The sequence below is a fragment of the Haliotis cracherodii genome, unplaced genomic scaffold, assembly GCF_022045235.1.
Source record: "Haliotis cracherodii isolate W230 unplaced genomic scaffold, xgHalCrac1.p SCAF_9, whole genome shotgun sequence".
Taxonomy (NCBI): domain Eukaryota; kingdom Metazoa; phylum Mollusca; class Gastropoda; order Lepetellida; family Haliotidae; genus Haliotis; species Haliotis cracherodii.
Window position 1 is genome coordinate 28480248 of NW_027266343.1, and position 128347 is coordinate 28608594.

The 128347-nt window shown below is 41.5% G+C and overlaps 5 protein-coding genes across 5 annotated transcripts; 2 read left to right on the top strand and 3 right to left on the bottom strand.

The window, feature by feature from the left end:
• Nucleotides 1-27594: 27594 nt before the first annotated feature.
• LOC139453162 (uncharacterized) lies at nt 27595-38586 on the bottom strand. Its single transcript, XM_071234793.1, has 8 exons — nt 38496-38586; nt 37462-37510; nt 33344-33426; nt 30974-31045; nt 30357-30465; nt 29943-30034; nt 28559-28633; nt 27595-27963 (listed from the first exon to the last, which is right to left on the bottom strand). The coding sequence occupies exons 1-8, from the start codon at nt 38508-38510 to the stop codon at nt 27802-27804; spliced, it is 657 nt and encodes a 218-aa protein (XP_071090894.1). The 5' UTR covers nt 38511-38586; the 3' UTR covers nt 27595-27801.
• Nucleotides 38587-42186: 3600 nt separating this feature from the next.
• On the bottom strand, nt 42187-58865 carry LOC139453084 (uncharacterized). The gene is made up of 12 exons (XM_071234707.1): nt 58780-58865; nt 57017-57509; nt 55117-55716; nt 54199-54256; nt 51112-51141; nt 49877-49965; nt 48496-48619; nt 47186-47308; nt 45378-45508; nt 44311-44387; nt 43727-43851; nt 42187-43153 (listed from the first exon to the last, which is right to left on the bottom strand). The coding sequence occupies exons 2-12, from the start codon at nt 57482-57484 to the stop codon at nt 43008-43010; spliced, it is 1971 nt and encodes a 656-aa protein (XP_071090808.1). The 5' UTR covers nt 57485-57509; nt 58780-58865; the 3' UTR covers nt 42187-43007.
• A 158-nt stretch (nt 58866-59023) lies between these two features.
• On the top strand, nt 59024-65190 carry LOC139453146 (small ribosomal subunit protein bS18m-like). Its single transcript, XM_071234772.1, has 5 exons — nt 59024-59132; nt 60904-61061; nt 61807-61890; nt 63607-63733; nt 64778-65190. The coding sequence occupies exons 1-5, from the start codon at nt 59024-59026 to the stop codon at nt 64858-64860; spliced, it is 561 nt and encodes a 186-aa protein (XP_071090873.1). The 3' UTR covers nt 64861-65190.
• Nucleotides 65191-66121: 931 nt separating this feature from the next.
• On the bottom strand, nt 66122-84042 carry LOC139453087 (uncharacterized). Its single transcript, XM_071234712.1, has 14 exons — nt 83986-84042; nt 83403-83540; nt 82699-82776; nt 81987-82170; nt 76958-77022; nt 75226-75376; nt 74417-74481; nt 71010-71135; nt 70498-70569; nt 70018-70047; nt 68913-69115; nt 67551-67823; nt 67236-67305; nt 66122-66601 (listed from the first exon to the last, which is right to left on the bottom strand). Exons 1-14 carry the CDS (start codon nt 84040-84042, stop codon nt 66158-66160), a joined length of 1956 nt encoding a protein of 651 aa, XP_071090813.1. The 3' UTR covers nt 66122-66157.
• A 563-nt stretch (nt 84043-84605) lies between these two features.
• On the top strand, nt 84606-121501 carry LOC139452500 (helicase POLQ-like). Its single transcript, XM_071234001.1, has 20 exons — nt 84606-84616; nt 86341-86577; nt 90394-90859; nt 91039-91217; nt 91775-91975; nt 93070-93145; nt 96152-96246; nt 98799-98912; nt 107165-107319; nt 107758-107997; nt 108791-108932; nt 110802-110906; nt 111926-112093; nt 113779-114052; nt 114356-114513; nt 116237-116335; nt 117177-117350; nt 119270-119383; nt 119918-120052; nt 120466-121501. The coding sequence occupies exons 2-20, from the start codon at nt 86341-86343 to the stop codon at nt 120565-120567; spliced, it is 3234 nt and encodes a 1077-aa protein (XP_071090102.1). The 5' UTR covers nt 84606-84616; the 3' UTR covers nt 120568-121501.
• The last annotated feature ends 6846 nt before the right edge of the window (nt 121502-128347 follow it).

Sequence of the window (128347 nt, forward strand, 5' to 3'; positions counted from 1 at the left end):
CCTAATCCCATTCCTGTCACAACAAAACCTGCTTTTGTGATATATCCCGAAAGAAACTCGTCCTCCGGCAGCGTACACTGCCGATAATCTGATTGTCTATGACGTCAGCTGATTGTTGACGTAGTTATTCTGTGATGTCATTACTTATGGGGACACAATAAACAATGACGTTGCTTCATTGTTGACGTCACAGATTCCCGCTTGACGGCATCTCCACTGTGTCCCAAACCGTTTGTGGACCCCTGTAATTATTTGGCAAGCGTCGCTCCTGATTATACGGACCACTCAGACAGACATGGTCCCTTTATAAACCCAATAAGATGCTCTCTGTCATGAATTAGCAAGGGTTGCAAACAAAATACACAGAATTTACAGCAAAGAACGCACATCAAATCCTAGCAACGAAACCAAGTTCAGGTAGACCACTGGCGTTTTTACAGTAATACATGCGGCAGTATTTGGAAAGGGCCCTCATACTTACAACTGAATTCTATTAAAACAATCGGAAGCATCGTTGCACCTGCCTAGTAAATGAAGTGAAAATTCTACAATATATACCAAATAACTTCCTTCAAGCAAATAGTTACTGATGGCACAAACGCCGCAGTCTCATGTTATAACTACGTCTGCGTCTTGCTTATTTAATTTCCCCCAAAACACTTACTCTTTATACCTGTGTTAATCACACAACATGATAGTGACGGTGGATGACAACAGAATGCTTTTCCTTACTGACAGCGACTTCAATACATAGGAATGGATCTGAACGCCAACCTCAACACAAGTGATACTTTCCTTTTTACAACTACGCGATCTCATCTAGGCACACACACATTTAAGTCATATTATGTGACGACAATCAGCAGTCACTACACAAATCCGCCCGATTGCAGAGCCTGACCTTTAACTCTGTAGATTTCCTGGAAAGGGCAACATACTTGTTATCCAATCACATTCAATTAAAAGCACATTTAACTTTCGTAACAAGCCCATTCCTTCACTGCCACAATGCCGTCGCTGCCAAAAACACTTTCCTCGTCACCATAAGCTTTGTCCATTTATACTAAATTACTAGACAGAGGAATTTAGGATACAATCACCAAATCGAATTAGTCGTCTGCAGTGAACACACGTCACTGGATAACGCCAAGGTCTGTTGGAATATTGACAGAAAATGGTTTCGCATCAAGATTAAAGCCGCTGACTTACCTCTGCCTAATCCCGTTCCTGTCACAACAAAACCTGCTTTTGTGATATATCCCGAAAGAAACACGTCCTCCGGCAGCGTACACTGCCGATAATCTGATTGTCTATGACGTCAGCTGATTGTTGACTTAGTTATTCTGTGATGTCATTACTTATGGGGACACAATGAACAATGACGTTGCTTCATTGTTGACGTCACAGATTCCTGTTTAGTGACATCTCCACTGTGTCCCAAACCGTTTGTGGACCCCTGTAATTATTTGGCAAGCGGCGCTCCTGATTATACGGGCCACTCAGACAGACATGGTCCCTTTATAAACCCAATAAGATGCTCTCTGTCATGAATTAGCAAGGGTTGCGAACAAAATACACAGAATTTACAGCAAAGAACGCTCATCAAATCCAAGAAACGAAACCAAGTTCAGGTAGACCACTGGCGTTTCTACAGTAATACATGCGGCAGTATTTGGAAAGGGCCCTCATACTTACAACTGAATTCTATTAAAACAATCGGAAGCATCGTTGCACCTGCCTAGTAAATGAAGTGAAAATTCTACAATATATACCAAATAACTTCCTTCAAGCAAATAGTTACTGATGGCACAAACGCAGTCCCATGTTATAACTACATCTGCGACTTGCTGATTTAAATTCCAAAAAAGACTTACTAATCATACCTGTGTTAATCACACAACATGATAGTGACGGTGGATGACAACAGAATGCTTTTCCTTACTGACTGCGACTTCAATACACAGGAATGGATCCATCTGAACGCCAACCTCAACACAAGTGATACTTTCCTTTTTACAACTACGCGATCTCATCTTGGCACACACATTCAAGTCATATTATGTGACGACAATCAACAGTCACTACACAAATCCGCCCGATTGCAGAGCCTGACCTTTAACTCTGTAGATTTCCTGGAAAGGGCAACATACTTGTTATCCAATCACATTCAATTAAAAGCACATTTAACTTTCGTAACAAGCCCATTCCTTCACTGCCACAATGCCGACCATGCCAAGAACACTTTCCTCGTCACCATAAGCCTTGTCCATTCATACTAAATTACTAGACAGAGGAATTTAGGATACAATCACCAAATCGAAACAGTCGTCTGCAGTGAACACTCGTCACTGGATAACGCCAAGGTCTGTTGGAATATTGACAGAAAACGGCTTTGCATCCAAGAATAAAGCCTCTGACTTACCTCTGCCTAATCCCGTTCATGTCACAACAAAACCTGCTTTTGTAATATATCCTGAAAGAAACACGTCCTCCGGCAGCGTACACTGCCGATAATCTGATTGTCCATGACGTCAGCTGATTGTTGACGTAGTTATTCTGTGATGTCATTACTTATGGGGACACAATAAACAATGACGTTGCTTCATTGTTGACGTCACAGATTCTTGCTTGGCGACATCTCCACTGTGTTCCAAACCGTTTGTGGACCCCTGTAAATATTTGGCGAGCGTCGCTCCTGATTATACGGACCACTCAGACAGACATGGTCCCTTTATAAACCCAATAAGATGCTCTCTGTCATGAATTAGCAAGGGTTGCAAACAAAATACACAGAATTTACAGCAAAGAACGCTCATCAAATCCAAGAAACGAAACCAAGTTCAGGTAGACCAATGGCGTTTCTACAGTAATACATGCGGCAGTATTTGGAAAGGGCTCTCATACTTACAACTGAATTCTATTAAAACAATCGGAAGCATCGTTGCACCTGCCTAGTAAATGAAGTGAAAATTCTATAATATATACCAAATAACTTCCTTCAAGCAAATAGTTACTGATGGCACAAACGCAGTCTCATGTTATAACTACGTTTGCGACTGGCTGATTTAAATTCCCAAAAAAGACTTACTAATTATACTTATGTTAATCACACAACATGATAGTGACGGTGGATGACAACAGAATGCTTTTCCTTACTGACTGCGACTTCAATACACAGGAATGGATCCATCTGAACGCCAACCTCAACACAAGTGATACTTTCCTTTTTACAACTACGCGATCTCATCTTGGCACACACATTTAAGTCATATTATGTGACGACAATCAACAGTCACTACACAAATCCGCCCGATTGCAGAGCCTGACCTTTAACTCTGTAGATTTCCAGGAAAGGGCAACATACTTGTTATCCAATCACATTCAATTAAAAGCACATTTAACTTTCGTAACAAGCCCATTCCTTCACTGCCACAATGCCGACCATGCCAAAAACACTTTCTTCGTCACCATAAGCTTTGTCCATTCATACTAAATTACTAGACAGATGAATTTAGGATACAATCACCAAATCTAAACAGTCATCTGCAGTGAACACACCTCACTGGATAACACCAAGGTCTGTTGGAATATTGACAGAAAATGGTTTCGCATCCAAGAATATAGCCTCTGACTTACCTCTGCCTAATCCCATTCCTGTCACAACAAAACCTGCTTTTGTGATATATCCCGAAAGAAACTCGTCCTCCGGCAGCGTACACTGCCGATAATCTGATTGTCTATGACGTCAGCTGATTGTTGACGTAGTTATTCTGTGATGTCATTACTTATGGGGACACAATAAACAATGACGTTGCTTCATTGTTGACGTCACAGATTCCCGCTTGACGGCATCTCCACTGTGTCCCAAACCGTTTGTGGACCCCTGTAATTATTTGGCAAGCGGCGCTCCTGATTATACGGACCACTCAGACAGACATGGTCCCTTTATAAACCCAATAAGATGCTCTCTGTCATGAATTAGCAAGGGTTGCAAACAAAATACACAGAATTTACAGCAAAGAACGCACATCAAATCCTAGCAACGAAACCAAGTTCAGGTAGACCACTGGCGTTTCTACAGTAATACATGCGGCAGTATTTGGAAAGGGCCCTCATACTTACAACTGAATTCTATTAAAACAATCGGAAGCATCGTTGCACCTGCCTAGTAAATGAAGTGAAAATTCTACAATATATACCAAATAACTTCCTTCAAGCAAATAGTTACTGATGGCACAAACGCCGCAGTCTCATGTTATAACTACGTCTGCGTCTTGCTTATTTAATTTCCCCCAAAACACTTACTCTTTATACCTGTGTTAATCACACAACATGATAGTGACGGTGGATGACAACAGAATGCTTTTCCTTACTGACAGCGACTTCAATACATAGGAATGGATCTGAACGCCAACCTCAACACAAGTAATACTTTCCTTTTTACAACTACGCGATCTCATCTAGGCACACACACATTTAAGTCATATTATGTGACGACAATCAACAGTCACTACACAAATCCGCCCGATTGCAGAGCCTGACCTTTAACTCTGTAGATTTCCTGGAAAGGGCAACATACTTGTTATCCAATCACATTCAATTAAAAGCACATTTAACTTTCGTAACAAGCCCATTCCTTCACTGCCACAATGCCGTCGCTGCCAAGAACACTTTCCTCGTCACCATAAGCTTTGTCCATTTATACTAAATTACTAGACAGAGGAATTTAGGATACAATCACCAAATCGAATTAGTCGTCTGCAGTGAACACACGTCACTGGATAACGCCAAGGTCTGTTGGAATATTGACAGAAAATGGTTTCGCATCAAGATTAAAGCCGCTGACTTACCTCTGCCTAATCCCGTTCATGTCACAACAAAACCTGCTTTTGTGATATATCCCGAAAGAAACACGTCCTCCGGCAGCGTACACTGCCGATAATCTGATTGTCTATGACGTCAGCTGATTGTTGACGTAGTTATTCTGTGATGTCATTACTTATGGGGACACAATGAACAATGACGTTGCTTCATTGTTGACGTCACAGATTCCTGTTTAGTGACATCTCAACTGTGTCCCAAACCGTTTGTGGACCCCTGTAAATATTTGGCAAGGGTCGCTCCTGATTATACGGACCACTCAGGCAGACATGGTCCCTTTATAAACCCAATAAGATGCTCTCTGTCATGAATTAGCAAGGGTTGCAAACAAAATACACAGAATTTACAGCAAAGAACGCTCATCAAATCCAAGAAACGAAACCAAGTTCAGGTAGACCAATGGCGTTTTTACAGTAATACATGCGGCAGTATTTGGAAAGGGCCCTCATACTTACAACTGAATTCTATTAAAACAATCGGAAGCATCGTTGCACCTGCCTAGTAAATGAAGTGAAAATTCTATAATATATACCAAATAACTTCCTTCAAGAAAATAGTTACTGATGGCACAAACGCAGTCCCATGTTATAACTACATCTGCAACTTGCTGATTTAAATTCCAAAAAAGACTTACTAATTATACTTATGTTAATCACACAACATGATAGTGACGGTGGATGACAACAGAATGCTTTTCCTTACTGACTGCGACTTCAGTACACAGGAATGGATCCATCTGAACGCCAACCTCAACACAAGTGATACTTTCCTTTTTACAACTACGCGATATCATCCAGGCACACACATTCAAGTCATATTATGTGACGACAATCAACAGTCACTACACAAATCCGCCCGATTGCAGAGCCTGACCTTTAACTCTGTAGATTTCCTGGAAAGGGCAACATACTTGTTATCCAATCACATTCAATTAAAAGCACATTTAACTTTCGTAACAAGCCCATTCCTTCACTGCCACAATGCCGACGCTGCCAAAAACACTTTCCTCGTCACCATAAGCTTTGTCAATTCATACTAAATTACTAGACAGAGGAATTTTGGATACAATTACCAAATCTAAACAGTCGTCTGCAGTGAACACACGTCACTGGATAACGCCAAGGTCTGTTGGAATATTGACAGAAAATGGTTTCGCATCAAAGAATAAAGCCGCTGACTTACCTCTGCCTAATCCCGTTCCTGTCACAACAAAACCTGCTTTTGTGATACATCCCGAAAGAAACACGTCCTCCGGCAGCGTACACTGCCGATAATCTGATTGTCTATGACGTCAGCTGATTGTTGACGTAGTTATTCTGTGATGTCATTACTTATGGGGACACAATAAACAATGACGTTGCTTCATTGATGACGTCACAGATTCTTGCTTGGTGACATCTCACCTGTGTCCCAAACCGTCTGTGGACCCCTGTAATTAATTGGCAAGCGTCGCTCCTGATTATACGGGCCACTCAGATAGACATGGTCCCTTTATCAACCCAATAAGATGCTCTCTGTCATGAATTAGCAAGGGTGGCAAACAAAATACACAGAATTTACAGCAAAGAACGCTCATCAAATCCTAGCAACGAAACCAAGCTCAGGTAGACCAATGGCGTTTCTACAGTAATACATGCGGCAGTATTTGAAAAGGGCCCTCATACTTACAACTGAATTCTATTAAAACAATCGGAAGCATCGTTGCACCTGCCTAGTAAATGAAGTGAAAAATCTATAATATATACCAAATAACTTCCTTCAAGCAAATAGTTACTGATGGCACAAACACCGCAGTCTCATGTTTTTACTACGTCTGCGACTTGCTGATTTCATTTCCCCCAAAACACTTACTCTTTATACCTGTGTTAATCCCGCAACATGATAGTGACGGTGGATGACAACAGAATGCTTTTCCTTATTGAGTGCGACTTCAATACACAGGAATGGATCCATCTGAACGCCAACCTCAACACAAGTGATACTTTCCTTTTTACAACTACGCGATATCATCCAGGCACACACATTCAAGTCATATTATGTGACGACAATCAACAGTCACTACACAAATCCGCCCGATTGCAGAGCCTGACCTTTAACTCTGTAGATTTCCTGGAAAGGGCAACATACTTGTTATCCAATCACATTCAATTAAAAGCACATTTAACTTTCGTAACAAGCCCATTCCTTCACTGCCACAATGCCGACGCTGCCAAAAACACTTTCCTCGTCACCATAAGCTTTGTCAATTCATACTAAATTACTAGACAGAGGAATTTTGGATACAATTACCAAATCTAAACAGTCGTCTGCAGTGAACACACGTCACTGGATAACGCCAAGGTCTGTTGGAATATTGACAGAAAATGGTTTCGCATCAAAGAATAAAGCCGCTGACTTACCTCTGCCTAATCCCGTTCCTGTCACAACAAAACCTGCTTTTGTGATACATCCCGAAAGAAACACGTCCTCCGGCAGCGTACACTGCCGATAATCTGATTGTCTATGACGTCAGCTGATTGTTGACGTAGTTATTCTGTGATGTCATTACTTATGGGGACACAATAAACAATGACGTTGCTTCATTGATGACGTCACAGATTCTTGCTTGGTGACATCTCACCTGTGTCCCAAACCGTCTGTGGACCCCTGTAATTAATTGGCAAGCGTCGCTCCTGATTATACGGGCCACTCAGATAGACATGGTCCCTTTATCAACCCAATAAGATGCTCTCTGTCATGAATTAGCAAGGGTGGCAAACAAAATACACAGAATTTACAGCAAAGAACGCTCATCAAATCCTAGCAACGAAACCAAGCTCAGGTAGACCAATGGCGTTTCTACAGTAATACATGCGGCAGTATTTGAAAAGGGCCCTCATACTTACAACTGAATTCTATTAAAACAATCGGAAGCATCGTTGCACCTGCCTAGTAAATGAAGTGAAAAATCTATAATATATACCAAATAACTTCCTTCAAGCAAATAGTTACTGATGGCACAAACACCGCAGTCTCATGTTTTTACTACGTCTGCGACTTGCTGATTTCATTTCCCCCAAAACACTTACTCTTTATACCTGTGTTAATCCCGCAACATGATAGTGACGGTGGATGACAACAGAATGCTTTTCCTTATTGAGTGCGACTTCAATACACAGGAATGGATCCATCTGAACGCCAACCTCAACACAAGTGATACTTTCCTTTTTACAACTACGCGATCTCATCCAGACACACACATTCAAGTCATATTATGTGACGACAATCAACAGTCACTACACAAATCCGCCCGATTGCAGAGCCTGACCTTTAACTCTGTAGATTTCCTGGAAAGGGCAACATACTTGTTATCCAATCACATTCAATTAAAAGCACATTTAACTTTCGTAACAAGCCCATTCCTTCACTGCCACAATGCCGACCATGCCAAGAACACTTTCCTCGTCACCATAAGCCTTGTCCATTCATACTAAATTACTAGACAGAGGAATTTAGGATACAATCACCAAATCGAAACAGTCGTCTGCAGTGAACACTCGTCACTGGATAACGCCAAGGTCTGTTGGAATATTGACAGAAAACGGCTTTGCATCCAAGAATAAAGCCTCTGACTTACCTCTGCCTAATCCCGTTCATGTCACAACAAAACCTGCTTTTGTGATATATCCTGAAAGAAACACGTCCTCCGGCAGCGTACACTGCCGATAATCTGATTGTCCATGACGTCAGCTGATTGTTGACGTAGTTATTCTGTGATGTCATTACTTATGGGGACACAATAAACAATGACGTTGCTTCATTGTTGACGTCACAGATTCCTGCTTGGTGACATCTCCACTGTGTTCCAAACCGTTTGTGGACCCCTGTAAATATTTGGCAAGCGTCGCTCCTGATTATACGGACCACTCAGACAGACATGGTCCCTTTATAAACCCAATAAGATGCTCTCTGTCATGAATTAGCACGGGTTGCAAACAAAATACACAGAATTTACAGCAAAGAACGCTCATCAAATCCAAGAAACGAAACCAAGTTCAGGTAGACCACTGGCGTTTCTACAGTAATACATGCAGCAGTATTTGGAAAGGGCCCTCATACTTACAACTGAATTCTTTTAAAACAATCGGAAGCATCGTTGCACCTGCCTAGTAAATGAAGTGAAAATTCTACAATATATACCAAATAACTTCCTTCAAGCAAATAGTTACTGATGGCACAAACGCAGTCCCATGTTATAACTACATCTGCGACTTGCTGATTTAAATTCCAAAAAAGACTTACTAATCATACCTGTGTTAATCACACAACATGATAGTGACGGTGGATGACAACAGAATGCTTTTCCTTACTGACTGCGACTTCAATACACAGGAATGGATCCATCTGAACGCCAACCTCAACACAAGTGATACTTTCCTTTTTACAACTACGCGATCTCATCTTGGCACACACATTCAAGTCATATTATGTGACGACAATCAACAGTCACTACACAAATCCGCCCGATTGCAGAGCCTGACCTTTAACTCTGTAGATTTCCAGGAAAGGGCAACATACTTGTTATCCAATCACATTCAATTAAAAGCACATTTAACTTTCGTAACAAGCCCATTCCTTCACTGCCACAATGCCGACCATGCCAAGAACACTTTCCTCGTCACCATAAGCCTTGTCCATTCATACTAAATTACTAGACAGAGGAATTTAGGATACAATCACCAAATCGAAACAGTCGTCTGCAGTGAACACTCGTCACTGGATAACGCCAAGGTCTGTTGGAATATTGACAGAAAACGGCTTTGCATCCAAGAATAAAGCCTCTGACTTACCTCTGCCTAATCCCGTTCATGTCACAACAAAACCTGCTTTTGTGATATATCCTGAAAGAAACACGTCCTCCGGCAGCGTACACTGCCGATAATCTGATTGTCCATGACGTCAGCTGATTGTTGACGTAGTTATTCTGTGATGTCATTACTTATGGGGACACAATAAACAATGACGTTGCTTCATTGTTGACGTCACAGATTCCTGCTTGGCGACATCTCCACTGTGTTCCAAACCGTTTGTGGACCCCTGTAAATATTTGGCAAGCGTCGCTCCTGATTATACGGACCACTCAGACAGACATGGTCCCTTTATAAACCCAATAAGATGCTCTCTGTCATGAATTAGCACGGGTTGCAAACAAAATACACAGAATTTACAGCAAAGAACGCTCATCAAATCCAAGAAACGAAACCAAGTTCAGGTAGACCACTGGCGTTTCTACAGTAATACATGCGGCAGTATTTGGAAAGGGCCCTCATACTTACAACTGAATTCTATTAAAACAATCGGAAGCATCGTTGCACCTGCCTAGTAAATGAAGTGAAAATTCTATAATATATACCAAATAACTTCCTTCAAGCAAATAGTTACTGATGGCACAAACGCAGTCCCATGTTATAACTACATCTGCGACTTGCTGATTTAAATTCCAAAAAAGACTTACTAATCATACCTGTGTTAATCACACAACATGATAGTGACGGTGGATGACAACAGAATGCTTTTCCTTACTGACTGCGACTTCAATACACAGGAATGGATCCATCTGAACGCCAACCTCAACACAAGTGATACTTTCCTTTTTACAACTACGCGATCTCATCTTGGCACACACATTCAAGTCATATTATGTGACGACAATCAACAGTCACTACACAAATCCGCCCGATTGCAGAGCCTGACCTTTAACTCTGTAGATTTCCAGGAAAGGGCAACATACTTGTTATCCAATCACATTCAATTAAAAGCACATTTAACTTTCGTAACAAGCCCATTCCTTCACTGCCACAATGCCGACCATGCCAAGAACACTTTCCTCGTCACCATAAGCCTTGTCCATTCATACTAAATTACTAGACAGAGGAATTTAGGATACAATCACCAAATCGAAACAGTCGTCTGCAGTGAACACTCGTCACTGGATAACGCCAAGGTCTGTTGGAATATTGACAGAAAACGGCTTTGCATCCAAGAATAAAGCCTCTGACTGACCTCTGCCTAATCCCGTTCCTGTCACAACAAAACCTGCTTTTGTGATATATCCCGAAAGAAACACGTCCTCCGGCAGCGTACACTGCCGATAATCTGATTGTCTATGACGTCAGCTGATTGTTGACGTAGTTATTCTGTGATGTCATTACTTATGGGGACACAATGAACAATGACGTTGCTTCATTGTTGACGTCACAGATTCCTGTTTAGTGACATCTCAACTGTGTCCCAAACCGTTTGTGGACCCCTGTAAATATTTGGCAAGCGTCGCTCCTGATTATACGGACCACTCAGGCAGACATGGTCCCTTTATAAACCCAATAAGATGCTCTCTGTCATGAATTAGCACGGGTTGCAAACAAAATACACAGAATTTACGGCAAAGAACGCTCATCAAATCCAAGAAACGAAACCAAGTTCAGGTAGACCACTGGCGTTTTTACAGTAATACATGCGGCAGTATTTGGAAAGGGCCCTCATACTTACAACTGAATTCTATTAAAACAATCGGAAGCATCGTTGCACCTGCCTAGTAAATGAAGTGAAAATTCTATAATATATACCAAATAACTTCCTTCAAGCAAATAGTTAGTGATGGCACAAACGCAGTCCCATGTTATAACTACATCTGCAACTTGCTGATTTAAATTCCCAAAAAAGACTTACTAATTATACTTGTGTTAATCACACAACATGATAGTGACGGTGGATGACAACAGAATGCTTTTCCTTACTGACTGCGACTTCAATACACAGGAATGGATCCATCTGAACGCCAACCTCAACACAAGTGATGCTTTCCTTTTTACAACTACGCGATATCATCCAGGCACACACATTCAAGTCATATTATGTGACGACAATCAACAGTCACTACACAAATCCGCCCGATTGCAGAGCCTGACCTTTAACTCTGTAGATTTCCTGGAAAGGGCAACATACTTGTTATCCAATCACATTCAATTAAAAGCACATTTAACTTTCCTAACAAGCCCATTCCTTCACTGCCACAATGCCGACGCTGCCAAAAACACTTTCCTCGTCACCATAAGCTTTGTCAATTCATACTAAATTACTAGACAGAGGAATTTTGGATACAATTACCAAATCTAAACAGTCGTCTGCAGTGAACACACGTCACTGGATAACGCCAAGGTCTGTTGGAATATTGACAGAAAATGGTTTCGCATCAAAGAATAAAGCCGCTGACTTACCTCTGCCTAATCCCGTTCCTGTCACAACAAAACCTGCTTTTGTGATACATCCCGAAAGAAACACGTCCTCCGGCAGCGTACACTGCCGATAATCTGATTGTCTATGACGACAGCTGATTGTTGACGTAGTTATTCTGTGATGTCATTACTTATGGGGACACAATAAACAATGACGTTGCTTCATTGTTGACGTCACAGATTCCTGCTTGGCGACATCTCCACTGTGTTCCAAACCGTTTGTGGACCCCTGTAAATATTTGGCAAGCGTCGCTCCTGATTATACGGACCACTCAGACAGACATGGTCCCTTTATAAACCCAATAAGATGCTCTCTGTCATGAATTAGCACGGGTTGCAAACAAAATACACAGAATTTACAGCAAAGAACGCTCATCAAATCCAAGAAACGAAACCAAGTTCAGGTAGACCACTGGCGTTTCTACAGTAATACATGCGGCAGTATTTGGAAAGGGCCCTCATACTTACAACTGAATTCTATTAAAACAATCGGAAGCATCGTTGCACCTGCCTAGTAAATGAAGTGAAAATTCTATAATATATACCAAATAACTTCCTTCAAGCAAATAGTTACTGATGGCACAAACGCAGTCCCATGTTATAACTACATCTGCGACTTGCTGATTTAAATTCCAAAAAAGACTTACTAATCATACCTGTGTTAATCACACAACATGATAGTGACGGTGGATGACAACAGAATGCTTTTCCTTACTGACTGCGACTTCAATACACAGGAATGGATCCATCTGAACGCCAACCTCAACACAAGTGATACTTTCCTTTTTACAACTACGCGATCTCATCTTGGCACACACATTCAAGTCATATTATGTGACGACAATCAACAGTCACTACACAAATCCGCCCGATTGCAGAGCCTGACCTTTAACTCTGTAGATTTCCAGGAAAGGGCAACATACTTGTTATCCAATCACATTCAATTAAAAGCACATTTAACTTTCGTAACAAGCCCATTCCTTCACTGCCACAATGCCGACCATGCCAAGAACACTTTCCTCGTCACCATAAGCCTTGTCCATTCATACTAAATTACTAGACAGAGGAATTTAGGATACAATCACCAAATCGAAACAGTCGTCTGCAGTGAACACTCGTCACTGGATAACGCCAAGGTCTGTTGGAATATTGACAGAAAACGGCTTTGCATCCAAGAATAAAGCCTCTGACTTACCTCTGCCTAATCCCGTTCATGTCACAACAAAACCTGCTTTTGTGATATATCCTGAAAGAAACACGTCCTCCGGCAGCGTACACTGCCGATAATCTGATTGTCTATGACGTCAGCTGATTGTTGACGTAGTTATTCTGTGATGTCATTACTTATGGGGACACAATAAACAATGACGTTGCTTCATTGTTGACGTCACAGATTCTTGCTTGGCGACATCTCCACTGTGTTCCAAACCGTTTGTGGACCCCTGTAAATATTTGGCAAGCGTCGCTCCTGATTATACGGACCACTCAGACAGACATGGTCCCTTTATAAACCCAATAAGATGCTCTCTGTCATGAATTAGCAAGGGTGGCAAACAAAATACACAGAATTTACAGCAAAGAACGCTCATCAAATCCAAGAAACGAAACCAAGTTCAGGTAGACCAATGGCGTTTCTACAGTAATACATGCGGCAGTATTTGGAAAGGGCTCTCATACTTACAACTGAATTCTATTAAAACAATCGGAAGCATCGTTGCACCTGCCTAGTAAATGAAGTGAAAATTCTATAATATATACCAAATAACTTCCTTCAAGCAAATAGTTAGTGATGGCACAAACACCGCAGTCTCATGTTATAACTACGTTTGCGACTGGCTGATTTAAATTCCCAAAAAAGACTTACTAATTATACTTATGTTAATCACACAACATGATAGTGACGGTGGATGACAACAGAATGCTTTTCCTTACTGACTGCGACTTCAATACACAGGAATGGATCCATCTGAACGCCAACCTCAACACAAGTGATACTTTCCTTTTTACAACTACGCGATCTCATCTTGGCACACACATTTAAGTCATATTATGTGACGACAATCAACAGTCACTACACAAATCCGCTCGATTGCAGAGCCTGACCTTTAACTCTGTAGATTTCCTGGAAAGGGCAACATACTTGTTATCCAATCACATTCAATTAAAAGCACATTTAACTTTCGTAACAAGCCCATTCCTTCACTGCCACAATGCCGACGCTGCCAAAAACACTTTCTTCATCACCATAAGCTTTGTCCATTTATACTAAATTACTAGACAGAGGAATTTAGGATACAATTACCAAATCTAAACAGTCGTCTGCAGTGAACACACGTCACTGGATAACGCCAAGGTCTGTTGGAATATTGACAGAAAATGGTTTCGCATCAAAGAATAAAGCCGCTGACTTACCTCTGCCTAATCCCGTTCCTGTCACAACAAAACCTGCTTTTGTGATACATCCCGAAAGAAACACGTCCTCCGGCAGCGTACACTGCCGATAATCTGATTGTCTATGACGACAGCTGATTGTTGACGTAGTTATTCTGTGATGTCATTACTTATGGGGACACAATAAACAATGACGTTGCTTCATTGTTGACGTCACAGATTCCCGCTTGGTGACATCTCACCTGTGTCCCAAACCGTCTGTGGACCCCTGTAATTAATTGGCAAGCGTCGCTCCTGATTATACGGGCCATTCAGATAGACATGGTCCCTTTATCAACCCAATAAGATGCTCTCTGTCATGAATTAGCAAGGGTGGCAAACAAAATACACAGAATTTACAGCAAAGAACGCTCATCAAATCCTAGCAACGAAACCAAGCTCAGGTAGACCAATGGCGTTTCTACAGTAATACATGCGGCAGTATTTGAAAAGGGCCCTCATACTTACAACTGAATTCTATTAAAACAATCGGAAGCATCGTTGCACCTGCCTAGTAAATGAAGTGAAAAATCTATAATATATACCAAATAACTTCCTTCAAGCAAATAGTTAGTGATGGCACAAACACCGCAGTCTCATGTTTTTACTACGTCTGCGACTTGCTGATTTCATTTCCCCCAAAACACTTACTCTTTATACCTGTGTTAATCCCGCAACATGATAGTGACGGTGGATGACAACAGAATGCTTTTCCTTATTGAGTGCGACTTCAATACACAGGAATGGATCCATCTGAACGCCAACCTCAACACAAGTGATACTTTCCTTTTTACAACTACGCGATCTCATCCAGACACACACATTCAAGTCATATTATGTGACGACAATCAACAGTCACTACACAAATCCGCCCGATTGCAGAGCCTGACCTTTAACTCTGTAGATTTCCTGGAAAGGGCAACATACTTGTTATCCAATCACATTCAATTAAAAGCACATTTAATTTTCGTAACAAGCCCATTCCTTCACTACAACAATGCCGACGCTGCCAAGAACTCTTTCCTCGTCACCATAAGCTTTGTCCATTTATAATATATTACTAGACAGAGGAATTAAGGATACAATCACCAAATCTAAACAGTCATCTACAGTGATCACACGTCACTGGATAACGCCAAGGTCTGTTGGAATATTTACAGAAAATAGTTTCGCATCAAAGAATAAAGCCGCTGACTTACCTCTGCCTAATCCCGTTCCTGTCACAACAAAACCTGCTTTTGTGATACATCCTGAAAGAAACACGTCCTCCGGCAGCGTACACTGCCGATATTCTGATTGTCTATGACGTCAGCTGATTGTTGACGTAGTTATTCTGTGATGTCATTACTTATGGGGACACAATAAACAATGACGTTGCTTCATTGTTGACGTCACAGATTCCCGCTTGGTGACATCTCACCTGTCTCCCAAACCGTCTGTGGACCCCTGTAAATATTTGGCAAGCGTCGCTCCTGATTATACGGGCCACTCAGACAGACATGGTCCATTTATCAACCCAAAAGGATGCTCTCTGTCATGAATTAGCACGGGTGGCAAACAAAATACACAGAATTTACGGCAAAGAACGCTCATCAAATCCTAGCAACGAAACCAAGCTCAGGTAGACCAATGGCGTTTCTACAGTAATACATGCGGCAGTATTTGGAAAGGGCCCTCATACTTACAACTGAATTCTATTAAAACAATCGGAAGCATCGTTGCACCTGCCTAGTAAATGAAGTGAAAATCCTATAATATATACCAAATAACTTCCTTCAAGCAAATAGTTAGTGATGGCACAAACACCGCAGTCTCATGTTTTTACTACGTCTGCGACTTGCTGATTTAATGTCCCCCAAAACACTTACTCTTTATACCTGTGTTAATCCCGTAACATGATAGTGACGGTGGATGACAACAGAATGCTTTTCCTTACTGACTGCGACTTCAATACACAGGAATGGATCCATCTGAACGCCAACCTCAACACAAGTGATACTTTCCTTTTTACAACTACGCGATATCATCCAGGCACACACATTCAAGTCATATTATGTGACGACAATCAACAGTCACTACACAAATCCGCTCGATTGCAGAGCCTGACCTTTAACTCTGTAGATTTCCTGGAAAGGGCAACATACTTGTTATCCAATCACATTCAATTAAAAGCACATTTAATTTTCGTAACAAGCCCATTCCTTCACTACAACAATGCCGACGCTGCCAAGAACTCTTTCCTCGTCACCATAAGCTTTGTCCATTTATAATAAATTACTAGACAGAGGAATTAAGGATACAATCACCAAATCTAAACAGTCATCTGCAGTGAACACACGTCACTGGATAACGCCAAGGTCTGTTGGAATATTGACAGAAAATGGTTTCGCATCAAAGAATAAAGCCGCTGACTTACCTCTGCCTAATCCCGTTCCTGTCACAACAAAACCTGCTTTTGTGATACATCCTGAAAGAAACACGTCCTCCGGCAGCGTACACTGCCGATATTCTGATTGTCTATGACGACAGCTGATTGTTGACGTAGTTATTCTGTGATGTCATTACTTATGGGGACACAATAAACAATGACGTTGCTTCATTGTTGACGTCACAGATTCCCGCTTGGTGACATCTCACCTGTCTCCCAAACCGTCTGTGGACCCCTGTAAATATTTGGCAAGCGTCGCTCCTGATTATACGGGCCACTCAGACAGACATGGTCCCTTTATCAACCCAATAAGATGCTCTCTGTCATGAATTAGCAAGGGTGGCAAACAAAATACACAGAATTTACAGCAAAGAACGCTCATCAAATCCTAGCAACGAAACCAAGCTCAGGTAGACCAATGGCGTTTCTACAGTAATACATGCGGCAGTATTTGGAAAGGGCCCTCATACTTACAACTGAATTCTATTAAAACAATCGGAAGCATCGTTGCACCTGCCTAGTAAATGAAGTGAAAATCCTATAATATGTACCAAATAACTTCCTTCAAGCAAATAGTTAGTGATGGCACAAACACCGCAGTCTCATGTTTTTACTACGTCTGCGACTTGCTGATTTAATGTCCCCCAAAACACTTACTCGTTATACCTGTGTTAATCCCGCAACATGATAGTGACGGTGGATGACAACAGAATGCTTTTCCTTACTGACTGCGACTTCAATACACAGGAATGGATCCATCTGAACGCCAACCTCAACACAAGTGATACTTTCCTTTTTACAACTACGCGATCTCATCCAGGCACACACATTCAAGTCATATTATGTGACGACAATCAACAGTCACTACACAAATCCGCTCGATTGCAGAGCCTGACCTTTAACTCTGTAGATTTCCTGGAAAGGGCAACATACTTGTTATCCAATCACATTCAATTAAAAGCACATTTAATTTTCGTAACAAGCCCATTCCTTCACTACAACAATGCCGACGCTGCCAAGAACTCTTTCCTCGTCACCATAAGCTTTGTCCATTTATAATAAATTACTAGACAGAGGAATTAAGGATACAATCACCAAATCTAAACAGTCATCTGCAGTGAACACACGTCACTGGATAACGCCAAGGTCTGTTGGAATATTGACAGAAAATGGTTTCGCATCAAAGAATAAAGCCGCTGACTTACCTCTGCCTAATCCCGTTCCTGTCACAACAAAACCTGCTTTTGTGATACATCCTGAAAGAAACACGTCCTCCGGCAGCGTACACTGCCGATATTCTGATTGTCTATGACGACAGCTGATTGTTGACGTAGTTATTCTGTGATGTCATTACTTATGGGGACACAATAAACAATGACGTTGCTTCATTGTTGACGTCACAGATTCCCGCTTGGTGACATCTCACCTGTCTCCCAAACCGTCTGTGGACCCCTGTAAATATTTGGCAAGCGTCGCTCCTGATTATACGGGCCACTCAGGCAGACATGGTCCCTTTATCAACCCAAAAGGATGCTCTCTGTCATGAATTAGCACGGGTGGCAAACAAAATACACAGAATTTACGGCAAAGAACGCTCATCAAATCCTAGCAACGAAACCAAGCTCAGGTAGACCAATGGCGTTTCTACAGTAATACATGCGGCAGTATTTGGAAAGGGCCCTCATACTTACAACTGTATTCTATTAAAACAGTCGGAAGCATCGTTGCACCTGCCTAGTAAATGAAGTGAAAATCCTATAATATATACCAAATAACTTCCTTCAAGCAAATAGTTAGTGATGGCACAAACACCGCAGTCTCATGTTTTTACTACGTCTGCGACTTGCTGATTTAATGTCCCCCAAAACACTTACTCTTTATACCTGTGTTAATCCCGCAACATGATAGTGACGGTGGATGACAACAGAATGCTTTTCCTTACTGACTGCGACTTCAATACACAGGAATGGATCCATCTGAACGCCAACCTCAACACAAGTGATACTTTCCTTTTTACAACTACGCGATCTCATCCAGGCACACACATTCAAGTCATATTATGTGACGACAATCAACAGTCACTACACAAATCCGCTCGATTGCAGAGCCTGACCTTTAACTCTGTAGATTTCCTGGAAAGGGCAACATACTTGTTATCCAATCACATTCAATTAAAAGCACATTTAATTTTCGTAACAAGCCCATTCCTTCACTACAACAATGCCGACGCTGCCAAGAACTCTTTCCTCGTCACCATAAGCTTTGTCCATTTATAATAAATTACTAGACAGAGGAATTAAGGATACAATCACCAAATCTAAACAGTCATCTGCAGTGAACACACGTCACTGGATAACGCCAAGGTCTGTTGGAATATTGACAGAAAATGGTTTCGCATCAAAGAATAAAGCCGCTGACTTACCTCTGCCTAATCCCGTTCCTGTCACAACAAAACCTGCTTTTGTGATACATCCTGAAAGAAACACGTCCTCCGGCAGCGTACACTGCCGATATTCTGATTGTCTATGACGACAGCTGATTGTTGACGTAGTTATTCTGTGATGTCATTACTTATGGGGACACAATAAACAATGACGTTGCTTCATTGTTGACGTCACAGATTCCCGCTTGGTGACATCTCACCTGTCTCCCAAACCGTCTGTGGACCCCTGTAAATATTTGGCAAGCGTCGCTCCTGATTATACGGGCCACTCAGGCAGACATGGTCCCTTTATCAACCCAAAAGGATGCTCTCTGTCATGAATTAGCACGGGTGGCAAACAAAATACACAGAATTTACGGCAAAGAACGCTCATCAAATCCTAGCAACGAAACCAAGCTCAGGTAGACCAATGGCGTTTCTACAGTAATACATGCGGCAGTATTTGGAAAGGGCCCTCATACTTACAACTGTATTCTATTAAAACAGTCGGAAGCATCGTTGCACCTGCCTAGTAAATGAAGTGAAAATCCTATAATATATACCAAATAACTTCCTTCAAGCAAATAGTTACTGATGGCACAAACACCGCAGTCTCATGTTTTTTCTACGTCTGCGACTTGCTGATTTAATGTCCCCCAAAACACTTACTCTTTATACCTGTGTTAATCCCGCAACATGATAGTGACGGTGGATGACAACAGAATGCTTTTCCTTACTGACTGCGACTTCAATACACAGGAATGGATCCATCTAAACGCCAACCTCAACACAAGTGATACTTTCCTTTTTACAACTACGCGATCTCATCCAGGCACACACATTCAAGTCATATTATGTGACGACAATCAACAGTCACTACACAAATCCGCTCGATTGCAGAGCCTGACCTTTAACTCTGTAGATTTCCTGGAAAGGGCAACATACTTGTTATCCAATCACATTCAATTAAAAGCACATTTAACTTTCGTAACAAGCCCATTCCTTCACTACAACAATGCCGACGCTGCCAAGAACTCTTTCCTCGTCGCCATAAGCTTTGTCCATTTATAATAAATTACTAGACAGAGGAATTAAGGATACAATCACCAAATCTAAACAGTCATCTGCAGTGAACACACGTCACTGGATAACGCCAAGGTCTGTTGGAATATTGACAGAAAATGGTTTCGCATCAAAGAATAAAGCCGCTGACTTACCTCTGCCTAATCCCGTTCCTGTCACAACAAAACCTGCTTTTGTGATACATCCTGAAAGAAACACGTCCTCCGGCAGCGTACACTGCCGATATTCTGATTGTCTATGACGACAGCTGATTGTTGACGTAGTTATTCTGTGATGTCATTACTTATGGGGACACAATAAACAATAACGTTGCTTCATTGTTGACGTCACAGATTCCCGCTTGGTGACATCTCACCTGTCTCCCAAACCGTCTGTGGACCCCTGTAAATATTTGGCAAGCGTCGCTCCTGATTATACGGGCCACTCAGGCAGACATGGTCCCTTTATCAACCCAAAAGGATGCTCTCTGTCATGAATTAGCACGGGTGGCAAACAAAATACACAGAATTTACGGCAAAGAACGCTCATCAAATCCTAGCAACGAAACCAAGCTCAGGTAGACCAATGGCGTTTCTACAGTAATACATGCGGCAGTATTTGGAAAGGGCCCTCATACTTACAACTGTATTCTATTAAAACAGTCGGAAGCATCGTTGCACCTGCCTAGTAAATGAAGTGAAAATCCTATAATATATACCAAATAACTTCCTTCAAGCAAATAGTTAGTGATGGCACAAACACCGCAGTCTCATGTTTTTACTACGTCTGCGACTTGCTGATTTAATGTCCCCCAAAACACTTACTCTTTATACCTGTGTTAATCCCGCAACATGATAGTGACGGTGGATGACAACAGAATGCTTTTCCTTACTGACTGCGACTTCAATACACAGGAATGGATCCATCTGAACGCCAACCTCAACACAAGTGATACTTTCCTTTTTACAACTACGCGATCTCATCCAGGCACACACATTCAAGTCATATTATGTGACGACAATCAACAGTCACTACACAAATCCGCTCGATTGCAGAGCCTGACCTTTAACTCTGTAGATTTCCTGGAAAGGGCAACATACTTGTTATCCAATCACATTCAATTAAAAGCACATTTAATTTTCGTAACAAGCCCATTCCTTCACTACAACAATGCCGACGCTGCCAAGAACTCTTTCCTCGTCACCATAAGCTTTGTCCATTTATAATAAATTACTAGACAGAGGAATTAAGGATACAATCACCAAATCTAAACAGTCATCTGCAGTGAACACACGTCACTGGATAACGCCAAGGTCTGTTGGAATATTGACAGAAAATGGTTTCGCATCAAAGAATAAAGCCGCTGACTTACCTCTGCCTAATCCCGTTCCTGTCACAACAAAACCTGCTTTTGTGATACATCCTGAAAGAAACACGTCCTCCGGCAGCGTACACTGCCGATATTCTGATTGTCTATGACGACAGCTGATTGTTGACGTAGTTATTCTGTGATGTCATTACTTATGGGGACACAATAAACAATGACGTTGCTTCATTGTTGACGTCACAGATTCCCGCTTGGTGACATCTCACCTGTCTCCCAAACCGTCTGTGGACCCCTGTAAATATTTGGCAAGCGTCGCTCCTGATTATACGGGCCACTCAGGCAGACATGGTCCCTTTATCAACCCAAAAGGATGCTCTCTGTCATGAATTAGCACGGGTGGCAAACAAAATACACAGAATTTACGGCAAAGAACGCTCATCAAATCCTAGCAACGAAACCAAGCTCAGGTAGACCAATGGCGTTTCTACAGTAATACATGCGGCAGTATTTGGAAAGGGCCCTCATACTTACAACTGTATTCTATTAAAACAGTCGGAAGCATCGTTGCACCTGCCTAGTAAATGAAGTGAAAATCCTATAATATATACCAAATAACTTCCTTCAAGCAAATAGTTACTGATGGCACAAACACCGCAGTCTCATGTTTTTTCTACGTCTGCGACTTGCTGATTTAATGTCCCCCAAAACACTTACTCTTTATACCTGTGTTAATCCCGCAACATGATAGTGACGGTGGATGACAACAGAATGCTTTTCCTTACTGACTGCGACTTCAATACACAGGAATGGATCCATCTAAACGCCAACCTCAACACAAGTGATACTTTCCTTTTTACAACTACGCGATATCATCCAGGCACACACATTCAAGTCATATTATGTGACGACAATCAACAGTCACTACACAAATCCGCTCGATTGCAGAGCCTGACCTTTAACTCTGTAGATTTCCTGGAAAGGGCAACATACTTGTTATCCAATCACATTCAATTAAAAGCACATTTAATTTTCGTAACAAGCCCATTCCTTCACTACAACAATGCCGACGCTGCCAAGAACTCTTTCCTCGTCACCATAAGCTTTGTCCATTTATAATAAATTACTAGACAGAGGAATTAAGGATACAATCACCAAATCTAAACAGTCATCTGCAGTGAACACACGTCACTGGATAACGCCAAGGTCTGTTGGAATATTGACAGAAAATGGTTTCGCATCAAAGAATAAAGCCGCTGACTTACCTCTGCCTAATCCCGTTCCTGTCACAACAAAACCTGCTTTTGTGATACATCCTGAAAGAAACACGTCCTCCGGCAGCGTACACTGCCGATATTCTGATTGTCTATGACGACAGCTGATTGTTGACGTAGTTATTCTGTGATGTCATTACTTATGGGGACACAATAAACAATGACGTTGCTTCATTGTTGACGTCACAGATTCCCGCTTGGTGACATCTCACCTGTCTCCCAAACCGTCTGTGGACCCCTGTAAATATTTGGCAAGCGTCGCTCCTGATTATACGGGCCACTCAGGCAGACATGGTCCCTTTATCAACGCAAAAGGATGCTCTCTGTCATGAATTAGCACGGGTGGCAAACAAAATACACAGAATTTACGGCAAAGAACGCTCATCAAATCCTAGCAACGAAACCAAGCTCAGGTAGACCAATGGCGTTTCTACAGTAATACATGCGGCAGTATTTGGAAAGGGCCCTCATACTTACAACTGAATTCTATTAAAACAATCGGAAGCATCGTTGCACCTGCCTAGTAAATGAAGTGAAAATTCTATAATATATACCAAATAACTTCCTTCAAGCAAATAGTTAGTGATGGCACAAACACCGCAGTCTCATGTTTTTACTACGTCTGCGACTTGCTGATTTAATGTCCCCCAAAACACTTACTCTTTATACCTGTGTTAATCCCGCAACATGATAGTGACGGTGGATGACAACAGAATGCTTTTCCTTACTGACTGCGACTTCAATACACAGGAATGGATCCATCTAAACGCCAACCTCAACACAAGTGATACTTTCCTTTTTACAACTACGCGATATCATCCAGGCACACACATTCAAGTCATATTATGTGACGACAATCAACAGTCACTACACAAATCCGCTCGATTGCAGAGCCTGACCTTTAACTCTGTAGATTTCCTGGAAAGGGCAACATACTTGTTATCCAATCACATTCAATTAAAAGCACATTTAATTTTCGTAACAAGCCCATTCCTTCACTACAACAATGCCGACGCTGCCAAGAACACTTTCCTCGTCACCATAAGCTTTGTCCATTTATAATAAATTACTAGACAGAGGAATTAAGGATACAATCACCAAATCTAAACAGTCATCTGCAGTGAACACACGTCACTGGATAACGCCAAGGTCTGTTGGAATATTGACAGAAAATGGTTTCGCATCAAAGAATAAAGCCGCTGACTTACCTCTGCCTAATCCCGTTCCTGTCACAACAAAACCTGCTTTTGTGATACATCCTGAAAGAAACACGTCCTCCGGCAGCGTACACTGCCGATAATCTGATTGTCTATGACGACAGCTGATTGTTGACGTAGTTATTCTGTGATGTCATTACTTATGGGGACACAATAAACAATGACGTTGCTTCATTGTTGACGTCACAGATTCCCGCTTGGTGACATCTCACCTGTCTCCCAAACCGTCTGTGGACCCCTGTAAATATTTGGCAAGCGTCGCTCCTGATTATACGGGCCACTCAGGCAGACATGGTCCCTTTATCAACGCAAAAGGATGCTCTCTGTCATGAATTAGCACGGGTGGCAAACAAAATACACAGAATTTACGGCAAAGAACGCTCATCAAATCCTAGCAACGAAACCAAGCTCAGGTAGACCAATGGCGTTTCTACAGTAATACATGCGGCAGTATTTGGAAAGGGCCCTCATACTTACAACTGAATTCTATTAAAACAATCGGAAGCATCGTTGCACCTGCCTAGTAAATGAAGTGAAAATTCTATAATATATACCAAATAACTTCCTTCAAGCAAATAGTTAGTGATGGCACAAACACCGCAGTCTCATGTTTTTACTACGTCTGCGACTTGCTGATTTAATGTCCCCCAAAACACTTACTCTTTATACCTGTGTTAATCCCGCAACATGATAGTGACGGTGGATGACAACAGAATGCTTTTCCTTACTGACTGCGACTTCAATACACAGGAATGGATCCATCTAAACGCCAACCTCAACACAAGTGATACTTTCCTTTTTACAACTACGCGATATCATCCAGGCACACACATTCAAGTCATATTATGTGACGACAATCAACAGTCACTACACAAATCCGCTCGATTGCAGAGCCTGACCTTTAACTCTGTAGATTTCCTGGAAAGGGCAACATACTTGTTATCCCATCACATTCAATTAAAAGCACATTTAACTTTCGTAACAAGCCCATTCCTTCACTACCACAATGCCGACGCTGCCAAGAACACTTTCCTCGTCGCCATAAGCTTTGTCCATTTATAATAAATTACTAGACAGAGGAATTAAGGATACAATCACCAAATCTAAACAGTCATCTGCAGTGAACACACGTCACTGGATAACGCCAAGGTCTGTTGGAATATTGACAGAAAATGGTTTCGCATCAAAGAATAAAGCCGCTGACTTACCTCTGCCTAATCCCGTTCCTGTCACAACAAAACCTGCTTTTGTGATACATCCCGAAAGAAACACGTCCTCCGGCAGCGTACACTGCCGATAATCTGATTGTCTATGACGTCACCAGATTGTTGACGTAGTTATTCTGTGATGTCATTACTTATGGGGACACAATAAACAATAACGTTGCTTCATTGTTGACGTCACAGATTCCCGCTTGGTGACATCTCACCTGTCTCCCAAACCGTCTGTGGACCCCTGTAAATATTTGGCAAGCGTCGCTCCTGATTATACGGGCCACTCAGACAGACATGGTCCCTTTATCAACCCAATAAGATGCTCTCTGTCATGAATTAGCACGGGTTGCAAACAAAATACACAGAATTTACAGCAAAGAACGCACATCAAATCCTAGCAACGAAACCAAGCTCAGGTAGACCAATGGCGTTTCTACAGTAATACATGCGGCAGTATTTGGAAAGGGCCCTCATACTTACAACTGAATTCTATTAAAACAATCGGAAGCATCGTTGCACCTGCCTAGTAAACGAAGTGAAAATTCTATAATATATATCAAATAACTTCCTTTAAGCAAATAGTTAGTGATGGCACAAACACCGCAGTCTCATGTTTTTACTACGTCAGCGACTTGCTGATTTAATTTCCAAAAAAGACTTACTAATTATACCTGTGTTAATCCCGCAACATGATAGTGACGGTGGATGACAACAGAATGCTTTTCCTTACTGACTGCGACTTCAATACAAAGGAATGGATCCATCTAAACGCCAACCTCAACACAAGTGATACTTTCCTTTTTACAACTACGCGATCTCATCTAGGCACACACATTCAAGTCATATTATGTGACGACAATCAACAGTCACTACACAAACCCGCCCGATTGCAGAGCCTGACCTTTAACTCTGTAGATTTCCGAGAAAGGGCAACATACTTGTTATCCCATCACATTCAATTAAAAGCACATTTAACTTTCGTAACAAGCCCATTCCTTCACTGCCACAATGCCGACGCTGCCAAGATCACTTTCCTCGTCACCATAAGCTTTGTCAATTCATACTAAAAAACTAGACAGATAAATTTAGGATACAATCACCAAATCTAAACAGTCGTCTGCAGTGAACACACCTCACTGGATAACGCCAAGGTATGTTGGAATATTGACAAAAAATCGTTTCGCATGAAAAAATATAGCCTCTGACGTACCTCAGCCTAATCTCGTTCCTGTCACAACAAAACCTGCTTTTGTGATACATCCCGAAAGAAACACGTCCTCCGGCAGCGTAGACTGCCGATTATCTGATTGTCTATGACGTCAGCAGATTGTTGCAAAGAACGCACATCAAATCCTAGCAACGAAACCAAGCTCAGGTAGACGACCACTGGCGTTTCTACAGTAATACATCTGGCTGTATTTGGAAAGGGCCCTCATATTTATACGCACACACTGTTTCGTTCGGTTCAACCTTGTGTTTCTGCTGCAATTGCTAATATTTTGAATCATACCTGTCCAGTAAACACGTCTACCTCTCAGGTAAATATAGAGGTATATAGAGCTGATCTATTCACAAAACAGTTGAGTCTCTTTTCTACACAAGGAACCTCTGGTTGCTGGTTGAAATATCAGGTTTTTCGTCGTGAACATTATCTTGGTTTGTCAGCACTATACCCGTGCTCGTGGGTTTAACCGAAGTGGTATCCGTCCTGCATTACTTCGGGCTTTCCTCCCACACAAAACTGTTCCGTCGTGATATGTCCGAAATACTGCCCAGAGCGGCGTTACACAAACTCATTCTGTTATGCTCTTTCAAGACCAACATCAATTCATACACAGATTGAATTATTAACTTAAGAAAATACAGAAATGTCGAAGTTCATCGTATGTGCACCCTGTCACACAGTAAAATAATACTCACCTTCTCTTTTTCATTAATACAAAGACGTACATAGACGTATATATCTAGATACATCTTTGATACAATAAGCGTTACTGGCATAATTATCACTACCTTGATATACATGAACGCAGTCAAGTTAGATCAATATTTATTTCAGTGACCCATCTGTTTAACAAAATACACTGCAACCTCGTTAATCCAGACAAACATAACTCGAACTCCTCACCCCTTCATTTATTTGAATTATTTGTTTATTGTGAAATATACCCTTAATCGAGAAATAAATGTTTTTTTCCCGACGAATTTGGCATTATCTTGGCATAATCTTGATTAACAAGGCTCAGTGACAAGAAGATAATAGTAACATCATGTTCTACGTTGAAGGTGTCGTTGTTGCTGCCGCCATCAGTGCCCTGCCGTCGTTACACATGTAGCGGTCACAGCAAGTGGTGTTGTACCAAGCCACGTGTTGAAACAGGAAGCCGCTTTGGTGGGCATGGGAGGTGGCGGCCACTTGAGCCAGCGCTTCGCAACGCTGTAACCAAAAGATTGATTGGTTTCTAGACGGGGTGCCTGTTCGAGAAGCTACCTTAACTGAGAGACAAATTAATTACTTTCAACAAAAAAATTCGATTGCCATCAGAGATCATAAGGGGTCATAAACCTGCTGTATCGTCAACTGCCGAAGTCTTTGTCGGTCTTTTAAGAAATTACGGTATGTGTTGTTGATAGTCGTATTTCCAAAATCTTAAAATCTCTTATAATCAAATAATACGGTTTTCAAAGAAGTTATTATCGAAATAAAAATTGTCTAGATGACTGACTGTTGCATTATGTTCTGTAAATATTTGCCTGCATGTCGTTTTATCATTAGGAAACGATATTATAAAACACGATGTACATAGCAAACTTTCCTAATGACCATCTGATCCTCAGTTTGTCCCCACCCCATAAAGATACCATGGACACTGCGGTCAATCAACACCTGCATGCATGGAAGTTACATCTCTACATGATAAGACATAAACGGCAAATTTTCTCGGGCATCGACTTCGCCTTAAATCCTAAGCATCAGTCTTGTGTATTAAGTGAGTCGTTAGACAACAAACAAACAAACAAACAAAACATACCTGCTTAGATGAACAACCCTGGTAGTACATGAGTTGGTTAGTCTGAGGGACATGGTAGCTGTATTCAAGACATTTCTGAAAGACAACACAGTTAATAGTCTACAATCCTGCTACATTGTACGGTATGTGTTGTACAAGGTTTGTTTAACGGACATCTTGATAAAACATTCAAAGCTCTCGAATTTAGTCAAAACAAAAATACCCACAAAAACCGTGATCATACAGGGGATTAATATGTGATTATATACATGGTTCATTCCTGAAATATTTCCATCGGATGGTGTAACGCACGATTTGATTGTTTGTTTAGTACCGCACTCAGCAATATTCCAGCTATATGACAGCGGGCAGTAAATAATCGAGTCTGGAATAGACAATCCAGTGATTGATATCATGAGCATCGATATGCGCAATTGGGATACGACGACATGATTCAACCAAGTTAGCGAGACCTACCACCCGATCCCGTTAGTCGCCTCTTACGACAAGCATAGTCGCCTGTTACGACAAGCATGGGTTGCTGAAGACCCATTCCACCCCGGATCTTCTGTAACGCATGCATTGTCTTTGTCTGGGTGTTTCTAACATGGTTTGTTAACTTTCGTAAGTCCTTGGCTCACCAGCATATAATTATGTCGAGTTATCTGTAGTTCGATACATTGAATTAAAGATATTCGAGCACTGTGCCGATACGAATTCCGCCGGAACCTCCCAGTTCGGTCGGGATACCTAACACGAGAATCCATACAGAACAGTGGTTTTACAGGGAGGCAAAGTGGCAGTCACCGCCAGTTCAGCTCAAGTCACTGGAATACCATTTGTGTTCAAATTGTATGATGTCTAACAGTAAGTGAGTATGGTTTTACGCCGCTTTTAGCAATATTCCAGCAATGTCACGGCGGGGATACCAGAAATTGGCTTCAGACATTGTACCCATTTGGGAAATAGAACTCGGGCCTTCGACTATGAAATAATAAATAAGCCTAGGTAGGATGATAAATGCAAACAATTTACGATTCTGTGTTTTCACTTTTTTGTGAAATTTTGCAGAGCGTTTACTTTGGAACACTGAGCTTGGGCGTTTAACACTTACCAAAGTGTGGCAGAGAAAGAATGTGTGGTGTAGTTTATTCATTAGAGTGATTTTTAGGCTTTAAACTGGACTTTCTTTCCACTTTCCTTCTTTTTTAGGGTCAACGGATCCGCGAACCAGGAAATAAAAATATAATCCCAATGGAAGCCTAAATCTTGTCAGCTTCCACTAACACAGGGATTTTTATCTGTTTTGTCGAAAAGCTTATCCCCTTAAATGTCAGTAACGCCCCACGCTACGAAGCAGATTTGGTCGACTGTGAGGTGTCATTGATGTGAACATTGTACATACTCCGTCGCGTTGGCAATGCATAGCTGCCTTACACTGCGTGGGATCAGAGGTCGCCGGGCATGCGTAACACACGGTAGTTGGGAAAGTGGTTGCTGCGAATAAATAATTGGTTGAATAAGTCACATGGTATAAGATTACAACAATTTGCTGTTGTTTTATATAAAATGTCAGTTTGCGAGCAAGCATATGTAATGGTGGATTTGTGCGACAGCAATATGAGAGCTCTTTCATGCTCGACGGTAAATACTCGGGGTAGAAGGCAACCTGGTGGGTGATAGTGACAGCATCGCTCCATTTCGTGCAATAGCAAACTACAATTTAATCACTCCAGATAATGTTTTTTTCTCATTGTGACCACAATTCCAAATTATATCGCCCATTAACGGATAACGGATCAGAAGGTTCCCCCCTCACATTTGCCGCCACAAAGACGGGCGTTGCATCTGTCCGTGTCACAGCAGGCCTCGCAGACAACAGGGTCTAAACCGATGGTGGCCTTCCGTTTGGAATAGGAATTGCATATCTGGAACCGTAGCAAAAAATTAAATATCTCATTACAGACAAGATTTTTTTGGATTTTGTAAGAGATCATCTGTGTAAATGTTTATTAAATTAGAGTATATTTTTAATTCATTTTTAAAAAAGAAAGAAAAGATGACACTGAAATTGCAATTTAAGTTTTGTTTTACTCGGTTTTGAAATTAGTTAGTTCTAGTACCGTGACGACGTAGATATGTCGATCTCATTGCTGTAACCGCCAGGGATGATGCTGGCATTGCCTGACATTGAAGCAATTTGAGACTTCATCTACTCGCCTCTCAGGACAAGCACAGTCGCCCGGCCCTATGTTTCGCGGATGACGAGAGAACGTAGTGTACATGGTCCCATGAAGTATTGACGATAACCTCGTAATCAGAGCGAAGATAAGATTTTAACCAGCGATCAGTGGATTTCTGCACTTTCTACACATAATGGCCTTTTAGATCACTAGACCCGCTTTGAGAAGTAACGAATCAACATAAAATGCTTACAGTTTTGTTCTGGCAACCGGATCGGTAGCTGGTCTGGCCCTTCGACGTTATGTACTTTTGTAGATAGCACATCTGCAAACACACAAATCTATCATGAGGACTAGCGATGGCGTATGGACAGATCTGGCGATGAAGGTCTGGAGTAAACGTATAGTGATGGAGGTCTGGAGTAAACGTATGGTGATGGAGGTCTGGAGTAAACACATAGTGATGGAGGTCTGGAGTAAACGTATAGTGATGAAGGTCTGGAGTAAACGTATAGTGATGGAGGTCTGGAGTAAACGTATAGTGATGGAGGTCTGGAGTAAACGTATGGTGATGGAGGTCTGGAGTAAACGTATGGTGATAGAGGTCTGGAGTAAACGTATAGTGATGGAGGTCTGGAGTAAACACATAGTGATGGAGGTCTGGAGTAAACGTATAGTGATGGAGGTCTGGAGTAAACGTATAGTGATGATGGTCTGGAGTAAACGTACGGTGATGAAGGTCTGGAGTAAACGTATAGTGATGGAGGTCTGAAGTAAACGTATAGTGATGGAGGTCTGGAGTAAACGTATAGTGATGGAGGTCTGGAGTAAACGTATAGTGATGAAGGTCTGGAGTAAACGTATAGTGATGGAGGTCTGGAGTAAACGTATAGTGATGGAGGTCTGGAGTAAACGTATGGTGATAGAGGTCTGGAGTAAACGTATAGTGATGGAGGTCTGGAGTAAACGTATGGTGATAGAGGTCTGGAGTAAACGTATGGTGATGAAGGTCTGGAGTAAACGTATAGTGATGAAGGTCTGGAGTAAACGTATGGTGATAGAGGTCTGAAGTAAACGTATGGTGATGGAGGTCTGGAGTAAACGTATAGTGATGAAGGTCTGGAGTAAACGTATAGTGATGGAGGTCTGGAGTAAACGTATAGTGATGAAGGTCTGGAGTAAACGTATAGTGATGGAGGTCTGGAGTAAACGTATAGTGATGGAGGTCTGGAGTAAACGTATGGTGATAGAGGTCTGGAGTAAACGTATGGTGATGAAGGTCTGGAGTAAACGTATAGTGATGGAGGTCTGAAGTAAACGTATAGTGATGGAGGTCTGGAGTAAACGTATAGTGATGAAGGTCTGGAGTAAACGTATGGTGATAGAGGTCTGAAGTAAACGTATGGTGATGGAGGTCTGGAGTAAACGTATAGTGATGAAGGTCTGGAGTAAACGTATAGTGATGAAGGTCTGGAGTAAACGTATAGTGATGGAGGTCTGGAGTAAACGTATGGTGATGGAGGTCTGGAGTAAACGTATGGTGATGAAGGTCTGGAGTAAACGTATAGTGATGGAGGTCTGAAGTAAACGTATAGTGATGGAGGTCTGGAGTAAACGTATGGTGATGGAGGTCTGGAGTAAACGTATAGTGATGGAGGTCTGGAGTAAACGTATAGTGATGGAGGTCTGGAGTAAACACATAGTGATGGAGGTCTGGAGTAAACGTATAGTGATGGAGGTCTGGAGTAAACGTATAGTGATGGAGGTCTGGAGTAAACGTATAGTGATGGAGGTCTGGAGTAAACGTATAGTGATGGAGGTCTGGAGTAAACGTATAGTGATGATGGTCTGGAGTAAACGTACGGTGATGAAGGTCTGGAGTAAACGTATAGTGATGGAGGTCTGGAGTAAACGTATAGTGATGGAGGTCTGGAGTAAACGTATGGTGATGGAGGTCCGGAGTAAACGTATAGTGATGGAGGTATGGAGTAAACGTACGGTGATGGAGGTCTGGAGTAAACGTATAGTGATGATGGTCTGGAGTAAACGTATAGTGATGGAGGTCTGGTGTAAACGTATAGTGATGGAGGTCTGGAGTAAACGTATAGTGATGGAGGTCTGGTGTAAACGTACGGTGATGGAGGTCTGGAGATAAGCTGCAGTTGGCCATGAGTCATGAAATTACAGCAAAGATGTGGAGTGCCGGGTTTTGAACGCAGGATCACAGGTTTCTGGAACGCCTAAGGGACGCAACTCTGCACATTGCGGTGCCTCTGACGACTGGGCAACGTTCCCCCTCGAGTGAGTGTGTGACTTTAACGCCACTTCTGACAGCTCCCGTACATCTTCCCGAGGCAAGGGAGTTAACTGATAAAAGTCCAGTTTCCTGGGTTCTTTCGTGGCGCCACCAGTGGCCACCAGTGGCTATTTCGATAATAAAGATCTATATTGTAATACAATGGGTCTTACTTCGCTCTAGTATTGCATAGCCCCGAAACGGGAGTTCGCTGGTTTAATGGCATGAGATAGCAAGATACCAACAATATGATAGTCAAAAGTGGCAGTAGTTTTATAAGGACGTAGAGCGACATATCATGATCTTGTAGTTGAAATAAAATCTTACCTGATGATCGGGGCACTTGATTATGGACAAACACGTGGTGCCATCACCTGTGTTGTCACAAACATAGCACCACGTGGCGTCAGCTGAAACCAAAATACATTAACGAATGAACGCTTCTCGCGGTTAGGTACACCCCATCTTCGATTACCCAGTGTATCACATCTCCAGAGTATTATGATCAATAACATCGTCCTATTCGCTTGTACAGATTATTCCACTACCATATCACCATGCCTGTCTCTAGGATCTTCGCACAGAAATCCTCTCGCTCATGAGTAATTTGATTGGACGTCTTATTGTAAGCGTCGCGTAATTCGAATAGGACTCAAAAACGAAGATGTGGCGGAGAATGGATCCAGGGTATTAATCATCATAGAATGGATACACAATACACTGGATTATCGAAGATGGGTACACTTTGTCAAGTCATGTTTGAAATAGCTAAAGCGCCGTTAGGGGCATTAGGTCATCAGAATTCGATGAATGTACATCAGTTATTGATGAGTTATTATTTACTTTAGTATTTCGATATAATTAAATCATAATGTATAGAGAGGGAGTAAGCGTGTGAGGTAGGTTTAACGCTGCCTTTCACTAATATGGGACTAAATAGAAGACTATTTTTGCTCTTTTCATCCGACAAATAAATACCAATTATTAAAACCAACGCGCATTGAAATACTTACAGACCATAGACCATAACCACATACCATCCTGCCATGACAAAGGGATGTAATTCTGGGTTATTCTGTTTCCGGTATTTCAATGAGCCAACCCGTGACAAGCTTAAGACGAACACTGCATGACTCACGGAGAAGTATCTAGCATTGCTTACTTCACTCGTCTTGTGCTATAGGAGGTTGTCTGCATTCCAGCATGTAATGTGTTCGTTCGTCACCGTTGAATCGGTGAGGTGAAATTGGGTTTTAAGTCGCGTCCAAGATTATTCAACTTATATAGCGACGTGCATACTGTGTGTGGCTGCTTGTACTAGACCGGACTAATTTCAGTTTTATAGTGCTAGTCCACGGAGACACCATGCCGCAGTTTAACATGAATACCCCAGTCAGACACACTATAACGACTCCTAGTCAACCAGTCCTTGTTTTATGTAAGAATAATCTCGAATGTCAATAGTCGTTGAGTAGTTGTCTGCAGAAAATAACCGGCAGCGGCGACCAAAATTTCAACAACACTGTAAGCAGTCCCGGGTCAAGGGGCTGCTAATAAATATCAAGTAATACACCGAAGAAAAGTAACCTATGTGGCATTACGTTGCAAGGCTTCGTTAGAGAACTCCATTTTGTATTTCTTTAGAAGTATAAGCAGCCGTAAAAGTATTCAAGGTATATCAGGACGACTAGTAAATATGCCAGCCTGGACCAGGAAAACAGGATAACTAACATGAGCAACTATCCACAAAATCGACCAGGTCACACATTGTAACACACCCGATTCGGAGTCGGGTTTTATAATCATAGTTCCTTGAAACATACCCTGGTTCGGATTCGACACGGGGTTGATCAATAGACGAAATGTTCTTAATGTTTTCTAAGTGTTTGTTTGTTGTTTAACGCCGCACTCAGCAATATTACGGATTTATGACGGTGGCCTGTAATAATCCGGAAAAGACAATCCAGTGATTGATATTGTGAACAACGATCCACGCCGTGATAGGATGACACGCTATCAACATTAAGCCACAGAGCCTGACCACCCGATCCATTTGGTCGCCTCTTACAATCAGCATTGGTTGCTGGGGACCAATTCCAACCCGGAACCCCGGGATTATGCTTCCTGTATTTCTGGCGACGCCGTGGGGAACGTTTTTCGGATGCTCGTGTTGTTGAGAGATACTCGTGGGGTGGTCCGAGCATCATGGTGTGGTGTGGAATTGGTCTTGCACAAAGGGTCGGCCCTGTAGTCTTCCAGAACATCGGTCCAGGGAGACGCATTGGTGTCACAGTAACTCGGTACATTGATCAAGTCTTGAGACCGGACGCCATACCTCATTTGGCGCGTCGCCGCAACCACGAGTTTCAGCATGATAACGCCCGTGCCCACACTGCGAGAGCAACAAGAGACTTTCTCCAGCAGAATAGCATCAGAATCATGAAGTGGCCTGCCTTCGGTCCCGATTTAAATCCCATTGAGCACCTGTGGGACGAGATTCAAAGACGTCTGAATGACGTCCGAGCAAGTCCGACAACTCCAGCTGAACTGCGTAAGGCGTTCCTCAGAGTGTGGGCTCAAGTGCCTATGGCCTTCATCAACCGCCTCATCCATTCCATGTATCGACGTTGCACGGCAGTCATCAATGCACATGGCGGACACACAAGATACTGACTTTCACAGAGACAAGTGTTGTGTTTCACTTTAAGAACATTTGACACTTAAATTTCAACCTTGATGATCAGTTTTGCCAAGTTACATCCTCTTAATATGTATAAGTATATTTTCAGTGTTTGGACAAATAAGGTTTCTCATATATCTAGCCATGGTGACGTTTCTTTTGCGGTTCAGTATATTTCATTATTGTTTGGTCCCAATATTTTTGTCATGAAAGATATAATTACGGGAAGAATTATGTTTTCTCGAGATGATATAATCAGTCATGCGTGACGAAAGCTCACGTGCCATGCATGGTATGCCCGTGCAGCATGCTACCGTCGAGTATTTCTAAAAGCAGTATATCCAAACGTTAAAAATGCTTTCTTAAGCTCGGTTTTAAACAGTTATTCCATGACATTGTGTGACCATGACACGAAGGCGATTATCAAACGCCACAAGATGGCAAATAATCGGCACGCACAACGAAGGAATGTCTTGTAATACCATTGGTCGGAATTTGGGGTATCATCACACTTTCGTAAGCTGTTTAGTCGAGAAACATGCTCAGACCGGTGATGTACGGGACCGTCTCAGATCCGGATGACCTCCTGTGACAACACATCGCGAAGACAAGGGCCTTCTTCGTCCCATACGCCGAGAACCCTTATTAACAAGTACTCGTATGAAACAGCTGTGGTTGCAAGAACCAGAACCAGAACCGCCAGGACCACTGAGGGCTGGTCGAGCCATAAAGAGTCCCTTGTTGAGAGATCACCACAAAGATGCTCGTTTAGCATGGTGTATTGCGCGACAGATCTGGAATCTAAACTTGGAGACGGATCCATTGGTCAGAATAAAGTCGCTTTCTGTTCCACGTCACTGATGGAAGAACGAAAGTTTGGAAGCACCGGAACACCGCCTACATCCCCAGGAGCATTAAACCGACAGTTGCATACGGCGGGGGCTCGGTAATGGTTTGGGGGTGTTATCTCTCATGATTGCAGATTGGATTTAGTAACCATAAGGGGCAACTTAACAGGGGTTTAGTACATCCGGGACGTTTTGAGGCCATTCGTCGTTCCTCATTTTGACAACCACCTCTTACTACTCGACCTCAGTATATGGATAACAATGCACGGCCTCATCGTTCACATGCAGTCGTGGATAACATGAGGGGCAATGCAATATAGACTACCCTGGCCAGCAATGAGACCAGATTTGATGCCCTTGAAAATGATTAGGAAATTCTGGGGCGGCGCATACAGGCACCAGATCCTCCTGTACAAGATTTACGCCAAATGGAAGCAGTATTGCATCAGGAGTGGTTGTTGTTGACCAATCAACAGATCCAACGTCTGACTGGAGGCATGAGACGTAGAGTGGAATGCGTCATCCGGGCACGTGGCGGTTATACCCCCTACGGATCTGTTTCACGTGTCATGTCAAGTAGAGACTTTAAGGAACATTTTCTCATGCAACATCAAACGTAACTCGTTTACTTAATCCTGCAGCTCCATACTTTTTTAGGTATTGTCTAAGGTAAAAAACAGTACCTGTGCTACCATGATTTTTTTGGTCAGTAAATTTCAATCACAACTCACCAATACCTTCTTTATTTGTTGTCAAATGTTTTCTATCCGATGACATCGGTATCGCCTCGCTCCTGTGGTCAGTCATCTCATGCCATGATTTTTGCCATTTGTCATGATTCAAAAATAAAGGTGTGCTTAACCTTTTTTTCTTTGTGTATATAATCTGATGATTCAAAATGATAAATGTTTACTCACTGATTTGGTGGAGAGCAGTTACTCCGATGAAAAACAGCAGCCATGGATTCTGCGTCAAGGAGATGCTACGTGATTACAGAGTTAAAAGCCAGCTGAGACCATATAGAGAACCCCACCCGAGTGTCTTTTGATATCAAATATATCAATACGAGTTGATAAAAGTAGAAAAGATTGTTGCCACTTTTATCAACGAGTGTTGATATATTTGATATCAAAAGACACGAGGGTGAAAATTTATTTATCATCCAACATCATTCTTTCGACTTTTTCAATTTGTAGACAGTAATTAGCAGTGTCCATTCTGATGTAATTTCATTTCAGCAATATCTACGGTGTAGATCTATATCGCTTGATCTCATCCAAGCGATATCTCCTGTGGGAGCCTGTTTTGCATGATAAAATAAAATACACCTCTTTTATGGTCTCTGACGCTACTCAGTGAAATCTACTTTTGTAGACGTTTGCCACTTGTGAATCTAACGCGCTCGGTTGTTATGCCAACAGACGAAAGGTCGTTATCAGGACGAGTCTGAGACTCGGATCACCGCGGGCCCTGCATGCAGCAACTCCGGGAATTCTTGCGACGTCCATGACAATGTGTTTATGTTTAGGCTCTGTGCATTGCGTACTTCTAAAGACAATGTTAATATACATTACGCGATGCCGTATCGCTGTCAGGAACGTGAAATGCAGAGATTACTCAGATTACAAAGACGTACGCTTTGTTACAACAATTCAGGCGACTATATATAATATTTCCTCAGAACTTATTGCTTTGCGAGATCGAAGATGTTCTGCAGCTGACGTGTACAAAAAGAGCACTCACTTTGGACCTATTTAGGTCAGGTTTTGTTTTAGGTCTTCCAGACTTTCAGTATGACCCGACGGTCGTCTTTAAATAGCAATCTTGAACTGGTTACGATAACAGTAAGACAATACGAGCAATGACTTTTTACAAGGTTCTACTTGTAAATACTGATAGTTGACGGTGCATGTTCTCCTCATATTGACAAGTTCTGACATAAGTGACTGACCTGTAGATGGGACATTATGAACGGTTGGCTTTCTCCTGATGTTTCACGAATATTTGCCGATAAAGTCACACGTGTCACGGCCACATGTTTACGTCAGTGGGTTGTAGGACTAAAGATAAGCTATAAGACGGTCACATGGAATGTATTTCTATAACTCCAACTAATTACTGGTTTTAATTATAAAGAAACCCACAAATCTAAATTAATGATTTAAACTGCACTGGAAATTATTGAAGCTGATATATTATTTACATCGCTGGCTATTTCCATTACAGCATCGGACAGCTGAATGAAACATCCACGTACTAATATGATGTGCCAGGGTTAGAGTAGGAGCTCAGTGAGGGAGTTGGGTGTATCCCTGGTTTTAACAATATTTCAGTTATATATCAGTGAGTAAGTTTATTTGGTTTTCAGTCGCTTTCAGCAATATTCCTGCAATGTCATGGTGATGGACACTAGAAATGGGCTTCACACATTGTGGGGAATTGAACCCAGGCCTTTGGCGAGCGCGCTTGAACTACTAGTCTACGCCAATGCTGGTGGCCTCTACCACTTACGGCTTTCCTCCCAAATTACTAAATTACGCAGACACCAAGTGATGCAGGAGTCAGACATGGCCACACCACACCACAGCAGGCACACACACTGATGTTGATCATCAGGGCCATCAGGACACTCAATCATAGGATCATGATATGCCGGAGGGACGCAACTTCTCATGGTGAATTAGGTGCCTTAAACAAGGCTCATACAGATCTGGAACACTAAAGGCAAGGCTTTTCCAAGGCTGTTCAGGCTTTAAACTGTCATTTTCAAGGCTTTTTTAGAACTCCCAGAACTGCTAATCTCAAGTTACCAATTATAACTGTATGATAATATACAAAATAAGCATTTGTGAAATATACAGTTTATTTAAACATAACATAAACCATAAAGTGTGATGAACTTGCAAACACTGATGTGCAGCCTGTGTACGTGGTACATATTCATGCTACATCATATGTATTATGAAGCTAACAAACAACAGTAACAAATAACAGAATATACATGCATGTGTACAAGAGTACTTGCATATGAAGACACTGATGATGATGACTTAATATAGAAATAGTACACAATGTTTGCTTATATCAGCAATCAGTCCATTGCAATGGCATGTACCAACTTCCTCCATTGAAAAGCATCACTAATGTTCTGATGTCCACTGAGATATTATTGATTTAGCAACATTCAGGTTGTATCCTGGCAACCTGTATACAAATATGCCTCGGCCAGGTCAACAAGTGCGTCAAGATGTATCCCGGCAACTTGTATACAAACATGCCTCGGCCAGGTCAACCAGTACTTCGAGCTGTATCCTGGCAACCTGTATACAAACATGCCTTGGCCAGGTCAACCAGTGCTTCGAGCTGTATCCTGGCAACCTGTATACATACATGCCTCGGCCAGGTCAACCAGTGCGTCAAGCTGTATCCTGGCAACCTGTATACAAACATGCCTCGGCCAGGTCAACCAGTGCTTCGAGCTGTATCCTGGCAACCTGTATACAAACATGCCTCGGCCAGGTCAACCAGTGCGTCAAGCTGTATCCTGGCAACCTGTATACAAACATGCCTCGGCCAGGTCAACCAGTGCTTCGAGCTGTATCCTGGCAACCTGTATACAAACATGCCTCGACCAAGTCAACAAGGGTTAACAGCATGATCCACACCTTTAAATGACAGTCATGTCACACACTGTAACAAACCAATTCTCACTTAGTCCTGGCGACAAACAAGAATGGGGTATTGGGGACCACAGTTAAAGCAATGTTGAACTTTATCTAACAAGCACATACTGCATTATATCTTCCTATGTTCCCGTAGTCAGGGGCACGGATGGCCCAGGCATTGATGGTCCCACAATTCACTGTGCAAAGATTGTCTTCTTGGCCTACCAGAAACCATTAATCAGAGGTTCAATTTCCAGTTCACCTGGATTATGTTTCTAGGTTTGTCAGCACCATACCCATGCTCATGGGTGAATAAAGTCTTAGACTTGCATCACTTTAGTCTTTCCTCCCTCATCAAGCTGACATGCCTTGATATACAGGTAACTGAAATACTGTTCAAAGTGGCTTGAAACTCACGCACTCACTCACTCCTCCACTTCTGCAGGGTTACTTCAGTGTCTCTGGTAGACCAGTCATCACATAATGTTGATTTGTCTGATATTACAAGCAAACATTGAGTGGTTTGGACATCAAATACTCCTGCCATTTTGAGAATGTATGGGGACGGATTTTTTCAATGAAAACATAATATTTTGATATTTTTACAGGATGATCATTTAAGTACCAGTTGATTGTAGTAGAGAAATATAATTCCATTTATTTCCTAGTTATGATTTGTTGTCTTTTAAGAAGTCTGTTAGTTTTTTTTGGAACATTTCTTTGGAAGGAATTTCACAAAGTATTCATAACCTTACACTTTAAATTAAAAATGGAATTAATTTATATCAAATATATATGTCAACAGGTTTTTTCGATTATTTCAGTGATCAAATTAATTGAAGTCTGAATATTTCAAACCTATAACAGCATATGAAGAATAACCTTGCACAGTCCTAAATTGGCAAAAATTAGATTATTTGAATGTATTTTCAAGATCTGTATCCTTCCTTTGCCATGTTGATCTATGCTATGTAAGCAGTACATAAAACACACTGCTCATGGCTTTGGCCATCAAAACTGTGAGACCCTGGAAATGGGGAAAACACTGAAATAACAATGTGTTTAAACACAATAACAATAACAATATCTTTTGGAAATTATTCAATAGTAGCTACAGAAATGTCAACCAATCTGATGAGAAAACATGTTTGTACATAGAAGCATTATTAAAACACACAACCAAGGGATTTTTGACAGGTCCATAAATGTGCGTTACACAGACATAACATTGAATCTCTCATCTGAGTTTGGCTTAGAATTTAGGGCAGGTTCCAATCTCATTTTACTCTGATACAATGCCCCACTGCATCAAGATCTGAAGACACCTCCAGATATCAGAGATCCCGAGGCCAATTTGGACCTCCCAATCTCATGGATGCATGGGTTCTTGAGCCAGTCAGATGTCAGCTTTCTAAAATGACTGCTTCATTTATCACCTCAAGTTTGACATTTTGACTTGTACATATGAAATGCAACACACAACACAAATATTCCTTCAATTGTACTCCTGGGTGCAGATGTCACAGCATTTACAAACAGGGTGTATAACATAGCCATGGCATCTACTTTTGGCAGTGGGAAGTCCCTGGTAATATATGTTTTCGAGACACAGAAATCGGATATGCTTGTCTGACTGCTTTGTGCACTTGAACCAGGAATTTGGACATCTGGATGCTGATTGGAAAGTTCACCTGATGCGTCTTCTATGGAGGTGTCCTCACAACGGAGAGAGTAAAATACCTGATTTTATTGAGATTGGGGAAGGAAATAATAAAATAATTTGGTATAGATGCCAGAGATATAAACATATTGGCAGCAAACATCATCTTTGGTGCAGGAACACTGTGTGTACTCTGTGCCTCTCGACATGATACAGCTCCTGGAGTGCATCCTACAACTGATGGCACATATCCAGAACACAAAACTGTGTATGAAGGGAGTCCTGACGAATGGTAGTAACTAAACACCCATACAGGGGTGAGACGACAAACTCAGCCAGCCTGTCACATGCAGTAGGAACTGGTGTTCCACGATTCATGTTATAGTTGCCTCCCCCTCATCCCTCAGGTTAACACATGACAACTGAATCATCTCCAACAAGTGCAGCATCTACATCACATCTACAACACAACTAGGGCAGCCATTGTTTACAATTGCTATTAACTGTGATATTCAGTCCTCCATAATAGTATCAGCTACAACAGATCCTTCACAATATACAGATTCACATCTACTGGACGGAAAACATCAATTAAACAACATTTCAAAATGGTCCTCTCTTAGTCTTTCAATCAACAGGAAGATGTTCTTCCGACCCGCTTCTTTCAGGAGCCGAATGCATATTCAGTGCTCCCTTTCAATGTCTGTTTCATGGAGAAAATTGCTATCATGATTTCATGTTTTGAAGACAGTATACCAAAAAGTGCAGGAGTTTGATAGCAAAGATAAACATTCAACATAGGGTTTTTGATCTGGCCGTTTGAGGAACATTCCTGTTGATCAAAAGGCTACTTGCATTACACCATAAACAATTACCTTGAACTTATGGCAAGGAGTTTGGAAAAAGCATATGTTTGTAAGACATTTTTCTTCTTTAATTTTACTTCTTACTAATTAAGGATGTTTTTTCATTAAGAAATATTTAAAAGTGTGAACCTTAATCACTCTGAGAAACTTTCCCTCCAATGATGAATTGGTAATATCTCTGACCCACTAACCCACCTCATCTGCATCTTGCACACACTGACCAACTCTCCTCCAAGTACCCCTCCATCCACGTCCACATTCAACCTCCCCATTCACTCATCAGCCTCCACCTTGCACACACTGAGGAATTCCTCCGTGCCGTCCTCCACAGCCACATCAGCTGTTGGCTTCTTCTTCCAATAATCATCCAGGTTTTTGAACACACCCTTTGTATTCTTCTTGGCAAGGCCCTCTACTTCTACAAAAATAATGTGGTCATGAAGAAAAAATCAACCATTACTTGACTTACAACACTCTCATTGAAATCACTGCTAATCTATATATGCCTTCCTATTGTTTCTCCCCCTAAATGCCAAAATTTCTCATCACTGAGACAACGTAATATTATCATTTATTATGCATTTAGTGATAAAACAATTTATATTGCTGTGTGAAAAAAGTTTTTCTGCTGCAACTTTACTCGGTTGACCGTAATACAAGATAAACAGAGTTTCTTAATTTTCATATAACATATTTATCAAATCTCTTGTCACATGACTACAACAGTCCTGAAAACATCCACTTCACCACTCATGAACTGTCAACTTTGTCAGATGAAACAAACACATTATCTGGTGGTCATATATCCTCTTGGAAAACATCACCTAAGCCTGTACAGCCAAGGTATCAGTGACTCAACAAACTTCAATTACACATAGGTTTAGAAGTTATTTTGACCCTATTCAAGTTCCTATGCTAACAGTGCAAGGAATGCATTCTCTCTCTATGCTATGTATTCTCCAAAAGCTTGTGCCTCAATTGCAAGTCTTACCTTTAATAACATGCCCTGAATCAGTGATAGTCTTTCCCTTCCGCCAGATCTGATACAGGTGCAAATACGTCCCAACGTAGAACTCATTGACAACCTCCATCACTTGCATCCTCCTATTGCACTCCCTGAATAAATACAGAGAAACTAGCTTGTGATACATTCTTGTGAGTGAATCAGTTGCGTTTCACTGCTCGTATTTCGGTGTCATTTACATTGGGGTGTCTGTTTTACATGCAGACTTGACAGAACCTATAAGCATAAGGAATCATTGATCATAATTCATGTGAATTGGGTATTTGTACCATCATCATCGGATCCTTTAACGTCTGAGAAATAGAATTCTGCACGTGCATTTTATCTCTTTCACAACACAACAGCACATCATATGATGGGCTCGCTTCCTCTCATTAAAACACATTTACCATATGCTGGAAATTCAGGAAGGTCCTTGTGTGTTGGTGGTGGTTGTAATTAATCCACGGAACACCCTAAACCTTGCACGGTCTATGTATCTGGATCATGGCAGAGACCCACTGACCTTCACTCGTAAACTTACAAATCCTAATGTTAGTTTTATTGCTCACTTGTTGAGAAGTCCCTCCCGTAAAGTCTGGATACAGATGCGGGACATGTTGATGCCCATCACACAGAACGGGAAGTTCTGAACAGAGCAACACATCATACATACATATACAAGTATCAGAACAGAGCAACACATCATACATACATATACAAGTATCAGAACAGAGCAACACATCATACATACATATACAAGTATCAGAACAGAGCAACACATCATACATACATATACAAGTATCAGAACAGAGCAACACATCATACATACATATACAAGTATCAGAACAGAGCAACACATCATACATACATATACAAGTATCAGAACAGAGCAACACATCATACATACATATACAAGTATCAGAACAGAACAACACATCATACATACATATACAAGTATCAGAACAGAGCAACACATCATACATACATATACAAGTATCAGAACAGAGCAACACATCATACATACATATACAAGTATCAGAACAGAGCAACACATCATACATACATATACAAGTATCAGAACAGAGCAACACATCATACATACATATACAAGTATCAGAACAGAGCAACACATCATACATACATATACAAGTATCAGAACAGAGCAACACATCATACATACATATACAAGTATCAGAACAGAGCAACACATCATACATACATATACAAGTATCAGAACAGAGCAACACATCATACATACATGTACAAGTATCAGAACAGAGCAATAGAGAATCTTCATTTATCTGTCAAGTCATATCTAATGAAAATGTTTGAAGTCTTTCTAATTAGAACACATTACCTGTTGCACATTAAAATGGTAAAACTTGTTTTTGTATGGTTATCAAATCTTACTAATTTTTAATTATTAAGAACAACTCAAAAGAGGAAAAGAGCAATCATCAATGAAATACTAAATATTTGAACAGCACTCAGATTAATTATAGTAGTTTGCATTCAACCATGATGAATTAATTATCAGAGATTTTCAGTAAAATAACATTTAAAATCATTTTCAAAAGACAAGGTCTGCATTTCACTTCTTGTTTAATTTTTGTAGAACATTTATTTTGAGTCAAACCTGTGTGGGATGAAGAGACAGTTTATACACGTCCCGAGCGAGTTGTGCTGTTTTTGGGTTACGCAGAAAGTACAGAAGCTGCAGCAATCCCAGCATTCCTACACCGCGAACATCGGTGCCAGGGTCGCGACCTGAGATAGAATGAACAAATATCAATGATCACCGTGCCAAACTTTGGACAAATATTTTTAACAAATGTTATATTTGGTATAACACTTTTTTTAGTAAAGTACAGATTCTAGTACTGTTTGGGGTAATGTCCCATCTGGGATTCGAACCCACACTGCAGGAGTGAGCACCTAATCGCCAGCACACAAAGTCAGCGACCTAACCCACAAATCCACCGAGGCTTCCACAAAATGAAAGTCTGACAACTGGTTGTCTAGATCACGAACTTTGTGTACCCCTCTGACAAGTGTAAAGTGGCACGGCTCCCTTGGCCGAAAGCTATGAACACCAATGCCATTTAGAAAGTGGTCAAATGTAACAAATGTTATAATTGGGATAACACTTTCTTAGTAAAGGACAGATTCTAGCAAAATAGTACTTCTTTGGCCCAAGCTGACTTTCTTAGGAGATGTAGAAAACGACAGCACAAACATGAGGCTAAAAAGTAATCTTAGTAATCTTTGCTCATGTTCAAATATTACAAAATGATTTCCTGAAAACCTCTTTTAGTTTGCAAAATCAGCCATTTTCACTAATCACACTTAGGTACTTGATCAAATAAGAGGTACAAACATGTTTTGTCTTGTTTCTTTATTAACACTGCACTCAGCAATGTTCCAGTTATATGACTGTGACTGTTACTAATAAAGTCTGGACCAGACAAACCAGTGACTGACATCATGAGCATCGATCTATGCAACTGGGATATGATGACATGCATATATCAACTCAGTGAGCCTGACCACCCAATCTCGTTACATCTGCTCTTACGCCAAGCATGGGTTGCTGAAGACCTATTCTAACCTGGATCATCAAGGGTGTGTATAACATAAGATAGTTTTCCTACCAAACCATTTCATGTTGCTTAGATTGCATGTCAATTTGACATCATCCTCAGTTATCCAGTGTATCATATCTGCATTCTATTCTGTTAAATACCCTTTCCACTTTTCTTTCATGATTGAAACAAGGGGCAATATTACCAACACTTGACCCGCCTTCATGTGTGCCTTCTCAAATCCAACAGAGAGCATCTTGTAGAATGAGGACATCCTTGTTTTTATAGTCTGGAATACACCTTTTCCATCTTAAAGGTCATTCCTAACTTTTGATTACACACACCATAGGCAGATCCAGAGGAGGGGCCCTGACACCCCCCCCCACCTCCTTTTGAAAACCAAATGTAGTATGTTGTTGGCAGTAAAATTATCTGAGAGAGGATTTGGGTATTGTGGACCCCTCCCTTTAAGGAATGTTGGATCCGTCATTGCATACTACTTAAAAGAAGTTAAACACACCTGACATGACAGAAGAACTGTAGTTATGTGAAGATATCAGGTGTACTTTAACTTCTTTTAAGTAGTATATATTGAGGACTCTCATGTACAAAGCTGTGATTATGAATGTTAATATATGCCTGACTCACACTCAGATGAGGAAATTTTGATTGGTTGATGATTTCAAGATAATGAGCGAGAGAGTTTCTGTGTTAGTGATAAGAGACATAGAGATGGTGAGGTCCATTTTCCCAACGAAGCTGTAGTGGCGAATGGGTCCCAGGTATAATTCATATAAGAAAGAACGAATATAATACACTGGATAATCAAGGGTGACTTTATTAAAGTGATAGAGTCTAAGACCTTGAAAACCAATCTCCTCCCAGTGACTGCCGAAGCGCTGACAATCGAAGCGAGATCCTGTGAGGGTGCGGTAGATGGACTGAAGGATGTGTACATGTGTTCTGTCCTCATTGTCCAGCTGAGCTACAAGGTAAAGAAGGATACACATGACACTGAGAAACTGAGAAAACATTTTAGTAGGAACCTACAGAGACAAGGTAACGGATCTGAACAGTTACATTGTAACCACCTGACCCCTGGTCTAGTCTTACAAGTGTCAACAAGCATGGGGTTTCAGGCATCTGTCCAGCCCCGGAGTAGACAGCAGGAAACTTAAACAGACACTATTTGCTGGAGTGTATTCTGTTGCCATGGGGAGATGAAGCTGCAGTACCCAGTGTTAGAAGGCACTGTTGCTATGGTATTTGAATCTAGCGACCTTACATTTGCCCATTTTATTCTAAATCTTTTTATAGCTTTGTCGTCTGAAAAATACTTGTCAGAAGGCGGAAAATAAATAATGATTACAGTGTCAACTTGTCCTGTTAGGTTTTGCAATTTGTAACTTAATGTATGCTCAACATTTTGTGTGATGACTGCATTAGGCGACCTAAACACAAAAGTTCTATTCACAGTCTTTTTTTATATACTTAAGCATGTCAAGGGTTGTGGAATCTGTAAACTAAAAACACACATCTTGGCTTAGAATTATGACAAGGACAATATTAATTAGGCATAAAAAAGACTTGTGTATACAATAACGCGAGTATTTATGATTGGATTTGACAAAACGTAATATACACTATTTCTTATGGGTTTTTTGATTGCATCAACCTTTGTATGTATTTCACGTAAGGTGATTGGATGACAATGAAGGCCAAGGTTGCTAAGTGTGGAGTAGACATCCCTAAAGGCTTGTGTACACAATATCTTGACTTTCATTCTTAATTTTGACCAACTCTGACATCAATGACATAATTCAATACATACTTAATTCTGTAGCAATTCACATCTTTTTAAATATGCTACAAAGTGATATTGATCAACACTGCAGCTTCATCTGAAGGCATCCTTCAGCCTCAATGGGGGTACTTGTGACACTATGGTATGTAAGTACAGGATTCGCTTTCCCGTTCTTTCAAACTGTGAATACCTCCAACACAAGTTTACCTGACTAAGAGGTTCAAACTGTGACCTTGTGTCTGTTTTCAGGCTTACAATGAAATCCCTGCTTACAGAATATGCATTACTATTGAGATAAGCTGCCATGCTTTTCAATGTCAAAATGGTGTAAGATTTTCTTGGTTTGTTAACAAGTCCTGTACACTCACATCCAGCCACACAGAAGATGAGGTCTCTCTCGGGTAACAAGTCTCTGTGTATTTTGGGCGGTCCAAACAAGAAGTATGCCAATGCTGACAACCCATGCCTATCAATGGACGTCCGCACGTTTGGCTGCAACAAATACATGAGGACATGTTGAACACAAAGTTTACATACAGTCTGTCCCAAATAAGTTTTGAGTCTACAGTCCAAACTTGTATTTTGCCATTATTTTCAGTGTTTTTCTGTCTTAGTATAAAGACAGTATAAACTGTCATCATTACTCATTAAAGAACCGAGCTGTAATTACTGAATCCCATCATCTATTCATCCTTTACGTAGGTTTTTGTGTATGTCACTAGTGGGACCTACTGATCGTCCTATAAGAAGGGTCAGCCACTGTGCGATAAGTATTCATATTTTTCAAGTTATTCAAAGTATACTCGAGGACATGGGTGGCCCAGCTGTCTAAGGCGCTTCAATTTGTTGTCCAGAGTTGCACCCCTAAGGACACCAGAATCCTGAGTTACCCTGATTCAATTTCTAGGTTTGTCAGAGGCTGACAACCCATGTTATCTCCCTAAGTGAAGATCGTTTTCAAGATTTGAGAATGAAATATGCTTGCCTGAATGCTTCACTCACTCCTACCAAGACTTTAGAGTGTCAACCCTGATGGTCCGTCCACCTGACAAGAGCTCCATTTGAGGTGTCCTCACATATTCATGCAGAAGTAACTTATCAGAGTGAGAGAGTGAGTGAGTGAGTATAGTTTTACGCCTCTTTTAACAATATTCCAGCAATATCATGGCGGGGGACACCAGAAATGGGCTTCACACATTGTACCCATGTCGGGAATCGAACCCGGGTCTTCTGCGTGACAAGCGAACGCTTTAACCACTAGGCTACCCGACCGCACAACTTATCAGAGTGAAAGATCTGATTGTATAAGGTTTTTGACATCAGATAGCAGCGGTAGAAACTGACAGTTTTCGTCCACAAGTCCATATAAAGATAACATATTGCAAAACCCTTAAAAAGGGCCAATTTCTACTAGACCTTGTGATACCTTAACTATTGGGCAGTTTGGCAAGGACTATAGGACTAGTCCCAATTTCTAAAGCTGAGATAGTCTTCAAATCAGTAAAGATGGACATTTTTCTTTCCCATATAAAGTCTGTTATCAAGTCTGAATGTGTATTTGTGTAATCTTAAAATGACATCAATAAGTGATTTTGGAACATTAATCAGCTTTTTTTTTACACGGATTACATCCAAATTACAATATATTCATGCAGTTTTTCTCCAAAATATGTCATGTGATACATATAACATATCATGAACAAAGCATTGGGATACGTGTTATGTGATGACCTGAATATATTTTCTAACCTTCACAGCAGAGAGATCCGACTTCCTGAAATGGTCGACTGCATCCTGGGCAGAGAGCAGGGGGGTCTGGTAGGCCTGGGTCGTGCTGCCTGGAAGTGTGGACGGGATTCATAAAGTGTGTCGCATGTTGAGCTAGAAGTTCACACATTTACAACCATCTGTGTTCACCCATTATTTAGTAGCAAAGCATTTTGGCTATTTGATAGCAATGAATTCTAGCCCATAGGCACTGAAAATGTCTTCATTACTGGTCCATGGTCATAATCAAGATGATCATCATGATAAATGTTACTCTGTGTAGTGTCTTGAATTTTACTCCGTTAACATGGTTAAGAAAGGAAACTACCCAGCAGCTACCTGGCAACGTTGACTGTCTTTATACTTAAATAGGCATAGAGTTGAGAATACATTGAAAATTACATATAACAGACATTTACAGGGAGAGTGTATCTCACTCTTATTGATGTGACAATAATTCAGGGACCAACAAACATACTGTTGAAATAGACATCAGTGGTAGCCTTTTGTGATCACATTGTTCCAGGTCCTATGCACTATATGATATTATAAAGTGGATCAGTGGCCTTTTGTGATGACAGTGTTTTATGTCCAATATAACACATGATATGGAAGTGGGGATCAATGGCCTTTTGTGATGACAATGTTCAGGACAAATGTACTACATGATATTGAAGTGGGGATCAATGGCCTTTTGTGATGACAATGTTTCAGGTCCAATACAACACGATATTGAAGTGGGGATCAATGGCCTTTTGTGATGACAATGTTTCAGGTCCAATACAACACGATATTGAAGTGGGGATCAATGGCCTTTTGTGATGACAATGTTCAGGACAAATGTACTACATGATATTGAAGTGAGGATCGATGGCCTTTTGTGATGACAATGTTTCAGGTCCAATATACTACATGACATTGAAGTGGGGATAAATGGCCTTTTGTGATGACAATGTTTCAGGTCCAATATACCACATGACACTGAAGTGGGGATAAATGGCCTTTTGTGATGACAATGTTTCAGGACCAATATACTACATGACATTGAAGTGGGGATCAATGATCTTTTGTCATGACAATGTTTCAGGTCCAATATACCACATGATATTTAAGTAGCAATGATAGAATTCCATGACAGATATTTCAGACCATACAGGAACTTCTAAAATTCTTGCATCATGACATGTTACCTTAAAAAGCTAGAAAACATTAACTACCTTCTGTTGCACTCTTGTTCTCCGCAAACTCTGAAAGCACATAATGATAAAAGCAGTGATCAGGGTTTTATGCAAATAATTGCATCCTATACACATAAAAAAATAGCGCCATGGCACTAACAATGATGACAAAAAGGCAATGACATAAACTCACTTGACAAGTGAGGTAATATTACCATCACACCAAAGTAGTTCTATCCTGTTCTAAACAAAATACTAGAACGGGGTGTGATCCCGGTAGAACGCGTAGTTTGGCGTAAAATATGATGCTAGTAGGTCACAAGCAGTCCTGAATACGTCTATCTCATTCTTATCTTGTTCTTAGCCAGTCTGTAGTCCGTTTGTATCCAGTTCAGATCCTGTAAAAGTGCCCGTTCACCTCAACCCGACAACGTTTCAAAGCAGATCGAGCACGTCTGTAGCCGTTCTCAACCCATTCTTAACCAGTTCAACCTCGTTCACAATATGTCCAAGCCAGTTCTAACTAATTCTTAACCCGACCAACTCGTTTGCAGTATGTGCTCATCTCGTCCCAAGTGCGTGTGTATTCGCGTCCTGGCCCGACTCCTATGGATACCGAGTGCGTTGTAGTCAGTCTTTATTCAAGTTCAGGGCTCCGAGATGTACACATCATGCCTCCAAAGAGAAGTCGACCCGGTCCGTGTGCACACGTACTGAAATTTATGTCGGACTGCACCACGTCGTAACTCGTCCCTAGTAGATTCGAAGTACGTCAATTCCGTTCGAAGTACAGCAATTCTGTTCATAATACGTCTTTCTCGTTTTAAGTACGTTGTCAATCTGACTAATTGCAGAACGGGATAATATTTTGAGCAGACTCAAAGTTCTGGAGCACCCTCCCCATCCATGAAGTTTGTAAAAAGAGCTACTACGTCCACTACGCTCATACACAGTTGGAGGCCTTTCGACAACATTTTCACAACGTATTGAGAACTAGTTTGGTGTGATGGGGGTACAAACTAAAACCAAAAATTTACATAAATAACATCTATAGTGAGACTCATTGGACACAGTGCATGGATGTTGGAATGACTGAAACCAAACAAATTGAAAAAAGTACATTGGATTTTTCTGAGATTTTTGTTCTGATAAGAAACATAATCAATTTTTGTCATCAGAAGATGACAAATCCCTTCGGCCCCCACAATAACTAAAAGCACCACTTCAGAACCTGGTTAATACGTGTACCAATTTGGATGAAAAATATTCCACGTTTTTTAAGTTATGCTCCATAAACGAAATATGGATGGATAGACAGCGATTGGCGGACAGACAGACAGACCAAACAATGACTACATGAGGATAAACAGGAAGTCCCTTTCTGCAATATGCTTAATGTGCATCTTATTTGCTGTTGGTTCTGTGGTGCTGGATTGTATTTATTTCAGATTTATCAAGCACCTACCTTATTGATGTATTTATCAAGCACCTACCTTATTGATGTATTTATCGAGCCACAACCTTATTGATGTATTTATCAAGCACCTGCCTTGTTGATGTATTCATCGAGCAACTAACTTATTGATGTATTTATCAAGCACCTACCTTATTGATATATTCATCAAGCAACTAACTTCTTGATGTATTTATCAAGCACCTACCTTATTGATGTATTTAACAAGCAACTACCTTATTGATGTATTTATCAAGCACATACCTTATCGATGTATTCATCCAGCAACTAACTTATTGATGTATTTATCAAACACCTACCTTATTGATGTATTCATCAAGCAACTGACTTATTAATGTATTTATCAAGCACCTACCTTATTGATGTATTCATCAAGCACCTACCTTATTGATGTATTTATCAAACACCTACCTTATTGATGTATTTATCAAGCAACTACCTTATTGATGTATTTATCAAGCAACAACCTTATTGATGTACATACACTTGTATTTCTCATTTCAGGCTGCTTGAGATACTTAAGTAGTTGTTAGCTAAGCATCATCAGTAAAGCCCTAGTCTTTTGTTAGTGTCAGCTCATGGGACCAGTCCACTGCAATGAAGGGTGGACAGGTATATCTTTGTCGATCAATCAAAGTTGAAGCTTGGGTGTGTTGCTGATTAGTTAGGTTTAAAATCTCAGTGTCCTACTTTAAGTTCTCTGTTTTCACCACTGCACTTTTCACTTACACTTCTCTCTGTAGTGGGGAGATAAGACAAGCAATGGATGGTTGGTAGTCAAAGTTATCATTGTGTTTGTTTCATGCCAGAATGATACATAAATCACTGTAGATAAGCAAATATCTACATCTTGTTAATAGTATTTCAGTATGTTACATATACTAGTGTTTGTGTGGCAAGTGTATGTGTACTAGCAGGGCTCAACTTGGCTATAGAAACATGTACCAGTGTAACCTATTACTGAAAAATGCTGCCTCAGTACACAAAGTGCACATAAAAAAAAGTTCAAAGTTAGCCTGACGAACCCTCACTTGTCCACACATCGCTCTAACACATTCAGTACCTCTAAGTGTTGTTTCCCATACTATATCCCAAATCTCTGTGCAATACATCATCACATTAATGTGACACGGGCAGCAGGCTAGCCCATGTTTCAGCTTTGACAAATTTATGGGACCAGGGTGCAACCTGGTTTTGTCTGGTGCAACCAGGTTTTTATGTCAACAGGCTCCTGGTGCAAGTTAAATCAAGTTAACTTGATGCCTGACTAGATTTCATTTCATTGTATGTGCGTTTGTGTTTTGGTCTTGGTGCTAATTGGAAAAAATTGTGTATTCAGTAAGTTGGCATCCATAACTTGTCTTCCTTCAGCAACTTGTATTGTGTATTCATGATTTGATAATAATCTAGATGTGATTTCTACACGTGTAAATAGCAATGTCTTCAGGATTTGTTTTGTCATCAGGACTTCGCTGTACCACTAAGATACACCCCTGTGGGATTCACTGGTTAATATATCCTGATATATAGACACATCAGAGCAGTCATTACAATCCACAGACATGACAAATTATTACTTCATCCTGTGATTATAGTTATACCCAAACACACTAGCATTGCACAGACTGTTATCATTAAGTGATTTAACTCACCAGCTTGTATTGTGGTAACATTCTCCCAGTCATCAGAACTCTGAGGTTCAGGAACTCTCTGTCAAACAGAAATCAAAGTGGACACCTTTAGAAATTGTATTAAGGTTTCGTATTGAAAGACTAGATGAAAGTCAATCAATCTCGTTGAAATCAAGTCTTTTACTCGATGCCCAGAGATTTATCTAGGATTCCAAACTAGTGAGTTAGGTTTAACGTCACTTTGAACAGTTATAGTTATATCACAGCGTGTCAGCTTAATGTGTGAGGAAAGCCCAAAGTAATGCAGTACTCAGACATTTACCACTTTGGAGAAACCCACGAGCAGGAATGGTGATTCCAAACAAAGTGCAAAACTGGGATGAAACAACAAAGTTAGTTGACAAAATAAGGAGTAAAGAATTGAATGAAAACAGTTCTGAATAATTCTCATATTTCAAGCTGTGTCAAATAATTCAAGAGGTATAAACAGAACAGGATGGTTGGTCGGTTTGTTGTTTAACGCTGCACTCAGCAATATTTCAGCTACATGACGGCGGTCTGTAAATAATCGAGTCTGGACCAGACAATCCAGTGATTGACATCATGAGCATCAATCCACACAATATGGGGATAGATAGTATCTTTGAATCCTGTCATGGCCAACTATAGTTGTTAACTCTGTCAGAAGTCAGAGAAAAGTCAGTAACAATGAAACCCATTTCTAATCCTTCAGGACTAATGTTCATTTGAATGAGCAAGCTTGTTGAAGAGGTGACTCATCGGTGACTTGCTAGATTGTGTGTCATCATACAATGTGGATCAGTGCTCATAACATCAATCTCTGATCTGTCTAGTCCAGACTTGAATACTTAGAGGCAGATGTAATATAGCTGGAATGTTGTTAAAGCATTAAAACAAAGAAAGCCCAACAAGACTTACTTGCAGCTTTTCCTCAGAATTCATGGTGTCCAACAGAGGTTGTGGGGATGAAGAACTGGTCACACTGGAGGAGATGGACGGTAGCCCAGATGATACAGGAAGGATGGTTTCCCCGCCTGGGGGTACAGCAGTTGGACTGACAACCCCTGCGTGTGAAGACAATGTGGTGGGGATGTTTCCTTGAGATGGGGCTGTAACATTAGGCTGCTGTCGTGCAGGGACGGCAGGTGGAGTGGATGGCACTTTGGGACTTGAGGCTGGTGACGGAGATGATTCTGATACAGGCTGTGAAGGCAGAGCAGTTGGATCTTGGGTCACTTTTGACAGACTTGGAGTGACATTTTTTTGGGATAAATCAGTGCAACCACTTTTATTCGGATGATCTGGTACCTCGAACTCAGAATCAGACTCAGACTCCTCTTTCTGAACAACTTCCTGTTCTGCATATTCATCTTCAAACTCAGAGCCGGAATCATCATCTTCACCAGAGTCTCCAGACTTCTTGGCAGATGACACAATATCGAGACGAGTATTTTCTGGGATAGGGCCAGATTCAACAATCACATCTGTCAAAGATCGTACACTCTCTCTCAGCAAATTCTGAAAGAAGTAAATATGACAAGATCAGAGCAATTGTCACTTCTTGCAGAACTAAATTTTGATGCACTGATGATTAATTTCCCCTGATAATGTATACCATCTTCTATGATGATGCCTTCAACACTTTCTTCAAGCAAGGGTACAACTAACCTTTCTTCCCAGGCCAAACTTTCACATAAATCTCACATGATAGAATTAAGTTCTGATCTTAGGAAAAAGGACAAACATATTGCTAAGTGTCACCCATAATTTCACTATAACAAGAGCAAGTGATTGCTTTCACAAATGCGCAAAAGTCAGTGCCATATATGCAATGTTTCTGCTGTTAAACATATGCTAAATAAAGGAACAGTACATTGATGGTTCTGTGTGTTATTAAATCATGCAAAAAATAATTTCCAAGTGTTACGTCCGATTCAAATCTCAAACCAAAACAACAGCCCTGAACAGCGAAGTCAACAACATAAGTGCTGCGAAGAGTAAACTGGCTTCAGTCATGTTTTTTATTAGAGGAAAATTGAAGAGAAAGCTTGTGTATTTTTCTAACAATGCTTTACAAAAACAATGCTTCAGAACGGTCGATGTCCTGTCCTTTTAAACAGTAGAAAGATATCTGTCACATATCAGTGAGCGAGTGAGTCTGGTTTTTACGCCAAAAATATTATAGAAAGGCAACGCCTGGGAACACCAGAAAACAGCTTAGCGTATTGTCATCACGTGGGGAATTAAAGCGAGCATTTGGTCATGACAAGCCAACATTTTAAACAACTCGGCTGCCCCACCACCCATTACATGTCAGTGAGTGGAGCACATGAACAGAGGATAATTCTCCAAGGATTCAAAATGTCAAATGAAGTAACACATAAGTTTGTTTTTAATGTGTGTCTTTTTCATTGTTTTCTGTAATTATTTTAACATGACCCTCACCCTCATACTATCTGATTCATTTCAGCCCATCGGCCCATAAATAAATGATAAATCAAGTTGGTACAATCATCATTAATTAAAATTTTCTACACTCAGAATTTAAATCAATACTTTATTGAGCAAAGTTTACAGAAGAAAAAATATTCCTGAATATTTAAAAACAGCAATGTTTCCATCTGACATATGGCAATCAAAGGTAAAGTAGAACATGCAAATCTGCTACAGTGTCCCTACCAAAGTCATTAGATTTCAAGTGGTTGGTGTCTCTGTAACCCATTTTTTCCACTACAAAACAAATACGTCATTAAAGTTTCAGCTTTCTGTAAACCTGTGTATCTGTACCACCATTATCATCTGTCCTGTGAAGGGTTACCTGATCTTGTTCCTGCACGTCAGTATTCTCATCCTTCATCAAAGCCTCTTCACTGTTCACGACATTCAGACCACTTGCTGATGTGTCAATACATTCATTATGCTCCATCATTTTCTCATCAAGCAGGATGTTGGTAACAGCAAGTCCAGGTGCATCACCAGCCTGTTGTACATCCTCTCGTAGTGCTTCCTCATCTTGTGCATCCTCTTGTTGCACTATCCTCTCCTCATTCACCCTGACATGATCGTGTTCGTCTACAAACCCACCAGAAGATGCATTACTGTTCATATTGATGGGGATGAGGTCCACGAGTGCTGACTGTTCTGTTGAAATGTCATTGTTTTCTTTGATGACATCACTGCTGAGAACTACCCCAGCATCTGACTTGCCACTAAAGTCAAACTGAAGCTGGTCTAACTCCACTGGGCCTGATATATCCAGTTCAACTGGATCTGTATCTCCAGACATGTTGCAGTTTTAGTACTTAATAGAGCTGAAATGAAAGAGAAATTATTAATGCATTACAATTTATATACATGCACTATAACTATTATCTACTGAACAATGAGCATGATGAGATGTGGACTGTTTTGACTCTGACATACCTTTTTTATGCCAGTCATGCTTATGTCACTGTGATCAATTATTACAATTATTATTCTGAAAATATTATTGAAATATCTTTTATCATTCATATTTACTTTCATGAATGCATGTGATGAATTAAGTTGTGTTATGGTACACATGCAATATACCAGATACCTCTTAGCCATACTCGTTTGATGCTTCTAACTCTGTTCCCAGAATGTGCCAATTCTTAAAATATGTTCCAAAGCTCAAAATTAGTGAATATCTCTACATTTGCTTGCAGTTTATTTCATTGCCATAAAATATAACATTGCTACATTAAGGAAGCAATATGATTAGTTAATACAAATGTAGATGACAACTACTGATGCTGAGGTACAAATTAACCAAACATAGTAGGTTATTTTGAATAATTATTAGTCTAATTAAATTAATAGTCCAAAACTTGGAAACCATTACTTAGGAAGACATTTATGTAAAAAATACACTGTAGTGGATCCCTCATCAAAATGGCAGATACTTCAATCTAGCCTGTATTAATGTAAAGTGTTATCATTTAAGATATTTAAAGTTATCAAAAGATATTTAAGATGACCAAAACAAAAATATTTTGAGATTTTGTATTTTAGTCTGACATCACTCAGACATCCATGGATTAAGGATAGTAAGAGTAACGATAGAAGAGCCACACAAAATCAGTGAAGCGAGAGTCACAGTCGGTAGTGGGGTAGCCAAGTGGCTAAAGCGTTTGCTCGTCATGCCGAAGAACCAGGTTCGATTCCCCACAGGGGTACAGTGTGTGAAGCCATTGTTTGGTGTCCCCAGTCGTGACATTGCTGGAATCACAGCCGGTAGCTGGCGCCAATGATTTTCGACAGGCCTGTAACTAAGCTGCGCCCTGTAATCTTCAATCTTGCCAAGCTATGACAAGGTAAATAATGTCAAACATGGGTTGGACAATTAAGCTCTCGTTGTATACGTTGTCGTGGGAGACCTTCAGTCATCGTACATAGCATAACCATAGGGTAGTCTTCACGCCATGACTAGCCTAGCCGAGATGATGCCTGTACAGTCTTATCACTGACTTCTGGATCATCCTTGTTATTAGCATGCATTTGGATTTGAATTTCGATCTATCATCTACAATCACTGACAAAGTATATGGTAAAAGCTACCTTAGATCATATATCATTGACAAAGTATTCACATAAAGTTGACCGGCTCCAGAATTTTGACAACTTCCGCCATTTGTAAACACAACAGAACCGCACTGACAGCTTTTTATTTTAATTAATATCATATACGAATAACGAATTATTTTCGTGGTTGGGGTTCGATGGAAATTACTATATGAAATGATGTAGGCCGAGATATCGATCAAATTTATTTTGTTTACAACATTTACCGCGGGACAGTGTCATGGCCGCGCACATGGCTTCAAGACAAACCATGAGCGTGCCGTTGAAAATACATCGTTTTCTCAAGTTAGGGAACTTTACAAATTTATCTCCTCCACAAAATGTCCAAGGTAAGTAATTCGATTCCGAATTTAATGTCATGCAATGACGTTATGTGATCGTGTTGTCATGTCAGCAATTAACATTATGTAATTAATTTAGGCTTCTGACACTAGTGACAGGGAATTTTTTCACCTCGTGAATATCCGGGCTTGAACTTGTCTTCAGCAACCCATTCTTGTCGCAAGAAGCTACTACGGTGACTAAGGGGATCGGTTTGTCAGGAACACTGACTTGATTGATGCATGTCGTCGTATCCGAATTGCGGAGATTGATGCCCATGATGTCAATATTACTGGATGGTCTGACCCAGACAGTCGTGCGGCGTAAAAAAACAAACAAACATTATTCTCCCTATCAGTCTTTCCGAATGCTCACATCCTATACATATATGCTGTGTCCTCTTGTTACCTGTTCTCACACCCCTGAGCTGTGAAGTTATGGCATTTTAAAGAACTTGACATTTACACGTACGTCTCTTGTTTCCAAGCCCAATGTGAAATACTTTTTTGAAAAACTATTTGAAAATAAGATGCAGATGTTCACACTGGTAAGCTTTAAAAAAATGTCTGTGTTTGTGCACATGTTATGTTATATTGCTATCCATCTATGAAGTGTACCTCAATGAGCTTACTTTTGGATCTCCATGTTTACAGCTTAATGCACATGATGCAATTTCTGTCAAATAGTGCAAAGCTTCACCCAACTGATTCTGCTGAAGGATCATTGTCAGCACAGGTACTACTGATATATACCACATGTCAATTCTGTATATAGAAGTGTACTCTAGCCAAAATCAGTGTACAGAAGGGTGTCTTAGGCACCTTGAACAGGGTCCTTGAAAGCTTATGTATAGGACACATCCCGGATGCCAAACCTTGGTATGTGTTGTATATTTTTCTCTTGGTATTTCCTTTCCATAAATAGTTCAGAACTGTCATACTGTTGTATGAGATGCATTATGTGCTATATATAAAAAGACTACCAAATACAGTGACATACGTACATTACTCAAATATTGCACGCTGCACAGCATTGTCCAGAATGCACTGGTCATCAGACAAACCAGAACTACAATTGTACATGAATCGGTTTCGGGTTTAAGAATATGGAATCATCCACCATTTAGGGTACCCTGTGTATTCTGATTTTGGCTAGGGTACATTTCTGTATACAGAAACATACCTGGGGTTGTCTGTGCTGACGACCCCTTCAGCACTAGTTCTCCAGTGTAGGGCTACCCTTATCTATGTCCATGTTACAAACATAAGTTTTGGTAAATTGGTAAATAATTTTAAATGCACAGTGAAAGTAGGATGTTGAACTGGGTCCTATTGACAGTGGCAGCCGTGAAGCCCTTTGAGCACAGGGGTGATATGTGTTATGACTTGAGCAAAGGATATGTCCTTCAGCAATGTTCAGCACATTCAGGATTTTCACAAGTCGTGAATCACGAAAATTTGATCAATGTGGATGTGTTGAAATTCCTTGTTTTTAACAGGCCATTTATACGTTATTTGGTACTCTTTTCAGTTCTGTGTAGTTTTGACATGTATAACAGTATAATAACACTGAATTTGTTTGCGAAATGGAATTGCATTGTTATCATATTGGGAACACATGTTACTTTAAGTCTTCACTTGATGGCTTCCTTTCATGGCAGCCTACAGGATTATAAGTCAAAATGGTTCAGGTTTGTATTGTAATTAGGTGATGTTATTAAGAGATAATCACTACAATGTAAACTACAATGTGTAAACATAACCAATTCTCTTTGTTTAGGTATGACATTTTCACGGCTTTTCTGTAGCCAAAGCCAGCAACCTACCGCCACATCAAAACAGAAGATTGAAGAAAAGAAAGATCCAAGTCTCAAATATGTCCAGCAGTTCAATCCAGAGCTAGTCAAGCAGCTCAGTGCTCAAGTTGAAAGTGACATGGTATGTCTTTAACAGCCTGTGTTAACATGATGAAACATTATTAATACTTGAAGATTTACAACTTAACTGATTTGAGCTTATTTAACATGAAACTTATTAATTCTGCGACAGGATTTTGTTTCTGCCTTCTCTTATCAAATTGGGATAGTAGAGGGACAATAGATTCCAAACGTGTGTACAATTTGCAGAGGAAATAATGCGTGTCTCCTGTTGTGAATGTCATGTGACTGGAAGTTGGGACCGGTATGTTGTTAAAAGTGGTGTAAAAGCACACTCTCTCATTCTTATCAAATTGTTTGAACTTCACATACAATTATACTTAGGATATTGTTCAGAAGAACAAATATAATTGCCATGATCATAATGATACAAGACTATCAACACAACAATGAATTTTCTAGCTTATTTCTAGGGGACACAGGTGGACCAGCTGTGTAGAGTGTCATCCCTTGGGTATGCCAGAAACCTATGATTTAGGGTTTGAGTCCCAGTTCGCCCTGAATATGTTTCGATGTTTGTCAGCACAATACCCATGCTCATGGGTTTCACCAAAGAACTAAACGTCTAAGACCTGCACCACTTCAGGCTTTCCTCCCACATTAAGCTGACATGCCATGGAATAACTGAAATACTGTTAAAAGTGTTGTTAAACCCAACTTACTCACAAACACTTTCATTTCTGTATCACAGTATTCTGTAATAGAAAGAGATTGCTGGGTGATGTGAATTGTTGTCATTTCTTCAGCCTCTGCGTCGGATGCCAGATCCTTTTGAAAAGAAATATAGAAAATGTCTGCTGTGTGAGAAGGATGTAGATCTGGATTGGAAGGTATGGTTTAACAAGTTACTAAAATACTGTTGGTCATGAAAGGGTGATTCATGATTATATGTGATATGATACAGTGAACATGCTTGTCAGATAGTGACTAATGTACTTTGGGCATACAAGATCTTCTTCCATGTATCATGCATATCACATCCTGAAACTCATCGTCACTACTTCATGGATTTTCACCCATGAATACATAAATTTCAGTGTATTAGTGACATGTGTCTACTTTATGAAATAAGATTGTTTATGATTCACAGAAGTCAAATGAGATATACTCTGTGCATGAACTCACTTCTCTTCCTGCTGTTGATGCAATGTGAAGAGCTTATTTGCGCAAGGCCATGGCACATGTTCCATGAGAAATATTTGTGTGATGTAGTTTTATCGCTTATTGGTCTGAGCACTCCCTTGTGATGGACTCAGGCTTTGGTTTGATTTGTTGATTATAAGTACATGTAGTGACTAACCTGCAAATTAGCAAATTTTATTCAAATGGAAATTGCTTTTTTAGAATTTGTTCTTTGTTTTATTCCACTGAAAAGGTGATAACATATTGCATCCAAAAATGTTTTTTAAACAAGGACCCAATGAATTTGACATATATACATGGGAGTCAAAATAAAGTTCTTGTTCCCGGAAATGGATAGGATGCACAGATGCACCAAAGCATTCCCACGTTTTTCGTCAGGTTTGCATTAACCAGCAGCTGGCGCTCCTCCCACATTAAATCAGTTGTATTTTTATTCTATCTTTTTTTCCTTTCTTTCCCACCTACCGACCAATATTTTCTTGTAAGAAGTCTGTCAAGCAGTGAAAAAGAAGTTTGGCCTAAATTAAGGAGTAATGCAGGATAAGTATAGAAATATAAAACATAGGATTTTACAAGTTTTAGAAGTCACATATCAAAGCATAATAAGCCCATTCATATTTACACCATTCGCACAACTTACTGATGCCGGCTATATTGTTACACCATACATGTACATGATAATGGCACTTTCATTACTTGGAACACTCAAGTTGTCCACCTGTTGTAAAATAGTAATTATGCCCAGACTATTTCTTCTGGATTTCACCTGTATCACAAAACTCTAAAGACTTGTGAGGTGACATGAAATAAGGTTTAACATTGCATTAAAGAAATAAATACATATATGGCAATGTGCATGCACGTGTATGTGTGTGTAGCTGCTCGTACTGGTCTGGACTAATGCAGATTATATAGTTCTAGCCCACTGAGATACCATGCTGCAGTTTGACATGAATACCCCACTCAAACACATATACTGATTTCGAATCAACCAGTCCTTGTTTTAGCCTCTAAGAGCCGGCACCAGGCAGGGTAACAACATGTACCATCTTTTAACGTCTTTGGGTATGATATGTCCAGGGATCAAAATCCTAGAACTTCAATCGTCCTGGTGGACGCTCTGCCACTAGTCCACAGAGGCGGTCAATATTAACATGTATCCTGCGCAAGGATATGTAAAGCATTACCGGTGTGTGCTTTCCTAACAGGTTGAGTTATTCACATTCATGATATAATGAAGAATTTACTTTGAGCTAATAAGATCTGGTTCATTTATTCACTTTAATTTTTTTGATAGACTTTTTAAGTTTGGAGAAAAAAAGCTGGAAATTTCAGTTGCTGAAAGTTAGGAAGTTGCTGATAGTTGTTACTTTGTAATAATTGAGGCTTGTGTTGTGTTTCAGAATGTGCGTCTTTTGAGTCAGTTTGTGTCGCCCTTCACAGGACGAATATATGGCCGCCACATTACACAGCTGTGCATACCTATGCAGAAAAGGGTTGCCAGACTAATTAAACGGGCTCGAGTGCTAGGTAAGTCAATATCATGTCATACATACTGATATGTAGTTATTTTACATGATTTTGAATAGGGATATTTAAATCTACATACCACATCTTTACATATGTATGTATGTGGCTCATAATATCAATCACATGTTTGTTTGGTCCATACTTGATTGTTTACAGGCCACTTTCATAAATCTGGAATATTGCTGAGTGCCATGTTAAACCATTCAACACCAAGTTATCCATCCATGGCATTGTAGCTCACCATGCTCACCTGGATGTGCAGTCAACAGTTCAATATGTCACCAAAGACAGCCACTTAACAAAATTTTCTGTCAGCATTGATATTAATTTATTTTCAGCAAAAATACTGGGGGCTGAAAGAAAAACTAAAATCTAATGATTTGAACAAATCATGATATCACATGTGACATGTGCTCCCCATGCTTGTCGTAAAAGGAGACTAACATGATTGGGTGGTCAGGCTCACTGACTTGGTTGATGCATGTCATCAATCCCAATTGGGTGGATCGATGGTCATGTTATCAATCACTGGATTGTCTGGTCCAGCCTCGATTATTTACAGACCGCTGTCATATAGCTGGAATATTGCTGAGGGCGGCGTTAAACAACAAACCAACCAACCAACCCTCAGTCTTGCAATATTAGAGCAGCCAAATATGCATTTTGAGAGAAATTAAAAGCTTGTCCAAAGCAAGTGTTGAAACCCATATGTCTTTATTTTTAAAATGTCTAAAAGAAGTTTAAAACTTCCATATGGTCAGAAGTGCAAAGATGAAATCAAGGTCAAAGTTTGAATTATTGCGGATAAAAACGGATCATTTATTCAGTTAAGAATTTCCATAGTATGTTTGTGCTCAAGTGGGCTCGCCACGTTTTTAAAACTCGAAACTAGATAAAATGTATAGACTTACTTTGAATTCTGTTGGTGTGGTAGCTAACCCAAACTGACACTAGACTTGCTGCATTCGGCAAACTACAGTCTTACCGTCCTTGTTATATGCTTTAAATAGTCTTAAATGATCTTAAATGATATTTTGTTTTCAGGTTATATGGCCTACATGAATAAAGACCCTCAATATCTGAATGACCCCAGGCTGTTCAACCCACTTCATCGGCATAACAAATAGATAGTCAGTCAACCACAGGCTTCACCAGAGTATCCGTTTGTGTGTGTGTGTGTGTGTGTACCCAGAGAGATGTGTATATATGTAGTTGTTGCTATTAAACAATTCTATGGAGATCTTGTTTGTTGGCACAGCTTGTCAGGGTATTCCAATGTGGTTTTTTTCTGTTTCTGAGTTAACGATGTCCAGCTCTTTCATTGTGTATCAAATACTAGTAATCATAACACCTGCAAATCCAAAGGCACATGTATCGACATTGTGAACTACAAAAGTTATTAGGCACTTTTATCAACTTTTATCTCTTCAAGAACTCTCACAGTTGTGAGACTGACACGTCACGCTGGAGTCTAATGACATCATGTTATAATGGATGACATCATGTTATAATGGATGACATCATGTTATAATGGATGACTTCATGTTATAATGGATGACATCATGTTATAATGGATGACTTCATGTTATAATGGATGACATCATGTTATAATGGATGACATCATGTTATAATGGATGACTTCATGTTATAATGGATGACTTCATGTTTCCATGACACCTGCTCAGCAGAATGTGGAGAAAACTAACTCAAAGTTATTCTGACAAATATTCATCAAACTTTACCTCTAATTAATGCGCTATCATTTCACCAAGGAAAATCATTTAAAATATGGAATTTAGAAAAACAAACTTATCAGTAAAAGTATTCCTAAGCAGTGAAATTCAAACCCATTTTACAGTGTTTTTCAACCAATCAAATTGTAATGGTGAGTGGATATACATCACAGCGACCGTCTGCAGTAATATTGCTGTATTTTGGTGGTAAGATCATGACCAGATCACATAAGGTGGGGAACTGGGCACACAGTCTCCCCTGTTTGTCACCTTGCACAACAAGCGTTTGGTTCTAGAGAATCCACAGACAGAATACAGAGTACATGCTTATATTTCAGCCTCCAGGTTGTCTTAGGGTCAGTGGGGTAGCCTAGTAGTTAACATGCTTAAATGATTGACTTGTCAGGCCAAAGGCCTTGGTTCAGATGTACAATGTGTGAACCCATTTGATATTGGTGGAATAGTGCTAACAATGTCATAACCCCATCTGACTCACTTTAATTAGCCTGATCCCATCCATCCAGTGATAGATGTGAAAAAGGATGCAAAGATAGCGATTGTTTGAGAAAAACAAAATGAAACATTCACAATTGTTTGTTATTTAATCATACAATTTCAACATCCAAATTGAGATACTATTTGTGTATCTATATATAAAATGTAGCACCATTAATAACAGATTGTTTTTCATTCAGTCAAAGATTGAGTTCAGCACATCGCTCACACACCTCCTTGACCTGAGGTGAGATTCCTCTGTTTCACCTTCCCCTTGAACCCTACTCCTTCCCTTCTCATCGACATTCTCATCCGAACCCCTGTCCTCTCCCTCAACCAGCTCAGGAGAGTCCCCCAGCCCCGGCCTCCTCCGTCCGGGAGATACAGTCCTTCTCTTTGCTGGAGACGGAAGATTGGTGGATTCATCTGGAGAAAGTTCATGGGCAGGTAGCTGTCTCTTTCTAGGGGAGGCATAATCCGTGGACAATGTTGGAACAGCCAGCATGTCTTCAAACTCTCCCTCGACCACAACTTTTGATTTTTGTGTTTGATCCTTGTTTGGAGTAGGAACACCAGTAGCTTTAACTGTTTCCTCCTCTGCTCGTCTGTCAAGAACTTGAAGCAGATCTTCTCGACCGCCCTGTCAAGGGGAGGGAATGGTTTAGTTCATGCCACATCATTCAATCCATTACCCTCTATTAATGTGTGAGTTTGGTTTAACACCGCTTTGAACAGTATTTCAGTTCTGTCATGGCATGTCGGCTTGATGTGGGAGGAAAGCCAAAAGTGATGATGCATGGTGAAGACTGAGTATACAATTTCATAAAAATATTCCCCACAATATTCATGATCCCGAACATTTTTTGTTCAGCATAGAAGGATAATCAGGTTGAACAAGGATTCTGGACCCCCTTATTTAGTCGTTTAACATGCTCAAATGAAGTTAGATGTAATAGGGGTTTCATAATTTTGGGAATTGACTAAAATGTAACTATGCACTATGTCTAATTCTTGTGCTAATGGATATACAGTGAAACTTTGTGACAGTGAACTTCCTTAATGCTACATATCACAAAAGACAATGTTACATTGTTGTCCTGACAATTCCTACTGATACAATGGTCTGATATCAGTGTACTACTTGTCTTGAACAGATTACAATGTGACACTGGATAGGTAGTTTCCTGGGTACCAAGGTGACACTTCTGTGCTTTAGATAATTATTACCCCAAAATGGACACCTTCAGTGTTAAGATGTAATGTATGAAGCGTACCTGTTTGAGAACTTGTCTTGCTGCTTCCACCAACTCCAGCTCTGTCATAACATAAACTGTGCTGCGGAACCTGGAAGACAAACACGGCAGTACCGTCAGCTTCAAGTGGGAAGAAACACCAAGTGATACAGGTCTTGGACAATTACCATTCGGTGAAACCCACAAGCATGGGTATGGTGCTGGCAAACATAGGTTTCTGGCAAGCTAAGGGATGCAATTCTGCACAGTGAACTGGGCCACCTGTTCCCCAGGTAGCTGAGCAGCTATCCAAGTTGGAAGTCGGGCAATTGAATTATCCATTATGCATCATCATACCTTGATCTTCCCTCTGTGGAGCTAGCACTGTCACTTTTGGACAAAGATGGTGCAGGACTCTTCTTATATTTTCCCAGCATCCAAGTGGGCAGGTCCCTCACGGGTGCTGCTGTTGACCCTGTTGATGAGTCACTGGACAGGGTTGGGACGTCCGACATAGAGGTGGGGGACGGGGGTGGTTCTGATGGTACAGATTTGTTCCCTCTCTCGTTGTGGATTACACTTCCAACTTGCCCAACAAGTGTGGCGGAGGTAATGTAGTCATTTTGATAACTGCAGGATGAAATTAAAAACAATAGGTTGAAGCACTTAGTAAAACATTAGAAACATCAATTTTATTTACTGAACCGAAATAATTCATCATTTACATAATATAATCCCTACATGCATGTTTCGTGGGTACATCAGAAGCCTAGCAGTTGAACTGTACATAGTTTTGTTTCCTCATATGGCTACAATAGTTGACGGCCATGTGCCCTTTATGATATTACTGGATTACTGCTCAAAGCGGAATAAAATCTCCTCACTCCGTCATTATGAGGAAATCCACTTGCACATTCAATGAAAATCAGATCTTAGTTTTCGCTACCGCTAAACAAAGATCTGAGGACACCTCATTACAGGTCACGTCAGAATAACCTTATGCGAACTTTGACCGACAAATTGAATGACTAACAAGAAGTCGACATTACCCAATCAGAAGGCAGCTTCTGAAAAGAACATTCTGGAATGGCTAATACATGTACATAGTCTAGATTGTATGGATTCAGTCGTTAAGCCCGTACCTATCGTTTGGAATACCCCGTGTTGAAGTTTTCGAGGTTGCATGATTAGGAATCACATTCAGACTGTCACTTTCATGATCTGGTAAGCGGCGCTCTGATTGGTAGGATGAAAAGTCATTCCGACGTGACCCCTAATGGGATGTCCTCAGATCTTTGTTTAGCGGTAGCGAGAACTAAGATCTGATTTGAATGAGATTGTCCACTTGCAATGCTTGAAAAAACATCTCTTCATCATGTTCATGACAATGAAATAAACATAATATGTCCAGTGAGTGAGTTTAACACGTCTTGAACAGTATTCTGCAGGAAAGCCCAAAGTAATGCAGAACTTTGATAAAACCCACGAACTGACAACATAATCAGGACAAACCCAGATTCGAACCCACAATGAGATATTTCTGGCGTGCCCAAGGGACACAATTCTGCCTAGCGGAAACACGGTGTCTTAGTAAACTTGGTCATCCAGGCCCCATAATATGTGTAAGCTTTCCTGTATCTTTGTTACAACATTACAAAGTGTTTCCATAAATCATCAACCTTCCAGATGAGACAACCAAACTCAGTTGTCACTAATTACTTGTGGACAACTTGGATGTTCTTTGAAAACAACATCTCCCTCCTGCCTCCAGGCAGCTCCATTTTGATGCAGCCATCATCCAGGTCGTCCATGTGACTGTAAAGGGGGATCTCCGCTGGCAGCTCCTCATCCCCCGCCTCCACCACCAGGTGCTGCAGCAGCTCAGGTATTCTGGGGGTGGAGCTGCTGTGAGCTGAGACAAGCTGCAAAATGAAGACTGAACAGTCAAACCAAGGTGCTTAAATATGAAAACCTTCAATGACAACGTTATGTTGTTTTAGTTGGCCTGTTTTAAACATTTCTAAGATTCATTGCATACATGCAACATGATTGAAATGGCACATCAATGAAAGTGGCAAACTCTTCATATTCATGCAACAAATGCTGTCTCGTCATAGACTTTGTCTCTTTATAATAATGGTGCTGTTAAATCAGGGGATTTAAACCAGTGACAGACATCCTGGTTGGTAAGGGAGACAACTCTACATAGAAAATTGTGACTACTGGGCAACAAGCTTCGATCAATGAAGAGAGATTACATGCTGTGAACAGAATGTCTGTAAACTTATGCAAGGCCATGCAAAGTAAATATATAATTTCACTTGTTGATATTTTTATTGATTTTACTAACAGAAGCAGCTGCCTTTGTAGGAGAGATAGATCTAGTTTCTGACTAGAAATAGATCACAATCAAATCATTTAAGTATAATGCTGCACACTTAATAATCAAGGCTAGGCAATCCAATGATTGATATTATGAGCAACGACCCAGAGGCATGGATACAATGACATAATCAACCAAGACACCAAGCCTTACCACAGCACCAAATTTATTTGGCCGTCTCTTTATGATGTGCATACGTTGCTTGGAGCATGATAAACAGATTTCAACTGGATTTATTTTAAACATAACTTTATTTTCAGTTAATTTACTTGCAATAGGGGAATGGTCAGCAAATTCAAAGCCCATATCCAATTTTAAGGGTGTTTTCCAAGGCAGAATCTAAAGTATTCAAGAATCTTCCGGAAGGAAACAAAACCTGAATGGGACATTTCCCTGATACAAGCCATGAATCATTCATTAAAGCAATGAAAGATCACCTACCAGTTTAGGATGGTGGAGAACTTGAGATATCTGGAAAACAACCAGCCATGATATACAAATCTTTCTGAAAGGAATCAGCATGACAGATGTAAATGAATGTGTCCAGAGAAATTATCAGCCAATTCAAAATAGTCAGAATTTCTTCAGAAAGTTAATTTGGTCACATCAGAATAATTATGTTCAAAGACAGATGGAAATATAGTACAGTATTTCAGTTGTAACACCGCATGTCGGCCTAGTGTGGGAAGAAAGCCCAAGTCATGTAAGACTTAAATGTTTACCACTTTTGTGAAACCCACGAGCACAGGTTTTGAACAGACAAACTTGGAAACGTGATCTATGTGAATCTTGGATTCAAACACATGATCATAAGTTCTGGAATGCCTTTGGGACATATGTCTGTACAGTGACCTATGGTGCATTAGATGGATCGGACACCCATACCTACATATACTGGTTTGAGGAACATGTAAATGTTACCTTGATGTGTCGGACTCCTGCCCTCTCGGCCATGGCTTTGTGTGAAGCACTGGCATATATGTACTGGGTGGCCTGCAGAAGAGGGTGAAGTGAGTTGGGGTTAACACAGCTTTTAACAGTATTTCACTGAAATCATGTAATCTAAGAGAACATGATGCAGGTCTGAGACATACCTGGGTATGGTGCTAAGAAAACAATAATCATAATCAGGACAAATCTGGGACCACAGAATGCTGGCATGCCCAAGGGACACAACTCTGCACTGCAAACTACGGTTGCATAGACGACTGGGCCTGGGCAACAAGGAATTACATGTACAAGGCTGAAGATTTGATGAAGTGATTTGCAAATGCTGTATCGCAATATATGAGATAGCTACGTGATGAATAGCAAAGGACAATGAAGATCAAAGCGTGGTTTATTTCACGATAAAACAATGTTCTAACATGACGTCATTTCTGGAGATTCGAACATACGCTCACAACTTGATGACATTGTGTATCACAACCTACCCTACAGTGGAGGTGGAGACGGTGTCTCTTCTGTAAGAAGGCCAGTATTCCTGGTTCCTGGGGGACACAGAAACTCCCTGCTTGTGTCAGTTCCGTCAGTTGTAGCACATAAATAGGGATGTTCACCTGAAACAAAACAAATGATGGCTTCATATTCCGAAGTCACATAGATATATCAACACGGTCTGCACATAACAAGACACTGTAGGTCAACTGAATTTTTCAGGAATATTACATCAAATCAGTAAAAAGAATAAAGGCAAAAGAATAATCATAATCAGACGTAACCCAATATTATTAAAATCAGATCTACATTCTCACTGCCGCTTAACAAAGATCTGAGGACATCCCATTATGGGTCATGTCAGAACAACCTTTCGCAAACTTTGACCGACCGACCAAAGAAGTCAACATGAGCCAATTAGAAAGCACCTTTCTAGAGCTTCACGGCACTCGTTTCAACCTGGCGACTTCCATTTCAGACTACGCTTTAAAAATAGGTTGACACAGTTCTCGATTTAGATTTTGAAAACTGAACAAAGGAACATTACAGAATATCTAATACATGGTTGAGATTGTATGGCAGTGCTTCCCACGTACTGTGCACTCCTCTGTTCAAATGTTTAACCCGCGGAATCGAGAGATAGATGATCATTTTGACAGAATCAGTCGTACAGGTCGTAACTGTCGTTTGGAATACCCTGTGTTGGCGTTTTTGAAGTTGCATGATTAGAAAACACTTTCCGACTGTCACTTTCATGATCTGGTAAGCGACGCTTTGATTGGTCGGATGAAAGGTCGTTGAAAGGATGACGTGACCCATAATCGGATGTCCTCAGATTTGTTTAGCAATAGCGGGAACTAAGATCTGATTTTAATGAGATTGGACGTAACCTAACTTTCTACACATCAGATAAACACATGTGATATTGGGCAAACCACATACTGCAAAACAAAATTCATATTGATACTTGTAGGAATAAGGCTGGCATGGTCGCCATATTAAAAACTGACTAGAATTCGGTAAGCAACACCTTTTGGATATACCATAATTTGGACCATCAGTGCAAGGATTCAGCTTCACAGGCTTGTTTCTGGGGAGAGTGTAAAACTGATGGGCAGATGACAGACAAGATGCTACACATTCAGCTCACTTGAACTTTCAGTTAAGGGGGAAAACAAATCATTCCACTTATCTATGTGAACAGTACACAACATGGCGAGATCAACACATCTAGTCTAAAGGGGCATTCACACGGTACAACTAGTTGTATACAACTTGTATGCAATTAGTTGCACAAACTGAAGTTGTATACAACTCGGCATTCACACGGCGGTGAGTTGCATACAACTCGGGTCTCGCGAGATCTCTGACAAAAAGCCTTAGCTGTCAATGTTCCGCCAATTAGACGATAAAATCCAAATGTAAAACAAATAGTTGTCCACTCATGAGTTATACATTCATAAAAAATATAACGTGACAAATTTCCTTCAGGTGTACATTTACTTTAATTTAAGAAATGAAGGGCATGTTTTATTTAACCTATCTATATAAATTTGCCACAATGAATATTTCACAATTCTCCAAAGGAAATATGTATATGCTGCAGTGTGGTACATTCACAAAGCATCTTATAGGAAGAATAACACGATGAATGTCAATTTCTGTAATAAAAAAACAGCTGATTATTTTGAGTTTCATAAATTCTATGGCATTTTAGATTATATTAGTAACAGTACCGCATACATGTACCCATTTTGCAGCAGTGCATTATTTTACTGGGTGAAAAGATATTGAAGAGATATTCAAATTATAATTGAAGATTGAAACAGTAAACTACTTCATGAACTGAATGCTTTGTGTGCTAGTTCACCCGCACCTCAAAGGAAATAACAAATATGTACAACGATGTTGATGTTGACGTATACTAATATGACATCACTACCGGTAACCTCCCGTCATAACGTAGCGAGTTCACTGATAGCAGTACGCTGAATGTTTGGAGTAGGTTTTACCGTGATGCTGGGATCACATACATACATAAATGAGTCATGTAAGTTAGTAATCAGAATCAATCTGAAATCAAAAAGTTCTGTTTGTTTTTATGTTTCCATTCTCGCCTTGATACTATGTGGGCAGGCAGACCAATACCGTCGTCAGTGTGTGTGATTTTGCGTCAATATCATGGCATCACGTGGAACGATTTCTGTTGACTTTTCCAAAAAAGTATCTATACTCTAATTATTTATTCCTCAATTTGCATATTGCAATTGCATATTCGTAATAATCCGAGCTAATGTAGGCAACAAATTGACGACTAAATCTCTCGGAATAGTAGAAAATGTTAAGTAAAACTAGAAGTTTGCTTTGTTTACATTTTTTTCAATGAGAAGAGCACAGGGTTTGGTTTCACACTTGAATATTGCGGTTGATTTCATTTGGACCGTTTGTATTGGTGACTTAGACAAAATGTCATTTGATTCTTAATGGTATGATGAATTCAGGGATGTATGTATCGTAGCTGAGTGTGAAATACATGTGATGTGATAGGCATCTCGTCAAACGCGAAAAGAACCATGATTGCCCAACGCTATCAACATGGCGGTTCGGTCCAGAGTTTTTGTTTCGAAAACGAATATAGGAATATTGGAGTCTTTTTGAAAAGATGATTGGTGTTTTGACAAAGAGCAGAAACGAAACCCAATGTTTTTGTAATTGAAATTATCATGTAGCTATACCTTATTTAAATAAATAATCACATTTAGACCAGTGAATTGGTAAAATGCGAATGGCAATATTTCCGCTGTACACTATTTTCAGATGTCATTAGTGATACATATGCTTTGCCTAACATAGTTGTTAATGGCATCACATAATAGATAATTCCCCTCAGAATCTAAAACTGTGACGTTTATTTGTGTGTATGATGTATTTTAAGTTTTAGAAACGTATATGGACCTAATCTCACCTTGGTCTACACTACAGTATACAGTCACATAGCCTGTCGTTTCAAATAACACTATAAACAGTTTAACCTGGAGAATTAGACCGATGCAAATGTCAAAATATATAATTTGGGACAGTGGTACCTACTTTTCATAGGTCCTTTATTGAGTGGTGACACTTAGGATACCGAAAAGCAGAACTTACCGACGTGAATCGGAGTCGCCATTTTTGTTTACAAATTGACGTGTAAATGTCACGTGATTTTCATACACGTTTTGATTGGCCGCGTACGTACAACTTGTCGCATGAAAATAGAGCATGTCCTATTCCGTACAACTCACAAAAGTTGGACCGACTTGCCCGTTCACACAATGCAATGTGTTGCATGCAACAAATTGTATACAACTAGTTGTACCGTGTGAATGCCCCTTAAGGTAATCTGGGTAGTCTGACCAAATACCTGTTGAGCAACAGCTTTCACGAAAGTTCTCACAGAAAAGTTTTCTTCTTGTTGATTAATCAGACCTGAAACATACAGAAAAGTCTACCAAGAGCGATAAATAAAATAATTTAAAAATTAAACAAAGAATATAAGTGTTGTTCATACAGTAAGTCCTTTGGTAACATGTATTGATTATTCACTGCAAAGTAATCTGCCTCTTTTTCTCATATGACCGCCTCCATGGTCCAGTAGTAGAGCGTCTGCCCAAGAAGCAGAAGGTTGGGGGGGTTCGATCGCTGGTCGTGTCTATACCAAAAGATGTTACTTGTTGTTACCCTGCCTGGCACTCGGCATTAAGGGGCTAAAACAAGGTCTGGTAGACTCGGAGTCAGCATACTGTATCTGAGTGAGGAATGTGAAACTGCGGCATGGTATCTCAGTGGGCTAGAACTATAAAATGTGCATTTGTCCAGACTAGTGTGCACGCACGCACACACACAGGTGACGTTGACCGCACTTCACCTCACCTCCCCCTTTTCTCCTATAACATATCAGCAAACTGTAACAAGAACTTCCTACTCTTGATTACTTCAGGTGTTGGTCACTGATGACATGGTGATGTCAACTAAGTCACCGAGCCTGACTACCAGATCCTCTTAGTCACCTCTTCCCACACACAGGTTTGAGCATGAGGAATCGATCTGTGTCTAATCATTGATGACTAAATGGTTAGTTCACTTAAAGTCTTAGGTATGTTGTTCATGCCTATGGGATATAGCAGGAATACCGCTGACTGAGCAGTACAAACCTTCACCCCCTCACTTTACCTTTACTGACGTTCTTCCCGTCACAGACGATGAACACCCTCCCACACCTGTAGGCTGTGCTCCACCCCTGACACAGCTGGGCGGTCAGATGGACGTTCCTGGTGTGGGTGTTCAGACCCTCCCACTGGAAGAAGAGAGCTGGGACCTCCAGCTGCAACATTACCAGGAATAGATACACCGGTAGTAAATTCAAAACATTTAGTTCTTATTGTTTGCTTAAGTATCTGCCAATCCTAAAAATTAGGGATTTGAATTGAATTTAAATTCCAGTTTCAAGCTTTTTAAAAAAAATAATGCCAAGCCTGACATCATACGTATGAATACAAAATAACAAGTCTGAACGAGACAAGTATAAATGCTCTATGACACACCATTAAATCTTTAACATTCCTGTCACACTTTGCAAACATGTCTAAAGGAAACTAGAGAACATGAAAGTTTATTTTGCTCATCCTACTGACCTCTATTGTTACAAATACTTCAGTTTAGCCCCATGAAATGTATTCACCGTTTGCATGTCTGATTATTATTTGATTGAACAGTGTTTGTTTTACAGCAAACTGCTATCCAGGCCATCTGTTTCATTGTAAACTGCAACACAATATTCCAGCCATAGGACAGAAGCCCGTAACTGGATATGTTGGTCATCACTGACATATATGTCAATATTACTTGGTTGATGACTTAATTGCCATCCAGAAAGTTGTCATTTGCACATCTGTACATGTAAGTCTGTAGAAAAATAGATACTTTTAGTATTTTACAATGACGACAAGCATTGTGTTTTCAGTTTTGTAGATGATCATGGTGATCATGATAAAAGACAACAAAAATTAGCTTCAGAAACAGAACTTATGATGACAACAAACCAGGCTTTCTATGAGAGTGAGTTAGTATGGTTTACACAGCTTTGAACAGTATTTGAGTCACGTTGTGTCAGCTTGATGTGAAAGGAAAGCCAGAAGTGATGCAGGTCTTACACATTTACCACTATGGTGAACATGAGCATGAGTATGGTGCTGACAAACCTAAATATATCAATTTGAACCCATTATCATGGGTAGCGCTTGGACAGGTAATGTTGGAACTCTGGTCAGGTGGGTCCTGAGTAGGACCCGGGCACCCACAGGACTACCCAGACCCGTGGTTAGTCACGTGATATATTGTTTGATGACAATAACAATCAAAGTTGCTAATGTTCACATTTCTGTCTGACTATGCTGGCTTCCTTGTGCCTTTTATAGGTTTGAGTAAAGATAAACATGATAAAGCTTTTATCAACCTCAGTGTACACATGATCAGATCATTTTATGCGTGCGTGCATCTAAGGGCTCATTTTGCTCCGGTTAAACAATTCTCAGTCAGACAATTTGTACCCAACTTGAGACTGCTGAGGGTACCCTGGTAGCAAGTTCTGACTCGCCCCAGCCCTAATCATGGGGCTCTGGCATGCCTAACTCTGCACAGTGACTTGCAGGACTTGAGACAACTAGGCCACCAGTGCCAGCTCTCTGTGAGACAGGCAGATGCACTAACCAAGTAACTAATGGGCTATTTCTTTACCCATGTTCAGAAACATGAAGCTGTTCACAGACTTTCACATACATAAAGGATAATTTTACAGCTACAAAATCACAAAAAATTCAAAACAAACAAGATGACAGGAAAATACTACAACATTGACAACAACAGATAAGTCAGAAATCTTTATATTTATTGATTGTACCTTTACCTTATAATTTGTGACTGCTGTCAAAGGAAGGGTTTCCTGCACAACTGTCAAATCTTCTGTGCTTTCTGTAAACACAAGGAAATATGATTAAAATGGTTTATAAAGGATTCCTTCGTATTGTCAATGCAACCACTGTCCCTGGTTCCATTCCCAAACTTTAAATAACCCAAGTTCCAGTTAATGAACTAAATGTCCCTTATGTAGGGCCTCAGAAAATGTCATAATTAAATACCAGTAGACACTGCTTCAAGTCACCAGTCACTGATTTTACTCATGATGAAACTGTCAGTTACAATTGTTTTGTTACACCCGGTACATATGCACATCCTTGATAATACAGTGTATTATATTTACATTTTATTTAATAAATACAATGGACCAAAGACGTACAAAGATATTCGTCTATATACGTCTTTGCCTGGACCCATTAACATCTGGACACCATAGCTGGCTTACGGAAAAAAGATATCACCATCGCTCGTATACCTAACTCAGCACAGAATATCACAGTCAGTAATTTGATCGGACATCTATTTTTAGTGTCATATCATTTGACTCAAAAGAAAGCAATTGCAGGAAGTTGGCTCAGGGTAATCATCATAATTATCAGAACAGAAAGGAGACATAATACACAGGGCAACTGAGGACAATATTTGCAATACACACAGGCCTAACTGTGATATGTATATTGATAATGCATTTGAATCACATGATAAGTGGTCTGTAAAAGGAATGTGTATCTAATTCTGCAGATTCATGTTTAGTAATTCTGTACGGTTGTATTGCAATTAACTGGTTCAGGATTTCATAAGGGGAGGAGGGGGCGTGGGGGTGGGGCATGATTTGAGATAAAACATCACTAGATATGTTGATTTACCGTTTAAATTGTATTTCCTTATCTCCTAGGTACTGTTTTAAAATGCAGAGATTAAGATTATCATGTGTATTTTCTCGTAAACTAAGCCAGAAATAGCAATCAGCTATACACACATTTTACCCAATAATATAGCTTTAAGAAGTTGATGCCATGATCAAAGAATTGTACCTGAAACTATTATTTTATCTGGTATCATATATTCGAATATCGTGTTATTTTAGTTGCGGCTTTAGTATATATACTTAAAATAATAATAACCATAAGCATAGCACTTTGGTATAGCTGATCGCTATTGACAGATATTTGTTACGCATGGAACAATATCACCAGTCACCACCGCGGCACATGCTCACGAAAACTCTATGTTGACATATAACAGTCAAAGTACAACAAATCTCGTTACATCTTAATATTTTTTATACAGTATTTGTATACTTATCTTGCATTAGAATTAGTGAATATTTTTAAGTCATTAATTGTTTCCTGCAAATTTTATAACATGACACGTCAGATTAACCCGAATATTCGTATTTCTGCAACCGACTTGATGACCTTGAAAATTAAGTTATTTTTCTGTTTAACGTTTAGATAATAAATTTACAGAAATGGTTCATAATTTACCATCGCGCTGTTATATGCCGATAAAAAAAACTGAATTTTTACTCAATTAAAATTAAGACATTGGAGATATGATTACTGAAATCAATTTGCACAAATGTTACGATATTAAAAGGTTCCTAGCATGAAATGCAAACCACCTTCAATAACGCAATTCAGGTAAATTCAAGAAAGAAAATTTACAAATTTTGTGTTCGCTTTGGTCTTAACCTTGGTATGTTTGAAAACATCGGGATGTTTTTATATAGTACTGTGTAGTTTTCTATCAGGAATAAATGTGCAAAATATTTCTTCAATTGGCCCTTGTTTAATGAGGCACCGACTGTTTGAAATCACCCACCCTCTTTAGAGAGCCTTATGCTAAAATTAATCCAGCAGGCAGGGGTAAGAAGTGTGAACATAAATCAGCAGGCTAAAGGTTAATGCATTTACTGCTTGTTCTTGACAGAAAGAGCTGTGAGAGGTCTTGCTGAAAAAGAAGTTGTTCCAACTGGTTGAGTGGCTAACCCTGTCACACAGCTCCCATGTGACCACGGAAGGGGTGATGTCACTGATCAGCACATTACTGGTAAAAACAGAGCATCTGAAGACATCATGGGGAGGCAGCTCGGCAACGGGTGGGTCACAAAGTAATGCAGGATAAGTATACAAATATAAAAAATATCTAGATTTTTCTAGATTTTCTAAATTATCCTGCATTACTCTTTAATGCCTCTTCATCGGATGGCACAGAGGAGGGCATACCTTCTGGTGTGATCTTCAATAAACTCTCCATAGTATCCAACCAATCAGCAAAAGTGATGTCCAGCATCAAGTGACCATTCCTGTCAGCAGGAGGAAAGTTTCAGGTATCCGTGATGTCCGGGTATCATTGCAGTAATAGAAATTAAACATAGTTAAAGTTTAGAACTGACGTACCGAACTAATGCTTGCAGCATGTAACCTTCTCGTCTGGGGTGACACACACTGGAGAAGTCTAAAGGTCAGCTCTGTACATGTGGAAGTGTCAGTGGCGTCTATGGGCTGTGACCTGCTGGGCAACCACCAATGGCCAAAGCTGTGGATGTCTTCCACATCTTCTAAAGCCACATCTCGCAGGTAGTGGCTGTTGAAGACTCTGTCAGAGCACCAGAAGCTGTCTTCCATAATGGTGTGGATGGAGCAGTTGCTGTGAAGCACCATGGTAGAGGCGACCGCCCAGATCTCATGTGGGTTGTTGGCTCTCGGAGGATCCAGTACACTGCCTCATAGGCCTGAAAAAACCATTGCTCGATCATGTTGCAGCTTACTTCCACTGGCAATGTCGTAGATACCGGAATAAAAAGGTTGCGACATTGTACTCAACAGGTTTTGGAGCGTCAAATGAAGCATTGCAGCGCTGGCACCAGACATAGTAGCACCGAACATCATAGAAGTTCCTGCTCAACTTCAACCCACACTATCGAAGATAGGAACGAAATGGTAAAGGATCTAACCATCTGTCCTGAGAGTGGATTCTTGGCTATGCAGTCCCAGCACAGCCCATGTGCTCTAACATGAGTGATGACCAGAGTATGTAGTTCACTCAATCGTGCTGCTGTTGCCAGAACCAAAAGGAGGACCATCTTCTTGGTGAGGTTGTAGTAAGATGCTGAGTGGAGTGGCCCTCAGCAGGGTAAGCACCATGTTCAGATCCTGATCCGGGGGTCTGAACTTGGCCTTCTGGTCTTCGAGACGAAAGGAGTGTAACAATGCTTCGAGCTCTGGAATCTTGGTCATCTTTCAATCTTCCGGAACTGCCAAGATGGAGTTAAGGGCCACAAGGTAGGTTGTGATGGTACAGACAACGCTTGTGGTGCAGAAACAGTAGAAATTCGGCCAAGAATTGGCGTGACGCAGAGGTGGGATCCTGGTGTTTCTCCTTGCAGAAACTCTCAAAGGAACACCACTTGTCGTCATAGAGGCCCCTGGTAGAAGGTCTGGGTGGGTCTGTCTGCTGTGAGGGTGGATCAGTAGGTTTGGCCAATCTGGTAGTTCGAGGGCGGACATCTCCTTGAGGTCCATGAACCAGCCTCTCAAGGAGCTATCAAAGTCAGAGCAAGGCTCTGAGTCGACCTGATCTTTTGAAGGACCCTGGAAAGGAGTACTGGCGGTGGAAGCGTATGCTTTTAGTCCTTCCCAGGGGCCGCTTAGGGGGTCTACTACCCAGGCTTGTGGATCCAGCCTGAGATATATGAAGGTCCAGACCTCAAAGTTCTGGCTGGTGGCAAACAGGTACATGTTGTGGTAGCTGAGGTGTTAACAGACAAGATCGAAGGCATCCAGATGGACTTTCCACTCTTTGGGAGCTACCTTGTCTGGTCTGGAGAGGAAGTCTGCAAAGATGTTGCGTCAACCTGTGATTTGTTGGACTCGGGAACCGGGAGACGGAGTGGGTTGTCTCCTGGCTGTGGAGGCACCATAAGCAGTGATGTGAGAGAAAGCCTGGATGAAAGCCTCTAGTTCCAGGTTGTTGATGTGCCACTGATAATGAGGCAACATATCGACGAACAGATAGTGAGCTTGTCTAAGACTTTCGACTCCACCATTTACCACTGGAGATGTGGTGGGGGGGGGGGGTTCATAGGGGGATGGAGACAGACTGGTCCTGGCACCTGATGTAGGGTGCAAAGAACACTTGTATCAGGCACAGTGGAAGCCTTCCTCTGGAGGTCATGTCCTGCGCTGACACGAGGAGTCCCAGAAGCGCCTGACACTGGCGCACAGTGCGGGGTTGTTGAAGAGCTGAGAGTATGTGGTGTGGGATTCGGTGCCACTTGTCCCTGGGTACACAGAGAGTCTGTCTGGAAAAGCCTTTCTATGAATGAGTTGCAATTTCCACACATTGATGATCCATCCCAACTGATGCAGGAGACGTGTGAAGTCCCTGTGGCGGATGAGCATGGCCGTGTCCTAGTGGTTCTGTAGGCAGTTGTTGATGTATGCCTCGAATTCAACACTCCTTAAATGGAGGTTGGTGGCTATCGGCTTGGTGATGGGTGTAAATAACTAAATAGCCTCAGGGCCAAGGGAATTCCAAATGAGAGCACCGCCCATTGATAATGGATTCCATTGAAGATGAAAGGGAGAAATTTCCTGTCACTGGGATGGATTGGCACATGTAGGTTGGCATCCTGGATACGCTGCTTGAAATCAGAATATAATCTTGGGGAAATATGTCTATAAATGAATCTTAGACCATACAAGTATGCTGTGATGCATATCTGATACATTTTCTTAATTATTCTTCAACCGTATTATGCATATTTTTATCCGTAGATATGCCGATACAGCCTTTATCTGGAGCCCTGCTGGTTCATGAATATATTAACACATCCCAACTGATTACCACACTCAAATGTAGACTGAAAAGGTCAATAAAAAACAGCATGAAACAAAACATGAATCGAAATTAACACTTTGAAATGATGGTCTAAACTACATAGTCCAGTAATGAAGGAATGTATGAAATCTTGTTGAAATAAAACAATGAGCCAAATATAGTCAAATCTTCACCTTTTGAATCTGACATAGCATGATCAGACAGGAACCACTTCTGTATCTCAGCCTGTTTGTTGTTCAGCGTTTCAGCACTGTCAGTGTCTGGTGTGTCGGCCATGGCAAACTGGGCAGCCCACTGACACTGGAGCTCCCCGTACTCTGGGCGGATCTGGACAACCTTCACCTTGCAGGCAGGGAACTGTATGTCAATGAAAGAAGGAAATATTTGCAAGTGAAATAGAGATTTAAAACTTCTGATTCTACTAGACCACACTGTCTCTTTGCATCTTTTTCAGTCATTTTGGTGTCCTCAGATTCGATACATAATTAAAATAGATAGCTGTCTGCAAAACAGAACTTTCACTCGACTAGGGTTTCAAACTAATTAAAATTGAAACTCTCTTTCGGCTATCAAGCTGCCAGATCACAGAACTGAACCAAAATCCATTTTCCATTTAAGGAAAGTCATTGGACTAATCCAACACCAACAGTACTATTGAAAAATGAAAAACAGGAATATTAGAAACAGAAGGGTAAAATTTTGCCATTTATCCAGAAAAATATTATTTGGATTTATAACATGTTCAGGATCAGAAAATGCTTAAGATATTTTTGTTTCATACTCACAAATCAGTGAAATACAAGCTGACATTTCATTACTGCTCCATCATTCTCAAGCTCATGGGTTAAACACCAATACCTGTATACTACGAGAACCAGTACTTACCTTTTTCTTGATAGCAGTAAAGTATGCCTTTCTGGTGATGTGCTGGTCACTGACATCATCTAGGATAACTCTCTTCCCCTGTAAAACATGGAATCAGTTCTACTCACAGATAGAAAAACAAAACAGGGGCTTTGTCTTGATCTGTTATCATCATGATCAAGATATCAAACCCACAGATGAATGATCAACAAAAAACATTTGACAAAAATGGAACCAGAAAGCTCTGCTTCTCACCTAAAGATATCATGATAGAGGTGATGATAAAAAGGTAAACAAGAATATGCAAACATAAATAACGGATGCTTCAAATACAACAAAATAGAATGAACATTATATATTGATAGTGCCATAAGCTATAACAGAGAAGCCAACCAGAAACTAAGGCAGGTAGAAATATATAGGGTAAAAACAATATCACTCACCATGCTACTGGGACATAGCCCACTCCCTAACTGTGAGTAAATGAATCAGGGTCTATACCAGCAACTTTAGTGATCTTTAATTAATTATCAATTGGTTGTATATCCGTCAATAAATGTAGCGAGGTCTATATATTTAGTTCTAATTACTTGCAGGAAATATTTTCTTGACAAAATTTGTAATATGTTTTAACTGATGGTATTGGCAAAATTTGATTCAAAATATCGAAATGATGTTGCCAAAACTGTAATGGTTGGCATCTCTGCTATTATCCATAGGAATACCTTTTTCAATAGACCGCATATGTGCAGACAGATATCCCTCAATCCAAAATCTGGGTTTTCTTTGTATAATTCAGCTGGGCACACCCTGCAAAGGTCTTTCTGATGCTTGTACATCTTCTTACAGTAATGAGACTTCCCCTTGAAAAGAACAGTTTATCTAATCTAGCAAATGTAAATAAGGACTGTCACAGTGTCAATCTCATTAAAATCAGATCTGAGATCTTGCTACCGCTAAACAAATTAGCGTGAACTAAGATCTGATATTAATGAGGTTGGTCACAGTGTCATTCTGACATCTTACAGTCATCTGAGATTTTGTTGCTGTTGTGTTTTCCAAGCTTTTTCTTGCAATGTTAAACATATTTTCCCCTTTGCACAGCACAAATCCATAGTCAAAAAGACAAACTATCATAGGCAAAAGCTGCTGCAGGCGAAATCGGTTTGCACAGTGTGAAACTGATCACTACATCTACTGTGACAGTCACATTTGTTTAAATCGTCATCAACTATTGTGTCCAATGGACCCCAATTTTAGTTGTCGTGTGAGTTATAGTTAGTTTTACAACAAGCTGACTTGACTTACGGAACACGGTGGCCCTGACAAGATGACAACATTTTCAAAACTTGATTTTGCCGCCATGTTTAATACAATCTTATCCCTTCCACCATCTATAAATTCCTCTTATGCATATGAGTCTAATTCTATACGTTATAAGGAAACATAAACAACAACAGGTAACCACACTCTTGATACATTGTTGATCTTATTCATGCTTTGAAAGTGTAAGACTATATTAAATATTTTCGTTGATGTGAGCGATTTAGTTTCATATAGAGTAATCTCCCTTTACAAACCGGTGGCAATTTTGAAGTTTTCACAGTATAGGGCCTATTTATTTGTTTTCACAGAGACCGTATACAGGTGTATGGCCTCTGGTTTTCATAAACATAGAGCTGCGGTAGATGACATCCACCCTACACCCGTAGGTTATGGCAAACGAACCATAACAATATATAATGCTCATCAAAGTTTATTAGCCCTACATTTTGGCAAGAACTTTAGAAACTGTTCTATGCTGGTGACTAAAAGACTAGTGTCTTGTGTTGAAGTTAAGATTTGAGGCATTCAATGATCCATTACACGACTGCATAATCCCTATTTATATGCTAAAGTGGAAAGAAGTACATGACGAACTAGTACAAGGATTATACTTGTAAGTAATGTCTGGTCATATCTTTTAAACATGTCCTTTGTTTAGATATTGTCTTCAGTGACTTCATCATATTTTTTTCACACTACTGGCTAGGGACCAATTATCTATGTAACCAGTTATCTTCATTTTAGCCCACACATGAACCTGACTCATTTTACTTTTGAAGGGAGGTTTATACCACCATGTTTGTTTGATACTACTTACATATCTATAGCTCAGCTGTGGACAGCCTCACTTTTGAAAACAGGCAATAAAGCTCGAAATAAGCAGAATAATGCATTTGTATCATCTAATGTGATTAGTTTGATTGTGGAAACTGGATTTTTTTAGTCAGGTAACTCCCTTGTCTGGGGAAGCTGTGAAATGGCAGAAGGTGTCCGGTATACTGCATATTTTTTGAGAGAAAACATCTATCAGAATTTAAGTTTGGCTCTTGTTAGCATGTTAGGAATTATTACAAACACAGCAGATAAGCACCTTGCTCAAATTACTTTAGAAAAAACATGGGGTGACTAATTCACATAGCCAAAAATCCAACAACATGATGCACATTTAGTTCAGTCATTGCTTCCAATCGCTCTGTTTTTTCCGTTTATAAAAATGGTTTAAACATTTTTATAGCACTTTTTAATACAAATGCATGGCCTGAATATATCTACAAAAACCCATCGTACATTGTGTCGTGGATAAGTATTTGTAGATCAAATTTGGAGAATATTGGTTTCCATCCGTTAGCAGAAGAAAAATTGATAAAACTATTTCTTATTAATTTTAATGAATAGCATATGTTATTTTACCTAAAGCAATAGGCCGAAATGATATTTTCATAAATTAAAAGTAAATAGTAAGGATTAGCCCTACTTACTGTATCGATTTAAATAGAATAATGCACAACCATAAAAAAATCGTAATTAAAATTCTGAGCAGCACATGTCTTTGTATTGTACTTTCTGTATCAACTATCATGGGAAAAAGTCCAGTTTCCACCCTTGCCGAACTAGGCTGGTATTATGGAGTTACGTTTTGGCTGGACTAACGAGTCAATGCTTAGTTCAATCAAAATCGAAATCCGGTTCGTAAACTGTCATGCAGATTTCGGTCTATTGCAGGATTTGCAAAGCATGTGCAGCTCATTGTCAGCAGATATTTTCCAAATCTTTTCATGTTTTTAATCAATGTGCTGACGTGATTTGATGCATTTCACGATGTAAGACCCGTTTTATCACAATATAGATCAAGATTATCGATCAGATTGTCCTGACTGGGTGCCACCATTTTGTGTGAAGCAAACGGAAGTGATACGAGACATGCGAGAGGTGGAATCTGACTGGTCCATGGGAGAGGCTTAGACTAGTCAAGAGCTTTTCTTATCTCAATGTTTAATGGCCAGATCATATATATTCATCCATTCATTAACGGTTTTGCATTGATTTGTTGTGATATTGCATCATTTTGAAACTTTCAGACTTATTGACTTTTGCCATTAACTTATTATAATTATTATTACATTTCTCAGGAACAAGTCTTTGACCTATATACAGATTTTTCTGGCATATTAAAAACATCCGTCAAAGATGAACGGATGAGAAGATATCGTAAGGGCAGCTACCTACATCAGCAATAGAAACAAAACTGTTTGGTCCACCAGTCGTTATGATGATAACATGTGTATAGCAAACCCCTTAAAAATTGCAAATGTCAAAAAGGTTATATTATGTATTCAGATGGAGAGTGATGAAGCTGGTCCAACTAGAAGGGTTGCTCGTTCAAGGAAAAGAAGTGCCTCATCTCTGCTTGACTCAAGTAATATTGTTAGCAGTGCCAAGAAGCATCACGAGAAAATCCAGAAGCACACAATGCATTCACAGGCTCACGACTCATTCTCTTTTGAAGAAGACTGGTTCATTAACTCATTCTGTAGTGAAAATCATTCATCTTATCCAGAGAAGAGTAATTCACATGTAAGTTATTAGTTGTCATGGAATTAAGCAATTGTATGTAAGGAACCACTACATATTGCAGTGTTACTGTTATTGAGGGTCCTTGGTTCCTTGATGTTATTTGCTATTATGATGATTATGTGGTAATCTGGGGATTAATTGTGAATTTTCAATCATAGCATTATTACAAAGAATTTCATTTTTAATTTCAAACATTGTATTGGCTATGTGTATTTTATAATGATTGATTCAAAATGATAAAGGTTTTTGCAATTCAGAATATGTTATTGCTGTTTTAACTCTGTCATTATATGTATGTATATATGTTTCTATGATAGAGGGGACGGGAGGCCAGCAGCAGGGTGTGACAAATATGTTGTTCCACTAGACACATACCAGTAGACATGGAATCACCGACAAGGAATCTATCCTCAATCAGTAACAGGATTTAGCTGGCACGCCTGTAATCAAGGTGATGATCATGGTGACTGAAATACTGTTGGAAGCATTGCTAGACCAATCTTGATCTTGACCGTGGATTCACCTTGATTACTGAATGTATCCATGTTTTGCTGTCAAGCAGTCTGTGCCCATCCTCTATATCTCCATGGCTCACATTTCCGTAAACCTTCACTAACCCCTGGACCAAACCACAAGGTTTTCACGATCTTAAATTTCCTCTCCTTGATTTTAATTGACAATTTACTGACCAATCAAGAAAATGGGTAAGGGAGGTAACTCGTATCACCTTGAAACCAAAGTCACTGCTATTGTTTATGGACGTGAAGACATCCTTTCCATCAAAAAATTATTTTTGGGGGCTTTCTTTTGCCTGTCAGTCAGTATTTCAACCTTGAAATTCTCGCAAACTCTATTGTAATCAATGGGACTGGCCGCCATGTTGTTGATATCGCCAACCCAACATTGAGGCTAGTTTGTAACTCGCATTCTTATTGGTATGTTAGACTTGGTAGCTTAGCCAATCAAATCGGCTAAAGGAAATCAAGTATCAGGTGTATTGTTCCATTTGGCATTTTGAATTCACTTTGTGCCAGTTGTGGTCACATTATTTTGTGGTCTCAAGAAATAGGTACAAATGTCCTATTGGGTATGGTCTGACCCTGGCCCTGGCAAAATGTATTTAAATACTCATAAAAAATGATCTAGTCTTGCATACTGAAGTTGACTGAAGTTTTATCTCTATTCAAACATAGAAAGTAAGAAGGAATGAGTGCAGAGTCAGAAAGAAAGGCAAACATTAGTCACATATAGTGTAACCGTGGAAGTTCTAGATAATGTTTGCCATTAAACAATATATCACATGACTAACCACGGGTCCGGGTAGTCCTGTGGGTATGCGGGTCCTACTCAGGAACCACCCGATCTAGTACCCGAGTTACCCGTCCCAGCCCCAGTGGGAACGCATTGTGATTACACCTGCTTCATTGCAGATTTATGACCCGTTGTAATCAGCGCCACGGTAACATGTCCGCAGGGCAATGAGGCACCACCCTTCATTGTCACCTCGATATAGGAATGGGAGGAACCAAGCAATGGGAATGCTGCAAGAAAAGGCAACTCAAGTGATCATTGCCAGACGTTTAAACATCCATCCATGCATGATAACTCCACTGTGGCATCTTTTAACGCAACAGGGACAGCTGCAGACCGTCCGAGACCTGGTGCAGCACCTTTGACGACACTGCGCTAAGACCGTCACATCTGTCTTTTGCACCTTTGAAACAGGTTCCAATTAGCTGTAGACATAACCAGGAGGGCTTTTGGGACCCGTCAACGCCACATTAGCCCCCCAAACCATCAGGAGGCACTTGACTGTGTTTGGCATATGATGTAAGGGAGAACGCTTTGTTGACAACTGGGATTGCTTTGGAGGAGGCAGTGAAATGGTATGAGGTGCTATCAATTCTCATTTCTCGTCACAGTTGGTTTTTATCCAAGGCAACCTCAATGCTCGAGGTAATGTGAACATTTCAGAATTGTTGCCATTACTGGCTCAACATGGCACCCAACATCAGCTTGTTTTCCAGCATGACAATGCACCTCCACACACTGCAAGGTTCACAGGAGACTTTCTGACCGGAACAACATCTGTGTGATGACTGGCCTGCCATCTGAACTGACATAAATCCAAATGAACACTTTTGGACGAGCTTGGACGTAGGGTTCGAACTCAACAGCAACCACCTCAGACAGTGGCAGAGTTGACACAGTATAGTATATTTGAGTATATTTTGGTGGCTCTCCATTTGGTGTTGGCACCTCCTGTCTGAGGTGGAACTACAGGTGCAATGACGCTCAAGATTTGCCCTTCCGTATGGGATTGGGATGTCATTCTTCGTGCTCAGTCTTTCGAGCCTCTTCATGCTACATTGTTTTATAACCTCACCAAAAAACTATCTGTTTTTGGCACTGGCCATGGTGGCAAGGGTTAGTGAGCTTCACTATTTCGACATTACCCATGTATGCTTGAGCGTGGTACACACAGTCGGTCACATCAGACTGCTGGGATTTCACTGCCTGGAATCAATAACTGGTCTTTCTCCATTCCACCTGTATCATCCATCAAAGATGAGGAAGAACTCTTATTATGCCCTGTGCCTGCATTATGAGTTATATCCATTGCTCCAAGACTTTGCGTGGTGCTTTGAAACAACTTTTTATTCAAGGCCCGAAGCTTGGTGCTTTGAAACAACTTTTTACAGAGCTCCAGATAAGCTGCGTAATTCTTGGTAAAATACCCATCAGAAATACAGAAAAAAGCAGTAAAATAAAATCCAAGCGTATCAAATACGCAATGAACATTACACATACGCTACAAAAATATAACTTGTGCGTATCATCAAAATATTGTGAAGTAACCCTGCGTATTCGATTAGGAAATCAGCAACTTATTTTGAAATTATAAACAGGAATTCCGTCAACCTTGCCAAACTCCACGATGACAGTTACATCATGATCATTTGCCATCACACTTTCTTGTGGAAGTATCGTGGTATTTTTGAGTCCTATAAAGCTCTTGAACCCACAGGACACCAGTTTGCTGGTACCAGATGAATAGTGTTTTTAAATATTTAACTTAAATACCCACATCTGTAAAAATTAGTGGGTAACTGAAATTTGAATACCCAGTTAGAATTACTGATACCCAATGGTTTTAAAATGCATGGGTAAAATACCCACAACACCAAAAGCTTATCTGGAGCTCTGTTTTATTCAAGGACTGAAGCCAACCACAACACTGTATCATTATGGTTGAGAGCTGTCATACTTCAGGCTTATGAAATTGGCAACCTTGATCCACCCAGACCTTTAACACTTATGAGATTGGAGTGGTTGCCTCTACGATAGCTCTACAACGTGACTGCTCTATAAGAACCATCTTGGAAGGATGTTTTTTTGAAGTCCATTAAATGGGATTAGCCACACAACTATTTGGAACAACTTCTTCAGCTGGACCTCACACAGCTCCTTTATTTTGTCAAAACAAGGAGTAAATACATTAAGGAGTAATGCTGGATAGGCATACAAATATAACATATCTAGATTTTACTAGTTTGGTCTTGTGAGATCTGGTATGATAACACCAAACTGAACTATAAATGATGCTAAGATCTAAGTTCAGACTGTTACCATGTATGAAAGATCAAAATAGGGTTTAATAGGCTTAGACTTTGGACAGACACAAAGACTGGTCAAGCTGACAAAGTTTTCACAAAAAGGATGCATGAACAACATGAATCGTTTGTTTATCATCATGTAGGAAATAACCCAGTAGAACAGACAATATATGTATGATTTACATTTTGTTGTTGACAGATACCAGGGGAAAAAATGGCATTAGTTGGAAAGTTGGAGAAATCTGACTCTTCGAGTGTTCATACAACATCAAACACATCAGATGCAGTTGAATCTGTGAGATGCGGAATTGACAGTGTGGTAGTCAAGGCAACAAGCAAACCAAATGGAAGTTCTGCAACTGATGGAGGAACCTTCAAAGTCCAGCCCGCTGTGAGTGGTGGGACAGGAGATGCTGTACATGAAGGGACTAAACATTTGTCTTTAAAGGATAGACTCAAGCAGAAGATGAAGCGCAACTCCATGGCTCCGTCTGGTGTGAATCACGCAGTGGATCTGCTCCGGGAGACGGTATTGGAGCAGGCTCAGATGGAGGCTCTAGCGATACAGAAGCAGGGCACGGATGTGGACATAGGGCCGTTCTACGGCCTTCCCTCCAAGGTGCAGAAGCTGCTGGAGACTCACAGAGGAATTAAGAAGTTCTATGGTGAGGGAATTGATCTATTAATATGAAATACAGAAGGACATTTATCTCTACCGTTAATTATGAATATGAATTACTTACTGGGTTCTCACAGGCTTAAAAATACTGTCGTTGAATGCAACTTAAAATGTCCTCTAGGACATCCTAACACACTTTCTAACACTGTTGTTGATGTTGATCAGATTGGCAGGAAGAATGTCTCCGACTCCCAGCAGTGCTCCAGGGCAGGAATCTGATCTACTCCCTCCCCACCAGTGGAGGCAAGACTTTAGTTGCCGAGATCCTCATCCTTCGTGAGCTGCTGTGTAAGAAGAAAGATGCCATCCTCATCCTGCCTTATGTCTCCATCGTACAGGAAAAGGTATACTCAAAAGTCAACACTTGTTTTATCCACTGGACATTCGGGGTAAGAATAGGTCCCCACCAACCTATGTTTGTGATTTTGTTAAAAAAAATGTCAACTGACCAGTGTCCAAAAACACATTTAGAAAATATAAAAATACTACTTTGAATATATTTTTATTTACCGGAGCATTTGTTTTATCCTTGATGGATAGGAAAAATGAAAAGAGACAACTTTAAAACTATCAGTGATTGTTAACCTTTGCAATGATTGATCAACTGCATTGCCACTACAAACAGAACAAAACATTATAACATTACCTCAGGCCGCTGTTTTGTAACAGTATGAAATACTTCAGTATCCCCTAGTTTAGTGGTATATATTTGTGTGTGTGTGACTGATTTTACCATGTCGTCAGAGTCTTAGAATTTCTGTATTTTGCAAAGGAATTTTTGAAGTTATCAATTGTATTGAAACCATGTGAAACCAGTAATAGAATAACCATGACATCGACAATGTGAGACTGTGACATCATAGAACATAATATGTCCTGTTCCTGTTACCATGGTTACTAGGTACGGAACCTGTGTCAGTTTGCCCTGGAGCTGGACTTCCTTGTTGAAGAGTATGCCGGAAGCAAGGGGAGGTTCCCTCCTGTCAAGCGGCGCCGCAAGCGGACCCTCTACATAGCTACCTTGGAGAAGGCCCACTCCCTGGTGAACAGCATGATAGAAACTCACTACCTCGACTCTCTGGGCCTTGTGGTTGTGGATGAGGTGAGCACAGTTTCACACTGAGCTGTTTTCTAGGACATCCAGACTTTTTTCATATTTGGCAATGATATATGAGAATGTCATGAAATGTCCTTATGCCATTTGTCTCCAGCGGAAACATTGGTATGGCTTCAGATAATTTTTAAACGAATGACCTATTTTATATATAATTCTGCTTAAAATGATTTTTTAACTAACTTGTAATTTCCATTGGTTCATGGCCTGCCCCAATGTGTCATACCCGGTATATTGCATAATCTCGCAACAGCAATATGTGTCTCAGTTACAAAATAAGCATGACATAGCACTTTGTGTATTATTCACTGTATAAGAGTTCTTGTATAAACATGTCATGCCTGCATTCTGTCAGTAAATAAAGACCTGTTCAAACGTGTATGCCAGATCTAAAGGCTACATTGGGGAATTACCCGCAGTGTTAGACTGTTGGGGTTTTGTAGTTTTCATTCATATTTGTTCACAACTCGGAATTAATTGGGTTATGGTGATATGTTTAGCATTAATTGTACAAATATACAGCTTCTCTGGAATTCTGAGGTTAGAATATCAACTTCGGGTATATCTATTAGATGCTTCAATTTCATAACGTGACATGCTTTTTGCTTCATACGTCTCGGTTTATTGACAAACAAATCTGTAAAACAAAACAGTTGGTGTGGGCTGATGAAACTACTCCACATGTGTGTACACGCTTCACTCCTCCACCACCCAGGAATACTTAGGGCTGATATGCAGTGTAATAGTGTCGTGTATCTCTCTTTAATTTTATTATGAAATGAGGATGTATATAACTCAGGGAAGTCAAATGAGCCCTGCTCTGTTCAGTAAAGGAGAAAGGAGAAAAAGGCTGTAAGGCTTTGGCACATGTTGCACATGCAGGCAGTGTTGCAGATGTCATCTGAACACTCACTGGTCTGAGCAATGGCTGGAATCTGGACGTCGCTTGATTTGTAGGTTAAACATAGTGACTAGACCGCAAAGCAGACTATATATTCATGGGTGATGGAGGAATTTAGTGAATACATACACATGATGTATTGATGATGGACAGGACTCGGATGAAGTGTGATTTGTTCCAGCTACACATGATAGGAGAGGGAGGAAGTAGAGGGGCCATACTGGAGGCAGCGTTACTCAAGTTGCTGCACTGTGGGGGTGAGTTGGGTTACTCTACATGCATTGTGTCGGGGCCATACTGGAGGCAGCGTTGCTCAAGTTGCTGCACTGTGGGGGTGAGTTGGGTTACTCTGCATGCTTTGTGTCGGGGCCATACTGGAGGCAGCGTTACTCAAGTTGCTGCACTGTGGGGGTGAGTTGGGTTACTCTGCATGCTTTGTGTCGGGGCCATACTGGAGGCAGCGTTACTCAAGTTGCTGCACCGTGGGGGTGAGTTGGGTTACTCTACATGCATTGTGTCGGGGCCATACTGGAGGCAGCGTTACTCAAGTTGCTGCACTGTGGGGGTGAGTTGGGTTACTCTACATGCTTTGTGTCGGGGCCATACTGGAGGCAGCGTTACTCAAGTTGCTGCACTGTGGGGGTGAGTTGGGTTACTCTGCATGCTTTGTGTCGGGGCCATACTGGAGGCAGCGTTACTCAAGTTGCTGCACTGTGGGGGTGAGTTGGGTTACTCTGCATGCTTTGTGTCGGGGCCATACTGGAGGCAGCGTTGCTCAAGTTGCTGCACTGTGGGGGTGAGTTGGGTTACTCTACATGTTTTGTGTCGGGGCCATACTGGAGGCAGCGTTACTCAAGTTGCTGCACCGTGGGGGTGAGTTGGGTTACTCTACATGCATTGTGTCGGGGCCATACTGGAGGCAGCGTTACTCAAGTTGCTGCACTGTGGGGGTGAGTTGGGTTACTCTACATGCATTGTGTCGGGGCCATACTGGAGGCAGCGTTGCTCAAGTTGCTGCACTGTGGGGGTGAGTTGGGTTACTCTGCATGCTTTGTGTCGGGGCCATACTGGAGGCAGCGTTACTCAAGTTGCTGCACTGTGAGGGTGAGTTGGGTTACTCTGCATGCTTTGTGTCGGGGCCATACTGGAGGCAGCGTTACTCAAGTTGCTGCACCGTGGGGGTGAGTTGGGTTACTCTACATGCATTGTGTCGGGGCCATACTGGAGGCAGCGTTACTCAAGTTGCTGCACTGTGGGGGTGAGTTGGGTTACTCTACATGCTTTGTGTCGGGGCCATACTGGAGGCAGCGTTACTCAAGTTGCTGCACTGTGGGGGTGAGTTGGGTTACTCTGCATGCTTTGTGTCGGGGCCATACTGGAGGCAGCGTTACTCAAGTTGCTGCACTGTGGGGGTGAGTTGGGTTACTCTGCATGCTTTGTGTCGGGGCCATACTGGAGGCAGCGTTACTCAAGTTGCTGCACTGTGGGGGTGAGTTGGGTTACTCTACATGCTTTGTGTCGGGGCCATACTGGAGGCAGCGTTACTCAAGTTGCTGCACTGTGGGGGTGAGTTGGGTTACTCTGCATGCTTTGTGTCGGGGCCATACTGGAGGCAGCGTTACTCAAGTTGCTGCACTGTGGGGGTGAGTTGGGTTACTCTACATGCTGTGTGTCGGGGCCATACTGGAGGCAGCATTACTCAAGTTGCTGCACTGTGAGGGTGAGTTGGGTTACTCTGCATGCTTTGTGTCGGGGCCATACTGGAGGCAGCGTTACTCAAGTTGCTGCACTGTGGGGGTGAGTTGGGTTACTCTACATGCTGTGTGTCGGGGCCATACTGGAGGCAGCATTACTCAAGTTGCTGCACTGTGAGGGTGAGTTGGGTTACTCTGCATGCTGTGTGTCGGGGCCATACTGGAAGCAGCGTTACTCAAGTTGCTGCACCGTGGGGGTGAGTTGGGTTACTCTGCATGCTGTGTGTCGGGGCCATACTGGAAGCAGCGTTACTCAAGTTGCTACACCGTGGGGGTGAGTTGGGTTACTCTGCATGCTGTGTGTCGGGGCCATACTGGAAGCAGCGTTACTCAAGTTGCTACACCGTGGGGGTGAGTTGGGTTACTCTGCATGCTGTGTGTCGGGGCCATACTGGAGGCAGCGTTACTCAAGTTGCTGCACTGTGGGGGTACTGCATGTGCTTTGTGTTAAGGGAAATTTTGAAAATTGTTCAGCAATTTATTGCAATATGTAGTTTTATTTGTTTGTTTATTTGTTGTTTAACATCACACTCTGCAATATTCCAGTCTGTAAATAATAGAGTCTGGACCAGACTGTGATTGACATAATGAGCATCGATCTACGCAAGTGGGATACGATGACATGCATCAACCAAGTCAGTGGCTGTATTGTGGTACATACTCATATGTATTGCAAACAAAACGATGGATCTGTGCAAGGATGTTCCTTTAATTCTAATCATTTTCAGATACATGTTTTTCAGTATGAGTATAATTTCAGTCAAAGGTTGTACCTAATTTGACAAGGACACAAATACTTAGTATTGCTATTTTGGTAAGTTTGTGGTGCTATTGTAGCCTTGATTTGTATGCTGTTTGTATTCTACACACGAGTATGGTCCTATCAATATATAGCATCTTGGATAAAAGTAACTGATAAATCAATACATCTTTCGTTCCATGTATGTGTGCATGGCACATGCTATAGAGTTATTTCCCATTACTTTGAAGGCATCTTGAAAAAGTCTCCACATTAGAGAGTCTCCCTGGGACTAGTTGACCCAGAAAACTGGTAGCCTCTGGAAGTTGGCAGATAGGTCCCATGTTCTCCTTGCTTGCTGTTAGAGACAACTAACTTGTGGACACAGGGGTAACAAGGGGCACAGGTGGCTCTGTTGTCTACGGCACTTCAATTCCCTGTACAGAGTTGCATCCCTTGGACACTCCAGAAATCTGTGATCTTGGGTTGGAAACCTGTTTTGCCCCTATTATGTTTGTTAGCAGCATACCCGTGCTGACAGGCTGTGGTTTAACTGGAATACTGTTCAAAGCAGCGTTTAATCCAACTCACTCACTCATTGTGGTAACAATGTGGCACACTGTCTCACATAGATCAGTGCTCAAGCCTGGTTTATTTAGAGTCCTGTTGGATGATGCTGGCTGCAGTATATGACAACATCTACTATGTGCAGGAGTGGAATTATTTATTATTAACTGTAATTTATGGAGTATGTGTCTGTCTGTTGTCAGGGACACAGATTGTTGGCATGAGTGCTACTCTGAACAACATCAGAGACATTCAGACATTTCTGCAGGCAGAGGTGTACTCCAACAACTTTAGGCCGGTGAGTATAGACATGTATACATGCACACATGCAAAGATAGATATTCAAACTAGGGCTGGGATGAGTCGAAATTTACTACCCGGGTACCCGCTCCCCTATTACCCGACCCTACCCGGGTACCCGTTGTAGGTCTTAAAAGATAGGTCTAAATATCCGATTGGAAATAGTTTGACCGTAGCCCTGGCAAAATGTATTCAGATACACATATAAAACGATCTGGTTATGCATACACTGAAATTGACTGAAGTTTTATCTTTATTCAAACATATATAGTCAGAAGGACTGGTGCTTAGTCAGAAAGAAATGCGAACATTAGTCACTTATAGTGTAACCATAGAGTTCCAGATGATTGTTGCCATTAAACAATATATCACGTGACTAACCACCGGTCCAGGTAGTCCTTCGGGTACCTGGATCCTACTCAGTACCCACCCGACCTGAGTACCCGAGTTACCCGTCCCAGCCCTAATACAAACATAGACATGCAGATATAAGAACATACTCATGAAAAGATTTGCAAAATAGCTGTCGACACACAGTTGGCGGTACACATGCTTTGCAAATCCTGCAGTCGAATGAAATCTGCATGTTGAAATCCCTTTTGTTTACAAACCTGATGTGTCGTTCATCACATGTTATAATTTCTTTGTCAGACTCAGTTTTGTTTAATATGTCTGGTCTTTAATGCTTTTCTTTTGAAATGCCTCACTTTCCAGGAAAACTGGATGACGATCAAATGAATAATTTTTTTATCTTATCCTGCCTCACTACCATTATGCTTTAAGTCCTGTTTTATGACTAGGAATACGGAGATGAGAGAGGTCTTGGCTGCAGAAGTTGTTCCAACCAGTTGTGTGGCATATACCCTCGGCCACAGTTACTACGTGACCAGAAGTTTTTGTTTTGTTTCTTTGTTTAATGCCGCTCTCAGCAATATTCTGTCTATATGATACAATTGGAATACAATGACATGCATCAAACCAAGTCAGCAAGCCTGACCACCTGATCCCATTCGTCGCCTCTTTCGTCGGATCTTCACAGGACAAGTGACCGGAAGTGGCAAAGTCTGTATAATCACATTACTGCTAGTCATCGGACTGTACAAAGTTTGAGAATATAGCGCTCCAATTATCAACAGCCTGAAAGCATCCTTTGCTAACTAATATATTTTTAACTTATCCTGCATTACTCCGTATTGCATTTACTGCTGTCTTATGACCGAGAGATGAACTGTGTGAGATCCAGCTGCTGATGAAAAGTTGCTCCAACCGATAGAAGGCAGCACCCCTTTCACAGTTAGCATGTGACCCGGAACTGGAACCCTCTCGAGACACAATGTGGATCTTGGAAACCGCTGTTCATTCCGGCCTCGTCTACATCCCAAAGGGGAGTTAGTCATAACATTATCTAACTGTAACTGTGCTCCATTATCCAGCAGGCTCCAGAGGTATGGACTAGGTTAGAATCGAGGGTGTTGTTCCAGTCATTGTCTCCACAGCACTTGTTCCATCAAGTCCATCATGGAGGGTTGTGTTTGACACTCAGATACTGTCTTCTCCAGTCATTGTCTCCACAGCACTTGTTCCATCAAGTCCATCATGGAGGGTTGTGTTTGACACTCAGATACTGTCTTCTCCAGTCATTGTCTCCACAGCACTTGTTCCATCAAGTCCATCGTGGAGGGTTGTGTTTGACACTCAGATACTGTCTTCTCCAGTCATTGTCTCCACAGCACTTGTTCCATCAAGTCCATCATGGAGGGTTGTGTTTGAAACTCAGATACTGTCTTCTCCAGTCATTGTCTCCAAGAAATGGCTCTTAAGGATGGTGTTCATAGTTTTTGTCCCCTGTTGGTGGTGCAGCAGGTCACAAACCCGGTCTTGACTTTTACACCTCGGAGCTACCTTGCGACCTCTTTGGTAGAAATTACCCCAGACTAGAGGGTTTTCATGTTTCCGTTTATCCCAGCTGCTTGAACCGGAATTTAGAACTTGGCCTACGCCCTTTCTACTTTTCCTTTTTCGATGACTGCACTTCCCAACTCCTACTCTCTCTTGCGTGACTCTATCAGACAGGAAGGTCTGTGGTTTCCTGTTTTCCTGCTCAAGATGCTGTCTGGTTACCTGGACTGGCTGAGGGTCTATCCTGAAATTCCATCTGTTCCATCTTTTAAAAATGCTTTAAGGTTGTAATGCAGGATGAGGCAAAAATAATTAGTAAAATCTCTGTAATTTTTACATTTGGATACTTATTTTGCATTACTATGTCTTAAGTGCCTGCTCATCGCCTTGCTACCTCCCCACAAAATTTCAGATGTCCGTACTAGCAGTAATGTGATTATACGTGACTTCACCGCTTCCGGTCACGTGGTAGCTGTGGGAGGGCACATGCCACACAACTGGTTGGAACAAGAACTTCTGTAGCCAGGACTTCTCACAGCTCCATCTTCCTCCTCAGAAATCAGCAGTGAAAGCATCAAGGTAGTAATGCAGGATAAGTATCCAAATGTAAAAAATGTTGAGATTTTACTAAACTTTGAATTTCTAACACAGGTGAAACTGACGGAGTATGTGAAAGTGGAGGACAGTGTGTTTATGGTGGACAGTGGTCAAGTGGACCTGCGAGGGCAGGACATCCTCAAGCATGACCGAGTCATCATGTTCCCAGTAAGTGGCCTGGGTTAGATAGGTTCCCAGTAAGTGGCCTCACTGTAGAGGTCTGGGTTAGATAGGTTCCCAGTAAGTGGCCTCCCTGTAGAGGTCTGGGTTAGACAGGGTCCCAGTAAGTGGCCTCACTGTAGAGGTCTGGGTTAGATAGGTTCCCAGTAAGTGGCCTCACTGTAGAGGTCTGGGTTAGATAGGTTCCCAGTAAGTGGCCTCGCTGTAGAGGTCTGGGTTAGATAGGTTCCCAGTAAGTGGCCTCACTGTAGAGGTCTGGGTTAGATAGGTTCCCAGTGAGTGGCCTCACTGTAGAGGTCTGGGTTAGATAGGTTCCCAGTAAGTGGCCTCACTGTAGAGGTCTGGGTTAGATAGGTTCCCAGTAAGTGGCCTCACTGTAGAGGTCTGGGTTAGACAGGTTCCCAGTAAGTGGCCTCACTGTAGAAGTCTGGGTTAGACAGGGTCCGAGAAGTGGCCTCACTGTAGAGGTCTGGGTTAGATAGGGTCCCAGTAAGTGGCCTCACTGTAGAGGTCTGGGTTAGATAGGTTCCCAGTAAGTGGCCTCACTGTAGAGGTCTGGGTTAGATAGGTTCCCAGTAAGTGGCCTCACTGTAGAGGTTTGGGTTAGATAGGGTCCCAGTAAGTGGCCTCACTGTAGAGGTCTGGGTTAGATAGGTTCCCAGTAAGTGGCCTCACTGTAGAGGTCTGGGTTAGATAGGGTCCCAGTAAGTGGCCTCGCTGTAGAGGTCTGGGTTAGACAGGTTCCCAGTAAGTGGCCTCGCTGTAGAGGTCTGGGTTAGATAGGTTCCCAGTAAGTGGCCTCACTGTAGAGGTCTGGGTTAGATAGGTTCCCAGTAAGTGGCCTCACTGTAGAGGTCTGGGTTAGATAGGTTCCCAGTAAGTGGCCTCGCTGTAGAGGTCTGGGTTAGATAGGTTCCCAGTAAGTGGCCTCACTGTAGAGGTCTGGGTTAGATAGGTTCCCAGTAAGTGGCCTCACTGTAGAGGTCTGGGTTAGATAGGGTCCCAGTAAGTGGCCTCGCTGTAGAAGTCTGGGTTAGATAGGTTCCCAGTGAGTGGCCTCCCTGTAGAGGTCTGGCTTAGATAGGTTCCCAGTAAGTGGCCTCGCTGTAGAGGTCTGGGTTAGATAGGTTCCCAGCACTCCTGTCAGCAGAAGAGACTAACCTGGATTGGGTGGTCAAGTTTGGTGACTTGGCTGTGTGTACCCCTGCTGGTGAGGAACAATGCTCATAATGACAACCACTGGTTTATTTAGCCAATTATTAGCAGGCCACTGTCATCTATACTTCCAGCTGGTAAAAGTAATTTGACTTTTGCCCATTTCATATTTCTTTTAGTTAAACAAACAAATTTTCATTGAAATGTTGATGAGTGTTACAACTAGTGTTAAGACATAACATCTAAGTTACAAACCGAGATGTATTGAAATACTTTATTTACAGTACGATACACATCATGATACATTATTTCAAGGAAAATTGTGTCAATTTTGCTATAATGCCAGACCAATTTGATTTTTGTTTTGAATTTTTCTCGGTGAATTTGTCAAGAGGAAGAAGGTGAAATAGAAATAGGAAAGTGCTGCTTTGATGTTAATTTCCTTTACAAAAAACAACTCAAGAAATAGAAATCTGAACTTCTAAGTTCTAATCCTTTCAAGACAATGTGGGAAGCACATTCTTGTTTCAGTGAACACTGCTTCACTCAGTACAATGGTACAGTGAACACTGCTTCACTCAGTACAAAGGGGGCATGAGTGGCCCACGCGTCTAAGGCGCCGCGATTCGCTGTGAAGAGTTGCGTCCCTTGGGCACGCCAGAAACCTATGATTGTGGGTTCGAATCTCGGTTCGCCCCGATTATGTTTCTAGGTTTGTCAGCAGCATACCCGTGCTCGTGGGTTTCACCGAAGTGGTAAACGTCTTAGACCTGCATCACTTCGGGCTTTCCTCCCACATTAAGCTGACACGCCGTGATATAACTGGAATAATGTTAAAAGCAGCCTTAAACCCAACTCACTCACACACTCAGTACAATGGTACAGTGAACACTGCTTCACTCAGTACAATGGTACAGTGAACACTGCTTCACTCAGTACAATGGTACAGTGAACACTGCTTCACTCAGTACAATGGTACAGTGAACACTGCTTCACTCAGTACAATGGTACAGTGAACACTGTTTAACTCCAATGTCCACTGTTATTTCAGTACAATGTCCTCAATTTCAACACCATGTCCAGTGCTTTTCAATGTCCCCTGTTTCAATATTATGTCCCCTGTTTCAATATAATGTCCTGTGTTTCAATACAATGTCCTCTGTTTCACCATCATGTCCATTGCTTCACCATAATGTCCATTGTTTCACCATAATGGGCCCTGTTTCAGTACAATGCCCCGTTTCTGTAGAATGTTCACTGTTTCAGTACAAAGTCCACTGTTTCAATACAATGTCCACTGTTTCAATACAATGGTCCCTGTTTCAGTACAATGTCCCCTGTTTCAATACAATGGTCCATGTTTCAGTACAATGTCCACTGTTTCAGTACAATGGTCCCTGTTTCAGTACAATGTGCCCTGTTTCGGTACATTGTCCACTGTTTTAGTACAATGTCCCCTGTTTCAGTACAATGTCCACTGTTTTAGTACAATGTCCCCTGTTTCAGTGCTATGTCCCCTGTTTTAGTACAATGTCCCCTGTTTCAGTACAATGTCCACTGTTTCAGTACAATGGTCCCTGTTTCAGTACAATGTCCACTGTTTCAGTAAAATGTCATGTTTCAGTACAATGTTCACTGTTTTAGTACAATGTCCCCTGTTTCAATACAATGGTCCCTGTTTCAGTACAATGTCCACTGTTTCAGTACAATGGTCCCTGTTTCAGTACAATGTGCCCTGTTTCGGTACATTGTCCACTGTTTCAGTACATTGTCCTCTGTTTCAGTACAATGTCCCCTGTTTCAGCACAATGTCCCCTGTTTCAGTACATTGTCCACTGTTTTAGTACAATGTCCCCTGTTTCAGTGCTATGTCCCCTGTTTCAGTACAATGTCCCCTGTTTCAGTGCTATGTCCCCTGTTTTAGTACAATGTCCCCTGTTTCAGTACAATGTCCACTGTTTCAGTGCTATGTCCCCTGTTTTAGTACAATGTCCCCTGTTTCAGTACAATGTCCACTGTTTCAGTAAAATGTCATGTTTCAGTACAATGTCCCCTGTTTTAGTACAATGTCCCCTGTTTCAGTACAATGTCCACTGTTTCAGTACAAAGGTCCCTGTTTCAGTACAATGTCCTCTGTTTTAGTACAATGTCCCCTGTGTCAGTGCTATGTCCCCTGTTTCAGTACAATGTCCCCTGTTTCAGTACAATGTCCACTGTTTTAGTACAATGTCCCCTATTTCAGTACAATGTCCCCTGTTTCAGTACAATGTCACCTGTTTCAGTGCTATGTCCCCTGTTTCAGTACAATGTCCACTGTTTTAGTACAATGTCCCCTGTTTCAGTGCTATGTCCCCTGTTTCAGTGCTATGTCCCCTGTTTCAGTACAATGTCCACTGTTTTAGTACAATGTCCACTGTTTCAGTGCTATGTCCCCTGTTTCAGTACAATGTCCCCTGTTTCAGTACAATGTCCCCTGTTTCAGTGCTATGTCCCCTGTTTCAGTACAATGTCCCCTGTTTCAGTACAATGTCCACTGTTTTAGTACAATGTCCCCTATTTCAGTACAATGTCCCCTGTTTCAGTACAATGTCACCTGTTTCAGTGCTATGTCCCCTGTTTCAGTACAATGTCCGCTGTTTTAGTACAATGTCCCCTGTTTCAGTGCTATGTCCACTGTTTCAGTGCTATGTCCCCTGTTTCAGTGCTATGTCCCCTGTTTTAGTACAATGTCCACTGTTTTAGTGCTATGTCCCCTGTTTCAGTACAATGGTCCCCTGTTTCAGTATAATGGTCCCTGTTTCAGTACATTGTCCCCTGTTTCAGTACAATGTCCCCTGTTTCCGTACAATGTTCCCTGTTTCAGCACAATGTCCACTGTTTTAGTAGAATGTCCCCTGTTTCAGTACAATGTCCTCTGTTTCAGCACAATGTCCCCTGTTTCAGTACAATGTCCCCTGTTTCAGTGCTATGTCCCCTGTTTCTGTACAATGTCCACTGTTTTAGTACAATGACCCCTGTTTCAGTGCTATGTCCCCTGTTTTAGTACAATGTCCCCTGTTTCAGTGAAATGTCCCTGTTTCAGTGCAGTGTCCACTGTTTTAGTACAATGTCCCCTGTTTCAGTGCTATGTCCCCTGTTTCAGTACAATGTCCTCTGTTTTAGTACAATGTCCCCTGTTTCATTACAATGTCCACTGTTTCAGTACAATGGTCCTTGTTTCAGTACAATGGTCCCTATTTCAGTACAATGCCCCCTGTTTCAGTACAATGTCCCTTGTTTTAGTAGAAAGTCTACTGTTTCAGTAAAATGCCCCCTGTTTCAGTACAATGTCCACTGTTTCAGTACAATGTCCCCTGTTTCAGTACAATGTCCACTGTTTCACCATAATGTCCCCTGTTTCAGTACAATGTCCCCTGTTTCAGTACAATGTCCCCTGTTTCAGTACATAGGTCCCTGTTTCAGTACAGTGTCCACTCTTTTAGTACAGTGCACACTGTTTTAGTAGAATTTCCCCTGTTTCAGTATAATGGTCCCAGTTTCCGTACAATGTCCCCTGTTTCAGTACAATGGTCCCAGTTTCAGTACATTGTCCACTGTTTCAGTAGAGTGGTCCCAGTTTCAGTACAATGTCCCCTGTTTCAGTACAATGGTCCCAGTTTCAGTACAATGTCCCCTGTTTCAGTGCTATGTCCCCTGTTTTAGTACAATGTCCCGTTTCAGTACAATGTCCACTGTTTCAGTACAATGGTCCCTGTTTCAGTACAATGTCCACTGTTTCAGTAAAATGTCATGTTTCAGTACAATGTTCACTGTTTCAGTACAATGTCCCCTGTTTCAATACAATGGTCCCTGTTTCAGTACAATGTCCACTGTTTCAGTACAATGGTCCCTGTTTCAGTACAATGTGCCCTGTTTCGGTACATTGTCCACTGTTTCAGTACATTGTCCTCTGTTTCAGTACAATGTCCCCTGTTTCAGCACAATGTCCCCTGTTTCAGTACATTGTCCACTGTTTTAGTACAATGTCCCCTGTTTCAGTGCTATGTCCCCTGTTTCAGTACAATGTCCCCTGTTTCAGTGCTATGTCCCCTGTTTTAGTACAATGTCCCCTGTTTCAGTACAATGTCCACTGTTTCAGTAAAATGTCATGTTTCAGTACAATGTCCCCTGTTTTAGTACAATGTCCCCTGTTTCAGTACAATGTCCACTGTTTCAGTACAAAGGTCCCTGTTTCAGTACAATGTCCTCTGTTTTAGTACAATGTCCCCTGTGTCAGTGCTATGTCCCCTGTTTCAGTACAATGTCCCCTGTTTCAGTACAATGTCCACTGTTTTAGTACAATGTCCCCTATTTCAGTACAATGTCCCCTGTTTCAGTACAATGTCACCTGTTTCAGTGCTATGTCTCCTGTTTCAGTACAATGTCCGCTGTTGTAGTACAATGTCCCCTGTTTCAGTGCTATGTCCCCTGTTTCAGTGCTATGTCCCCTGTTTCAGTACAATGTCCACTGTTTTAGTACAATGTCCCCTGTTTCAGTGCTATGTCCCCTGTTTCAGTACAATGTCCCCTGTTTCAGTACAATGTCCCCTGTTTCAGTGCTATGTCCCCTGTTTCAGTACAATGTCCCCTGTTTCAGTGAAATGTCCCGTTTCAGTACAATGTCCACTGTTTTAGTACAATGTCCCCTGTTTCAGTACAATGTCCTCTGTTTCAGTACAATGTCCCCTGTTTCATTACAATGTCCACTGTTTCAGTACAATGGTCCTTGTTTCAGTACAATGGTCCCTATTTCAGTACAATGCCCCCTGTTTCAGTACAATGTCCCTTGTTTTAGTAGAAAGTCTACTGTTTCAGTAAAATGCCCCCTGTTTCAGTACAATGTCCACTGTTTCAGTACAATGTCCCCTGTTTCAGTACAATGTCCACTGTTTCACCATAATGTCCCCTGTTTCAGTACAATGTCCACTGTTTCAGTACAATGTCCCCTGTTTCAGTACATAGGTCCCTGTTTCAGTACAGTGTCCACTCTTTTAGTACAGTGCACACTGTTTTAGTAGAATTTCCCCTGTTTCAGTATAATGGTCCCAGTTTCCGTACAATGTCCCCTGTTTCAGTACAATGGTCCCAGTTTCAGTACATTGTCCACTGTTTCAGTAGAGTGGTCCCAGTTTCAGTACAATGTCCCCTGTTTCAGTAGAGTGGTCCCAGTTTCAGTACAATGTCCACTGTTTCAGTACAATGGTCCCTGTCTCAGTACAATGTCCCGTTTCAGTACATTGACCCCTGTTTTAGTACAATGTCCCCTGTTTCAGTGCTATGTCCCCTGCTTTAGTACAATGGTCCACTGTTTTAGTAGAATGTCCCCTGTTTCAGTACAATGTCCTCTGTTTCAACACAATGTCCCCTGTTTCAGTACAATGTCCCCTGTTTCAGTGCTATGTCCCCAGTTTCTGTACAATGTCCACTGTTTTAGTACAATGACCCCTGTTTCAGTACAATGTCCACTGTTTTAGTACAATGTCCCCTGTTTCAGTGCTATGTCCCCTGTTTCAGTACAATGTCCTCTGTTTTAGTACAATGTCCCCTGCTCAGTGCTATGTCCCCTGTTTCCGTACAATGTCCACTGTTTCAGTACAATGGTCCCTGTTTCAGTACAATGGTCCCTATTTCAGTACAATGCCCCCTGTTTCAGTACAATGTCCCTTGTTTTAATAGAAAGTCTACTGTTTCAGTAAAATGCCCCCTGTTTCAGTAAAATGTCCACTGTTTCAGTACAATGTCCCCTGTTTCAGTACAATGTCCACTGTTTCACCATAATGTCCCCTGTTTCAGTACAATGTCCACTGTTTCAGTACAATGTCCCCTGTTTCAGTACAATGTCCACTGTTTCAGTACAATGTCCCCTGTTTGAGTGCTATGTCCCCTGTTTCTGTACAATGTCCACTGTTTTAGTACAATGACCCCTGTTTCAGTACAATGTCCACTGTTTTAGTACAATGTCCCCTGTTTCAGTGCTATGTCCCCTGTTTCAGTACAATGTCCTCTGTTTTAGTACAATGTCCCCTGCTCAGTGCTATGTCCCCTGTTTCCGTACAATGTCCACTGTTTCAGTACAATGGTCCCTGTTTCAGTACAATGGTCCCTATTTCAGTACAATGCCCCCTGTTTCAGTACAATGTCCCTTGTTTTAGTAGAAAGTCTACTGTTTCAGTAAAATGCCCCGTTTCAGTAAAATGTCCACTGTTTCAGTACAATGTCCCCTGTTTCAGTACAATGTCCACTGTTTCACCATAATGTCCCCTGTTTCAGTACAATGTCCACTGTTTCAGTACAATGTCCCCTGTTTCAGTACATAGGTCCCTGTTTCAGTACAATGTCCACTCTTTTAGTACAGTGCACACTGTTTTAGTAGAATTTCCCCTGTTTCAGTATAATGGTCCCTATTTCAGTACAATGCCCCCTGTTTCAGTACAATGTCCCTTGTTTTAGTAGAAAGTCTACTGTTTCAGTAAAATGCCCCGTTTCAGTAAAATGTCCACTGTTTCAGTACAATGGTCCCAGTTTCAGTACATTGTCCACTGTTTCAGTAGAGTGGTCCCAGTTTCAGTACAATGTCCCCTGTTTCAGTACAATGGTCCCAGTTTCAGTACAATGTCCCCTGTTTCAGTAGAGTGGTCCCAGTTTCAGTACAATGTCCACTGTTTCAGTACAATGTCCCCTGTTTCAGTACAATGTCCCCTGTTTCAGTACAATGTCCCCTGTTTCCGTACAATGGTCCCTGTCTCAGTACAATGTCCGCTGTTTCAGTAAAATGTCCCGTTTCAGTACAATGCTCCCTGTTTCAGTACAATGGTCCTTGTGTCAGTACAATGTCCCCTGTTTCAGTACAATGGTCCCTGTTTCAGTACAATGTCCACTGTTTTAGTACAGTGCACACTGTTTTAGTAGAATTTCCCCTGTTTCGGTATAATGGTCCCAGTTTCCGTACAATGTCCCCTGTTTCAGTACAATGTCCACTGTTTCAGTACAATGTCCACTGTTTCAGTACAATGTCCCCTGTTTCAGTACAATGTCCCCTGTTTCAGTACAATGCTGACTTGAAGATTCAGGACCCCGACCATCTCCTGGGGCTAGTGATGGAGGTGATTCCCAATAACTCCTGCCTAGTCTTTTGCCCCACAAAGAAAAACTGTGAGAATGTGGCTTTGATGCTGTCTAAGCTGATGATCAAACATCACAGGTAAGTGTTTTCTAATATCGGTAGGTAAGTGCGGCCTAGTCATTCATAGCACTGCGATTCTTGGTGCACAGGTGCATCCCTAAGATTCCCAGTGATATTTACCTATGCATGTGGGATTCTCTATAGTGATCAACACCTCAATCTGTCCTTCCACATCAAGCTGACACACTTCTTCATCTACAACCATGTACCTACCTTTACGTAATATGACTCTCAAACACAATGTATGTTGGTATAACTTATTATTTAACTAAGGGTGTCCCAAAAATATCAAAGCAAAAACATTTTTGCTTTTTTTGAGGTAATATTTATATTCCAACAATAACAAAACATCACTTACTGATTTTATCGTGTCAGATGGTGACAGAGAGTTATTGATTTGCTGTAAAAGAGGTGATTTAGATGAGATTGGATAATTCCTGGTGTTTTCTGACACAGACACCTGACCACGGTAAAACGCACAGAGAGGAAGCAACTGCTCCAGGAGCTGTACCGAGATGGCAACGGTCAGATCTGTCCCGTCCTGGAGTACACCGTCCACCTGGGTATCGCCTACCACCACAGCGGCTTGACCATGGACGAGCGGAGACTGGTGGAAGACGCCTACTCTGAGGGGACGCTGTGTCTCCTCACCTGTACCTCCACCCTCGCTGCCGGCGTCAACCTCCCCGCCAAGAGGTAGGACACGGTTGGGGGACTAAAAAATAATTTAATTTGTTTAATATTGGGATGTTTTTAAAGTTGTTATTTTCTAATATTCAGAGGTATTTTAACATTGCAAAAATGTCAAACAATGCATTTAGCCTTTTCCTCTTTATTGGTCCTGTTATCCTTCAGTGAAATACCAGTCACCTCTACAAAGCCATAACAGTTGTTACAAGTGACATGAATTGGAACATATTAAATTCCAATTTGGGAATGAATATAACTTGATGCAGAGTTGGTTTTGAATATTGTCCTCTGAGCAGTTCAAGATGAGTCCCTGCAATGTATTATACATCTATTGTATTATCACAAATTTCGATCCATTTGGCCCTTAAGCTCCGTTTTGAGTCTTGTTCAAATAAAACAAAGCTTTTATAGCCGTCCAACCAAATTACACTGTTCCTAGATGATTGAATCAAGCGCTGAGCCTACTGGTACTTGATTTGGCTTCTGAAGGACTTTGTCTACCGTGATACCCAGGGAAACAGGTTTTCATCCAAATGTTTATGGACAACAATAGTTTGTTTCGATTCATTGAATTGAGGGCTTACAAGACCAAATTTGGAGGAGTAACAACAAATGAAGTCCCAGCACAAGTGTCACGGATCAATGCTCGTACTATTGACCGATGATCTAATATTGCTGACTATGTTGTCACCCCACACTGAACTCCATACTGTGACTTGCTGTGAAACACCATCTTGAAAGGTCCTCTGTTAGTAAAGTCCTCATTACAATGTTAGCACGGTTTATTGCACTGTTTCAGAGTGATCCTGCGAAGTCCCTATGTCGGCAGTGGCTTCATCAATCACAGCCAGTACAAACAGATGACTGGGCGTGCGGGGCGGGCTGGCATTGATGATTCAGGGGAGAGCATGCTCATCACAAAGAAGGCGGATGCTCCCAAGGTAATCAAGCAATGTCCTCTGTTATAGTAAGTGATCGCAACTCTATCAAGGTTTGCCCTGAATTTGGCTGTCCGGTCTTGAAGAGGTCTTTAGTTTCAGCCTGCCTTGAAAAGTCCATAAAATTCAGGGAAATGCCTTGACAAGGCCTTTGCAACCAATTTTACTCTGCTGTTAAATATATTATATACAGTTATGTTTTTCTCTTTAATATTGAATGATGACATCATGTATCAAAGAATTAGTCTGTAAGACACATGATAATAATATTTAAACACTGGATTTGAATATTTGTTTTGAGTATTTGGGTGTACAAATGGAGCCATTCTGACCATGAAATAGAGTAAGAATGTCCTAATAAGTCTTGGGTTCCGCCTTAACAAGTATGATAACTGCCTTGAAAAAATATTAAAACAGCTATAAATGTGTCTTCTCAAGTTTTGTAAGATCTGTGTCGCTGGATGCTGTGCCTCCCATAGTCCAGCTTGGACTTGCATAGCTTAACTACCAAAGTACACTGTCACGGTGTCAGTACGTATGTGTGGAGCCAAGGAGCCACCGTGGTGGTGGCCTGTATGGCCGACAGGACGAAACTGACGCTGATGATAAACTTCAAGCAGAAGACGATGTCTAATGACAAGTTCCCCATTGGCATGTATGTCACCGTCCCAGAAAAAGGGTGGATGGATGAATCACTGATGCACAAGTGGATCAAGAATGTGTGGATGCAGAGACCTGGGGCTGCTAGAGGTTGCAAGTCCCTGCTTGTGTGGGACATGTTCAGGGCACATTTGTGCAAGGCTATCAAGAAGCAAGTTGGCAGACAGCAAGATGGCTGCTGCATACCTCTGCTGCAGCTATTAGACGTCTGTCTCAACTCACCATTCAAGGACCGAATGGAACAGTTGGATGGTGAACGGCGACCACACATACACAAAAAGCATCAAGCAAAGAAAGGCCCCTCTACCAGTTGTTGCTGAATGGGTCAAGGCAGCCTGGAAAGACATACCAGAGGACATGGTGAGGCAAAGGTTTCTAAAGTGCAGGATTGCCAGTGCAATGGATGGGTCTCAGGACAATTGCCTGTTTGAAGATGTAGAGAAGTCGTTGTCTCAAGGCGAGAGATCTGAGGACACAGAACCCGAAATCTTTGACAACTTCGAACGTGAGCTGAACTATTACTATGATGACCGAACAGAATCGGCAGCTTGGAACATTCTGTGCACTGGAGACTCTGACTCCAAGTTTGATGGATTCACTGATATATGATTGTGTTCCTTGTGAAAAGGAAAAACTGTATATGGATGATTGTGTGTGTGTTATAAAACGCCTCAATATACCAGCTAAATGACAGCAGTGTGTGTCTGTGTGTTTGTGTGCATGAATAGATGACTCGTAACTCGTAACACCCAGCGTACCATCAGCTCAACAAAAGCTCCAATCAGTCATAATCCTTTTGTTTATATTACCGTCAAGTTCTTCATCCATATATCTTGCCCTTACCTTTGTTGCTATATTTCACCAGAATCCTATTATCAAGGATTTGATTCCCAGTTGTCCCTGACTATGTTTCTAGGTTTGCCAGCAAATACACATCCCCTGGGTTCCACAAAGTGGTAAACATCTAAGACCTGCATCACTCCAGGTTGCCCTACCACAGTTATCTGACACGCCCTGATTGTACTGGCATACTGTTCAAAGAGGCGTTACACCAAACTCACTCTGTTATACAACTAGATCTCTAGTGTTGGGTTGTGTTTGTATCCATGCTAATCCACGAGGCTACCTGCATCCCGAGTTTGTTAAATGGCTGTGTAAGTGGTTATTGATTAACACAGCATTAGCCCTAACTCCCCGCCCTTGTCTGACCAGGTGCGTGAACTGCTGACCACCACTCAGGAGCCCTGCCACAGCAGCCTGATGTACGATGAAGGGAAGGGCATCCGGAGTCTGCTTCTCTCCTCCATTGGACTCCAGGTAGTTCACATACTTTGTTGTAAATAAAAATTGCAGGATTTTACTGGATGGAAAATATTGTGTTCTATTCACACAAAAAATGACCATGATAGTCTGGGACTTTAGCCGCTAGTCCAAAGCTGAAGTCCAGTTAAAGTCGGTCAGCTCACAATAGTTCTTATGGTGACATGACAGTGCACATAATGTGATGCTGAGAGCCAGGTTTGGGCTAGTGGCTTCAAAAGGTTCTGTCACAGACGTCATGGCTCTGCATACTTTGGGTTTTGGGGACAATGGGATTCACAGTAAGAATAGTTGTCTGAATCATAAGATGTTACCCTCGATCAAGGGCGTCCATATAAGATGGTGTTATGTATTGTCAGCACCTACCTGCGCTTGTGGGCTTCACCAAACTGGTCATCATCAAAGACCAGCATTATAAAGCAGATGTGCTGACAAGCACTGATGTAACTGAAATACTGGATGACAGAGCTGAACTGAGAAGTTGGATATGAAACTGATGACAAGATGATCAAATGCTTTATTACAATTGCAGGAATGTCTCTGTGTAGATTCTAACACTGTTTCATGTCACAAGTTAGTAAATCTACATTATGTGTATCAATACAGAACAGATTATTAGCCTGATGTGTTTTTCTATCATAAATATCATATCAGGAAAATTAATTATGTCAGTCTTAATCTCGTTATCATATGATGTCAGTCTTAAAATAATTGAAATTATAAGTCATTCACTCATGTAACATGTTGTGTACACACAAACATATAAGGTTGCAATTTCCAATAATAGGCTGCACTGATGAATGTTTCATGTAGCTTAATCAAGCCCTGACCTCATTTGTATTTTTACTGGATCATGATACCAAGTTTATCAGACTGTTCCTGAATTGATAAACGTGTGTATTGTGCTGTGTATTGTGCAGTCTGTTGCCCCATATCATTCCAGGCTTACCGTTGCCCTTGCCTGTTCTGGTACCTATATGATGCTGATTGCTGATGGAGTTAAACTTCTATGTCAGATTTTGAAATCAACTGATGAGATCCTGAGGTTCATGAAGCAGACGTTGTTGTCGGTGCAAGCAGCTGACCTGGGCTGTGATGTGGAAGCTTTGACCAGGGCCTCTCTCAACCAGCTGCTGAAGCTGAAACTGGTCCAGCAGGCCAGGAAAACACCTGACTCGTCACAGGTGAGTGGACTCACATGTACACCTGACTTGTCACAGGTGAGTGGACTCACATGTACAGCTGACTCGTCACAGGTGAGTGGACTCACATGTACACCTGACTTGTCACAGGTGAGTGGACTCACATGTACAGCTGACTCGTCACAGGTGAGTGGACTCACATGTACACCTGACTCGTCACAGGTGAGTGGACTCACATGTACACCTGACTTGTCACAGGTGAGTGGACTCACATGTACAGCTGACGCATCACAGGTTAGTGGACTCACATGTACAGCTGACTCATCACAGGTGGGTGGACTTGCATGTACAGCTGACTCATCACAGGTGGGTGGACTCACATGTACAGCTGACTCATCACAGGTGGGTGGACTCACATGTAGAGATGACTCATCACAGGTGGGTGGACTCACATGTACAGCTGACTTGTCACAGGTGGGTGGACTCACATGTACAGCTGACTTGTCACAGGTGGGTGGACTCACATGTACAGCTGACTCGTCACAGGTGGGTGGACTCACATGTACAGCTGACTCATCACAGGTGGGTGGACTCACATGTACAGCTGACTTGTCACAGGTGGGTGGACTCACATGTACAGCTGACTTGTCACAGGTGGGTGGACTCACATGTACAGCTGACTCGTCACAGGTGGGTGGACTCATATGTACAGCTGACTCATCACAGGTGGGTGGACTCACATGTACAGCTGACTCGTCACAGGTGGGTGGACTCACATGTACAGCTGACTCAGCAGAGGTGGTTGGACTCACATGTACAGCTGACTCATCACAGGTGGGTGGACTCACATGTACAGCTGACTCGTCACAGGTGGGTGGACTCATATGTACAGCTGACTCATCACAGGTGGGTGGACTCACATGTACAGCTGACTCGTCACAGGTGGGTGGACTCACATGTACAGCTGACTCAGCAGAGGTGGTTGGACTCACATGTACAGCTGACTCGTCACAGGTGGGTGGACTCACATGTACAGCTGACTCATCACAGGTGGGTGGACTCACATGTACAGCTGACTCGTCACAGGTGAGTGGACTCACATGTACACCTGACTTGTCACAGGTGAGTGGACTCACATGTACAGCTGACTCGTCACAGGTGGGTGGACTCACATGTACAGCTGACTCAGCAGAGGTGGTTGGACTCACATGTACAGCTGACTCATCACAGGTGGGTGGACTCACATGTACAGCTGACTCATCACAGGTTGGTGGACTCACATGTAGAAATGACTCATCACAAGCGAGTGGACTCACCTGTAGAAATGACTCATCACAGGTGAGTGGACTCACATGTAGAGATGACTCATCACAGGTGGGTGGACTCACAATTACAGCTGACTCATCACAGGTGGGTGGACTCACATGTAGAGATGGCTCATCACAGGTGGGTGGACTTGCATGTACAGCTGACTCATCACAGGTGAGTGGACTCACATGTAGAGATGACTCATCACAAGCGAGTGGACTCACCTGTAGAAATGACTCATCACAGGTGGGTGGACTCACATGTAGAGATGACTCATCACAGGTGGGCCAGCTCACAAATATGACACACTTTGTCACTCAGATATATGTTAACCCCCTAGGTCTCTAGGCTAGAATGGTCTCCAACACTCTATTGCTTCACATTAGAGGCATCTTTTGATCAGTTGGTCTTATTTTCAGAATGGTTCTCAGAAAACAAAGATGTCCAATCAGAGTCAAGGCCTTAACAAGCCGAAAATATTCTCTCAAACTAGCCCAGGATCGCAGCAGTCCATGAACAGTTCAGCAGCAGGACCTGACAAATCTGAAACTGCATCTAACAGTGCCGGTCATGATAGCCATGTTGCCATGGGAACAGTTACAATGGAAGATGGAGCTACTCTTGATGCAGATATGTCCAACAGTCCAAATATCCATCTGGAAGTCACAGCACTAGGCAGGGCAACGTTTAAAGGTGAATTTCAAGCAGTTGTCCAGAATATTTAGGTCTTAATTTTTACATGACGTGTTGTTGACACTTGTTCTAACAAATTTGTTTTTGTTAATAACCACATTTTGATTTCATTTGGTTTTTTTTATTACCTTTGTAAACAAGCTTGTTGACAGAGACAGTGAAAAAAATGTTCTGGTCTTAAAAGTAGGAATGTTAGGTATTGTGCAGTAATATTACATTGATAATGAAATTTTGTTTAAGATATCAGTGCAAAAAGAAACTTTAATGATAGCGGTAATCTGACAGGGGCTGTTTCACCTGCAGGGTCTATCGACACCGACAACAGCAGCCTGCTGTATGATGACCTGAAGAGGGCGGAGGAATCCTTGGTTCTGGCCTCCTATCTCCATCTCCTGTACCTCGTCACTCCGTACGACATGGCCCGGGACCTACACATACCCTGGATGGTCTACTTTGAACAGGTACAACCTGGAATAGGCTTTTTTGTTATAACAATTAATCTGTGGGAATCCTGGGAACAAATTCCCTTGGGCCCCGTTCCTCAAAGTGATCTATATTTCTGTGGAAAGGGAGTTAACTGACAATAGAAGTCCAGTTACCACCCTTGCCGAACAAACTGGAATTTGTAGGCTCAATCGTAGCATCACCAGTGGCTGTTATGAGTTATTTCCCTTCTATGTCCTATTGGCCAATCAGATTCCACCTCTCATATCACTTGCATTTTCTTCAAACAAAACGGCAGTGCCCAGTCAACACAATCTAATCGATAATCAAGAGCGGTATTGAAATGAAACATCTTACCCCACAAAATGCATCAAATCACATGAGCACCTTGATAAAAATGTGAAAAGAATTGAAAAATATTTTGTAGACACCCAGTTGACAGTACACATGCTTTGCAAATCCTGCTATCGACTGAATTCTGCATGGCAGACGCCATGTTGTTTACAGACTTGATGTCGATTGCATTACAAACTTTTTATTGGGCTATGCATTGACTTATAAGGCCAACAAAAACAGAACTCTAACATTCCAGCCCAGTTCAGAAGTGGGTGAGAACTGGACATCTACAGTCGGTTAACTCCCTTGACTTGGGAAGATGAGTGATCATGGGGCTATGATGATCGTAACTCCTACACTCTAACACTTAGACAATCATGACGCTATGATCATTTGGGGAATGGGGCCCAGGACCCCATCCCATGTTTGGTATTATGTTACATTTCTGGTAACCATAAGATTAGAAAGATCAAGTGGAATAACTCCTTTGAGACACCACTCCTTGAGATTCTCAATGCTGACTGGACAGTTATGGCATTACATTATTGAGACCATTATGATAAGACGAAACAAGTTGATAACATTAGGTCATCTTTACATACCTGTTAGGGCAGTGAAGTTTCTCATGAAGTTTAGCTACTGGGTACTTACAACAGATAATGTTCTGTGACAGTGTGTGATACTTATTTCGGTAGTTTCATGACAACTGCTTCTACTGCAGCTGTGATATTGCATCAAGCACAGCAGACTAACTTGATCATGTTTGAAATTCACACACAAATACAAGTAGGCAAAGCAAAATTTCTTCTGCTTTTGAGTAACACAAATACTCTCTTACGTGAAGTATGATTTCTGACACTATATAATTGTCACAAATGAGATGATAGTCAGAAAAGACAGCAGTGCAGTCGTTAGAATAATGCCAGATCACTACATTTTCTTGTTTAAAGAAGACAGCCTCTGTGATCTTGTGGTAGAGTGTCCACCTGGAGAGTGGAAGGTTGGGGGTTTGATCCCCACGCGTCATACCAAAAGACGTTAAAAAATGGTACTTGCTGTTACCCTGCCTGGTGCTCGTGCATGCACATAACTATACATTAGTGCAATAATCGTGAACGCGACGATGAACCCAATTTCGCCTCACCTTGTTTAAATTAAGGAACATACTCTGAATATTGCAAAAGTAAGACAATAATTACATCCATTGAACATACACTTTTTATTAACATTGATGTGTCTGTAGTTTTTGTTGATATTTAATTGAAAAACTTTGTTTAAGGAAATTAAGCTGAAATGAACCTTGACCCCATTCTTTCCCAACCTCCTGCCCCTTTAAGTTTGGCCTTATAAATATTCACCTGTATGTTGCAGGACTGTACTTCTCTTGTGTTCTTTCCTCTCTAGATGAACACCTTGAATGCGATGGAGATGCGTGTGGCCTCCCTCATCGGTGTGTCAGAAAGCTACATTGCCAAGAAAGCCTCGGGACAGAGTTGTAGACAGGTTACTTGTGTGGCAAACATTGGGTCATTTACTAGAAAATTCAATTCAGTCGTCCATGTGTCATTAACAATACAGGATAAAATTATATAATATATGATATATAATAATAATTTGTGTTTGTAAAAGTATTGAATGTGTTTACTGCATAGGAGTAGCTTCATAGTTATATTGAAGGAGCGGACGGTATTGTGGCCTTATATATGGATGGGAACATGTAACAATAACAAGAATGTGTTGCCTGTGGCTGGGGACCAGCTTTAGAATAGATCTCGGGCTGTCTTATTGCTTCTCATTAGAGAGGGAAGCGGTGCTTAAAGCGTTCGCCCGTCACGCCAAAGACCCAGGTTTGATTCCCAACATGGGTACAATGTGTGAAGCACATTTCTGGTGTCCCCCACCGTGATATTGTTGAAATATATTAAAAAAAACAGCCTTACAAATTGGCACTGGTCCTATAGTCCTTGCCAAAATGCCCAATAGTTAGGGTATCATAAGGACTAGTAGAAATTTGCCATTTTTAGGGGTTTTGCTATACGTTATCATTATAAGGACTAGTGGACTGAAACTGTTAGTTTCTAATGCTGCTAAAACTGGCGTAAAACCAAACTCACTCACTCTCTATTATTAGAAGTGACTGAATAGAGGCTTGGTGAATTTGTCGATTGAGTGCGGTCATACTCTGAGACATTGATCTGAATATCAGTCACAGGTTTGTCTGATCCAGATTTGATTATTTACAGGCAGCTGAGTCAGACATGCTGACTGAGGTGTTAAGCAATTAAGATGAAAAAACAAACCAATCACTTATCAACTAAAACATAAAGACACTCTGCTGTTCCAGAAGGTGAATGAGTTTGTCATCAGCCGCTTCTACCTGACTCTCATGTTGAATGAGCTATGGCAGCAGAAGACGGTGTGGCAGGTGGCCCAGCGCTTCCAGCTCAACCGTGGCTTTGTCCAGAACCTCCTCTCTTCCGCCGCCAGCTTCGCCTCCTGCGTCTTCCATTTCTGCCAGGTTCGTAGAGGTTGTAGCCAGCAGTGTCATTCACCCATCTTCCATGTCTTATGTGTTCAATGAATATTCTACCATGAATGTGGAAATTACTCCATTCTGATTGGTCATTCGGAGGTTGTCAGATCACAATAAACCCCCTCTGATTAAAACAGCAGATATGACAGGCGCATAAACACTGTCATATGTTCGAGTGAACAAACTGCTTGGGCATATAGAGTTCCATATTTTGTTTAAAGGCTGTTGTCTCTGATTCCACGATTCAGTTTGACAACCCACTGGACAGTGAACTCACATGTATTTGCTAACACCAAAGAGTTCACGTTTTGTTTTCCCATGATAGAATGGAGATACACATACTGTGTTTTCAGTGTGGAGCTGAGTTAACCACACTAAATTTAACATTTGAAACCTCACACTGCACTGTCGGTTCCAAATTCAATTTAGCATGGTTAAGTCTACAGGTAACCTAGTTTGACATTGAATACACAGTATGTTTATCTCCTAAATAATTGATGACCTGTCATTGGTTGGAACAGTAACTAGGCAGACAGTCTAGTTCTTCAGATCACTATCCATTCTCATAAAAATCAGATCTTTTACTTGGATATGATACCTGTCTGCGTAAAGATATGAGGACACCTCCATACCAGGACACCTTCATGCGAGGACACCTCCATACCAGGACACCTTCATACCAGGACACCTTCATGCGAGGACACCTCCATACCAGGACACCTTCAGGCAAGGACACCTCTATACCAGGACACCTCCATACCAGGACACCTCCATACCAAGACACCTCCATACTAGGACACCACCATACTAGGACACCAACATACCAGGTGATATCAGGTCAGGTTCCTGAGCGAACTTTGTGACCAGTTAAAATGAAGGATATGCATGGGTCTTCAGCTCAACTGATGACAACAGATTCTAAATGAATCCACTTCATATCTTTACCTCCTTGTTTCGGAAGCTTTGATGTGTACAAATGTAAACCCACACAGAACACAAGTATTCCTACAACGGTACTGCCGTTTGGGTGTATATGCCATGGCACTTGGGAACAACAGTATAAAGTATCCACAACAATACAATGTCCTGACTTTATTCATGTACATTTGGAATTTGACATAGCAAATCGTTTAGAAGATACGGAAAGCAGATTTGCTGGTCTGAATGCTTCACTCACTTGCACTGAGAATTTAGAAGCCTCAATGCTGATTGGCTGACAAGAAGGTTCACCTGACTCCTCCTCCTCCTAGGGAGATATCCTCAGATCGTCATTCAGAGAGGTTTGATATCAGAGTAAAACATCTGTTGTTAACAAGATTGGATCACTAGTCTGCAACGTCTTGACAGTGGGGATTACTGTGACTGGCTGATTGTGTGTCTTCACAGCCCAACAGTTTGGATTGTTGATACTGAGTTCAGTCACTAGTTTGACCATCTTCCCGAGGCAAGGGAGTTAACTGATTATTCAAGTCCAGTTTCCACCCTTGCCGAACTAAGCTGGAATTCCGGAGTTACAATTTGGCTGGACTAACAAGTCTATGCATCGTCCAATCAAAATCACATAATGAACTAGACATCCGGTTCAGAAACAACAGGGATTTCAACGTGCAGATTTTATTGACTGCAGGATTTGCAAAGCAAGTGAACTGCCAATTGGGCGCCAACATATATTTTCTAAATCTTTTCAGGTTTTTAATCAAAGTGCTCAGGTAGTAAGACCCATGTTATTACAATATGATCAGAAACTGGACTTTATAGTCAGTAAACATCCTTGCATCAGGAAGATGTCGTTTGTCCTGTCCAGACTATTTGCAGTGATGTTGGAATACTGCTGACTGATGCATTATACAGCATTCACTTACCACTCAGTGCAGAGAAAGGTAATCAGTGTCTGGTTCTTGCAGGAGCTGGATGAGTTCTGGGCCTTCCAGGACCTACTAGGCAACTTTGTGAAGCGTCTGTCCTACTGTGTGTCCATGGAACTGATTGCGCTGCTAGAGATTCCTGGAGTCAAACTGGTGAGAGTAACTATCATAACCCACACCGAAGTACCCCAAATGTCTTAGATAGGCTTTGTGTCCCTTAGACTTGCCAGGATCTGCTGCTTAATGATTTGAATAACAGATTCTTCCTGATTATGATCCTTGGTTTTAACCTCTAGGCTATTTTTCACTGTTGGTTCTCATCCTACAGTAACTCACTTTGCAGAATCGCTTTGCCAAAATCCTATGATTGTGGTTTCTAATCCCTTATTTGCCATGTTAATGCTTTTTGGTTTGTCAGCACCATACCCCTACTTGTGAGTTTCACCGATGTGGTCAACATTTATTGCTGAGTGTGATAAACAACAAAACAGACAGTCAACAGCGTCTTTACTCCCATGATTAGCAAAGATGCTGTAATATACCTAAAATAATGTTGAAGACTCCTCTCCTCTCCTCTTCTTCCCTCATCACAAATGAAGGAGGTACCGGTAATATTTAGAATCATGAATGGTTTGTGTTGTTATCATGCAAATGTATCTCATGCTAGAAGATCACTGGTTATTCCAGGGTCGAGCTCGCCAGCTATACCACAGTGGACTACGAACACTGCAGGATGTTGCTGCCGCCGATCCAGAACAGCTGGTGAAGAACATCGAGCACATGCCGCGTAAAGCAGCCAGACAGATTGTGGCTTCAGCCAAGGTGAATATTGCCTGCTAGGCTAAGTAAGGCCAGATTTATGTTTTTGGGTTTAAAGACTTTTGGCCAGAAAATTCAGGTTGATAGATTGAAAATATCATGTGTATTTCTGATGAAGTTGGACTAGTAGCATTAGATTTTTACTTGCCCTAAGGACAATTTAGTAGTTGCGGCCTACTGGAATGTATGCATTGTATGATTTGATCAATGTGAAAGGAGATTAAGCTTTACTGTGTAAAGTGTGCCCCTTCCTGGCATTGAAATCTATCTCTCCCTTGAGTGGGTCTCTAATGTATAGGAAATAGGATGTGATTCTGTTGTGTGGAGTTTATCAATCAAAAGCACATGGATTGATTGGAAGAATCTTGTCATCATGTCATGTTTGTACTTTCACATTTAATTTGTGTCCGTTTCAGGTGATGCTAAATGAGAAAGCAGAGACACTGTGGGTGGAGGTTGAAAGCCTTGTTGCTTTACCCATGGTTCAGTTAGGGACTTCATCAGTGACTAGTCTGTAATTAGAGTGTGATGTCTTGGTACATGCCTGCATTATATGTCCAGCAGTCTATATGTTGCTGGACAGATGGACTGAACTAGCCTGTCCTTGCAATCCACTGACCATGATGTGTTTAGTGGTTCTGAGCCTGATTGTAATCTGAGTATAGCTTAATACTGGAGGGACCCTGTGTAAATGTGGTGTAAGGCACCATATTGTGCTGTGCAGAGTTATGTCCCTTTGCCACTGCAGGATCCAAAGGTCATGGGCTCCCATCCCATATATGCCGCTGTTGTAATCTTTGTTCAACAAGCCATACCCATTCAAGTGGTGAAGGTCAAGGCCCTGCATGACATTGGACTTTCCTCCCGCACTGCTGACACACTGTGACTGAAATACTGTTAAAGGCAGTCAACTTGACTTATTTACTTACCAACAATGAATCTCTTGCTGAGGGAGGGCTTAGGTATTATTGTATTGCCATATGAATTAAAATTTCACTTGCTCCTGTTGGTGAAAACTATATTCTGTTTACAAACATTTTATGAAGGAACTGAAAGTCTCTACATTGGTTGATGTATTATATAGTTATTTATTAACAAGTTAAATTGAAAATGATTTCCTACATGTTCACTTTATAATGCCGTGACTATGACAGTTTGGAGTTTCCAGGTGGGACTATAGCTAGCTCCTCAGCAGATTGTCCTAGTTGTGAGAGGTGGTTTGTCAAACTCGCTTAGTTGGTTGATGGTGGGACATCAAACCCTGATGGCCTGGACCATTGCTCATACTATCAATCACTGGGTTGTTTATTTACAGGCTGCTGTAAACAGGAATTACACACGTTATAGTTGACCGTAGGATCCATGGGTATGGCTATTGAAATGTTACGTAAATGTTCAGAAAGACATTTGATATTTCAATTAATCACAATGTTTATATGTATTTAAGGTATACTGTATCGGAGATATGTTACATAAATAACATTTATTTATTTATGTAAAGAAATACATTTTCAAAACAGGATGTGTTTTGTTATTACTCCTACTTATTAAAACAGAAGAACAGACAACAGATTCAGTACCGGGAACAGGAGGCCCAGAAGATAAAGAAGTGAGCTGCCTTGATCTGCTTGTTCAAATCCCAGATTTCCATGCATTTATGAGCATCATTCTTGTGGTGTCACCAGTTCAACTTTGGAACTTGACAGTGTCACAGAAGAGCTAGAAGCTTGTTTCACCTTAGGACCAGCTTTAGAAGAGGGATCTGTACATGTGGCTTGTATTGTACCATACACAGTAGATAGGGTCATTGTGTCCGTGTAGGCACAGTAACATACACAGTGGACATGGGTTGTAGTGTCGGTGTAGGCTGGTACAGTAACACACACAGTGGACATGGAATGTAGTGCCTGTGTTGGCACAGTAACATACACAGTGGACATGGGTTGTAGTGTCCGTGTTGGCTGGTACAGTAACACACACAGTGGACATGGGTTGTAGTGCCCGTGTTGGCTGGTACAGTAACATACACAGTGGACATGGGTTGTAGTGTCCGTGTTGGCTGGTACAGTAACACACACAGTGGACATGGGTTGTAGTGCCCGTGTTGGCTGGTACAGTAACATACACAGTGGACATGGGTTGTAGTGCCCGTGTTGGCTGGTACAGTAACATACACAGTGGACATGGGTTGTAGTGCCTGTGTAGGCTGGTACAGTAACATACACAGTAGACATGGGTTGTAGTGCCTGTGTAGGCTGGTACAGTAACATACACAGTGGACATGGGTTGTAGTGCCCGTGTAGGCACAGTAACATACACAGTGGACATGGGTTGTAGTGTCGGTGTAGGCTGGTACAGTAACACACACAGTGGACATGGAATGTAGTGCCTGTGTTGGCACAGTAACATACACAGTGGACATGGGTTGTAGTGTCCGTGTTGGCTGGTACAGTAACACACACAGTGGACATGGGTTGTAGTGCCCGTGTTGGCTGGTACAGTAACATACACAGTGGACATGGGTTGTAGTGTCCGTGTTGGCTGGTACAGTAACACACACAGTGGACATGGGTTGTAGTGCCCGTGTTGGCTGGTACAGTAACATACACAGTGGACATGGGTTGTAGTGCCCGTGTTGGCTGGTACAGTAACATACACAGTGGACATGGGTTGTAGTGCCTGTGTAGGCTGGTACAGTAACATACACAGTAGACATGGGTTGTAGTGCCCGTGTAGGCTGGTACAGTAACATACACAGTGGGCATGGGTTGTAGTGCCTGTGTAGGCTGGTACAGTAACATACACAGTAGACATGGGTTGTAGTGCCCGTGTTGGCTGGTACAGTAACATACACAGTGGGCATGGGTTGTAGTGCCTGTGTAGGCTGGTACAGTAACATACACAGTAGACATGGGTTGTAGTGCCCGTGTTGGCTGGTACAGTAACATACACAGTGGGCATGGGTTGTAGTGTCGGTGTAGGCTGGTACAGTAACATACACAGTAGACATGGGTTGTAGTGCCCGTGTAGGCTGGTACAGTAACATACACAGTGGGCATGGGTTGTAGTGTCGGTGTAGGCTGGTACAGTAACATACACAGTGGACATGGGTTGTAGTGCCTGTGTTGGCTGGTACAGTAACACACACAGGGGACATGGGTTGTAGTGTCAGTGTAGGCTGGTACAGTAACACACACAGTGGACATGGGTTGTAGTGTCAGTGTAGGCTGGTACAGTAACATACACAGTGGACATGGGTTGTAGTGTCGGTGTAGGCTGGTACAGTAACATACACAGTGGACATGGGTTGTAGTGTCAGTGTAGGCTGGTACAGTAACACACACAGTGGACATGGGTTGTAGTGTCGGTGTTGGCTGGTACAGTAACACACACAGTGGACATGGGTTGTAGTGTCTATGTAGGCTGGTACAGTAGTACACAGTGGACATGGGTTGTAGTGTCGGTGTAGGCTGGTACAGTAACACACACAGTGGACATGGGTTGTAGTGTCTATGTAGGCTGGTACAGTAACACACACAGTGGACATGGGTTGTAGTGTCGGTGTAGGCTGGTACAGTAACACACACAGTGGACATGGGTTGTAGTGTCAGTGTAGGCTGGTACAGTAACATACACAGTGGACATGGGTTGTAGTGTCAGTGTAGGCTGGTACAGTAACACACACAGTGGACATGGGTTGTAGTGTCTATGTAGGCTGGTACAGTAGTACACAGTGGACATGGGTTGTAGTGTCGGTGTTGGCTGGTACAGTAGTACACAGTGGACATGGGTTGTAGTGTCCGTGTTGGCTGGTACAGTAACATACACAGTGGACATGGGTTGTAGTGTCAGTGTAGGCTGGTACAGTAACATACACAGTGGACATGGGTCATAGTGTCAGTGTAGGCTGGTACAGTAACACACACAGTGGACATGGGTTGTAGTGTCTATGTAGGCTGGTACAGTAGTACACAGTGGACATGGGTTGTAGTGTCGGTGTAGGCTGGTACAGTAACACACACAGTGGACATGGGTTGTAGTGTCTATGTAGGCTGGTACAGTAGTACACAGTGGACATGGGTTGTAGTGTCAGTGTAGGCTGGTACAGTAACACACACAGTGGACATGGGTTGTAGTGTCTATGTAGGCTGGTACAGTAGTACACAGTGGACATGGGTTGTAGTGTCAGTGTAGGCTGGTACAGTAACACACAGTGGACATGGGTTGTAGTGTCCGTGTAGGCTGGTACAGTAACACACACAGTGGACATGGGTTGTAGTGTCAGTGTAGGCTGGTACAGTAACATACACAGTGGACATGGGTTGTAGTGCCTGTGTTGGCTGGTACAGTAACACACAGTGGACATGGGTTGTAGTGTCAGTGTAGGCTGGTACAGTAGTACACAGTGGACATGGGTTGTAGTATCAGTGTAGGCTGGTACAGTAACATACAGTGGACATGGGTTGTAGTGTCAGTGTTGGCTGGTACAGTAACACACAGTGGACATGGGTTGTAGTGTCAGTGTAGGCTGGTACAGTAACATACACAGTGGACATGGGTTGTAGTGTCAGTGTAGGCTGGTACAGTAACACACAGTGGACATGGGTTGTAGTGTCAGTGTAGGCTGGTACAGTAACATACACAGTGGACATGGGTTGTAGTGTCAGTGTAGGCTGGTACAGTAACACACAGTGGACATGGGTTGTAGTGTCAGTGTAGGCTGGTACAGTAACATACAGTGGACATGGGTTGTAGTGTCAGTGTAGGCTGGTACAGTAACATACACAGTGGACATGGGTCATAGTGTCAGTGTAGGCTGGTACAGTAACATACACAGTGGACATGGGTTGTAGTGTCAGTGTAGGCTGGTACAGTAACACACACAGTGGACATGGGTTGTAGTGTCAGTGTAGGCTGGTACAGTAACATACACAGTGGACATGGGTTGTAGTGTCAGTGTAGGCTGGTACAGTAACACACACAGTGGACATGGGTCATAGTGTCAGTGTAGGCTGGTACAGTAACATACACAGTGGACATGGGTTGTAGTGCCTGTGTTGGCTGGTACACTAACACACACAGTGGACATGGGTCGTAGTGTCAGTGTAGGCTGGTACAGTAGTACACAGTGGACATGGGTTGTAGTGTCAGTGTAGGCTGGTACAGTAACATACACAGTGGACATGGGTCATAGTGTCAGTGTAGGCTGGTACAGTAACACACACAGTGGACATGGGTCATAGTGTCAGTGTAGGCTGGTACAGTAACATACACAGTGGACATGGGTTGTAGTATCAGTGTAGGCTGGTACAGTAACATACACAGTGGACATGGGTTGTAGTGTCAGTGTAGGCTGGTACAGTAACATACACAGTGGACATGGGTTGTAGTATCAGTGTAGGCTGGTACAGTAACATACACAGTGGACATGGGTTGTAGTGTCAGTGTAGGCTGGTACAGTAACACACACAGTGGACATGGGTTGTAGTGTCAGTGTAGGCTGGTACAGTAACACACACAGTGGACATGGGTTGTAGTGTCAGTGTAGGCTGGTACAGTAACACACACAGTGGACATGGGTTGTAGTGTCGGTGTAGGCTGGTACAGTAGTACACAGTGGACATGGGTTGTAGTGTCGGTGTAGGCTGGTACAGTAACACACACAGTGGACATGGGTTGTAGTGTCGGTGTAGGCTGGTACAGTAGTACACAGTGGACATGGGTCATAGTGTCAGTGTAGGCTGGTACAGTAACACACACAGTGGACATGGGTTGTAGTGTCAGTGTAGGCTGGTACAGTAGTACACAGTGGACATGGGTTGTAGTGTCCGTGTAGGCACAGTAACATACACAGTGGACATGGGTTGTAGTGTCCGTGTAGGTTGGTACAGTAACACACAGTGGACATGGGTTGTAGTGTCAGTGTAGGCTGGTACAGTAACATACAGTGGACATGGGTCATAGTGTCAGTGTAGGCTGGTACAGTAACATACACAGTAGACATGGGTTGTAGTGTCCGTGTTGGCTGGTACAGTAACATACACAGTGGACATGGGTTGTAGTGTCAGTGTAGGCTGGTACAGTAGTACACAGTGGACATGGGTTGTAGTGTCCGTGTAGGCACAGTAACATACACAGTGGACATGGGTTGTAGTGTCAGTGTAGGCTGGTACAGTAACACACACAGTGGACATGGGTTGTAGTGTCCGTGTTGGCTGGTACAGTAACATACACAGTGGACATGGGTCATAGTGTCGGTGTAGGCTGGTACAGTAACACACACAGTGGACATGGGTTGTAGTGCCTGTGTTGGCTGGTACAGTAACACACACAGTGGACATGGGTTGTAGTGCCTGTGTTGGCTGGTACAGTAACATACACAGTGGACATGGGTTGTAGTGTCGGTGTAGGCTGGTACAGTAACACACACAGTGGACATGGGTTGTAGTGTCTATGTAGGCTGGTACAGTAACATACACAGTGGACATGGGTTGTAGTGTCGGTGTAGGCTGGTACAGTAACATACACAGTGGACATGGGTTGTAGTGCCCGTGTTGGCTGGTACAGTAACATACACAGTGGACATGGGTCGTAGTGTCCGTGTAGGCTGGTACAGTAACATACACAGTAGACATGGGTCATAGTGTCCGTGTAGGCCGGTACAGTAACATACACAGTAGACAAAGAATAGTGTCTCCTTGAAGGTACAGTGACACACACAGTGGACAAGGAATGAAGTGTCAGTGGAGGCTGGTACAGTAGTGCACATACACCTGTTGTTACGTTTTCAATATATATAAACAATATAAACATCGATATCTATGTTGTTTGTTGTTTTAATTTACATGCATAAATATAAATATTAATAATAACAAGGTCATACTTTTCCCGTATCATCTATCGACTGATGGGTTTTGATATCTTGTCTATCGATGTGTTGCGGTATAATTGTCTGTTTCGTTTGCCCTTCCATCGTCGTAGCGTCGGTCTAGGGTCAAAGTCGTTCAGTCTTGGTCCGCAAATTGATTTTCGCATCAGTCTGTCCAATGTTCCCGTCGTCAAAGAGCATCTAAGTCGAGTCTTGATGAGTCATGTTTAGAAAAACCTCGTTCACACTCTACGCTCGATACGGACAATATGCGACCGATTTCTATGAGTTTTACTACGTTGGGGAATAGAAGCATGGGCAGTAACTATAACATCTGTCCATATGTCAACTGTCTGTAATTGTTGTATACTTATGGCCGAAATATTCCCCATTCTCTCTCCAGAGCGTCTTTGTCAACAGGTGTATGTCCTTGTCGTCTGCTACCGTAATGGCGTCTTCGAGTCGCTATACTCTCGTCCCCATAACTTGCCAAGTCACGTGTGTTGTCAGGGAAGCCAGTTGGGTCAAGTGCACCAAATGCACTGTTAAGTTCGTTCTCGGGGAATCTGTCCGTTACATTGTCAACTAAAACTTGAACGATGTCCCCACCCTATCAGTCAGTGTCCTCTCACACCACAAACAATCATTCAATCGCAGTCGTCTTCTGATAAAGATTCATCTGTATCTCATCATCTCTATCAGCTAAACCTAACTCGGAAACAAAAGTTAAACAAGTTGCAAAAAACAAACCAAAAGCAAACAAGATTCATCAAAAAGAATACACCAAGAAAAAAAGTTAAGCACACCCTAATATAAACTGGGCGGCAAAAGAAAGTATAGGTCGAGTTCCATGATCGATAAAAAAAATACCAAGAGGAGGTTTTGTTGTGAATTATAATATAATCTAGGGAGGGGTAACAAATGATTGATCAACCACAGTTTGAATGAAATTGTGCAATCACAGGTAATGTAAGCTCAAGGTAAACAATGGTGGGGTAAGAAATTTCATTTTCAAAAGTTGTCTGAAATGTCACCAAACACTTGTCAGACACACTACAAGTTCATTGTCGACGCAGTTGCCTTCAATAGCGTGTATGACCTCCAGCTGCCTCAATGCATGCTGTGATACGCCGCCTCATCGATGACGTCAGTCTTCTGGTGGCGTGGACTGGAATCCGTAGTCACTCGTCTCTCAGGCCCTGCTGCAATTCTTGTCTGTTGACGGGAGGCTGATGGCGTGCTCTAATCTGTCCCACAGATGTTCAATAATATTCAAATCGGGTGAGTGGGCAGGCCAGGGCAAAACGTCAACGTTCTGCTGGTTTAGAAAGTTCCGAGTCAGTCTTGCAGTATGGGGCCTGTCATTGTGTTGAAACAGTGTCCCTTGCTGTTGGTTTTGTAAGAACGGAAGCACTACTGACTGCAACACT

What these genes read in the sequence shown, in the direction of transcription:
- LOC139453162 (XM_071234793.1), bottom strand. An exon ending in CCGTCTTTGTGGCGGCAAAT is followed by an intron (nt 30,035 to 30,356) that starts GTGAGGGGGGAA and finishes ATTTATTCGCAG; the next exon opens with CAACCACTTTCCCAACTACC. An exon ending in TGCATTGCCAACGCGACGGA is followed by an intron (nt 28,634 to 29,942) that starts GTATGTACAATG and finishes GTTGTCTTTCAG; the next exon opens with AAATGTCTTGAATACAGCTA.
- LOC139453084 (XM_071234707.1), bottom strand. Translation starts at nt 57,484, where the DNA reads ATGTCTGGAGATACAGATCCAGTTGAACTGGATATATCAGGCCCAGTG. An exon ending in ATTCTGAGGAAAAGCTGCAA is followed by an intron (nt 54,257 to 55,116) that starts GTAAGTCTTGTT and finishes TCTGTTTGACAG; the next exon opens with AGAGTTCCTGAACCTCAGAG. An exon ending in CGGATCTCTCTGCTGTGAAG is followed by an intron (nt 48,620 to 49,876) that starts GTTAGAAAATAT and finishes TATTTGTTGCAG; the next exon opens with CCAAACGTGCGGACGTCCAT.
- LOC139453146 (XM_071234772.1), top strand. Translation starts at nt 59,024, where the DNA reads ATGGCCGCGCACATGGCTTCAAGACAAACCATGAGCGTGCCGTTGAAA. An exon ending in TCCTCCACAAAATGTCCAAG is followed by an intron (nt 59,133 to 60,903) that starts GTAAGTAATTCG and finishes CTCTTTGTTTAG; the next exon opens with GTATGACATTTTCACGGCTT. An exon ending in ATGTAGATCTGGATTGGAAG is followed by an intron (nt 61,891 to 63,606) that starts GTATGGTTTAAC and finishes GTTGTGTTTCAG; the next exon opens with AATGTGCGTCTTTTGAGTCA.
- LOC139453087 (XM_071234712.1), bottom strand. Translation starts at nt 84,042, where the DNA reads ATGGCGGCAAAATCAAGTTTTGAAAATGTTGTCATCTTGTCAGGGCCA. An exon ending in TGAAAGCTGTTGCTCAACAG is followed by an intron (nt 71,136 to 74,416) that starts GTATTTGGTCAG and finishes GTTTTGTTTCAG; the next exon opens with GTGAACATCCCTATTTATGT. An exon ending in TTCTCCACCATCCTAAACTG is followed by an intron (nt 69,116 to 70,017) that starts GTAGGTGATCTT and finishes TTCATTTTGCAG; the next exon opens with CTTGTCTCAGCTCACAGCAG.
- LOC139452500 (XM_071234001.1), top strand. Translation starts at nt 86,341, where the DNA reads ATGGAGAGTGATGAAGCTGGTCCAACTAGAAGGGTTGCTCGTTCAAGG. An exon ending in GCCTTGTGGTTGTGGATGAG is followed by an intron (nt 91,976 to 93,069) that starts GTGAGCACAGTT and finishes GATTTGTTCCAG; the next exon opens with CTACACATGATAGGAGAGGG. An exon ending in GCGTCTTCCATTTCTGCCAG is followed by an intron (nt 117,351 to 119,269) that starts GTTCGTAGAGGT and finishes TGGTTCTTGCAG; the next exon opens with GAGCTGGATGAGTTCTGGGC.